Source organism: Ornithodoros turicata, chromosome 1 (genome assembly GCF_037126465.1).
Source record: "Ornithodoros turicata isolate Travis chromosome 1, ASM3712646v1, whole genome shotgun sequence".
In the NCBI taxonomy this organism is placed as follows: Eukaryota; Metazoa; Arthropoda; class Arachnida; order Ixodida; family Argasidae; genus Ornithodoros; species Ornithodoros turicata.
In genome coordinates this window covers 201,969,979-202,114,157 of record NC_088201.1, presented here as the reverse complement: position 1 = coordinate 202,114,157, position 144,179 = coordinate 201,969,979, and the positions used below count along the sequence as shown (strand labels likewise).

Here is a 144,179-nt window from a genome sequence, read left to right as displayed (position 1 = left end):
TGACATTAATATTTGCACCAGGTCACAACATTGTTGATTTATGGAAAATGTAAATAAATATATTTATTTGCTTGCCAAACAATGCACAAATGTCTTCTTTTCTAGTGAGATATTCCCTGTTCACCAGACATAAATGTGGAAAAGTTAAAGGGGCACAATGATGGTAGAGTCTAGCGTTGCTTTTTGCCACTTCACATATATGCACTGTTATTCGTGTGCACATGTAGGAATAGGAAGGTAGAGGATGCGCATAAAAAATTTAGTATGCAGCCACACATATGGTTCAGAAGATTAATTAGATGATGTCCAAGCATATATAATTGTGCTTCATGTGCAATGGGTATGCTAACGGATTGCTTCCATGAAGCCTTTTTATCTATTTTTTATAAATTCTTTTTATAAATGTTATTTTTTATTTTATATAAATTTCATATTACATATTGTATACTTATATTTTTATAAATTTTATAAACGTGTTGTAGTTAATGGTGCTAATTCGTGTCGATCCTTCGTGACCTCGGGTGTCCCTCAGGGGTCCGTTCTGGGGCCCTTGCTCTTTTTAATATATGTTAACGACATTACAACGAATATTCAGTCGAACATCCGATTATTCGCAGATGACTGCGTTGTGTATCGCAAGGTATCAGGACCGAATGACGTTCTCTTACTTCAGAGAGACCTTGACGCTATTGCTGCCTGGTGTGCTACATGGGGCATGACCCTAAATACTAGTAAATGTAAAGTTCTTCATTTTAACCGCACTAGTCGCACAAGAATACATTCGTATGTAATAGGATCTGTCCCTCTCGCGCTGACAAATGAATACAAATACTTGGGCGTTTTATTCCAGTCTAACTTACACTGGGAGGGTCACGTCAATCAGGTTGTGTCCAGGGCAAGTCGTACTTTGTTTTTTCTTAGACGCAACTTTAAGCGGGCGCCGCGTGATGTAAAGGAAACTGTTTTCAAATCATACGTTCTCCCCATATTAGAGTATGCTTCGGTGGTGTGGGATCCCCAGCAGGAATATTTACAGAAAAGGATTCAGGGAGTTCAGAATATGGCAGCGAGGTTCGTGTCGGGTAATTATTCTTTTCTTATCCGCTTTCATGAACTCATTGCCGACTTAGGGTGGGACAATTTAAAGAATAGAAGGCGACATAATCGATTGAAATTGCTGTACGATATTCATAGCGGAAACACTGGTCTAAATAAGGATGACTTTCTTCTACCAGCTGTGTATGTATCGTCCAGGATGGATCACTCTAAAAAAATTGAACCCTTGCGTTTTTCAACGAGTGTTTTAAAGCAATCTTTCTTTTGTTCCACCATCCCAGAGTGGAATTCTCTGCCCCAGGAAGCCGTTAATGCTGCCAATAATACATTATTTATGGCTAAGATTAGGTGTCTTATGCACTGATTCTTTGTTTTTGTTGTTACTCTTCTTTTTTTCTTTCGTTTCTACCATGCAATACTGTGTGTAGTCAGCGTACAATATTGGTGTGTTTTCCTGAGAATGATGCAAGTAGCATCACCATTGTACTTCCTCACTCCTCTGCTGTAATGCCTCACGGCGCTGCAGAGCTCTCTGAATAAAAATAAATAAACTAAAAACTCAAGTTACACGGCCCCTGTAAGAGTGCCCTTTGCAAATGGTTTGGTAACGTGTCTCGAACTGTAAAGGTAAGAGGCAATCGAGAATGCTGCAGACAAGGTTGCAACTTACATATTGCTTATCACGTCCTACATACAAAGTGATTTGTACAATAATTCCTGAGCACGGAATTAATCCCGAGGCTGGCCAGTGATGTCACCCAGGACGACAAGTCACATAATTGCCTTTAACACTTTTACACCCCATGGGCTGAGTTGTGAATTGAAAGAGCACTCTACAGAAGGATAAGGTGCACCTGTTTTCTAGGATCTATGCTATGTCCTAACTCTTCAGACACCACATTTCTAAGTGGCAATATGTGCTCTGGTACTTCTTTTGCGTCTGCATAGTGTGCAACCACATGGCTACTGGAGCTTTCGTGTGCATGTTTTTGTGCGACGGTATTCATTACAAACAATATCCAGATGTTAGACATAAAATGCAGTAGTTTGTAGCGTACCACACAACGCAGCGTGACATGGGAGTGTGTGATTCAAAGAAAGCTTCTGGAAAATGCACAGAATCCCACAAAAAGTTTAAAATGATTTTTGTATTTCGTTTTACGTCTTTCGTCGTTACATACCATCGTCGACGCTGTTGCACATTGATAAATCGTACGTAAAACTTGTCCCATAGCAGTATGCGGTCTCTCAAATACATAGCACAATTTTCCTGCAGTAATAAAACGCTGTCGGCATTTTCTTGCTGACACGGCTGTCGAAACGTCAGCCTCTACAATGGGCAAGTGCTGTAAAGGGGCTAACGCAGACGCAACTTGATAGAAATTGTACGTGCTCACCAAACACAAACGACGAATTCCAGTCACAACATCGCACAGAGGTTGGTTCGCGAATGAGTTCGCAGCTGCTGCACTGTTTACTTATCGCGGAACGGTGGAACCCGGCTGTCCGCCATCTTCAAGCACAGATACGTGAAGCCGCGAGAAGCCGTAGCTGAAATCCACTGACAAGTACGAAGGCGCGTACACGTCACAATGGCCGTTCGGGTGCATCTACGTCATAAAAATGGCTGCGCCCATGTGTGTTTCGGAATGACTTACCTGTTTTTTTGACATGGTACTGTACCGAACTGAGAGAATGAAGGTGTATTTTGGGGAGAGCTGGATGTGGGCTTTCAGAATATCACAACCGTTTCGACTATTTGGGATATCGGCATAGCTGACCTTTAAGGTACTACACGCACATGAATTCGGGACAGAACGCAAAGCAGGCTTCGCCTGTGTATTCCTCATAGAGCACACGTATTAGGAATCTAAAAGCGCGTAGAAAACATCCCTCTGACAGTGCTCCGCATTCGTTCACTATAGTGGCGCGTTGCCTGTCGTCGCCGTCCCTGGTCCGATATTAGATGACGGCAGCATGCACCAAAACAATTGTAACGGGAACGGTGTTGAACACATGGCTATGTAGGATATGAACGATGGGAAAGCTTAGTGAATTGTAATGCATCCTATTAACATATGGGACAAGAACAAATGGCACTACGAGGTAACATTAGAAGTATTGACAAATTGAAACATGACACAGAAGCAAATATCATAAATGAAAGAAAGAAAGGAAAACCTTGCGACAAAAACGTTACGATTTCGCAGCTCCCTCAACCACCTCCACTCAGCAATTATCCGCAGTTAGCGTGCAATTTTGCACGCAACAAGCAATTTTACGCTCTAGTATATCCATTGGTAATGCCAATGTAGACGCGACTGTGCTTGTAGCTTACACAGCAAATGTTTTTACACCTTGTAGGGTGCGGATAGGGTGTAATACGTCTATAACACTCTTTGTTCTCGGCAACGCCCTTCTCTACACCCTTCAAAATGCAAATGGATATTGCATGAGTGTGAAATGGGTGTAAAGTAGGATTACACACCCCAGTCACCCCCAAGACACCTTCTCACGTGGTGCTTTGCTTTGCAAGGCGGGTGTCTCATAGGGATAGCCAAACACTATAATATTCATTACTGAAAGTAACAGACACGAGAGCAAATTCGAAATCAACAACCGGGGTGAGAATAAGTCGGAATCGTTCACCTATCCTGTACTCTACCGCGGAAAGTCTGCTGAAATCCTTCACGCAGGCAGGTACAGGAACGACTTTCTCTATATTTATTCAAGGATATTGGCGATAACGGCATATATCAACGTAGAATTTCCCGAGGAAGTAACGTGGAAAACAGAGCGCCAAAAACACGACCGCGGATTCTTCGGAATAACAGAGTCAGGGTAACATCTGAGATGCACCTCAGAAATCCTTCCAAATGGTACATAACGAACGAAGGTTTGGTGCTTGAGGTACACTGCTGGGCAAAAGTCGCCTCAATTCATCTCAGCACCCCATTATCTCTACGATAGCAGAGAGACACCCTTCCCGCGATAGCAACTCGCGCTTAGTGCAGCGGAGCGAGAGAAAAAAAGAATAAAGCCATTTCAAAAGCAACGCTACCAATCTTATCACGGTGGGCCGCCACAAGCACCGCCTTCCATCCCTCCGAAGGAGTGAACTCGACCGCTTCAGCTTGGCGCTAGGGTGCCTCTGCTCACAGAAAGTACGCTGCTTGCGCGTTCCGTAAACTTTTGTCCAGCACTGTACATGAGAAGAACGCTACAGACAGAGCTTCCATAATCCTCCAGCTACGGTCCAGAAGCGTGGCAATATACAAGCGACACCAGCACGTGAAATACGAACATTCCCGGCAACCTAGAACACCAAACGGACGGACAACGCATGTCACGATATTTCCTGGTGAAACATACGATTCCAAGCGCCCGCGGACGCCTGTTGCCCTCGAGCGCATCACAATGGACGAACACTTGAGCTGACGAAGCGAGCCCGAGAACGCGTCAGAAGCAGACGAAGGAAGTGCGCCGGAGAACTCCTACCATGAAAGAAAGCAAGCAAGAACGTGAGAAGTGGTGGAGAGAACTCATTCATTCGGAGACCAAGCAGTTCAGACCAGTTCAGACTTCACCTTCCTTCCTCCTCCGCTGATGTACAGTGCGCTCGGCTTTAGATAGAATAAAGTAGATGGTGCCACTCTTGTCGCCGCTTTCCTTCCTCCCTTCCTCTGAGGAGAGGGGAAAATTTAACAACTGAAGAACGGCAATGAAACTTCCTAAAATTTATCTAAAGCTTTCGAATCGTGGACCATGCTCCATCAGGAAAAAAAAGAGCAAGCACTCACCACAAAAGAAATATCCTCTAATTTCTTCTCTGATGACACAGGAGGAACCTGGTTGTCGTCCTTGTAATGGAGAGCGCTGCCAAACATGTGCTTCACTGTGACATGCGCTGTTGCGCACAGCAACACCTCTAATTTCACACTGAAAATTCGCCCGTCCCTCCACTGCAACACAGCCAGTGTCTGGTATCTGGTCACCTGCAGTAAGTGCAGTCCGCAATCCATTGGTGGCCTTCACGCCAGGAAGCAAATTTGACGCAAACGCAGGCGAACGACGCAGAACGACGAACACTGAACGACTGAACTGCTGACTACTGAAGAACGCGTTAGAACTCCAGAAGCCCGGTCACCCAGTCGTACGCGCATTGCCAAGCTATTCATCATTCATTTCACCTCACCACTCCAAACCGTTCAAAGCCCCATACCCGCGCATGTTCAGTGCGCACGGGCACCACGCACAGGGAGACGCCAGAAAGGTATTCCAACACTTTCCTATGCGCAGGGGTGGCATCCAGTGTATTGCTCCGTAGACAAAAAGCGTGCTGGGCGAACGCAATGCATCCGGACAGGTCCTGGTCGCACGTCACAGAAAACGTCAAGGCACACGTGGCCTTAAAGATGCCGGCGCCCGTGATCGGTGGCCAAACCGTATGTAAACAATGCGGTTGTTGTTTCTGCGCAACGTTTTGGATGTCTTTTGATCACGGTAGTTATATTTATCCGATAATCTAGCACTAAGCCGCGTAGTTTTGCACATAAGCGCTCGTATTGTTGTTGACTTCCAAAGATGTGATGTCGACCGCGCGTTCTCACTGAGCCGATGCGATGCACCTAAACTAATTAGAAATTGGCTACCATGCTGCGGAAGAAGCACCGCATAGTTTACCCTGGCAAAATACGTTCATCTCTTGGCGTTATGACGACGGAAATAGGCCGGTAAGAGGCAAAACGACATGTAAACAGTGTCACCTCTGTGTTCCTATGCTATGCTATGCCGTTATGCTATGCTTTAGATATAAGAAAATTAATGGCGCCGCTGTCGTCGCGCTAACTTCCCGCCTCATTCCGGCGGCGACGCTTCGAATCGCTTCAACTCCGATTCGAAGGGAACTATGAACTAATGCTGTGGCCAGTGGTGAACGAGTTTATTCAATACAAGCAAGTTAGTCGTGAAGTCTGAACGGTTCATTGAAGAACGACACGTCCCTTCGCCAGATTCAGTTCTCTGTTTGCTTCATCGCTCGTATCTTGACTGTTGATGGGATGGTGAACACATTAGCCATGTAAAAAAGATGGTGGGCGGTGTGTGCGTACAGATATGGTTGGATGTCGGTGGGTTGTCGCTTTAATGCCTCTCCTCTTGTCGCGTTTACCTACCCCCTAACTGTGATTATGTGACAGCGTGTATTGGAGTAGTGTATGTTTTGCGATTGACCTTGTTGTGATTAGCAGAAAGTCTTCCCTTGTTGTTGTTGTTGTTGTTGTTATTCGTATCCGTGCATGCCCAAACATGTTCGCAACGGTGAAAATCTTGAGTGTGGTTGCTTTCGCTTTTGACTAATGACTAATACCGAGGTGGACTTGCCATTTCGAGATGAATAGATTTTATTGTACTAGGAGCCATGCTGACCGAATGAAAGGATATCCTCTGTAGTATAAGGGGGAGAAGAAACCGCTGCTGTCCAGTATTTCCTTTGCGAATCGAATAATTCATTGACTCTGCTTCTTTGCTTTCACTGTCACAGATGTGAAGCAAGAGAGACATTCTGAGTGCAAAAATCTAGTTTTCTCATGCAACTGCCTGGGGTATGTACACCTGCAAGAACTACATCTTCAAGCTATCCTGGTTGAATTAATTACTTGAATTACAAATACTTATACATAACGTAATGCAAGTCGATTTGTTTGTTTTGTGTGTTTGTCTGCTTTCTGGATCATTCTGGTAACAATGTACTTGCTGTGGTATGCCGTGTGCAACTACATGGTGTACACACTTTTTAAATTAGGGAACAAGAAGCGATTTAGCTGAATCTTCGGCACTATCTGAGGAAAGCGTCAGCAGTTCGAATTGACAGCGAGGGCCATGACAGCGGGGATGATGACAGCAACACACACACACAACGGATGCTGAAGATCCTCTTTTTCGTGATGATCAGCTAACATGTGAAGGAGGTGTAACCCGTGCTGAAGCTCTTGTCCACCTCATACTGTTCATGATCCGACATGGTCTGCCCTTGGCGGCAATGAAGGATCTGCTCCTGCTTGTCAACACAATGTTCGGGAAGCCTGTTGTTTCAGCTAGTCTGTATATCTTTAAAAAGGCACTAATGTTCTGTAGAAACTTTGACGTTACCTACTATTGTTCCAAGCGCTCATCAGCATTTATGACCTTCGTTTCTGCCAGTTCAAACATCCAAAAGTGTGCAATCTCTTGTTATGACGAACCGAGACGAAGTTGCCATGTTTTTATCATCACCACTTGAAGCACAGCTTGAGAACGTTCTTGAAACACTCCTGGGGGGGGGGGGGGTGATGTAGGGGGAACGTGCAGTCAGCCTGCTCTAAAGTGGCGGTTCGGTGCACCCAGAGGAGGAAGAAGTGGGGAGGGTGAAAGAGGGAGGGGAAAGATGATGGTGGCACAGGAGAGGGAGCGGTGTGCTATCCACCACAGAAAACATGTGAGCATCCATCAGTAGTCTTCATTGGGATGCTCCCTGTACCACGGTAACCGCCAGGATTATTGGCGAAGTTACCCCATCCAATAATCGCCAGTCTGAAACACTCCTAGACTATATATTCCTAACGGAAAGGTACAGCCAACAGACAGGTGTTGTGAGGGACATATGGGACCACCAACCGTATAGAGACCTTTGCAAGGATTACGAACTTTTTGGAAATTCAAATAACATCTCCTTGACCATGAATACGGATGGATGCTCGGTTTTCAGAAGGAGAAGCTTATCAGTTTGACCTGTGCAAGTCATCATCAATGAGCTTATTATTCAGTCCGCAGTCTGGTTCGAAAAAAGACAGTCGGCAACGGAAGTTTTCCTGCAGACATTTGTGGAGCAGTGCAGACTCTTGGCTGAAAAGAGGTTTATGTGGAAGCGAAATGGAGCTGATGTGATCAGCAAGGTTTTTGTCGTCTGTTGCAGCGTGGACACTGCTGCAATACAGGATAAAATTGAACGGATATCTTAGATGCGCACGGTGTTATCACCCTGGGGTGATCGTAAACGGTCAAGTAGGGTACCCCATGACGGAAAAGGTGACGGCAGCACGTACAACTGCTATAGCTGTCCGACACATGTATGCCGCTGCTGCGCGACGAGCTATCATCATGAGAATGTGTTCCTCCTGTTCTTCTGAACCTGCCGTCCTTAGATGTCGTTTCATCCTATGTACCAGTCTATTTGCACTCTGAAAACTCTTGTTTGAAACCTCGAGCAACGGCAATTAGTATTTTCGTTGGAGAGCCATCCACTGTATCTCTCATTGATGACAGGATGCGCCGCATAAAGCCACCTTCTTCCATTGGTCGCTTCCCTCGTCAAATCTCAGAGAGAAAGCTGTGGAAAGTGCAAGAGTTCCGGTCACGGCTCCTTTTACTACTGTCTTCCTGTTATGAATGGAATCCTGCCTCCTAAATATCATCGGCATGCATCCCTTCTTGTTCAAGCCATATATATTTTGCTACAGGAGACAATAATTGAGCAGACATCAACACAGCAGAAGCGTTACTGACAAGGATGTTATTAAACTCAACATAATTTATAGAGACATTAACATGGTATACAACATTCACTTGCTACTGCACCTACTTGAGGCAGTGCTTCAGTGAGGCAGGCTTCTTTATGGACACACTCGACATTCACATTTGAGTCTTGCAATGGCATGCTCATAAAATCCGTGAAAGGCTATCATGGTGTCGCAGATCAAATATTGCATAAAGCTATACTGAAACAGCCTTTGCACTGATACGTTCAGCTGAAATGTACACCGAGATTGCAAACATATTTCTCTGCACTGAAAAGCGAGACAAAAAGTGTGCCTTCTCCGAGACAATATTAGGTGCAACACTGTTAGGAAAATGGCGACTGTACAGACGGATTGCAGCAGAAAAGACGCGCATAATAGCATTTCTGGGTTTTGTTCCACACTGTCTCCTGCAGTTTGACAAAATGATTTTAGGCGTTTGAAATTTTATGCATTATCATATTCTCGGCCGAAAAAGACAAATGATGCAGTTTTCATTCTACAAAATGTTATGTTTTGTTCCATACGATGAATTTTCACGTTCTTGCATGAGACAAAGCAAGCTGGTTTGCCTGTTGACCGTTTCGGGACAACGAACACAAGCTTCTATGGCACGAAGCATATTGTAAGAGGTACAGTTGGTGGTGTGGAAATGTGCAGCATCACCGACGCGCGTGCAAAAGCAGTCAGGGTAGATGTGGGTAATTCTGTTTACTGCTGCGAAACTCTGAATCTTCATGATATCAACTAAAGATGAATGAGTTGAGATTTCCATAGATACCTTTCAAATGGGATTGTACCATACTTTTTTGTTCCATCAGCTAACGCGGTATTTCATGCTCTGAAGGACACAGTGTTTATTGAATATGTGTGTTGTCCTTTTATTTTTGTAAATAACTGCTGTGGCATTCTAGTTTTATACTTATCGCATGCCTTACATAGTTTGGGTGTTTTGTTATTTATGCGAGGGTGTTATGATAACTGTGCTTTTCTTGTTATTTCCTATGCGCCTTTACGCTCCTAGCAGTTTTAGCTCCTAGCAGTTAGCAGTGTGCTGTATCACCGTAGCCTCGTGAAGATGAATGGGACGATGTCTGAAAGGCTGGTATGTTGTTATTGAAAAAAGAATTGTATCATATTTTTTCTATGTGAGAATGTACGTTCAGTACAGTCCATATTACCTATTGTGTTCATTGAATCTTATCGAACATGTGTGCAGTCGATTTCATACGAAACTGCTTTCTTATGTGACATACTAGTGTTAGATTTATTGCATACTGCACATTATGTTGGTCTTGGGCACCTCTCTGCAACAGTATTTTGATGACTGTGCTTTTCTTGTTACTTTCTATGCATCTTTAAGCTTCCAACATTCATTATACTGTTGGGGACACGGTTAGCTAAAATCTCCGGTCAGTATTTCCGCGACCCATATTACCTCAGTTACACTTGAAAGTATTGTGCCACTATAGTATTTGAATGTGGACCATGTGCAACAGCTAATTATTACTCAAAAGAGATAGTCTTGCAGCGCCTGCACATTTCAGAGGGGATAAACCACAGAGTGCTGATTTTAGACAGTCATGTCCCCTGCACAACCTCCAATAGGATTTGTTGTATCAGCACACATCTGTGATAACTTTTGTAAGAATTTTAAAACCTTATTGCCTATTTCAGTATTTCTATGGTTGGTTGTATGAAGCATGCTTTCATATTCTGTGCCTGTTGTGTGTTTTTGTTATGACAGTATTCTGGTGTTAAATGTGTATTATGAAATATTTCATACATTTAAAATTGTGTATTATCCACAACTGTAATTTATTTATAAGTACTACTGCATAAATTAAGATTTTTGCAAACTTTATTTTGTTATATGTAATAGGGCCATATGTTGTAGTACTTGAATATGTACTTGCAGAACTGTAATATTACTCAAAATTCATTTTTCATTCACATGTTTAGTCACTCTCTCTTTGGCCTTGAAGACCAACCCGTTACCTGCATACAACAATTATAAATGCCTCGATCAACGGTAGAAATGCAAGGGTGCAGGCGAGCTGGTACATTGTAAAAACAACGATAAAATATGATGACAGAATGTCACAATTGTTTCAAGCATTTCCAAGAGACCAGTGTTTCCAAAAAGGTGCGTGACCCGTTTGGGCGACTCTTACCTGAATTCAAAGGGATTAAGTGACGAGGCAGTTGCGTTATTGTTCCCCCTGTTCCCCCTTTCCACCCATCAGGGTGTGTAGGTTGTCATTGGGAGTGTAGGTTGTCATTAAATGGACTGCTGAGCTTGAGAATGTGTCGTGTCGTCTTTTTCTGTTCCGTGTCAGGTTTTATTGTAAATTTTTTAAATGCCTATTTTCAGCGAATATTTCACAGTCAATCTGCCTCACAGTCATACATATGAGCAATGTGTAGGCCTCTGGGGATCACCTGTAGGAGGATGATGTGATAAACTGTTTCATACATTTGATATGGTACACCGTCCAAAAACTATCACTTCTTTATAAATGCTACAGCATGAATTCACCAATCATCAATTACAGCATCAATTCATTGTTGCAAAACTCTAGTTTGTAACAAAGTTAAGCTTATCACACACTGGCATGACACCACGTTTTTTTTCTTTCGTACTGTCAGTCGCCTTCGCATTTTCCTTGAAAGCTAAGTTGTTAACTTTATATGACAATTAGTGGTCAGCGAATATTTCACACAACCAATCTTCCACACAGTCTCATATACAAGGTGTCTCAGTTAAATCCCCGGGCTAAATAATTCGCAAACGGGTGCACCAATCGAATAACTTTCTTTTTTACAAGTATCTGCCCGATACCATCTACAAGCTGCACACCGCGTGAATCAGTGGTGTGAATATTCTTTAAATAAAAATTCAAATGAGTTTCTTGAAAAACAACTTCTAACCGACCAGTGAGTGACTCTCTAATCAGAATTGTAGACCAATGAGCATTTGGGAGTGCATGGACCAATAGCAGTTGGAGTCTATGAGGGATCTTAGGAATCTAGAGATGAGTGAAAGTGACCAATTGGTGGCTTACTGTTAGAAGCATGGACCACTAACAGTTGGAGCCTACCACCCTATGAGTAGTAAGTACTGGACTCTCACAGTGCACAACGCTCAACTGTCCTGAACACGATTTAATTAGCAATTAGAACTAATAGGGACCCCCCACATTAATCAGCACCCTCCAGGGAGCCACCACACTAATTGGGGAACGTCTAACTCGTGTTCAGGCCAGCTGAGCGTTGTGCACAGAAAAAAAAATAGATAGAGATAGAGTGGAGAGAAGAAGTTTAATTGAAGATCAACGACGCCATCTTCAAGAAAGCGGCCCGGAAAGGCCGCTGACCATCGCCGGGCGAGGGAGCACAGAGGCAGGTTGCAAAGCATCGCAGCTATGACCACCAGTTCTGGACATCCTGTGACATCATCATGGGATGTCTGGGCAAGTTAGGACAGCTCTGGACATGCAAGGAGAAAAACACTCGTAATACAGAGGCTGGGAAAGCAAGAGTATGCAAACCATCAATAGCTAACAAGAAAATAGGATTAGTTACACAACAAATGATCCCACCACAACAGGAGCGCAGAAGATGCGACTGCTCTATCCGACAGCCAGGCAGAGAACTGACTCGTAATGGTTTTTTTCTCCTGTATAAAGCCCCGCAGCTGCACCCCCTAGCGGTACTTTCTCAACTAATCTCACAACAAAATCATTAAGAATCACACCAGCGCTACTCCCGTTCCCAAGGCAGAACAAGATAGAAAATGGCGGGGATGCCCGGACAACAGCAACCAGCACCGGACGTGCACTGGCACGAAAATCGCAAACAAAGCGGGAACAAAGTTGACGAAAGCATTAGTTACACAACAAATCAGCTCACCACAGCAGGAGCGCAGACCGATGCGACTGCTCTCCGAGACAGCCAGCGGGAAACTGACTGGGACGCCGCTCCGCGGCCGCTACGCATACGCGCTGCTAGCGCCCTCTGGGGCGAGCACCTCCGAGAGGCTAAGAGTGAAGAGCATTCCTGCGCCCCCTGCTGGCCGTTCTCATTGGTCGTGACGTCATTCTATTGTCTCAGGGCTACCCTGTTTTTTTTCCACTAATGCTCCTCTAGACAAGGTCAATCTGCAATGAAGCCACGGTATGGCGTCATCATGCAGCTGCGTGGCTCAAGGACGCGTACGCTCTAGACAGGGGACCTATTATTTATTGAATCACTATCCCAAGATTATTTCCTTTATTCTTCTATAACGATTGAATAGGAAACTATTGCAGAAGAGCACTATGCATGAAAGCTGATTGTAGGAATTCCAAAGTCTTACTAAATGAGACTTGCAAAAGAACAAAATATCCTAACACTTAACTCCATCAGCGGCAAATAAGAGGACTAGGCACTCAACAAATCAACACAGAGTACGGGTAACCAGGAGCCCAGAACTCAGGGCAGCACTATCGTCAAGACAACAATGTTCCTTGTCAAAAGAGAAAAAATACAAAGCGTCAACAAAGGAAAGCATGCATATCGGGTCATGTCAGGACACGTCAGGAGAAATCGTACGACTGCTGGGCAACAGAGGAAAACAAACAAACACTTGAACAGAGTGAAAAAGGCACTCACCATCATTTTTCCCGTTCACAGCATTCCCTCATTGTAAATCCGCTCGTCACAAAATCCACCTGCATCGTCGAACACCATTCACCAGTGACGAACCACACATCCGCACCCCATCAGAGGCAGACAGAACGCCACCGAAGCTACGCTCTTCCACTGACGGCCAATGCAATTACCAGGAGCAGAATTTATTTGCGTGTCCAGACCCGTCAGTGTCCAAGAGAGAAGTGAATCCTTGCGCCCCTGCCGCCCGTTGTCATTGGTCGTGACGTCATCCTATTGTCTCAGGGCTACACTGTTTTTTTCCACTAATGCTCCTCTAGACAAGGTCAACCTGAAACAATGGTCTCGCGGTATGACGTCATCATGCAGGTGCGTGGCTCAAGGACGCGTACGCTCTAGACATTGGACCTGTTATTTATTGAATCACTATCCCAAGATTATTTCCTTTATTCTACTATAATGATTGCATAGGGAACTATTGCAGAAGAGCACCATAGACAAGAGGAGATTGTAGCATTTAATTCCCAAAGTCTTACTGTAGAGGGAAAAAATAATGGTTCAGCAAGACATGTCCATCCCAGCTGAGAGCCATGCAGCTAAGTGAATAATGACGCTTTGTTCCTCCTGAATAAAGTCACACACCTGTCCCCCTCGCGGTTACTCTCTGAACTAAATGAATCGCAAAATTATTAAGAATAGCTCTACTCCCATTGAAGCCAGCACTATCGTCAAGAATATTCCTTGTACAAAAAGAAAAAAGCTACATGTAGAAGGAAAGCATGTCAGAACAAGCCCAGGCATGTCAGCGCATGTTTGTCAGACAACAAGGGGGGAAAAAGCGAAAAGAAACAAAGAAGAAAACCAGTATCAAACTATTTCTAAGCACACGCACTCCTCTTATTCAAAAACAGTGCTCATCATAAATCCGTCCACGGCAATACACACCATCTTTCTATTGCTACACTTTTTTCCAGTAACGGTCAATGCATTGCTACAGACTGCGTGACGTCATCACATCCTGTCTGAAGAAGAAGACAGCAGCAAAGACTCCTATCATTCATTGAATTGCAAGATTATTTCCTTTGTCCTACTCTTAATGACATTGATTCTCTCATTAAAATTCAACAAAAAAGCACCCCGCATATTAACGATTTTCACCCCAAAGGCTCATCATGGTCATTAGAATTACAGTAAACTGCCACTACTCTTTTAAAATAATAAGTGAGACCACTCAACATCACCTCCAGGCTTGTGTAATACATGACCCTTTCTATGCTCACGCATTCGTTGTCTGAGGCTACACCTGCGAGCAAAAAGGCGCGAAAGCCGGGGGCAAAGTTCCATTCGCGCATTGCGAGCAAAAAGGCGCGAAAGCCGGGAGCAAAGTTCCATTCGCGCAGGCCAAAGCACAAGACAGAACGCCTTTACGGGAACACGATGGCGTTCCTATACTATATTAATGATTATTGCATTGCAGTTTAGAAAAACTACAACTAAACTATAATTTTAGGAGCCCATTAAAATTCTACTTTCTATGGAAACTATAATTGCCCTATTACTTGGATCGCTATTAATGAAGCGCTCCAATTTTTTCTCTCTTCCCGTTTCAGCCTTGTCATGCAGTGAAGCAGACTCACATCCAAAATAATTAATTTACACTGAGGGTGCCGTGCTTCAACAATTCCCATCCTGCGCTCAGATGCAAGCATTTCTTCACGGATACCTTTAACAGCTGACTTCCTCAACATACCGAGCTCCTAACAGCATCTAACAAACAATCAGAGAAACCCTCTTCTCAGCTGCACCATGCGACTTTCTTCTGCGTAAAATCGGTGATTTGAGGAAGAGAGCAGCGAAAAATTGCGCGCACTTGTGCTTGACTTAAAAAACCTGAAATATGCTAATAAACTAAGAAAAAGACACTCATGTCTGGTATCTGATAGTGCCACATGCACAGACGCATTGCCCTTCCGTAAAGAAAGCACAGGACAGGGATACACAATTTTCCTTAGGTGAGCAGGGAAAAGGCTTATGACCTCAGGTCACCACACATCCCCACGCGGCTAGCACAACATGTCACCAACAAGATACTAGCAGCGGGAAGAACTGCAACACTGCTAAACAAGTCCAGATATGCCATGATGACGTCACAAATCAGGAAAAAAGCACACGCATGCACGCACAGAGGACAACGCATTAAACACACGGAGCGCTCAGGAATAATCGTAGCGTTACCGCACATCGCTACGAAGCTCAACGTCTAACACAAGACGGCAGCAACAAGACATTAGCGAAGGGTAAAAATTGCAACACTACTGAACAAGTCCAGACATGCGACATCGCATACAAAACACTGCTCATCGGGGAAAAGGCCTAAGCCCGCGGCGGATCATCATAGAGCATACACAACTTCATTTTTCTACTTCGCGTAAACTAAACGCGGTCTGCTTGGAAAACGACGTACACATTTTCTTAAGGAGCAGAGAAATATATAAATTTCTACTCCGTGCTCAGATACCAGCATTTCTGCTCAAAAACCTGCAAAATTAAGCACTGCTTACTCCGTCAAGATATCGAACACCCAACAAAATCAAACAAACAACCCCACTTCCACTGGTAGAACACTATTTAGCTTTTACGCAGGAGGCTTTCTTCTACATAAAAGTAGAGAAAATAAGAAAAGAGCAGCGAAAAATTACACGCACTTTTGCTCGCATAGCTATAAGAGAAAAAATAAATAAAATAACGACGCACACGCTAATAAACTGTGACAAAGACACCCATTTCTGCTATCAGATAATTATTGCATAATGCTAAATGCTCATTTGCATTGGCCCTGCGTGAAGAAAGCACAGGACAGGGATACACAATTTATCTTAAGCGAGCAGGGAAAGTCACTTCTACTCGAACAGCTTAATACCATAAAGTCTGAATTTTTTGCAAAGAAAATAAAGCTTGAACAGCGCTACGAAGGTGACAGACACATACTAACAAACAAACAAACAAACACTTCTATTCATTTCTATTGATAAAGGCGTAAGTCATACTACAAGGACAAAGCACACTGCTTCAGGAAAGCGCATCAAATGCAACGCAACAGGACCGGCTCTCATAAAATAGCCTGCCCAAAACGAAGACTTCACCAGGTTCGCTTGGCAATTCCATTAAAAACGCTCTCGATCTATCCTACAGATAGCAATGCAAGCGCTGCTACCATTATTTTTTAAACCACTATTCCACGCAATAGTACATAAATGTATCACTCGTGTCACATGAAAAGGCACACACAAAGAACTTACTTGTCAAGTGGGATCCCTGGTTCAGGAAAGCCCGCGCGCACACACAGACACACACTCACATTTTCACACTCACAAACACAAAGTCTATTCTCACAACCACATAAATCCATATTATTCCTCAGGTCAATAATTATCCTACCATCGTCAAAAGATGGCTCACTCTTGTATGCGATCGCAAAGCGATAGGTCCTCGTTCCGGATGTAATAGGATATCGCCACTCGACCGACGCGAACCAAAAAAGAAAGAAAGGAATGCACGTTCGCTATACCTCCACAAAGAAAACGGTGCCGTGCTTCTACGCAGCGCTCATCATACAGGAGTGAATTGTCTTCTTCGTTTTCCTTTTATTTTCTTGCACCCATATATTTTGCAAGAATACTATAGAGACCCAACAGAGCAGTGCGCTCCCATCAACACACCTTGGGCTGACCTTACACACCCGAAGCCTTTTCTGAATACATTCTGCTGGCGCTGGAATAAAAAGATTTATCGCCAGGGTACAACAATGTCAGCTCAGCAGTGGTAGTTTACTGTAATTCTAATGACCATGATGAGCCTTTGGGGTGAAAATCGTTAATATGCAGGGTGCTTTTTTGTTGAATTTTAATGAGAGAATGAATGTCATTAAGAGTAGGACAATAAATAATAGGAGTCTTTGCCGCTGTCTTCTGCTTCGGCTTCTGCTTTTTGAACAAAGAGCCTTAGAGACTTTTCCAGTGACACCATTAGTATTCCTGCGATACATTGATTATGTTTTTGCCATCTGGACAGCTGACGAAACCTCTCTACTCTAATTTTTTGATCATTTTAACTCACGGCACAATTCCATCAAATTCACGTGCAACTACTCTCGAACTTCAATCAACTTTCTAGACGTCACTGTTTCTCTCGAGTCGGGTAAACTAGTCACAGATCTCTATAAGAAGCCGACTGACAAACGGCAGTACCTTGATTTCAACAGCCATCACCCTAATATGCAAAAGCGAACCATTCCATTTGGACAACTCACACGTTTAAAACGCATATGTTCCAATACACAAGATTTTTTGAAGCATGCAAAGGACATGTGCAATGACTTCAAGGAGCGCAGATATCCCGACGATCTCATCGACAATGCCCTAGCCAGAGCCACCTCCTTAGACAGCGAAAGGTTGCTTTCTCGTGAACCCAATAAGGCATCAAGTCATAATAAATGTACTTTCATTGCACCTTACAACCGCGCACTCCGTAATGTAGGATCTGTGTTCAAACGCCATTTAAACATACTCCACGCCGATGAATATCTCAGACATTTTCCCTAATGCTCCGGCTATTACATTTCGGAGATCACGTAAGATACGCGACTTACTCACTTCCTCTCGGAATAATCAACAGAGTCCGGGTTACGCTCCTTGCAACAGCAACCGCTGCCAAACTTGCTTATTTATTGCAACATGTACCTCCACCTGTAGCACTGTTAATGGTTTCGTTTTCTCTATTCGGCAGTCTCTTCACTGTAACTCATTCAATGTCTGCTATCTCATTTCATGCAAATTGTGCAATAAACAGTACATAGGCGAAACACGTAACACCATCCGTGAAAGATTTTATGGCCATAAATCAGATGTTGTTAATAAACGTCAGTCACCTGTATCGCTACATTTTAATCTTCCGGGACATGATCTGCATACGCATATACTTATCACCATTTTAGAATCCGGGTACGCTAATGACATCAAACGCAGAAATCGAGAATCCTTTTTCATTTCGAAATTTGCAACGTTACAGCCGCACGGCATCAACGTGTACGGCGGCCCATTACAGTCCTTTATACTATGAGTCTATTTATTGTATTATCACTTGTCTGCCATTTTTCACATCATACACGATGATACACAATCAGTAAGACACCAACTCCGGGTTACTTTCCCAGAGTCTGGAAGCTCTTAGCCATCAAGGTGCTGTGTGTCCTCGATCCTTCACCCTTGAGCCCTAATTCCCATTACGCATTCTAAAGCCTTTTGTGCCAACTGGCTGCGGTGCCTATTTATGTGGTGTTCATTGGCTTCCTCCACGTACAACTGCGACTCGTCTGTATGCCTGTCTGACCTTGTCCAGCCACCTCCTATTGATTGCGTTTTGTTTTTCATTTTTGTTGATATTTCTATTGCGTTTGTAGCTCTCTTCACCCTTACCCTTTTCTCTTGTACCATGTGACTTGGTTTTTTGATATATGCTTCACCACTTGTAACAGGTCCTCAAACCTGAAGAAGTGCAGCCTACTGCACAAAAGTCTTGTTTTTAATGTATATAGTAAACAGTTGATGCTCTTAACGGTCTTTGTTATTTTTGATTCTGCATCGCCGGAAACTTGTACATTGTTTTTCTTCGCGTTCTACGATACAAAAATACTCTAAATAAAAATATTTCGGTTGCCAAACCACAATTCTAAAACACTACGTAAGAAAAAGACTAACAAATTATTTAAAACGGCCACCAAACAACAAGTTCAAAAAGGAAACGAGGTTCGCGGCAGCGAAAAAACAATACCAGCTTCATTTAGAGATTGTAGCAAGGCAGCGAAATTGTAACTTATAGAAGACATCCGTAAGAAAGACGTATGGAACACCGAGGGCCACACTAACACAACCACCCGCATTGTTGCGGATAGCTATAACGCCTCCTTCACAATACACTTCCGTGTGCCACGTACCTACAACTGTTGCTTCTGCCCAAAAAGGTTGGCAATTTTTACAAACTCACAAGTCTCCTGATAAATTTGAACCTGTGTTTTTTCTACGCTTCCCTAACCTTTTATTTGAGCAGTGAAGTTTGACCGTTGTAGAAAAACTCACGAGCGAGGGGTATGCAATAAGCATTATTGCACAATTACAAGGAACACAATTTAATTATTTGCCATTGCCCCGCAACCTGGATCATGTTTTCAGAAAGTGGTGATGCGTTCACTAGTAAAAAAAAAAAGGAAAAACGAAAGAAATCATAGCCCGTATTTACAAAATCACTTAAACCATCGGTTTAGCGATGTCGCGTTCAAGTGGATCATGTGAGCTCTGAGGCTGTGAAGAACAGTTGTTATGGTAAGAAAAGAAACAAAATAAATAAACAAAGACAATCTCTGCGCTCTGTCCCCCAACGCCCCCTACTGCTCGCCTCACGCTGCTCGCTTCCTCGCCCTGTCTCTACATTGGAATGGGTTCCGGAAACGGCCTCCATTTTCGAACGTATATTTTCGTACGCGACAACGCGCTCTGCAGCCCTCTCGCGAAGTTGGATTTTCTTTTGAGTGCGTGTAACAAATCTTTTACAATAGGTTGTTCATGGGCTCTGTTGAAATAGAAATTTAATTTAATAACTTTGAACCGCAGGGTTGCAGGCACCCAGTATGTAGTCTCTGTGTTGTGACAGCAGCAAAAACAAACTACTTTGACATTTTTTTCCAGAGCACTCAGGCATCGCTATGTTATAGTTACTGCTTAAAAGTAGTAGACATTTGTGAAACTAGTCTAAGTGTGGTCAAAACGTGACACACTTTTAGACGTCTAATAGCTGACTTCTACTGCGAAATATCTCCGTCATGCCCCGTAGGCAGCACCTTCTAAGATGTCTAAATACGTTATATGGCTGTGCGCTGCTTCTAGGCGACTAAATTTACTTTCCTGAACTCTCAAGTGAGGCCATTTTTCACAGGTATACTAGTGCATCATGTGTTGCTATGGGTAATGGCATGATCTTGACAGCAGGATGTGGTAGAGCACTGGGTGGTGATCCAGGATTGCCGAACGGTGTCGTACGTGATCGATTTAAACTCGACATCACTAAACCAAGGGTCTAAGTTGGTGTATACAGGCTCATAAGTCCGAGAATTAGATTTGAGAGTATGATTTAAGGAGAAAGTTTGTGACAAAAGTTGGACAATATGATTATTGTAACACGATACAGTTTTTTGCTCGATCAACGAAAAGGCGTACCAATTCAATTAAATTATATGGTAACCTGCATTCTTGAGTCTTTGTACTTGCTACTGAAGAGTGGCGCCAATAGCAGAACTCGGTGCATTTGACGCATTCAAAATTTTACGAGGTCGAGAAACTGTCGGAATTTGGTTTTGGAAGTCGGCCGCGGAAAATCACGTATGGCTGAGAGTGTAGAGGGCAAAGGAGGATGACCTCACGGGTAATGGGGTGACCCAGATAGCCAAACTCACAGGCGCAAAACTCGCTTTTGGCAACGTTGATGACGGTGCCGCTGCCTTTCAGTCGTGCGCAAAGAGCACGGATGTACTGGACCTGTTCCTCGGCAGTGCGACAGGCTTTGAGGATATCGTCAGTGTACGCATACACGAAATGAAGTCATCTGATCATGGACTACCAGAACGTTAGAGCGGAGGGGGTGACAAATGTGCGAACGGGGCTTTAGTAGTGGGGTGACTCCACATAAGATCATGTATGCTGGTCCAGACGAGGTATCAGATCTTGTTTGAATAATTTTATGTTATCGGCCGATATCTCTAAGTCACGAAGCCGGTATTCACTCGTTGTTGACAACAAAAAAAAAATGACGCGTGAAGTCAGGTGGAATTGGCTTTTATCGTACCTTTTTTTAAAGGGAGGGAATTTGCCTCAGGACAGAAGCCGCAACTTCCCTCCCTACATTTCTACCGGTTCGCTGGATTTCTACCCATCTTTTTTTTAAACTTTAGCCGCTCTTGGCGGAGACGCGACGTCCTGAAGCAATCTGGTGTGATTTTTCTTCTTGTTGTTTATATAGAGGACAGTAGACAGAAGTGTTCAAAAATGCTCAAGGAAGTTCCGTCTTTATGTAAAAAAAAAAAGGAAAACGGCAGACTTGACTGGTCGTTCACTTTAGTGTGTATTCCGGTGTTTTCTGCGTAGCATGTGCTGAAAAGTTTCTCATGAGTAATATATCGTTTCGTTCGTCGTGAAATCATATTCCTATGTGCTTTCGGATGATGTAAGTTTGATATTAGTACGTGCAGCGTGTCACACACTGCATCCGTGCAGAAATAGGAAAAATCGGAAAGTGGGTCATCATATTCGAACCGATTTCTAAAAAGCCAGATCATTTATGGTCTTGATGTTTTTCTCGTGTCAGTCTAAAGACTTGCGGTTGCAGAACATGCAAAAACATGTTGCATTATTTGCGTCGCGTCGGCATTACAGGGCTCGAAAGTGAGCCTGTTGCTCACAAAGTACACAAACAGTCAGAATACCTGACCTTGAAGAGGATCGCTCTCTGTCCTTCGGTTGTTCTAGACGGTGCTGTGTGAGGATGAATCAGCTTTTCTGAAAGACAAATTACAATTTTTGGTGTTCGTGTGTCAACTGCTTTCGTTAGGTCCAGTGGTCCTGTTGGTGCCCCGTTGGTGCGTTGCGGAAGGTACATAACTCCTGTGAAACAAATGGACTCATACGACCGTTCGTCATATGGTTAGGCTGACCACGGAGAGATGATCAATTTCCAACTACGCAAGTGCGTACTCGGAACACATCGCATGTGCCTCAGCTAATGAGCTATATGTCGCTACATACAATAGAGCCCCGGCAGAAACCTTTGCGGTAGGGATCTTCTGAAGTATCGAATTTACGAAACGCCGTAGTTCTTTCCCCTGGTTAACCCAGGTAGCTTTGCAACACTTGGAATGAATCGTACAAGGCACACTTCGAGAATGAATGCTCTATTACTATGTATGAATGTTCGGTATATTTCTAGGTCACGATGTTTCTTCACAACACCAGAGTACTGCAAGATATCCAGAAAACCCTTGAGTCAGAGCTTGAGCAGGTATGCAAACCCGTCCTTCACTCGCGTTTAATACCACGGTCCCTTGATTGCTTCCAGGGGGCCAACAAGGGACCGTGGTAGCACTTATCTTTACAAGTTGTTCCTGACTGTGGAAGCTGAACCAAGTTTTCTTAATATGGTTTAAATCAACGTACACATAAGGTAACTGTCATAACCAACGTCGTGCAGAAAACGACATACGCACAGATAATGACAAAGTTGCGATGATGTAACTGCTTGGCGTAGTCGGCCACGCTCAAGTGTGCAACGTCAGGGCAATTGCGTGAGGGGTGGCATATAAATAAGCGCATTTTATAGCGCTTACATCAAGGCCGGATATATTCGCCACAGGATGTAACTGCCATGGCTTCTATACGCCTCCACGTTTACGCTGCGTGCTACACGCGCCACAGCTTATGGTGTTATGTGCTGCGCGCTTTATTCACCTAGTATACGCCACTTCAAATGTATGCTATATCTCCAGTCGTCACACTTCACACACCTGTGGAAACGCAAATGCGGTACTTTTTTGCGGTAATCTTTTTTTCATACGAGCACTACAGCACCACTTCTTTGGCACCTATGAGACCCGTGGTTTGGAACCTGTGAAAGGTTGTTTTCTGAAGCTACTCGACTTTCAGAACAGAACTATATTAGAGCAATGCGCGTGCGGTTCTTACACATGACCCTGGTGAAAACTAGTACAGTGGGGGACAATATTATTCCATTTTTTTTAATGCTTGAATGTAAATGTGTTACCAAGATGGCAACTTCTATGCAACAGCAATATATGCACCAAGACGAACAATTTCGTGCCTAATAACGTAGACGCATTGCTGATGCAGCAAAACAGCTTTAGAGCACGCAACAGTATTGTAGCAGGAGAACCAATTTCTGATGAACTTGAAGGACACTGTGGTGGATAGCATTTCAACTTACAAGGACTTGTTCAATCGAACTTGAGGGACCAGTGTCACCATGACAAAAAGAATCTGAGCATGATGCCTGCTGTCCATACTGACTCGGTTAGGCTGCAGTGAATAAATCTCTAGATACATTATAATCAAGAAAACTCAACTGCGACTGCTGTTATCAACGGTGCTATACGCTCAGGATGGCAAGCAATTAAGTATCACGTCCGTTAAGTCACGAAACTATCAAGTTCAGAAAAACAAACTTTGTGTCCTGCATTACAAAGCAAATTCGCAGGTGATTCTAAATTAATCTATAGGTCCCAATAAGAGGCATCTATGTTTTGCGTATGAGCCTCTCTGCACCCAAGTTGGTGAAAAAATCAGTGCAGACATTTAAACATTCCGACAATGAGTCGAATCGAAAAATGCTCACTCTCTTTGGCATTCAAGCGTCGTGATGTGACGTGTGATGCGTGTTCATATGCCTCGCTTTTTAGTTTGTTATTGAGAATGAAATACTGTGGCGTAGATACGAGCTGATGAGGTCTTATCTTCAAGCGGTCACAAACCAACACGTGCTGGTACGAATATGACTGCAATTGATGTTCTGAGGATGGAGCACATAGAAAGGACAAACACATACAACGCCTCAAGTGTCTCAGAAATTTACGACGGAAGAAGGAAGTCACCGAAAAGGGAAGGCACTTGATGCTTTGTACATATTTGTGCTTTCTATGTATTCCAGCCTCAGGACATCAATTGCTATAATGTTCAAAAGATGCCTCTTCCGCTGATTCTGTCGTATGACTGTGTGTATGATTGAGAAAACGTGTAAGAGTGAAAACAGGATGAGTGAGAGAGTGGTTGGCTTGTCCTTTCCGGTGACGTACCCCTGAAAGTCGCTGGGAGGGGTGTTAGCTTAGCTCATTGGTGAGAGCTCGGGACCGGTAAACGAGAAGGGTTGGGTGTGTGTGGTACAGCTGGTTGATCTTTTCAGAGACTTCCTTCTTTCGTCGGCAACGAATAATTCCGAATATCCTTGTTCGAAATATTTAGATCACCGTGTTCCCCTGTGCAGTCGGAGGACGGAATGTCACCAGTTAAGTTTGAAAGAAATACATGTTTCACACAGATTGAAACTGAACGGAAGTGCAACATGATGTACGTACGCAAACACGGAAATGTAGCGGAAGGCTGCCGCCATAGACACGCAGAGCTTTATTTTCTTTGTCTGAGGCAACTACGAGAGCCGGTCGTGTTGGAATCGTTGTCAATATATTCCATAACCGTGTCCAATGCGCTGCCCGTTGCTTACCGGCTTATGCATATCTAATCTGCGGATGCCGACTGTCTACTGGTGCCCCGGCGTCGAAAAGTTTGAGAATTGTACGGTGTCAAAGGTGTGTTAACAAATCCCACCGTTCTAGACACCGCATTTGCACAGCACCACCGATATCACCACCAGAACGCCGGCGGTTGCACGTTACGAGATGCAACACGCAGCAATGACACAGTTGCAGATTTGGGAGCATATGTAAGTGCAATTCTTCCATACGCTACACTGTTCCGCGACGCGCAATAACAGCTTTATTAGGAGATTTATTTAGTTATTTATTTCGTACCCACAGCGCCTTTCGGCATTACAATGGGGGGGGGGGGAAATCATGTGAAACAGCTGTGACGATGTACGACGGCAAACGATTCCAATCCATAATCGTTTCGGGGAAAAGACAATCTAAATGTGTACGTGGCACAATTCACACCACACATTCGCGCTGCATATTCGCACCGCGTACACCGCACATTCACGCACCTTGTATGGGTGATCCAAGCGTTCGGATGTGTAACATGGAGCTAGGACGTATTTGTCCCTGTCAATACCGGTTTTGGAGTGGAACATACTATGAAAAAACTTTAGACGCAATTTCCCCAGTCGTACTTCAAGAAGTCCCCAGTTCAAGTACTATTTAGCACGTGTCGCCCTGAAACGAATACCTTACTCACCAGTTGCAAGCCGCGCTGCAGCATTTTGCACCCGTTCTAACTATGTAGCATCCCTCTTTGTTGGTGGATCCCCAACCGGGCGCGCATATTCAATGAGTGATCTCATAATACATCTCTGGCGGAAGGTGGGAGATCTCTTGCATTACGACCGGGGAACCCCAGCGCACGGCTTGCTCTGCTCGTGACATAGTCAACTTCCCTCTGCCAATATAACTTAGCTGTAAAATAATATTTAGGAACTCCTTTTAACTCATTTATAGTGTACGCAACCTCGCGCGGATTCTTTTTCTTTGTATTATATCTTTTTAGTTGTGATGATGAGATGGGGAGTGTCATCGGCAGGGGCGATACCCTACCCCAATGCTGGTGGTGAATGAAATAATGATACCTTTCACAACATCGAAGTCCTATCTTATCCAGAAAGGCGATGAGAACTTTAAGGGCAGAGAGTTGGTTGGCTAGATGCGGCCAGGGACGAAGCAGTTTTGTGTAACAGAGGGGGCGAGAGTCCAGGTCAGTAAGTGATCCGGAGAGCATGGTTCGGGAAGGTAGATAATGTGGGCAATGGAGAAGAATGCGCTCTAGATCTTCTGCAGCAACGCAGTGAGTGCATTGGGGAGAGTTAACTTCCCTCAAGCGGTAACGCCGCTGCGCTGTGAAAGCCACACCGAAGTGCATACGATGAAGTAGTGCGGCATCTTGACGGGATGTATGTCGCAGCATGCGGAAAGCCAGAGGAGTGCCGAGGCTTCAACTGACGGAACGAAGATCCCCGTTCAGCACTGCAATAAGCATCCTTCTCCGAGACGAGAGAGCTGCTTCTCCGGCCCATAGTAGTGCATAGAGTAGGCATAGTCACAAAAAGTCAATGTATAGCCCTAAACAAGGAAATAGTCAAAGCAGATCATAAATATCTCCGGTAGTCCCATACCATCCCATAGTAGTGCATACAGTAGGCATAGTCACAAGAAGTCAACTTATAGCCGTAAGAGAACTGATGTCCCGAGAAACGATGAAAGAGTTTTGTCTTTCATCGTTGATTTCTTAGGCAATTTGAGGCTTTGTATGTATTTGTCGTTCCGATGTTGTTCCAGCCTCAGAACACCAGTCCTCTCATGTTGAACAGTTGCCGATTGCGTCGATCCCGTCGTATGATCGAAGAGAGATTGAAGAATGATTGAATTGATGATTGAAGAATGATTATATCCAGAAGATGTGGGTTCGAGTCCTACAACTGGCCGGCCTTTTTAGTGACTTCCATAATTCATCGTTATGGCCATAAACAACGAAGTAGTCATACCTGGTCATAAATCATGACTGTAGTCCCTTACTATCCCATAGTAGTGTAATGAGTAAGTAAAGTGACAAAAAAGTCGGTTCATGGCTGTAAACAAGGAAACGGTCACGACAGGTCATAAATCATGCAGGTAGTACCGTACCATCCCATAGCAGTGCATACAGTAGGCATAGTCACAAAAAAGTCATTTCACTGATGGAAAGAAGAAAATAGTCAAAGCTGGTCGTAAATCATACAACCAGTCCCACACTGTCGCATGGTAATGAGGAGAGTAATGAAAAGATAACCTGAGCATTTAGGATTATATTCCACGACATAAGGATTAGAATTGGTAAACCGAGGACTAAATTATGCAGAAGAAGGATTAAACCCCACGCTAACAAGATTAAAAACGGCGGGATAAGGATTAAATCCAGCGAATCAAGGTTTAAAAGTGGTGGCAAGAGGATTAAATTCCACGGTATGACGATTAAATTCCGCGGTATAAGAATTGAACACGACGGGAAAACCTGTAGTCTCCTTTGTTCATGAACTTCATGTTGCACTGGATCATGAATTCCGCACAGAAAGATTGGCACCTGGATCGTGGCACGCCCATTTTGGGCCATCTTTACGTCCACAATAAACTTTTCGCACAGCGCTTGCTTGAGAGCGCAGTCGCAGCAATGAGGTCATTACGGACATCTAACGCTGTTCTGGTCTCAGAGGACTGATCTGATCGATAGATTGTGCATACACGCAGGTTGCGGCATCCATGCCATGTTCGTATACAGCTATGACAGGGAACTTGTACTGATGGAGATGATATTTAAAATCAGAGAGCTTGCTATACGTAGGCTGCGAGGATTCCACTGCATCGTTATGGCCTTTCTACACGGCTCTCTGTTGGCGTTGGGAGGCGATTGTGTACCTGGTTAACGCAGTCTTATGTGCGTCGCAACTGCACTCAGGGCTGGTGATGACACCTCGCCGCTCTGCTCGTCTCGTTGCGATCTTCAGACGATGCAAACAATATGGCCGGAAACCCTCGGTTGCCTTTTTTTCTTTTTTGCGTGTCCTATGGATGATGTACAGAAATACAGTTTCGTTGGGGCACTTTAGTAAAAGCGACAGTTTGTACCCCAGATGTGAAGTAAATGTGCCTTATCGGGTGATTCCTTATATCTTTCCGAGCTACCATATAAAATATCTCGTTTATATTCGACTCCGAGAGTTTTTGATGCTATTTTAAACTTCCACCCCCCCTCCCCCCAGAGTGGAAGCGGCACTTCGTGTTGTCAGGAGCGTTCTCTTCCGCCCTTTGGGGCGTCTGCATGGCTGCTTCGGCTCTCTATGCGGACTGCATGTTGTACTTTGCACGCCGCCGTTCCTGGTTCAGCACTTCCAATATGTTCTTTCTTTTTATTAACAATGACTGGTTTGACGGTGTTGTTGAGGTATGAGACATACGTGTTGCTTAGTGCATTGTGAGAACAAGAAGAAAAACGCGACGTTCGTGTCGTTTTTCTTGTTTGAGGTGAACGAACCCCTCAAGTACTACGGCACCAATGCATTTTGAAGAAACACGTAAATGTCGACCTCATTCTCGTTACAGATTTGGCGTACGCTCCGTAAATACTTCTTAAGTGCATCTATCTGAGTTACACCACCAACACCTGCATAATGAATGTCGCACGCTAGATAGTGCGGGACAACAAAACCGAAGCAGCAACAATATTGTGACTCATATTGACTAGGCATTGGCGATAATGGTCCAATATGGGACCGTTTTGCCGGGATTTCTCCATATTGGATCAAATTTGGCGATATGGGCCCCTCCCCAAGCAGTACACAATATTGGGCCCATATTGGCTGGTCAGTGACGATACGAATCCAATATGGGGCCCGCTTCGCCAAAATTTCCCCCATATTTGCTGAAACTGGGCAATATGGGCACCATATTGCCCAGTTTGAGCCAATATTGAGAAAATCCTGGCAATATGGGCCCCATATTGACTGAAAATACAGAAAATCGTACGTACCCGTGCTGCACAAATGCCCAAGCAACACGCTAAGACTGGACGTTGAAGGGTATGAAATGCCCAATTCAGTACGTCGTTACATTAATCAACTTCCCGCAGATGCTACACATTGTTCGAAATGGTCAACATACGTGGCAATCCCATTGTAACATTCATTAGAACTCGACAACTCAACTTCCCACGTTCCGGAAGCAGCCGCCATCTTGCTTCGCGATGCCAATGCCTATTGGTCGACCCGACTGAGAGCGAGCGGGTGGTTTGAGCGAAATCACGCGTCCTACAGCTAATGCACATGCGCGACAGTCCTCATACGGGCTAAAATATCGCTGGTTCCTGTAATGATAACGGAATTGCGGCAGGTCAAGTAAAAAACACAACGTTTGATAGGAAGAGATGGCTCTTTTGTAAAGTTAGGTGCTTTCTGCAGTTAGGGTTAGGGTTTTCTAAAGTTAGGTAAAGTTGCTGTAAGCAGTGCGGGTTGCTCTGGCGTATGTCCGTCACCGTCACGAAAGTGTTTCGCTCCTTTGTACTCTCGGAGCGGGTTCGTAATTTTTGGTTCATAGAATATTGCGATCCCAACGAAGGTGTCTGAGGGATATTTGGCATTGGCAGTTCGGTGGGACTGCCTGCCTAGCACTAGTTGACCCTGTCCTTCGTTTTAAGGGTGAGGGCAGTACTATTTTAGAAGTGTGATGTGGGCAAGCTTCCGCTTGTCCCATGCTACAGTTTGCAATACGACTGCTTTTGTCCTTGAGCAAGACGGGCGTAGCAACCGTTCTTCGTTTTGCAGCGATGCAGTGCTTTTTTTTTCTTTTTCTTTGTATTGTATGCAACGTGGATCAATGAGATCTGCAGGAATGAAAAAGCAAAAAGAAGAGAGAAGTAATATCAGTGGTAGATATTAAACCAGTTAATGACTTTCTATTACACGGACTGCCTGTTGGCGTTATCACAGAAATTTTGGCAATATTGGTGCAAAATGGGGGGGGGGAATATGTTTATTAAGAAAAAGAAAGGAAAGGTCAGCCAGACGAGGGTCGGCTTGCTATTCCAAACAAAAAGGGAAGGGGAAGGAAAGAAAAATAAGAAAAGAAAAGGGGAAGAAAGAAGGAGAAAAGGGGAAGAAAAGAAAAATAAGAAAAGAAACGGGAAGAAAAGGAGAAGACCAAAGCAAAGGAAAAGGAAAGGAGAAGAAATGAAAAGAAAATGGGCTTGCCAATATGGGCAGCCCATATTGGTTCAATATGGAGCCTGCCTGCACTCCCCATATTGGTCCAGTATTGGCAGCCAATATGTGTCCAATATTGGATCAATATTGGCGTGCTGCTTCGGATACTGCATAGTTTGGACGACTATGAGGAAAACGTCGGCAATATGAGCCCCATTTTGCCCGTATACACCACATATTGACAGAAAATGCAGAAAAGGATATGTACCCGTGTTGGTATACTTGTACCAAATGCCAAAGCACCACGGCAAGATTAAACGTTGAAGCGTGTTCAATGCCCAACGCAGTGTGTCATTACATTCAACAACTTCCCGCAGATGGTTGTCGCTCATTGATCGATCCAGGCTCTGCCCCTTCACTCTGATCCCTCCGATGCATACTTGATAGGTAGGCTTCCGACATTTCGGATTTATCCGATAGACTCTGATAAACTCCCTCCGATTTTTTTTTTTTTTTTTGCAAAACACCGTATTTATCCGATAAACTCTGATTTTCCAACGCCCACGGGGAGGCCTTAAGGTTTTTCCCGTTTTCTTCTTCCTTTGTCGCCCTTCTTCCACGCCTAGTTTTTGACTTCAAACTGATTCACAACTGAAAAGAAAAGGTCGGAAGTGGTAGCCTCCTTCAGGGTAGCTGGACGCATGAATGGCCCAAAAGGAGGATACTACACACACTTGTCCCATCTATTCTATGGATCCTCGACCTTAGTGACTCTACTTGACCCCGGGTACTGGGCTAGTTGGGCACGGAACAGTTCTGTGATCGTCACAGCTGCTACTCGTGTTGAGTCTGGGCGCCATTCACAATTTGTGCAAATACGCTCTTTTGTACTTCAATATCTCTGGATAATAAAACATCCGTGCGTTATATCGTGTTGTCCCAGTCATTTTTGCACATCTTTCTTTGCATTGTCTCGGCGATGACTGCTCCGCAATACTCCGAAATTGGCGCCATTCATTTTTCACACTTTTTAATCCTCCGAGAAACTCCGAATTTCCGAAAAGTTGAAAACTCCGATAAACACCCTCCGTATTTTCCAAAGTGAAAACTTCGAAAACTCGGTAGCCTATTGATAGGCTACCCTTCATTGCACACTCCCGAAGGGATGCAAAGACTGCTGCCTGTTTACACGCCAGATCCAAGCATTTCTGCAAAAATACCTATAACTGCAAATACCTTACTTCTTCAGCATACTGATCACCTAACGACATCTAACGAACAAGCAAAAAAATTCACTTCTCATGATAGAACACTATTCAGCTTTACAAAGCGGCTTTCTTCTGCGTAAAAGTAGCGAAAGAAGTAAATTGCGCGCACCTGTGCTCGAATTCAAAAACCGAAGCATACGCTGATAAACTGTGAAAAACACACCCAAACTTCCTATCAGAAAATTATTGCATAATGCGATACCACAACTGCATTTGCCCTGCGTAACGGAATCACAGGACCAGGATACACAATTCGAACGGGGAAAATCATTTTTACTCGGGCATCATAATACGATATACGCTGAATTTTAACAGGTGAAAATTGCAATGTGAAAGACACTGCTTAGCAAGTGCAACATCCCTTATTTTTTAAACCAACATTTCACGGAATACTGCATAAATTTATCACACGAGTCACACGAAAAGGCACACACTTTACTGGTTAAGTGGGGGTCACAGCTGCATAACCACAACACTCACTAACATTTTTCACACACACAACACACAACGAGCAGCAGCGAAAAATAAGAAATTACACCACCTCTGCTCGAATAGAAAACTGTCAAGTATGACAAAACACATTTTCTACTACCAGAAAATTATTGAACAGAATAATACAACATTCACTGAAACTAAGGTTGCGTAGCAAACACAAACACCGAGGAGCACACCCATTCACTTCTGCTTTCTGAATTTGTGCTACAGGCGTGAGCGTTTCGATAAGAATGAATCACGCTGCTTGGAGAAAGCCTACATATCATAATATGTGCAGCTCACCCTACTGTATTGAAAACATGATAAATCTTATTTTTCAAAACAAGAATTTATCGCAGTCGGCATAATATACGGCAATATCGACAATATAACTAAAACTCAAACATAAAGAACTTACTTGTCAAGTAGGTCCAAGCTGCGCAAACGCGCGCACACACACAGGTTGCTTGTGCGCGCAACGAGCAAGAACCGAAAGTCTAGACAAAAGCACATAAATTCATATTATTCGTCACGTCAATAATTATCCAACCATCGCGGCCAGCATGGCTGCCACTTCGTGGTTATCCACTGCAATAGGAACTGAATTATTGCGAAGGGAAGGTGCAAGTAGCAAATAAAGTGGGAGATGATCAGTGTGATCTCGTAGTACAGTGTTGCAGTTGTGGAAGGTTAGTGGCCAGCCCTCGTTCCGTGCGGCGTTCCGTGTTACTTGGTGTGTGTGCGACGCTAGCGATTGCACAAGTACCATGAAATAATTCATTATTGCTTGGTTGCACCAAAGTGTAATTAAACTCGACGGCCGCTCAAGACGCACGATGTAGAAGCCTCAAATTCGTTTTGTTTTCTTAATTGCGCTTCTCTGTTGTGGCTAGAGTTATTACATCAGGTAGTGCAACCACTTTTTGGCTGTGTTCCGTACATTTGCCGAGAGAATTTAAATGTTCTGTTGTTGTTGCACCTTTAGCCGACGCTTGAAAGGATCTTGCCGTGTAATGAGCATTTGCGAAAACTTAGATTCATAAAAGATGCTACAGTGTCAGGCAGTGGTTTCTTTTTACTTTTAAGAAGACAAAAGCAGTATCAAATAAGAACACATGTACAAATGTGTGACACAAATGACTATTCAAGCATTTCCTCCTGCCATCATTCGACTAGTGCATGCTCTTATGTTACGTCTTGAAGTAGCGCCAATGTCACACTTCCCATATATACTATGACAAATGGCTGTTGCTGTCACATGCTCCTGTACTGTCATCCACGGGGTGATTTAGGGTGTTCAAGCCCCTGAAATCATACCCTTGGTAGCGCATTTGGGAGAGGAAATCAAGGGGGTGATCCTCATCCCCCGTGTAAAGTCGCCATAGAAACTGCCCTTCCAAAATGTTTTCTGGCTACCATCGTGTCTGCTAACTACTATCTAGTCACGAAGGAAGTGGTACCCCACGGTTAATACCTACTGTATTGTTGATGCCCAACTGTACTGCTAACTTTTTATTTTTTTCGCTTGTTTGTCTCTTATACGATCAGTTATGGGTCCGGCGCTCTCAGGGCCCACCATGGCTAGAAGACGAGTGCTGAATTGCATATGCAGGGCGACATATCGCGTACAGGGCACAACATTTCTTACTTTGATGCTCATCAGACGGATCATTCGAGCTCAAACCTCCCAGTCGCGTGGACCACTCGCGTCGACCATCACCGATCGGAGGGAAAAAAAGTATGTTACTCCTATTACGGACATAAGCAATACACGAAATATTTTTGCCCAACGCCAATTAGGGCGTTGTTGGGAATGCCTCAAAGATAAGCACGAGGCCAAAAACCATGGTGCGCTTTAGCGCCTCTGGAGCGAATGCGGATTCAAGTGAGAGAGAACCTAAAATTGGATGCTCTTGCGGAAGCCTAGCACTCTCCGTGGACGCGTCCACTCGTCCCACGAGTGAAGCATTAAAAGGTTATAGGTTTGTGAAATAGCTGCAAAATTCGCGGTATTTAACCCTTTTTCGGATCAACAACGCAATTACAACAACTACAAATATTTCTGGATGTTAGACTGTACCTATATATTATGTGAAAAAAATCATTATGGAGAGGGCTGATTTTTTTAAAAATCACGAAGTCGAGATTTTCAGCTAAACTGGCAAAGGCGCAATGTGGAGGAGTTACAGCATAGAAGTAGAGTGTCGTGTCGTCTATGAGCCCAGATAATATCTCCAGGGTGTCTGTTGTTTGACGGGCGTAGTGAATTTTTAAAATTTCATGCTGTACGACAAACATGAAGCGGCGGGAAGCACACACACTGCGCTGTGGGGGGTGCAAGTGACATCTTGCAATCATTTCTCTTACTTATGTTTTCTTCTTCTCTCAATTCAATTTTTGTTTTCACTTTTTACACTTCACTCTCTTACGTTCACTTTTTACGTTCACTCTCCACGGGTCAGGTGACCCGTGCCCAGGTATTGCAGCCGTTGCGCAATGGGCGGTGCGACAGAAATCTCTTTATAGCTCCAGGGATAATCCGTGTAATATTGTTTTGTCATGCGTCTTGCTGTATCAGGTGCTTTCCCGAAAATGTTCTGTTTCCAAATTGTTGTGTTTGGAACAAGCAGTGAGATCACAGAGCTCGCGAACTTTCGTTGACACGGTTACAAGACATCGGAAGAGCCACAGCCACTGACTGGAGTTACCACTGAACGATTTGAGCAAGTGCTTTCCCGCTCAGTGCTTTGTTTTGCCCTTGCGGTGCTTATGGCGGACCTATCTAGCGGCAAGGACCCACTGCCGACAGGTATAGTGGCTCCCTGCGCTTGCACATTTGAACCCGAAAGTTGTTCCGCGACTCCCGGCACGTTAGGTGACCTTTCCGCCCTTCAACATGAGGAGGCCCTCTCAAATCATCAAGGTCTCGCCCAGACCCAAACGGTATTACGGGAATTTGTGGATACCACAAGAATTTATACTTGTGCAAGTACCCTTTCAGCATGGCATCCAGGAACTATGCTCATCGTTTCTCCGTCCACGACAAGAAAGTCAAAGGCATGAAAATGATTTCTCTGACTCTATTTCGGAGGCTACCATCACTGGGGCTCGTACGAGGCGATCGTATTTGCCCAAACTGCTACAAACAGTGGTGGTAAAGAAGAGGCTACAGCTGCGAGATCCGGAACCGATGCCACCTCCACACCAGAAGCTAACCACGACGACGAGCCACTGTCTACACTAAATGTCTCACTTGAGGCTTTGGGAGAAATGCAGGCAAGAAAGAAAATGTCCATGGACCAGCGAGAATAGTACGCAAAGAGAAAGCTGATCAGGATGCAAACACGTTCACAGTCTTTAATAGCCAGGGGCCTAGGGCTTGAAGCGAATGTTTCAACAAAAGCAAAAGAGAAAACAGACATGGCTAATCATTATGAGAAGCTCCCCGAGGAACTGGAGAAAAAATACGAAGTTGAAGAATCTGTTGCGAAGAGGACGGCAGTGTTAACTTTGGCCCTTGCCCCATGATCAAAACAGTGTGTCATGGAGTTTTACTGCTCCTGAAAGAATGGTTAGGAAAGCAAAGGAGCTAAGGACATCAAAAGGCGTTTTCGAAGAGCCATTACCTCGAAGAGGAAAACCTCATGCAGCAGCAGTGAAGTTAGGCGTACAGACGTTTTATGAAGATGATGCATTCACCTACTCAGGCTACAGTTCACCCAATAGTTGTATGCTATCCTCCGCCGATGACGACGCGCTCCAGCACAAATCATTCGTTATAATATCGAACTGCGTGACTCACGACACTGCATCTGTGCACGTCTATATTCGAGTTTTCGTAGAAAACTTGATGACCGTCGTGGACGGAATACAAAAATTAACCATTTCCGTTATGTTGCGTCCTCCCAATACAAAAATAAAAGAAGTTCGTGAACCTTTGCCTGCACCAGGAGGACTCGTGCTCTTTGAGAACTTTTTTGCAACTTCTCACGGCAGATGACCATGTGACGGTCTTGGCGGCACAGTCAAGAGGCTCGCGGCAAGGGCGAGCCTACAAAGACACCTTCGCAACAAATACTGTCACCTCATGATCTATTAGTGCGGGCGAAGAGCGAGCTCAAAGAAACGAAACCTGTCCCGCACGACGTAGTTTCACATGAGGCGCGATTCCTAGCCTCCCGATTCTAGCACGCCGTTCCTGGTACTCGCAAATACCATCAATTCCGACAAGTTTCCCAGACCCATGTAAGTGTAAAGGTGACATCTACTTCAGCGAAGATCAGCGTGTTCCGCGTGTACAGGGACTAGAATCAAGCAGTCTTCCCATGTTCAGTCCATCTAACCATGAGCAAGCCTCATCAATAAAGGAACGTCCAAATAGAGAGTTGTAATATCAGTGTCTTTCATTGAACTGTCATTTTGTCATCTCTGAACCGACGCATCTCAGTTACCAGTAATGGTAGGACGCGACGGATGCGACACGGGAGTTAGTATTGTGAAACCCCGATACGGTGCCGCAAAATATTGGAATTAATACAAAGAAATACCCTCAACTCTACACCCAGCGGGTTAAAGCTTGTCTTAGCGGGTTCAACAGTGCAGACAGAAAGAAAAAACAGAAAAGTAGGACGCGAGAGGCTGCTTGCGGTGCACCGTTCGACCGTGCTACGTGCTACGTGCGCTCAGCGCAGCTTCATGTCTGCCGTACTGTGGCAACTTTAAAAATTCACTACGCGCTTTGAACAAAAACACCCTGAAGATATTTTTTTTGTAGTGATTACCGGGACACTGCACTGCATTTCTGTGCAAATTTAAGCGCTCTTTCTTGTCAAAGTTTCCAATTTTCCGTCAAATTTCTAAATTTCGCGCCCTTTTGTACCAGGTCCAGTCCGGCGATCAAACTTTTTCGGTGAGTCATATTGGTGGTCCCCAACAACGAAAAAAATATAACGTTGAGATTTCTATGTACGATGTTTTCAGCAAAAATTGCTCAACATGGCGGATTTTCCACGTTCTTTGTGATAGCTCTGCTCGCGAATTATCGGCTCTGAGACTGAGGCCATCGACTGAGATTGTGGTCAGAACTAGTGTGACCCTTCCTAAACAGCGTCCAGTTTCAATTTCGTGGATAGGTAGAACCGTCTTTGCTAAGCGCCCGCTTAGACGCACCAGGGCTTTAGGCCCGGCGCTGGAGTTCGAAGCCCCCTGGAGGCGGTTCTATGCGGACCCCGGGCAAAATACTGCGCGGGGATTATGTTCCGGTGGACGACAACAACATATGCCTCTTCATCGAAACCGGAGATGGTCGAGCGCCATCACCGGGTCGTTTGAGCTGGAATGACCCTATGAAATGCCGCAGGAGCAATGAAAACTGCGCACACAGCAGTATCTTTCTATGGTAACAGATACTGTAGACCTTCACTAACAAGAGAACATATAACTTGATAACGCAGGATACTTGCAGGATCAAACGATCACGCCAAATCAGCATCCCGTCGACTTGACAAGCATTGGCAAGCTGTCCGCCACGCTAGTATGCCTAGAACGTCGAACAATAATGTGAACTGCCATAACAGCTGCTTTTACAACGGCTCAACCTAAGCGCTTTCCACACGCACTATCTACGCACTCCGTTCGTAACCCCTTGTGGTCAGTTTAGTTTACTTCGGTTAAGCTTTCCACGTTACAGATTTGGGTCACAAACATTGCCGGGAAAATGTTGTTTTATACTCACGTAAAAGGGTTGAAAGCTTTTAACGTTTTACAAAATGTTAGGTCACGTAGGTCTACGGATTGAAACAGGTGAGCTGACAGGTGCAAGCAACACGATTCCTGAGTAGACATAATTGCGACGCGTACCTCTGGAAGCAATGCCAGTACCTAACGCGTCATTTGTGTTGAGGACAAAGCATCTTCAAATTCGACATATCATACTTATGTCCGTTGTGCCAACTTGCTATGCGACCCCCAACGATGGCTGGATGACTGCACTAAACGCACTTCCACCTCGTGGATTGTTAGCACGGTGAAGATATGTGAAAGGTGAGTTCTTTGCACTTTCAGACAGTTTTGCTTTTTCAATGTGTTCATTGCTTACCCATCTCCTGAAAGCAATACCATAGGGTAGAGGTTTAGGCATGATGCTGATTGAGGATTAGGGGTCTTGAGGTGCATTAATTAGACCATATTATTCTGGACACTGAGAGAAAAGTTAAGATTGTGTATAACTTACTCAACAAGGAATTCAGGTTCTGAGGAGGTATATCTCTTGATCTTTTTGCAAGACAGTGCACTCTTACGTCACATAACTAACTTACAACATGCTATTTGTTATTCAGTTTGTTCCACCTCTGTTGTCACAATCAGGTTACATTCTTGGGTGTGTCAGAAGCCAGACGTCTACATGAAACTAAGCTGGAAATGGAAAACAAGACAAAACAAGACAAACGTTTAGTACAAAGTAATTTTCCAAATTAAAACTTTTTCTAAATTAAAATTAAAAAATTTTCTAAATTAAACTTTCCTAATAAATAGAAAATTGTCATACTCACCACCTGAAGCAGACTGCTGCTACCATTACCATCAACCTGCTTCTCTCCACCTGTGACAGAAATTGAGCACTTTATGTTGGACAATATGATGCATAAAAGTGTAATGTCGAATGGGGCTATTCTGTTGGAAAGCTGCCTCCTTGGCTCTCTCTTGCTCACAAAAATGATGATGAGTACATGGGTTACATGAGCAAAAAAAGATGGGATAAACTTTTGCTGTGAGAATACAGCAGTGACTTTGAACATCGCAACCGGAAAAATTAGAGGGATGTCTCCAAAAAATACGTGCGCTGCTAGTGAGGCCTAAGGGAGTCTGGTACATGATTGCCGGCCGCGGTTTATACATATTCCGATGTACGTTCGCGGAAAAGAATGGCTGAAATCCGCGGACAGACCGTGAAGCGTACTGCAGTACGTGCTTTTTGTTATATTGTTCGCAGTTTATCCCCGAGCACCACAATCGCTACCTCATTAGATATCCTCCGCTTTATTGTACGTACTTACATCCCGAGTGTATGTTTACATTGAGTCATCTATATCTCGCGCGTCTCGGCGCACAGTCTGATCTTACTCGAGCCATACCCAGTCTATCTGAGCCACTTCGTGGCCTATTATATCAACACACCACACTTTTGTGGGGCTTCATTGGAGATGTAATGGAAACAAATTCTTACCTGTTCATCCGGTACGTCGATGGCGTCCATTTGCTCATGGAACAATGTGGGCACAGCATAAGACTATGGCCTCTTACATTTTGCTGAACCTCCCGTACGGGATTGCAATAGGCCCGCCTCCTCGTACGCTTCGTCAGCAAAATGCCAGGAAACGTGCAATTCTTCTGCCACGACAAGAAGCCCGCGTTGCGATTGCTCCTTCCAACTTTTGTTTGGCGTCCCTGTCCTTCGCTCGTGAAATGGCATTTTTGTGTTCGCCCCCAGACGATTTTTCGCCGTCAGGAACACCATGACGCTTCCCGAACTCAACGACAATGTTGCAATTTCACCACTTAGCGAAATTCACAGCACTTTCAAAGAAATTCAAGAAAGTCCACTCGAATGTGGACCCCCCGCTGTTCGGTATTGTTCGTGCACTGGCAGGGCGGTCCTGTTCCCAAAAACATGAGGCACTGTCGGCCCTTTCGTTTAATCCGGGGTATGGGGAAAGTACCAGGGAAAAATAGTCACCAGATAAGCCGCACCCGCGGATAAGCCGCAGAGCGTCCGCGACAAAAAAAAAAAAAAATCGCGCATAAGCCGCGGGTAATACGCGTGAAAATACGGTAATTTTAATGGTTAAGAAAATAGTTCCTACCCATGTCGCCGGATGCGATAGTGCCTTTAAAGATCCCACAACAAGCTTCATTACAGTGGACTAGACAGTCGATCACACTAGGGTCTTCATATTTAAATGTATTTAAAGGTTTTCACATTGAAAATACGCTCCGCATGGCGCCTTCCATTCTCCAGTCTCTTCCAGGTACTCCAGGTACTCCCTCACCCTGACCGACATCCGGCGTGTGTTGGCTAGAGCCCGACAAAGTCGGATTTCCCATGATCTGATCGGGGCACAGCCTGACTTGGCTTGCATCCGGGCATTTGGTACGTCGGGCAGATGCCCGCTAAAGCCGGGTAGAGTCGGATTTCCTGTGGTCTGGCCCTAACCCGGCCTGACTTGTCTGGTATCCGGACATTTCGTAGGTCGGGCACGTGTCGGTTAAAGACGAATATAGTGGGATTTGCCGTGAACGCATCCAGATCAGACCTGATCTGAACAGCATCCGGGCTCGGGACCGGCTCATCCCGAGTTTTGTACGTGAACGTTCTTTTTACACCTTTTGATGCAGTGTGGGATAGGGAAGGGTGTTATTATCAGAATACACATGTTTTGAGCGTATAATTGAGCGGTCTTGGGTGGGCAAGTGAGGTAGCTTGGGCCAGCGGTTCTTTGATCTTGCCAAACGCTGCCGAGGCTTCTGCTGTCCAGAGCAGAGATTTGGAAGGACTGCTCTTGGGAGACAGAAAGAGCTCGAGCGGGCGCAGGATCTCGGCACAATGAGGGATTAAACGCCGATAAAAGTTGGTTAATCCCAAGAAGGTGCTGAGATGGTGGATGTTCGAGGGCTTCGGGAAATCGGTGATGGCTCGGACTGTAGAAGGAAGGGGAGAAATGCCGGTGGAGGAGATACGATGGCCTAGAAAATCCAAGGAGGAAAAGCCGAAATCACTCTTGTTGACGTTGATTATTATGCCGAAGTCGGAAAGGCGGGAGAAAAGCTGGCGGAGATCGGCGGCATGCTGCTCGGGTGATGTACTAGCCACCAGTATGTACTAGCCACCAAGGTTCAGCTTGGAAAAGGTGGTAGCGCCGTGGAGGCTGGCAGTAAAATCGTGCACATGAGGGATGGGGTACTGGTCCGGGATTGTGACGCGGTTTAAGGCTCTATAATCTCCGCAAGGGCGCCAGTCGCCGGTCTTCTTCGGCACCATGTGCAGCGCGGATGCCCAACTACTGGAAGATGGGCGGATTATTCCCATTTCCAGCATGTGGGTGAACTCTTCACGCGTGATCTTGAGTTTCTCTGGAGGAAGACGGCGTCGGCGTGTGAAGACCAGGGGACCTTTGGTTTCAATGTGGTGGATCACATTATGCTTTACCTGCTGGGACCAGTCAGGCGGACGAGTGAGTTCAGGAAAGTCCTTCAATATGGCGAGGAAGGGGTTGCTGGCGTCCTGGTAGAAGGCGATTTGTAATGATGGGAAGGAAGATCGGATGCCCGAGATGGTGAGACTCGTGGATGAGTCGATGAGCTTTCGACGGCGCATATCCACTAGGAGGTGGAAATAGGTCAGGAAATCTGCGCCAATAATAGGCTGAGAGACGTCAGCTACCAGGAAGATCCACCGGAAGGCTCGTCGGAGGCCGAGATTGAGCGTCAGCGACCGCTGGGCATAAACCGGGATTTTCGATCCGTTGATGGCTGTGAGGGAGTAGAGAGGTTGTTGCCGCCTGTCGCAGCGGCTCGCGGGGATCACGCTCACCTCAGCCCTTGGTATCAATGAAATAACGGCGAGCTGACGCTTGTTCGCGGACGTAGAATAGGCGACCGGGAGAAGTGCTTGGACCATTGGTAGCCATCTATGATCCGCTGGCTGGTTTTCCTGGTGTCATGAGCAAGGAAGGAGGCAATGGTGTGCCTCGGCACCGAATCGACGATGGTACCAGCAAATGGAGGGGCTCTGGTCTCTGATGGCTCACCGGGAACGGGAACGTCTTGGACCGTGGTGAGCTCGACCTTGACGTCGCCGACTGGAATCGCGTCGTGATGTAGAAGGCGCATGGGAGGCGGCTATGAGCGACGCGAGGGTACGGAACTCGCGGGAGAGGTCATCGCTGGAGGCTTGTGGGTGCGAGCGCGATGGCAACAGCGCGGGTTCCGAAGCAGGCTGGTGGGAGGACACCGCGGACAATGTTGGGCTTGCAACTTCGACAACGGCGTCGGCAAGCGTTGCCAGCTGGTCGAGGGACATGTCTGCCGCAGTGGCTAGGACCATTTGCAAGTTTTGTGGAAGCCTCTGGAGAAAAAGTTCACAAAGAATGGTGTCATCCAGGGAAGCAGAAATGTCGCCCAGCAATTGCCGCATACGCCGTAGCAACTGAGAGGGGCGGCGATCTCCAAGCTCCTCTTGCGAGAGCAGTTGCTGCAGAGGGGGACGGCTGGAAGACGTTGTTCGCTGGAGAAGGGCCTGCTTGAGTTGATCGAAAGGTGTAGTGGGGAATGGATTGGCCAGGATGTCATAGACTTCGTATGCCGCAGATGGGGTAAGGGCTGACATCACATGATAAAATTTGGTACGTTGGGAAGTTATGCCGGCAAGGTGGGATTGAGCTTCGGCCTGTAAGAACCATACCGAAGGATTGCGGTCGAAGAACGGTGGTAGCTTCACGGCGACAGCGGCCAATGAAGGCTGCGGTGAAGGGGCCGGAGCAGATTGACGGTCGCCGAGTGACATGGCGAGGCACGGGCCGAAGTTCCAGAAAGGAACTGTCCGGGTCACCAAATGTTGGACTCAGGCAAGAGACAACCGGTTGGTTTGGTTGCAGGAGCCCAACTGATTTTATTCTACGCGGGTAATGCACGCACGTGAAACTGGATGATGATGGTGGCAGCGCTGGGGCTGCTACACGCTGTTTCCGCTGGAACAGATACGGGCATGCAGCTGACGCATGCCGGGGTTCTCCCTGTTGTGCGAGATGTGGTCAGGCAGGCCACGACACAAAAGAATGCAAGGGGGCCGACCGGTGCGTCAATTGCTCTGGTGAACACCACTCATACTCAAGATACTGTCCAAAGTGGAAGTATGAAAAGGAGATTCTACACGTCAAGATCACACAAAACATCAGTTATGCGGAAGCAAGAAAAAGGGTATCGTCATACTTCTTTGAGAAATCTTTCGCAGCAACAGTAAAAGGAAAACCACAAACGGCCACCAAACACACACAGACCGAAGCACACACAAGCACACCACCGGACACAGAGGAAAACAGAGCAGTGGAAGACCCACACTCAACTCCACTTACTTCTGCGGCGTCACCGTCATCGATGCCACTTTTGTCATCGCCACCCATAGAAATGACTTCAATGGAGTGCCATGGCGATGCAAGCTCGCAAAGCTCATTCATGAGCGCAAGCTCCCAGTCTGACAGCCGAAAAGTAGTCTGTCGGGGAGTGGCTCACTTCCTGATATATCGCCAAAGGAATTAGCGGTTGCTCGGAAAGAAACTCCTAGACAACCAATAATGGCCCTGAAAAAGAAATAATGCAAGCTTATTTGAACAGTACACTCTTCACCATAATGCAGACACGTGCCACACATCTCTTTTTCTTCCTCTGCTTTATGGCGATCCTACAGTTGAATTGTCGAGGGCTCTTCACGAATCTTGACAATGTCACAGATGTTGTAGATAGGTACGATGTGTTCTGTTTTGATACAGGAGGACTGTCTGAATCAGCAGCAGACACATACACTCAGGCGGTGGAACTTGTTTAGAAAAGATCGTGTTGATGGAACACGTACATCAGGGGGTTGTCGCTGTTCTTACATTGAAAACCCTCCCTTTGAAACATTTCACATTAAAAACAACACTCGAGGCAGTTGCTGTTCAAATATGCCTTCATGGGGTCCTAACTGTTTGTTCCTTATTCCTACCACCATCAGGTGTGGTACATCAGAATGCACTCGAAACTTTAATTGACGAACTCCCGCCGCCTTTCCTCTTACTGGGAGATTTTAATGCCCATAACTGTTTATGGGGCAGCTCGAGAGTCGACAGGCGAGGAAAGGTGTTGCAAAAGATATTACTTTCTATAGCTGTCTGTCTTCTTTTCAAAGGAAGCCCTACCTATGCATGCAGTGCTTATCAGTCTTTCTCTGTGCAGCCCATCAGTGTTTCAAAGCATTGACTGGGCAGTAGATCAGAATCCTCGGGGAAGCGATCATTTTACAGTAGTTCTAAAACTACATAATGCCCAATCCAACCTAGCTACACGTCCACCTCGGTGGAAACTGTCACAAGCTGATTGGTATCTCTTCAAAGAAGAAGCCAGTCTCCTAACACCATCTTTTCAAGGTTTAAGTAGAGAAGATGTCAATAATCGTATTACTGACATCATTATAAATGCTGCTCAACAGTCAATCCCACAAACATCCGGTCGCCTCCCTAAGCGCTCTAAGCCTTGGTGGACAAGCGACTGTGAGACTACACGAAAAGAACAAAATCGGGCGTGGGGTGTCTTTCGAAGGCACTCCACAACCTCAAACTTAGTTGCATTCAGGAAAGCACGTGTAAAAGCGCGCTGGACACGAAGACAGGCAAAGAAAGAATCTTGGAAAAGTTTTGTATCGTCTTTAAACTGTAACACCCCCTCAAAACTTATATGGGACAGGCTAAAGAAAATCAAAGGGGATTACAGAAGTTTCTCTGTCCCATATTGGAGGTAAACGGCGTAGTTTGTCAGAGTTTAGAAGAGCAGGCCAATGCTTTTGGGGAACATATGCAACATGTATCCAGCTCAGCTCACTACAGCAGTGACTTTTTGAAAATAAAATCATCTGCTGAGAAACAGACTATTCCAAGCGAAGGCGATGACAAGTATCCATACAGTTCATTCTTTACAATGACTGAGCTACAAAGTGCTCTGTCATCCAGCAAAGTTACAGCACCAGGTCCTGATCGCGTTACCTACTCACTCCATGATCCAGCATTTATCTTCCACATCTTTAGGATCCCTTCTTGATTTCTTTAATCTTGTCTGGCGAGAGGGTTGTCTTCCGTCTGGCTGGATGGTGGCAACCATCGATCCATTACTAAAACCTAGAAAAGACTCCTCAAACCCCTCCAGCTATCGACCCATAGCGTTCACAAGTTGTCTAGGGAAAACTTTTGAGCCCATTATGAATGATCGCCTGATGTATTTCCTTGAAGCAAATAAATGCCTAGATAAATTACAGAGTGGCTTCAGAGCTGCGTGCTCGACAACAGATCTCGTCCTGCGGCTAGAGACTGCCATCAAGGAAGCATTTCTCCGAAGGCAGCACCGTGTGTCCGTATTTTTCGACATCGAAACGGCTTACGACACTGCCTCGCGGTATGGTATTCTGCAGGATCTGCGCACTCTGTGAATAAGCGGCCGCGTGTTTCGCTGCATTGCCAATTTCCTTCAAGGACGATTATTTCGGGTCCAGGTTGGTTCAACACTTTCCCGCCCATTCATACAGGAGAACGGTGTACCGCAAGGATCCGTCCTAAGTGTGACTCTTTTCACTGTAAAGATGAACTCCATAGCAAGTGCCACTCCTGCTTCAGTCAGATATTCACTGTATGTTGATGACGTTCAAATTTCTTGTTCCTCTTCGAGCGTTGCTAGGTGCGAACGTCAACTCCAACTCACAATAAACAAGTTGGTCAAATGGTCGCACGAAAGTGGTTTTAATTTTTCTCCGGAAAGGACAGTCTGTGTCTCGTTCTGTAGGGTACGCGGGATGTTTCCCCAACCAACACTTAAAATGGGCAGCCACGATATTAACGTAAAGCCTGAGCATAAATTACTTGGGCCGGAAAAAAATTGACCGGAAATTTACTTTCCTTCCTCACCTCAAACAACTCAAGGTAAAGGCCATTAAATCTCTAAATCTTCTAAAGGTGCTTTCTCACCGGTCCTGGGGAGCAGATCGTGACGCACTCAAGAAGGTCTATGTCTCCACTGTTCTTTCCAAATTGGATTATGGATGTGCTGTGTACTGTTGAGCACGGCCATCTACACTCAAAATCCTCGATCCAGTACACCACCAAGGACTGCGTTTAGTTCTCGGAGCTTTCAGAACTTCTCCAATACAAAGTCTGTACATAGAATCAAATCAGTGGTCTTTACAGCAACGTAGGTTTTACCTTGCTGCTTCATATGCACTCAGAATCAGGGGTCACCCCGAGAACCCAGCGTATTAATGTGCGAAAGATACACAATTCAGACAGCACTTCTTGAACAGACCTTCAGCCGTGCCTTCTTTTAGCATTATAATGTCACTAGCAGTCTAACACTATGGCTTTCCAGAATACAACTCTATCATTCTTGAGACACTAAGAAAATCTCTCCATGGCAGCAGCCTCCAAATTGCAACATGTCCCTTTCCAGGTAAAACAAACGTGATACTGCTAACACGGTACTGCAGCAGGAATTTGAGGTGCTAAAGGATAGCAGCCTTTGGCAGCCATGTAGAGTTGTACACTGATGGCTGAAAGGCTGTTTCAAGGGTATCGTGCGCTATGGTCACTGGCACAGTTACAGGGTCGCATCGTTTGAAAGCCACTGTGTCTGTTTTCACAGCGGAAATGTATGCCATTATTTTAGCCCTCAACTATATTCTACAAAATCATATAAAATCATCAGTCATATACACAGATTCTTTGAGTTCCTTACAGACTATCTGTAGCATTCATTGCACAAAAGACCCCATTGTTCATCGTGCAAGGAGCCTAGCAAGCACTATAGCTAACAGGGCTTATCGGTTACTGTTCTGCTGGGTACCCAGCCATGATGGGATACCCGGAAACGAAAAGGCCGATCCAGCAGGTGTTGCTGCCCTGACAAATGACATAACGCTGTTCGACATTCCATCGAAAGATCTCAGGCTATGTTTAAAAAGCAGCATTAACAGACACTGGCAAACGTTTTGGGACCAACAGACAAGCAACAAATTACATATTATAAAAGCCAAGAGAGGCCCTCCTCCATCTGCATCCAATCGACTGTATGAGGTGCTATCTTGTCGGCTCCGCTTGGGACACACATGCTTAACACATGGCTATCTCTTACGGGAAGAAGACGCTCCTGAATGCAACGACTGTGGGGAACAACTCTCAATCCTCCATGTACTCATTCTATGCCCAGCATATCAGCATCTTCGTGAACGTCATTTTGTTTTATTCTGTAGAAACTTCTTACCACTCCACCTAGCGCTTTTGCTGGGCGATGAAAGTATCATACCCTTTGAAAAGATCTATGTTTGTTTAGAAATACCGGGTTTTTAGAGGATCTGTGATTTTAATTACTAACCCAGCACTTAACACTGTTTTAATAAATACACAAATTTTACCCGGATAACACTTACACTAATATTTAGCGCATTATGGCCTTAGTAGCTAATGCGCCAGAAAAATCCAAATCAAATCAAATCTTGCCACAGAGGGCGCTACAAATTCACAAGAAGACTGCTGATATGTGTGAATTGATCAAATTATCATTGTATTCGCAAATTTCAGAGCTGCTGCTACTGTCCCGAGAGAAACCCTTCTGTGAGGGCGCATGCTATACACTCGGTTTGAATGATTACTACCATTTTGAAGAGGGTATCGGAGGCATCAAATTTCCATCAATGTTCCGCTAGCCTCGTTGCGACTCAAGCTAAGTTCGGAAAGCATCGCCGCTAGTCATATAGCCGTTTCTAAGCAGACAGCTATCAGTTTCTCGATCGTCCCTTTACCCCATGACTGTAGCGCACAAATATAGATCTGGGTATTTCTAGAATGGTTTTGCGCAAAAAAGGAGACACCTGTAAGGAACAAATGCCGACGTGGAGTAAAAAAAAAAGAACGACGTGCAAGCAATACAGTGACATACAATAATTCCAGTGTTATCCCTGGAAGGTGAGTCGATTTCGGATACCATAATAAAACACTGGCTCTATTGTCAGCAATTCCTTTTACGGTTTACAATAAAGGCTTTTCGAATTGAGGAAATAAATGGCTGTCTTTTATTTCTGATTAATTTCCACAGTATATTAGGACAATATATTGACAATGTTTTATGATACAAGGACGTGCCTGCTTTCATGTGTGCGAACGCGGCTGCATATAGGTCGCGTTCGCAACCCCGCGAACGCACCGCTTAGCTTGGCTGTATACGGACGGGAGCCTCCCTCAGTATGATCTGTTCCTGGCTGAACGTTGTGCTCTTGCTCGATCGCTCAGCGGTGCCTAAGGAGCTAAAACTGCCAAATGTTTCTATTTAACTGCTGCAGATGATGGACACTTCCTACGGAGCCACTGACAGCGCACTTGGAGAAGCTGAAAAGGTGTGTCTGTGTAATTCTGCACGCATATATTGCATAGGGTTTCTGGTTGTCACTAACACTTTATTATTGCAGATAGCACGGGACAGTGACCAGTGTAAAGAACAGCTCAACGAAGTATAAGAATATTATTATTACTATTATTATTATTATTACTACTACTACAACAATGAGCCCATTTCACTTGGTCGAGGCGAAAACGACGACAGGATAAAGCAAGAATCGCAACATGGATAGAAGTCACTTCTCAACGCATTATTTCTCATACGTAGTCATTAGGTAGTCATAACGCGACTGAGCATTAAACAGACATCATTCTCCGGTGTTAAAGAATAGAGACGAGCAGTGCAAGATTTCCCCACCTTTAAAAGTGCACAGGAATCATCGCAATCGGAAATAACACCTGCGCTGATTAAAACCCCAGAGTCAACAAAGCGCGAATATTCCACCGCAGCTACGAGGTATATGTTGCGCCTGGAGAGTCGAACCGAGACGTTTATCGGTTCAGTTTGGGTTTAAGGTCGATAACAAGAGTTCAGTTCTGGTTCAGCCCCGGAAGGCAACTATTATGGTTCGAACCGGTTTTTTAAGCCTTTGGGTTCGTGAACCGGTCCAGGGGCTGCGGGTGAGAATGAAGCACAGCAGGTAGGTTAAAGCACACTTCCATTTTTGTGGTAGCTTCAAGTTGACAGGAAGGCGCCAACGGTCGTTCACGATTATGAAAGTTTGAAACATTAGACTAGTAGTGGTTACGATAACCCATAGTCATGACTTACCTATTTGGGTTGACAGCCCCAGCACGTAACTTACGTCGCGGTGGTTAACTAATCCACCGGGTTGTTCGCAGGTTCGGTTCTCAGCTCAGGAATATAACAGTCAACGAAGACTGCTGCATTAGTTTAAGTCATTTAAGTAAGTGACATTATTGATAACCAGTCAGCAGACGCCAATACACGTTTAGCAGCGAACGACGCATCACGGTAGTTGGAATGACTCATTTTAGCTCCCAGGCACTGGGGGTTTTAGCGTTTTTAATTAAGGTGGATTGGAACGGTGTGATTCTGAGCCGAGGACTTTATATAAAAGGCGCGTTATCGTGATAACACAAGTAAGCGGATTTTTAGGCATTAACATATAGCGTTTTTAACTGCGTAGCAAGTCGTGTCGCCAATCGTCGCCGTGTATGATATCACTTTGTCTCCCGATAAGCTGAGAAAGGGGTGCTAACCGTTTTACATATCAACATTCCGTCCACTAGGAAGATAAAACGATACGTTTCTGAAGGTTGATTGGCCTTGAACGGTTTATGCGACGGGGAGCGCAACCTGATAGTGCCTCAAAATCCGCTCCCTAGTCATGACAGACTACCGCAGTGCTACCGTAGAGAGTAGTACCCGTGGAAAAAAGGCGGAACATGGACAACAACAAGTGGAAACTGAGTTGGACCCACTGGCAATTCTTAAATACAGTGTCAGTACGGTTAGTTTAACCTCGTTTATTTCAAATGCACAGAGAAAACCAGGTTTGATACGTTCCTTTCGTTCTGACCGGCATGAGCGCCCCCAGACCTTTACTTTGTATGTGAGTTATTACACGCGCTATGTGTCAGCGATCGGTTCCGCAGTTAGAGTGGACACCCTGCCTGGTCGTCGATTATCGATTCCGGCCGTATCAATCATTCTTCGAACCGGTTATGTCATTTTTTTTAAATGTTCGGCTCCAACATGTTGTCCACTCTTTCGGTTCCGCCAAAAGTAACGGTTAATGATGGTTTACAGTTTGGTTTTGGTTCGATTCTCTAGTTGCACATCTTCAAATATGGCTACGACCTTGATATTTCATGGGAAACATCTCGACCTGACGGATTTGTTGACAGAAATAAAGTTAAGTGTTCGATACAGACAAAGTAACGCACAGCGCGTTTAACTAAACACGTTAGACTACTGCTTCGAATGACTTTTGTTCCGCTTTCCCACACGCAAATATGTCCGAGTTAATAGCGCACCGTTGCAAGGCAGACGCCAACACAAACGCACAAAAAAGTAATTGTTATTCACCTGTGTGCTCAAGCAAAAGCACTGCAGTTAGGCTCACCAAGCGGCCATACCGCTGACGACTGTACAATATGTGTGCACTCAACTGCAGTAATCGCCAGGGGATCATAGTCATCACGTAAAACGCATTTCTGTGTGGAAGAGTACTTCTGAGAAGTAGAAAAGACGTATTAGCGCACTTTTAAAGGGTTCAAAAGGTTCACAACCATAAATATATGGTTGTCAACAATGGACCAGCACCGGCAAAGCATTATTACGGTTGTTAAGCGCGACAATAAAAAGTGCAGTAAAAATTACGCGTTCACCTTAGCTCCAGTGATGCTGATCAACTCCCTTAATTATTCGAGGCCTTTGCCTTACCTTCGTCGCTCATGCGCCAGGAAAACCTGAATCATTATCATCATCATTCGAGGCCTTGAATTAGAGTGAACGCATCTCAGTGTCTACGAATACTACCATGTTCTTTTACCCTCCTAGGCAGAAGCCCTGTATAAACAGTTGGCCGTCATCGAAGGCAATAATAAGGAAGCCTGGCGTCGTGTAAGTACACCCCTTCTCGTATGCATATCCATTTTACTATACATTTGCGGACTTTAAATATGCCGGCAGCGTGTTTTTCCTCTTACATATATCTCTCGTATAAATATACTTCGAAATATTCCAAGAAAGCCCATTATTGTAGGAAACAGCGGGCGTGAAGCGACGCGTAAGACACTCTAACATCATGTCCGCTGTTTGAGCGTGTTACACGTCGCTTCATTTAGGGATAACCCTCATGTTGTGCGCACCATGAATCCTCGCCAGCTCTCCGCCATACTTTCGGCTCCAACGTATCAAGGCTTAAAGCCCGATTTTTCACTTGAAGGATATCGCATGAGCATTTACTCTTAACATGAGGCACCTCCCCTCCTCCCCCACGCATGTGACGTTAACAGAATGCCACTCCCCTCTTCAGTGTCTCTTTTCGCCATTACCTGCGGAATTTCCCCCTTCATTTTTGAGTTGAAGTGATCTGGGCTTTGTTCCCTTCTGTTTTATGTTATGCTATTACTATGTTTTATTGTTCTGTCTTCAAAGCTGTCTGTGGGCCGTCACATCTATTTGATATCGTCCCACCATAGTATCGCGTTGTTTATCGGTGCTTTTGGGTTTCTTCTTCTTTATTGTTTTACCATGAACTCACGCGCTCCATATGGCCGTTTTGTAGAGCGCTTGTACGCACGCGAGTTTCGCTTTCTCCTTTTGCCATCTCCAATAACTCAGGTACTTAAAACGTTATGCCGAGCAACAATAGCTATGTGATGTGCTTTACCACGGCGGTGCGGAGCTATATCTCAATGGGATATTACCAGTGGGATATTACATCAATAGCATTACTTAAAAAAAGAGGAAGAAAGAGGAAGAAACACAAGTAGACTTTTCTAGTTCTGTCTACTTGTGATTTCTGTTCCTATCCCTAGCCCAAGGAAATGATACAATCAACATGGTTCTATGCTCATATTTTGACATTCCACGTATGGACGAGCGAACAAGAAGCCTTCTTGTTCCTTGGATTACTTGAGAGGTTTCACTCTAAAACAAAGCATGTGACGACTAACCTGTCCCGTGCCACAAGACACTATTCTGGAAGAAGTCAGTGGCAGTCGTTTCAACTATATTACCTACACCCTTACCGACGCAGAGGGAAAATACGTAATTGAAACGACTTTCGTTGATGTCCCCCAGACTAATGCGAGACAACGGCACGTAACGCTTTCCCCTGTTGAGGTTCCTTTTATGGCAAGGTGTTGCCCGGTTGCGTATTTCCAACCCTGACCGATGCGGGACTAGTGCGGCGGCAGCGGCAGGAAGCCCTAAAAACCCGGTGCGTTGCTGTACGACTGTACGTACACGAAATGACGGCCGCTATTATTTGAAGTTCGGATTTTTTACGCTGATGGCTGACGCCAAGTGCAAAGTAACAGATAGATTTTTTCAGGTGTCTTGGATTACGATAATCAATGTGCAAGTTCTTCGAACAGTTTATACTTTGCTTTTGAGAACGTGAGACCACTGATGGTCAATGTTTTCAGGGAAGTGCGTATGTCAGTGACGTTCTGCTGCAGCTTCATGTCTCCGGTTTGCGATGGCATGAATACAGAGTGCGATCGTTCAAAACATTCGACAAGGAAGTGCGAACAGTGAACAACCGAATACAGGCTAAAGCTTTGTTGCGCGTAAGCACCTTCGATCAAGTGTAACAGTATGAGATGGCGCTTGTCAATCGCGTCGTAAGATTTTGTTCTTTGCTACGATTCTTCATAGCGACCACTCTCTCTGGAGCTGTTTACGGAGAAAGTTGGAATTCAAATGTTAAAGCAATACGCCATCGTCGATGTGTGATGTCGTCGTGGCATATCTGCAAAATCAGAAAATGTAGTGCGGGCACTGAAGTCTGTACGTAGTGTATACAAGAATAGCACTGTACTGTGTATGGACACCAATTTCTCAGACAGAGCGATAAATTTTAATGGCACGCCACGCTCATTTACAAAAAAAAAAAAAAACTCCCGAGAGGAGGATTGGGCTCCAAGGATGGCTTGCTAATGCAATTACCACGTGTAGCTATTTCCAATGACTCCATAAGCAACTTACGCATAAGTCCCTTTCTTCATATAATACATCAGTTCGAAAGAAAATTGGTCCAGAACCGTTACATTCACAAAAGTGTAGTACGAGTTCAACAACAAGTTCAACAGTAAATGAACTCTGATCGCGATTGCGTGAATGTAACGGTTGTGAACCCATTCCCTTTGAAGTTCATGCATTATTTGTTTATTTGAAATACTATACATTATGTAAAGAAAGGGACTTATGGCGTAGGTTGCTTATGGAGTCATTGGAGACCAAGCCATCCTTTGTGCCCATACGTTCTCTCCAGAAGTTTTTGTGTATATAAACGTGGTGTGCCAGTAAACTTTATTGCTGTGTCAGGAAAATTGTTGTCTGCTAATTTTATCCTGCCTCGGGTGTCCTTATTGTCATTATGAACGAGCTAGTCTGCGCCCTTTCAGTGTTATCGACTATACCCTAGTACGCAGGCTGCTGCCCTATATTTTTACGTATGCTCACAAAAAAATAAATTTGCATCAGAAAATTATGTGCGGTGTTCCAAGATTTGTGGAAGTGTAGGGGCGTGCTAGGAAAATACCTACCACAACGCTACAAGAATAGGCACCGAGAACGTCTAACCTCGGGCTCTCCTTCTCATATCTATCTAATTAATTATTGTGTAATAATTTTATTACGTTGTCATGCAAGATTCTGTTTTGTGAGAAATCTCTTGAGACTGTCTTATGAAATGTATTTTATATGTCATTTGGAAGAAGCACACTGTGAACCTGGTCAGTACATGTACATTATTCAGGTACACTACATACAGACACTTTCATTGAAAGAGAAAATTCCTGCAGTACTGTCAATTTCAAAAAGCACTTTGATGCATCATTTTGTCTCAGAAAACTACGAAAGGGAAAAAGCTGAGATAAGTTTGCTTAGATACAAGCACTTAACGTAGCTGAACTTCCGCTGGACCAAAAACCGTCATAGTGTACATCCGTTTCTTCCATATCAGCTCTCCATGCAATACCTCATACACGTGTCGAAATCTATTTTGGAATAGTCGAAGTCTCATTTGACGTGGTCACGTGATGCTCTCAACTTAGTTTTCACGTTTGGCTGGTTGGTGGAGTCACGATGGTTGAGTATTACTGGGAGCCTTCTGCTTTGTCAACTGACATGTTACGCTTGTCAGAGATGTGGAAGTTCCCCGACAAAAGGAACGCATTACAAGAAAAGGTGCTGTGCAAGAAAACAATTGAGTTAATAACAAAGTTAGAGGCAACGAAAAAGAACTTTAAGTTCCTGAATCACTTTGGAAAAGTAGCCAGGCACTTTCTAGTTACCAGCGGCATGGCCGAGCGGGTTGAGGCTTGCCGCTCGTTGGTGGTAGCCAAGATCGTGCTGAAGACTGGGAGGTGATGGGTTCGAATCCTACCACCGGCTGTGCTGTCTGAGGTTCTCCCTGGGTCCCCGGAAGACTTCCCCGACGAATGTCGGCACTGTTCCCCCCGAAGACAGCCCGAGACGCATACCAACCAACTCCCACTACTTGCTGCAGACATGTCCACATCCGTACGCTGCTCATATCCAGAGTTGCTTCGCAGCGCTAGCACTGAAGAAAAAAAAAAACTTTTGGGATTTCGATAAGCGTGGTTAACGAAAACAAACTTTCATTGGTGCCGGAAGATGTCGAAGAATTATTCAAAAACAATGGAGTGAAACACGTCACAAGCACACCCTATTATCCTGCTACGAACGGTCAGGCAGTTAGTGTGTTCTGCAAAATCAAGCAAGCGTTGCAGAGGATCAGGAAGAAACAATGTCGTGCACGCTTGCCCGTTTTTTTCCTTAAGCATCGTACTACTGTCTCTGCAGCGACAGGTCAGCAGCTCTCCTGTTTAGTGGTGATCTGTCCACTGCTATCACGCAGCTACAGCCCGTTTGATTATGACGGAGAAAAATCATCGCCGGGCATTTGAGCAGGGTTACCACTTTCCTTCCGCAACATCTCTGGGAACCCGTCCTCGGTCTTTAGAGGGGAGATTGGGCCGCATGTCATGGCTTGTCAATAGCGGGAACGGTACGGCACGTCGAGATAGGAACAACATTAAGCCTTGGAGAACGCTACGAGTCGGACGCAAGATTCAGCGTCAGGAGAAGATGGGAAAAGAAAATCCTCGCAGCGACAGTGCATTGTTCCAGCCCCATGCAACCTGCCATCGCCATTGGCTTGGGTTTCCACTTCTCAACCAGATGTGGACTTAATCCTGAGTGCAGCTACGGAAGGTCGGTGTAGCCGGAGCCCTCAGATACACCATGATATAGTGATTTCCAACGACAACTGCGCAGAAGTCGGTACAGCTACCGGAGGCGGTCGTAGCTACCGCTCCAACGCTAAGGTCGCAACGTCAACCGGTCCTACCTGACCATTATGAAGACCTGGTCCCCGGTTCATTGCGGAACGACAGTGTTGTGTTTGACTGTTGAGACTTCCCGTCTAAGTTCAACTGTTGGAGGCGCGTGCGAGTTCGTGCGTTGGTGTAATTATGAAGACCTGGTCCCCTGGTCCATTGAGGAACGACAGTGTTGTGTTTGACTGCTGAGACTTCCCGTCTAAGTTCAACTGTTGGAGGCGCGTGCGAGTTCGTGCGTTGGTGTAATTATGAAGACCTGGTCCCCTGGTCCATTGAGGAACGACAGTGTTGTGTTTGACTGCTGAGACTTCCCGTCTAAGTTCAACTGTTGGAGGCGCGTGCGAGTTCGTGCGTTGGTGTAATTATGAAGACCTGGTCCCCTGGTCCATTGAGGAACGACAGTGTTGTGTTTGACTGCTGAGACTTCCCGTCTAAGTTCAACTGTTGGAGGCACGTGCGAGTTCGTGCGTTGGTGTAAGGCTCTGATGTGTCCGAGCTGGGAGCATTTTTGTGTGGGTAAATTTTCTTGGAACTGAAGTTACTAAGTTGTATCGTCCGGCAATAAACTTAACACTTAGGTAACAGCCTTCTAGCCGCGCCCCTGATAAAGTTCAGTGGATAGCCGTTCGGTGGATAGGCGGTCAACCGAACGTTCGCATGCCTAAGAAAACCCAACCCCAAAGTGTGGACAACGTTTTTCAACAGCCGGCAAATTCACGTGAGCACCACCTCTAACTTTCGACAAGAAGGTGTCGAAGGTGCCGGCAGTCCAGAAGAAGATGTCGAACGTGTGCCTGACGGCTGCAGGTAGAATATAGAAGGGTGGCTCGCTGGTCCATTTTGAGCGAGGGCGTACGGATGACGTACAGGCGGAGCCGATAGAGGACAGATACCTCGAAAATAATGATGGACATGTCGGCTCCCGGATCGGGTGTGAGTACCAAGATTTTTTTTAGAGTAGTAACATTTCCTTGAGTCTGAGAAAAACGACATGGACGGGAAACACACAACTGGACAACGCGAAAGTAATGGATGACACGAGACACGCTTTCTAATCTATACCAGCTCGCTTGTGCCCTTTTGCTGCACTTCACACCTTGCAAAATGCACCTTGGTGTGAGAGCACGGCATTGTAAATGAATCAACACAAGAGTTGGAGCTTAATCGCGGATGTTATCTTGCAGACAAAAAAGAACATAAAAGAAGAGGAAGATGTCAAAAAAAAAAAAAAAAAACTCAAGATCCTGCAACAAAAAGCCTTGTCAGAGGTTAAGGCAACATACCTGGAAGAGGAGGATAGGCAACTTTTTGAGAACTTGCTACGTAGCGTAAGCCATGAACTGATGGATCATTGCTTCGATGCCCGCTACCTAAGACACGAAGGTCTGAGTACGGTGGAATTCCGTGCCCGGCTTCATTCCGCGCATTGATTGCATGTAGTACGTTCAGACATGTAAAGATACCTGAAAAAGTATATAAAACAAGGTAACAAAAACCGCGAAATTGTACTTAAGATTAAAGTAATTAGCGAATTAAAATTGACGTCAAAACTAAAGTAAATAATTAATTACTTTAAACTGCAAAATTAAAGCAACTAAGTTTGAATCGCAAATATTTCCAAAAGTATTTAGAATATATCTAAAGGTCAGCCTCGGGAGTACCTTGACTTATTAAAACTGTAACGATATTCTGGAAGCCCATATTGACCTGTGTGAAGTCACCCTACATATCCAGAAAATGGCCTCATACCTTAAATAATCGTAAATTAACCGTCCCAAAACACACACGGGGCCGCAGTTTTTATGACGTACTTGGTTTAGGCGGTCTATATCGCTGACGTAGCTGTGTTCTTCAAGACATCCCTCCCTCTCTACGGAGTATACGCGAATGTAAACAAGCGATGGTGGCATGGAATGTCTGCTCGACCGACGTAGGCTTCTTGATTGCAGTGTTGTTCCATATGTGGGATGGTTTGCAAATGCAAAAACACGTTCTTATCACCTGTCGGCTTAGGATTCGTGCAATTATGCTGTCGCGTTGCCGGACGGCGGCTAACTAGCTCAGAGCACCATGAACGTCACGTATTATCAACAGAGCTATGCTACGCCTACATACGATTTTTTTTTAAATTGTAGTTATCTTTGATACAATAATTCAATTGCTTGCTTAATTGCGAGACTTCACTATCGTATAAGCTAAGCTACGGAAGAACGCTGTGTAGCGCTGCGTCACTTGCTGCTTGCGAAGTCACACACTACGTACATATCAGTGGCGTAGTCAGACCTCCGAAGTAGGGGGCTCGATACGAAACCTCGCCCCCCTCCCCCCCTCCCCCGCTGATCCTGAGTGCGACAACACACCATACTCATGCACGCCGCAAAATGCGGTTAAAAAAATGAACGAAATTAATTGATTTGGACATGCACAATACGATTACATGTATAGGCTGTCATGTCCAATGAGGTGGTGTCACGAAATTGGAAGGATTTTGAAAAGCTCATACTTTGAAAACCATTCAAGAGTGCTGCTTAGACGCCATGAACTGTAAGAACTTTCGCGATCGTCACAGTGTCCCCCCCCCCCATATATTATTTTCTCCTTGGATTTGCACGATTTCCGTGGGTCGGTCCGTGGCAGGTAGGGGGGCTCGAGCCCCCCCTAGCCCCCCCGTGGCTACGCCACTGGTACATATATATCTCTTTCGAATGGCTGGTGTGTGACGTTCCAGGAACAATATGTAAGCTGCTTTAAGGGCATTATAAATAATCGTGTGAATTAGTTGTGCTTGGCAACGACATGGCATCGTATACACACTGTAACAACTCTAGCGGCAAATTCCTGGTTAACGTATTTGCCGAAATTATGCACTATTGAGAAAGCAAGCACCAGATACAAGAACAAACAAGATACATACAAGAGGACATATATGACTTTTGAGATTAGCTCTCAAAAGCCAGAGCAGGAAAAAATAAAGGCGTAATACCTTGCACAGTACAAGTACATAGTGAAAGCGTAATTATCAGAGACATCCTTTCTTTTTCTGTTTTCATATTTTTGTTTTTATTCCAACTCCAACTCCAAGAGACAGCCTTGCATTTCACTTTTGCTGGTTCAGCAGATCAATGCAGTCATGCCACAACAGATTAAATCAACCACTAAAAATAAATAAAGTGAGAGATGACGATTCTTGCATACATCACCTGGCCATGTCATTATTACATCTGGATCTGGGTATTGGTTTCAGCAGCCAGGTTAATTCTAGTAACATTTCCACACATTCCACAGATACTGTAGTTTCACGCATAGCACATAATTTTATCACCATACATAGATCATAGAACTGCCTGACTGACCTGCATAATGTTCACCATACGTGAACAAGGACACTGCAAGGTGGACAAATCTTCAATGCAGTTGAGGTGTTCTGTGGTCAGTCTTATAGCCAAAATAAGGTCATATCCGACTAACCACTGAGGGGGGTTGCAACACCATTATCCCACGTAAACGTAAAAGGAGCCTCTTTTGTGTTGTGGAAACCAAGGTTCCCATTCCCGGGGAGTCGGCCCGTCCGTCCAGCGACCAAGGGAAACGCAGCTCAGTCAAGTGAACAATGAATAGAAAGGTTTATTACCTTAATAACAAGCAACCCCGCCGATCTCTTGATCGCGTACAAGCCAGAAGTGACCCTGCTTTCCAGAATGATCGTCCTTTTTGAGGAGCTTGCCCCGACTGTAGCGCCATCAGACCAGTTACGTGTTTTGCACCTGTCAGGCCGGTTGCTCACTGAAGTTCACGTGGCTGATAAGCTCCCACACTCCCCCCACCCCAACACCTTGCACCACGACGTTTCTCATAATCCCTAATCCGAAATGTCCGCATGCCTAACACAGCGCAAGAATCTGAGAAAACCTTACTTGTAAAGTAGGTAGCGTTATCTGTGATGAGCTGAGCGGGAAACCCGAACCGGCAAAAGGTGTCGAGTAGTCTTTCCCACACTCTCTGGGAAGTCAGCGTCCTGAGAGGAAACAGCTCAACCCATTTCGTGAAATGATCAGTAACCACAAACAAATGCTGGTTACCTCTAGGACTACGGGGAAATGCTCCCATCACATCACAAGCAACTATCTGCCAGGGCCTATTACTCTGAATAGGCTGTAAGCGCCCAGGGGTAAACCACCACGAGGTTTTGCTCTCTGGCATATCGGACAAGTACGAACATACTTAGTTACATCCTGCCTCATTCCTGGCCATGTCGCAACACGACATAACTTTTCATAAGTTTTCCTGCCACTGCTGTGACCTGCCCAGGCCGAATCATGAAAGTAACGTATGAAAGACTTACGCAACTTCCGTGGCACCACGACTCTGAATGGGGATGAGCCGTCATCGTCATCCGCCTGGGGTATGTATCTGAACAGGATGCCATCCTCGCCCGGCAGATAGGAGTCGTGCCGTCCGTCAGTCGTTCCGGTGCCCGCCGAGTCCAGCTGAGCTAACCATTGAGACACCCGCTGACAAAGGCCGTCCGCTCTCTGAGCGTGTAGGAACTGCTCTCCGATCCTCTCTGATCTGAAGGCTGATCCTAGGCGACGCCAGCTGCACCTTGCGGGGGTTGATGGTGAGCCCCGCCTGTTTCATCCTTGCAACGACGATTGACAGGTGTTCCAAGTGTTCCTGAAAGTTTCTGGAAAACACTACGACATCATCCATGTACGCCATCGCGACTTCGCATCTCCCAATACGGTATCCATTAGCCGTTGGAAACTGGCGGGAGAGTTAGACAGACCGAAAGGCATCCGTACAAACTCAAACAAGCCCCTATGACAGGTAAAGGCTGTTTTCGGGATCCATGTTTTCGGGCTGTTTTAGGGATCGGGAGGCATCCTCCGGGGCAACTTGGATTTGCAAAAACCCTCTACTACATTCTAGCGTTGAAAACACTGTAGCGTTGCCCAGGGAATACATAATAGACTCGATGGACGGAAAGGGGTAAGAGTCCCTTACAGTTACTGCGTTAAGTCGACGGTAGTCGACGCATAACCTAGCCGTACCATCACGTTTCGGAGCCAGGACAACGGGAAATACCCAAGGGCTCTGGGACCTTTGAACTGCACCGGTTTGGAGCATTTCATCAAGAGCAGCGTCTCACAAAGCACGCTTATGCACACTCAATGGCCTCGGATTACAACGCCAGGGCCTAGCGTTACCCGTGTCTATGCTATGCTGTAACACAGACGACTTACCGGGTTTTTCAGTGAAGACACCGTCAAACTGCCGCAGTACTTGTTCAAGCTGACGGCGCTCCTCCTCGGGACCATGGAATGACCCCAAGACAGTCGGGAGCGGGGACGGTTTGACGGACGTTGCTGCAGCTTGCTTAGCTGAACTGCTGTCATGTGGCACGGCGAAAGGAAAAAATCCTGACGATCCGTGGTAGACGTATCCTCCATTGGGCAGGTCCAGCACAAATTTCTGCCGGATGATGAAGTCCCTGCCTAGGATAATAGGCACTGCGAGGCCGGGAAGGTGGACGAAGCGCTGCTTTCGTCGTCTGCCATCGGAGCACAACCAGAGTGCGACTGCAGTCTGTGCTGGAATGACGTCATCGGAAGCAAGGCGTAGGGAAACTTCCGTGGTATGCAGGTGCACGTGTCTAGATAGGCAGCTCTCATAAACACAGTCACCGATAAGCGAGAGCGTAGCTCCAGTGTCGATAAGGGCGATGTAATCTTTACCCAAAATTCGAACAGCAATGTTTGGTTCTATATCCTGAATGTTATCCCGGACAGAAAAAGCAAAAGGAGCTAAAGCGTCCCCGTTTTTTATCTTGCTGCTTGCAAAGCCAGCTTTAGAATGATTAAGGCCAGTGGCAACTGCGGACGTCGCTGAGCGGGTGTTCAGTGACGTCGGCTTCGGTCGTTTCCCGTTTGCAAATTACGGGAATTCCGTCTGCCACGCGGGCAGTGCCGACGAAAATGGTCGGGGCTGCCGCAACTCCAACAGCCAGCGGACGTTCTGCGCTCTTGTCGCGGAAGGTACCGCTGTTCTTGGGCTCCCGTGCGCTGCTCCCCAAAGCTTCGGGTCGCGCTATGTCTAGCTGGATGCAGTCCTGCTGGGGTCACCCTTCGTTCATAACTAAAGGGGTCAAGTTGCCGGTGGGATGACTCCGCAATGTAAGGGTTACGGTAGCTGTCATCCAGACTCACCGCAGGTGAGTGCTCAACCGGGGCCACACCCGCAGACCACGCGCAACGCGGTTCCAAGACCTCTTCGGGTGGCGGCGGGGGCCGATACTCGGCTTCTGCCAGGAGGTCGCCTTGTATAGTACGAGCGTCCTGGGCCAACGCTTCTAGACTATTGAAGCGCTGGGCTCGGAGATAGGGCCGGAAGCGCGGGTGGCATTGTCGGATTGCCCGTGTCACCCGTCGTTCCTCTGGAGCAGTGGGATCTGCTCTCTTGTACAGTTCTTGTAAGGCCCGAACGAATTCCAATAGGCTCTCATTAGGGTGTTGAGTTCCCCTATGAAATTCCTCTAGGATACGGTATTCGTAATCCGGTGGAAGGAATTCGTTCTTGAACCGCTGCTGGAAGTCCCGCAGGGACTTAAACTTCGACTGCAACCGAAGCCAGAGTGCGGCATCTCTGATTAGGGCAACCTGCAGGACGCGTTCTAGCAGAACTCCCTCCGAGATCCCCATGCCAGTTTGATAGGCTGTCAGGTCATCTAGGAAGTCTCCGACCGACTTTTTGTCTGAGTACCCGGAAAAGGTGGGGACGGGTACAGAGAGTCGTAATGGCGCTTGAGCCTGTGGCTGCGAAACAAACCCGGCTGCAAGGCGTTAAGTCGTCAACGTACAGAGCTCTGTTATGCGTGTCAGTAACTCTGTCGTTACTGCAGGGTTTGGCTGCGGCATTGCAGATACCTCAGCCAACGTACCTTGTGGCGGCACCCCCGCCAGTGCTTTCCCATCACCGACCGGTCCTGTCGGCTCGACTTGTTCTGGGAGTCCGTAGCGAGCACCGCTACGTACAAGGTGTCCGCGCGGCGGGGAACGCTCCATTTCCAAGAGGTGACAGCAACTGAAAAACACTCACAAGACGACACAAAACCTAAGGCGCTGACGCGCAATTCTCCCCAAAAAATAGTGACAAAAATAAAATGGACACTCCCATGCTAATGAAACTAGGCACCAGGAACGCCTGGGCTTCGTGTCCCCCGCCACCGAACGGACGACCCGGTTCCGAAATCGTTAAGCGCCAGTTGTGGAAACCAAGGTTCCCACTCCCGGGGCGTCGGCCCGTCCGTCCAGCGACCAAGGGAAACGCAGGTCAGTCAAGTGAACAATGAATAGAAAGGTTTATTACCTTCAATAACAAGCAACCCCTCCAATCTCTTGATCGCGTACAAGCCAGAAGTGACCCTGCTTTCCAGAATGATCGTCCTTTTTGAGGAGCTTGCCCCGACAGTAGCGCCATCAGACCAGTTACGTGTTTTGCACGTGTCAGGCCGGTTGCTCACTGAAGTTCACGTGGCTGATAAGCTCCCACAGTGTCAATTTGCGTTTTACAACCAATATGGGAATAGAAGTGTATGAAATGGGCGCCGTGAATACCGAAAATCAATGAATCCCCTTGCCCCCCAATTTACCCCTTCTAATAGGAAATATGTTGTCGAACAACATACACAAGCTGGATTACACATGTATGTTACGACAGTGTGTACGACACAGGAAGTATGGCTTATTACCTCTTGCAACATACAGCACAAAGCGATGAGCACAGCTTGTGCACAGCGCAAGTGGTGATTCACAGATGAATGAGCCTAACTGTGCCTATCGGTGATGAGCATGCTGACTGCGAAACCACGAGGAAGTCAACAAGCCAAGAAGTGCCAGAGCGAAGGCTGGCCGTGACGTCACTCGTTTTGAGCGGACGATCGGACGGCAAACGAAAAAACTGATTGCTCCGTAACACAGGGTATTTGTTCAAACTATTTTGGAGGTACACTCAGTAGGCACCAACCTTTGTTTCTTCTCGCTTTTGTTGTGATATCTGACAATGAGTCTTCCCCAGAGCTGACCTTTAAGACATTTCGGTAGGCGTCGTAGAAAATCATATGGATGTAGGATGACGCACGTTTCAGTTTCAAGCACACGAGTTGATGTCTTCCCTGATGAAAGCACAAAGGAAACTTAGAAGTTCTGAAAGTTAGGGGCGATGACGGAAGCCCCGCATTCGTCAGAACAAAATAGCTCTTTAGCAATTTTGGAACACTTCCTCCTCTCTCCGCAAATTCCGTGCGCGCTTATTTGCGACAATCAAGCAGGCGGGGCTAGTGTCGACTTTTTACTATTTTTTAGACTATTTGTGTTGCGATACTGTGCATAGTTTTTGTTGGGTCTGTATTTATCCATGGGGAGCACTTCATAGCTCTGTAAAAAAAGTGAGACTCGCATGGCGCGCATAAATTTCCCTCAACTAAAAATTGTCCAAAGCCTCCCTACATGGCGGCAGAATCCCAGAAGGTAATTGCCGAAAGTCCCACAATCCACCGGCGGGTACGTCGCCAGTTAGAATTTTTTATCACTTTACGTGAAACACCCTGTATATTGAGAAAGGTTCACAAAAACGAAACTCCTTAGATTTGCGGTGTATTCCTACATCTTTTACCCCACCTCACACAGTTTTCGTGTTACAGAGGATCGACCATTTCAACGTGTCCGAGTTCGAGGATGTTCGGAAGAGCACACTGGATGCCAAGGTACAATTGTAGACGTGTGCATATCAGGGCAGCAGGAGGAGTGTCACTCACTACCAAATCTCTTTTCACATTTCAGATGCAACAACTTCAAGAACAAAATTATCAGTTAAAACAGCATCGGAAAAAGGTACGAATAAAGGCGACATAATATGAGCTATTCAAGAGAATGACCATGCCATAGAGAGTCAGGGAATTTAGTCGAGCAGCAAAGCGTTATCTACCTCGCAGTAGTAAGTACTGGACTCTCGTAGTTCACAACACTCAACTGGTCTGAACAAGATTTAACTAGCAATTAGAGCTAATTGAGACCCCTCACATTAATTAGCACACTTCAGTGAGTCGTTACACTAATTAGGGAGCATCTAACTCGTGTCCAGGCCAGCTGAGCGCTGTGGACTACGAGAGTCCATAAAAAAGAAAAAAAAAATATATAAAGAGGGATGACGAGAGAAGGAGTTTAGTTGAAGATCCATGACGCCAACTTGAAGAAAGCGGTCCGGAACGGCCGCTGACCATCACTGGGCGATGGAGCACAGAGGCACGTTGGAAAGCATCACAGCTGTGACCCACCAGTTCTGGACATCCTGTCACGTCGGCTGTGACGTCATCATGACATGTCTCGGCAGGTTAGGACAGCTCTAGAGATGCAAGGAGAGAAACACTCATAATACAGAGGCTAGAAATGCAAGAGTAAATATGCTAACCATCAATAGCTGAAAACAACAAGAATTAGTTACACAACAAATGAGCCCACCGCAACAGCAGTCACAGTGAGCACAGAAGGATGCGTCCGCTCCATCCAACAGCAAGGCACGGAACTGAATTGTAATACTTTTTTCTCCTCTATACAGTCACGCATTGGCACACCCCTAGCGGTTACTTTCTCAACTAATCTCATGACAAAATTATTAAGAATCACGCCAGCGCTACTCTTGTTCCCAAGGCAGAAGAAGATACAAAATGGCGGGGATGCCTGGACAACATAACCAGTGCTAAACATGCACGGGCATGAAAATCATAAAAATGGGGGACAAAATTGGTGAAAGAATTAGTTACACCACAACAGCAGTCACAGGAGCGCAGAACGATACGTCCTTTCCATCCGAGAGCCAGGCGCAGAACTGAATTGTAATGCTTTTTTCTCCTCCATAATGTCATGCATCTGTGCCCCTTGCAGTTACTTTCCGAACTAATTTAATCGCAAAATTATTAGGAATCGTTTTGCATTATTCCCATTTAAATCAAGGGTGCAGCAGCACTAGCGTCATCGTCAAGACAAGAACGATCAACATGAACCTTTCGTGTCCATAAAAAAATAATTAAACGAGGAAAAATCGCATGAGCGCTGGGCAACAGAGGAAAGCAAACACAGAAAAACACTTGAACAGAGTGAAAAAAACATTCACCAACATTTTTCACGTACACCGCATTCCCTCATTGTAAATCCGTTCATCACAAAATCCACCACAATCGTCACACAGCATTCACCAGTGACGAACCACACAGCCGCACCCTATCAGAGGCAAACGGACTCCCACCGCAGCTACGCTCTTCCACTAATGGCCAACGCATTGCTAGGAACAGAATTAACGCATCCACACCCGTCAGTGTCCAAGAGAGAAGGGAATCCTTGCACCCCCTGCAGGCCTCCCTCATTGGTCGTGACGTCAGCCTATTGTCTCAGCGCTACACTGTTTTTTCCATTAATGCTCAACTGGACAAGGTCCAGCTCAAACAATAGAGCCGCGGTATGACGTCATCATGCACCTGCACGGTTCAAGGGCGCGTACGCTGTAGACAGGGGACCTGTCAGGAGACAACACAGAGGACAAGACAGCACTATCGTCAAGACAAGAATGTTCCTTGTCAAAAAGAAAAAAAACTACATGTAGAAGGAAAGCATGACAGAACAGGTCTGGGCATGTCAGGGCATGTTTGTCAGACAAGGAGGAAAAAAGTGAAGAGAAACACTTCAACAAAGGAGAAAATCAACATCCAACTATTTCTAAACACAAAACACTCCTCTTATTTGGAAAACAGTGCTCATCACAAATCCGTCCAGGACAATGCACACCATTTCACTATTGCTACACTTTTTTCCAGTAATGGTCAATGCATTGTTACAGACTGCCTGACGTTATCACATCCTGTCTCAACAGGGCAGCGGCAAAGACGAGGACTCCTATTATTTATTGAATCACGAGATTATTTGCTTCGTTCGACTCTTAATGATATTCGTTCTTACATTAAAATCCAACAAAAAAGCACCGTGCATATTAACGATTTTCACTGTAAAGGCTTATCACGATCATTAGAATCACAACACCAGTAAACTACCACTGCTCTTTGAAATAATAATTGTGACCACTCAACATCATCACCAGGCTTATGAATACATTACCCTTTCTATGCTCATATACTCGTTGTCTGAGGCTACACCTGCGAGCAAAAAGGCGTGCAAGGCTGGGGGCAAAGTTCCATTCGCCCTCGACGGAGGACTAGACAGAACGCCGTTACGGGAACATGATTGCACTCCTACTATATTAATGATAATTGCATTGCAGTTTAGAAAGACTATCACGAAAAGTCCGTACTATGCTCAACTATAATGTAGGAGCCTTAAAATTCTACTTTCTATGAAAACTATAATTGCCCTGGTACGTAGATCAATATTAATCAAGTGCTCCATTTTTCTCTCTTCCCATTTCAGCCTTGTCATGCAGGGAAGCAGTCTCAGAACCAAAATAATTAATTTACACTGAGGGTGGCGTGCTATGAATTTCTGTCCTGTGCCCAGGTGCAAGCATTGCTGCAGAAATAGCTATAACAGCTGACTTCCTCAACACACTGTACTCCTAATTACATCTAACAAACAAAGAAACATACAAACCCTCTTCTACCACGCGACTTTCTTCTGCGTAAAATCGGTGAAAATGGGAATGGGCAACAAAAGTTATGTACACTTGTACTTGAATCGCAATGACTTCAAAAACCGAAGAATACGCTAATAAACCAAGAAAAAGACACCCATTTCTGCTCTCAGATAATTCTTGCATAATGCTACATACACAGCCGCATTGCCCTTGCGTAAAGAAAGCACAGGACAAGGGCACAAAAATTCCTTTAAGCGATCAGGGAAAAGGCTTAAGACCTCAGGAATAATAGCAGAGTCACCACACATCGCTACACGGCTAACACAAGAGGACAACAACAGCAAGATACTAGCGGCGGTTAAAATTGCAACACTAATAAACAAGCCCCAACATGCCATGATGACGTCACAAATCAAGAAAAAAGGACGCACACACAGCAGCTCAGGAATGCACAAACAGAGATGCTCTATAGGAATTTCTCCACCCTACTCAGATACCAGCATTTCTGCACAAATACTTATAACTGCAAACAGCTTGCTCCATCAACATATCAAGCAAAGTGAATACTGACACTCAACAACATCTAACAATAAACAAAGAAATTCAATTCTTTCTAATTCCGAATGCCAAAACAGTGTGTAACAGTAATAAAACAGTGCGCCCGAACTGCTTCCCACTCGTGCCGCACGCGGGCCCGTTCTCGCGGTTTGGACACGCGAGGCGCGCGATTCGTTACCATTTCCCCAAGCGAGCGCACTGTTTTATCACTTAAACAGAATCACAGCTGACGTTGTAGTACCCTCGCGATAAATCTTTTACTCCAGCGCCAGCAGAATGTACTCAGAAAAGGCTTCGGGTGTGTAAGGTCAGACCAAGGCGTGTTGATGGGAGAGCCTGCTCTGTTGGGTCCCAAGCTTGCAGTCAGCGATGCTGGAGTTTAATTATTTATTTTATTTATTTATTTATTTATTTATTTATTTATTTATTTCAAATACTGCAGCCTCTACGAGGCTATAGAAGGAGCAGGCATGCTTGGTTACAGAAGTCTTTCGCAGGTAATTCCCTTATAGCACCAGGTAACCTATTCCATTGATCAACTGTATGAGGAAAAAAACTATATTTAAAAACATCTATACGTGAACGCATAGGAACAATGTTCAATGGGTGTGAGTTCCGAAGACTAGACAGCCGTGCAAACGTAAAGTAAAGTTCATGGCGTATGTTAATCTGTTTATGAGCTATTAAATGCAAAAAAATTTAACCTTTCAAGGGCACGCCTCTGCCGCAGTGGAACCACACCCAATGAACTCAGTGCGGAAGATGGAGAAAACTGACAGTCGTAACGTTTCATTAGAAATCTAACTGCCTTACTTTGAATTGATTCCAGAACATTAATGTCACTATTGAAACGAGGGTCCCAAACGACAGAAGCATACTCCAGAATTGGACGTACTATGGTTTTGTATGCAAGGAGCTTGGTATCCGTGGAGGCCAATTTTAACGTTCGTTTCAGGTAGCCCAGCTTCTGCAGAGCGTCAGACGAAACAATTTTGACATGGGTTTTCCAGTTTAGGTTGGAAGAAAAATGCAGACCCAGATATTTATACGCATCAGCCTTATGTATTGCATGACCGTCAAGTATGTAAGAAAATGAAAGAGGGATCTTCCTGTTGGTAAAAGACAGCACAGCGCATTTAGAAAAGTTATCTAGTTGCCACCTTTTACACCAGTTGTGAAACATCAAAAGTGACTGGTTAAGATTGACTTGATCATCCACTGATTTCACTCCAGAATACAAGACGCAGTCGTCTGCATACAATCTTATCTCTGAGGAGACCTCACTGACAACATCATTTATGAATAACAGAAAGAGCCATGGCCCTAGCACAGATCCCTGGGGGACACCCGACAAGACGCTAGATTTGGTCGAGTCAGTCCATCAAACGAAACAAACTCGGTTCGAAATGAAAGATAGTTTTCGATCCAGTACACAATCATATCATTCCTAATTAATGCTTTTAGTTTTAGAATCAGCTTAGCATGGCATACCTTATCAAAGGCTTTACTCACATCAATGAAGATAGCGTCAACTTGGGTTTTATCATTAATCGCACATGCAAGAAAGTGAGTGAATTCCAACAGTTGTGTCACGGTTGAAAATCCCCTGCGAAAACCGTGCTGACGAGAAGATAAAATTGAATGTGTTTCTAAATAATCAGTAATGTGCTTACATAGAATATGTTCAAAGACTTTGCACGATGTTGAAGTTAATGAGATAGGTCTGTAGTTAGCCATCAGTTGTTTGCTACCAGTCTTGTGTATCGGAATTACTTTTGCTACTTTCCATGGTGTGGGAACGACTCCTGTATTTAAAGATTTCTCAAAGATGATTTGCAGGTATTTAGATGCCCATTCAGCGAACCGATATAAAAATATATTGGTCACACAATCTGGACCACTGCTCTTCCTCGTATCCAGTTTCAACAGTTGATTGAGTATTCCTCATTAATCAATTTCTGTATCCTCAAGCACAGGCAATTCAGAAGTGACATGAAATTCTGGAGAAATTCCATCGTCGTGCGAGAACGTAGTAACAAACTGGTTGTTAAAGTCAGTAGCAATAACAAGAGGATCATATTCCAGGTAGTCATTGATCAGAAATGACCTAGTCCGATCATTTTTGGGCAGAATGGACCGCCAGAATAGCTTAGGGTTCGTTTTTATGAGCTGCGGCACAGAAACCTCATACGTTAATTTAGCTTCTCTCAATTTACGCTTAACCTGAGATTTTAAATTATGGAATTCACATGTTAGGATGTGATCGGTACTAACAACCAGACGCACTCTCATCCTCGCAATTCGCCTCTTAAGGTGCAAAAGTTCCCGTGTGTACCACGACTGTGATGGTGTCCTTCTTTTGAATTTCAACGGGACAAATAAAGTTATACACTTCTTAATTATGTTTTGGAATGTAGTATACAAAGAGTCAGCGTCACAAGTATGTGCAAGACCACAAAAGGAGCCGAAGGAAAAGCTTAGTTCACCTATAATGGCAGTTGAGTCTGCATTATCGAAGTCAAGCATGGGTATGCGGACGGTTGGCGCTGGAGGAACATTGATGTTAATGCTAGCGAGCACAGCATTATGGTCAGAGAGCCCATGTATTATCTCGTACAAGCACCCTCTCGTAAATAGATTATTACTCACAAACACTAAATCCAAAATTGTTCCCTGACGTTCGGGAGCAGTTGTAGTGGGCTCCCTAACAATCTGCACTAAATCAAGAGCAATACTTAGGTCGATTAAAGATTCACCCTCTATTTGTCACGATCCCCAGTTAACAAAGTACTCCAGTTGACATGTGGGAGTAAAAGTCACCGAGCATAACGAGTTTACAATTTGCTAGATGATGACATATGATATAATCCTTGATTGCAGGAAAGTAATTTACAGAAGCTCCAGGAGGTCTATATAAAGTACAGATAACAAGAGAGACATTATTAATATACACTTTACAGAATAAACATTCCAGATTATCTAATTCCGGTAACACAAGATGTATGTCTTTTTTAAAAACAAAGTAATACCACCACCTCTAGTTTTTCTGTCCTTTCGAATAATGTTATACTCCGGCGGGGACACCTCACAATCTAATATTGCTTCATGTAGCCACGTTTCGGTAACTGTCACAATAACAACAACAACTTTATTTGCGACCTTGGAGAATGGGGAGTTTCATCGCCACACGCGATACTCTACCCCATTGCTGGATGGAATGGGGGGAATAAAATAACGAGCCCCTTCACAATAACGATCGAAGTCCGATGGTGTCCAGAAATGTCAGAAGAGCTTTGAGCGCAGAGCGTTGCTGGGCTGGATTGGGCCAGGGACCAAGTAATTTCGATAGGGAGAAAAGAAAGGGCGAGAGTCCAGCTGACGAAGAGACTCGGAGAGTGTGGTTCGGGAAGGTTCGTAGTGAGGGCAATGAAGAAGAATATGCTCCAGATCCTCAAGAGCACCACAGTGGCAGCAGGTGGGAGAGTCAACTTGTCTCAAGCGGTAACGCCACTGAGCTGTAAAGGCCACATCGAGGCGCATTCGGTGGTTAATGCAGCATCTTGACGAGAGGTGTTTCGTGGCATGCGGAAAGCGAGCGTGGGATCAACTCTGTTCAACATAGAGGGGGGTAGAATGTCAGTTGTCCGTTGGCGGGAAGCCAGGGGTGTCACTAGGCGTCGCAGAATTGAACGGCGGTCTCCTCTCAGCAGAACAATACGGGTCCGTTTCCGATACGAGAGTGCTGCTTCTGCGGCGTGGTCGGCCTGCTCGTTCCCCACGACACCACAATGGGCTGGAACCCACTGGAGAAGTAGCATGTGGCCTGCGGCGTAGATAGTGTGGTAAGCCATTAACACGTCTGTGACTAGGGGTGCGGATGGGCCTCGTATGCGGAACTCTATGCCATCCTTTTCTTTCTACAACAGATCGCTGATTTTACACCCCGGGAATGGGCAGTCTTTACAGACTCCAAATCTGCACTTCAAGCAATTGAACTGCCACAATATGAGGATTATATGAGTACAGAAAGCTGTGAAACTCTTCAATTTTGTTAAGAATACTCCTAACATTTATGTTGAGAAGCGATAAACTGCCATTTTATTTAATAAACGAAGCGATAAACATAGGCGATAAACGATAAAGCGATTTTATTTCGAGTCATTATCGGCTCACCTATTTAGTGAAGGCCTATGCACACATGTTAAGTGGTTCGATTTAAAAATGATGAGAGCTACAGTGTGTATGTTCACATTTACCCGTTCCACTCTATAGTATTCTTGCAAAATATATGGGTGTAAGGAAATCAAAACGAAAAGAAGTGAATACCATTCTGTATCATAACTGCAGCGCAAAAGCGCGGTACCATTTTCTCTTGGATGTATAGGGAACATGCATCCCTTTCTTTTTTGCTTCGCGCCCTTTCGAGTGATGATATCCTATTACATCCGGAACCAAGACCTATTGTTTTGCGTTGGCATACATGTCTGTACCGTGTTTGGACGATGGTAAGATAATTATTGACCTGAGGAATAATATGTATTTATATGGTTGTGAAAATAGACTTTGTGTTTGTGAGTGTGAAAATATGAGTGTGTGTCTGCGTGTGTGCGCGCGCGCTTTTCTGAACCAGGGACCCCACATGACAAGTAAGTGCTATGTGTTTGCCTTTTCGTGTGACACGATTGATACATTTATGTGCTATTGCGTGAAATAGTGGTTTAAAAAATAAGGGTAGTCGCGTTTGCATTGCTATCTGTAGGATAGGCCGAGCGTTTTTAATGGAATTGCCTCGTGAACCTGGTGAAGTCTTTGTTTTGGGCAGGTTAGTTTATGAGTGCCCGACGCCGGTCCTGTTGCGGTGCGTTTGATATGCTTTCCAGAAGCGGTGTGCGCTTTCTTGTAATGTTGTTCACGCCTGTACCTCCAATTCTATCAGTAGAAATGAAAATGAGTGTTTGTTTGTTAGTATGTGTCTGTCACGTTCGTAGCGCTGTTGAAGCTTTGTTGTCTTTGCAAAAATTCAGACTTTATGGTATTAAGCTGTCCGAGTAGAAGTGACTTTCCCTGCTCGCTTAAGAAAAATTGTGTTACATTTTTCTGTGCTTTCTTCACGCAGGGACAATGCAATTGAGTATTTAGCATTATGCAATAAGTATCTCATAGCAGAAATGGGTGTCTTTGTCACAGTTTATTAGCGCGTGCCTCGTTATTTTATTTGTTCTCTTATAGCTATGCGAGCGAAAGGCGTATAATTTTACGCTGCTCCTTTCTTATTTTCTCTACTTTTACGCAGAAGAAAGCCTCCTGGTAAAAGCTGAATAGTGTTCTATCAGTGAAAGTGAGGTTGTTTGTTTGATTGTGTTGGGTGCTCGGTATGTTGATGAAGTAAGCAGTGCTTAATCTTGCAGTTATTTATTTGGGTTTGGGTGGGTTTTTGAACAGAAATGCTGGTATCTGAGCACAGAGTAGAAATTCCTATATTTCGCTGCTTCCTAAGAAAATTTGTACGTCGTTTTCCGAGCAAAGCGCGTTTAGTTTACTCGAAATAGAAAATGAACTTGTGTATGCTCTATTCTGGCCCAGGCTTAGGCCTTTTCCTTGATGAGCAGTATTTTTTTATGCGATGTCGCATGTCTGGACTTGTTCAGTTGTGTCTTTCTTGCTGAAATTTTTACCCTTCGCTAATATCTTCTTGTTGTCGTTTTGTGTTAACCGATGAGGTTCGTAGCGATGTGCGGTAACGGCCAGTAGAAGCGATTTTCCCTGTTCGTTTTGTGTAGACGCTTGGCCTGCGCTTTCTTTACGGAGGGACAACGCAGCTGTGTGTATCCGCATTATGCAATAATTTTCTGGTGGTAGAAATGGGTGTCTTTTTCTCAGTTGACTAACGTGCGCTACTGTTTCTTGCAGTTACAGCCATTGGAGCGCAAGTGCATGTAATTTTTCACGGCTCTTTCTTCTTTCACTTCTTTTACTCATAATGTAGCTGAGGGGAAACAGTCAGCATCCACGTAGAGCAGAAGGAAGTCGCTTGGCATTCGGAATTAGTGAGAATTGAATTTATTTGTTTGTTGTTAGATGTTGTTGAGTGTCAGTAGTCACTTTGCTTGATATGTTGATAGAGTAAGCTGTTTGCAGTTATAAGTAGTTGTGCAGAAATGCTGGTATCTGAGCGTGGAGGAGAAATTCCTATAGAGCACATCTCCTTGTGCATTCCTGAGCTCTTGTGTGTGCGTGCTTTTCTTCTTGATTTGTAACGTCAGCATGGCATGTTGGGGCTTCTTTATTAGCGTTGCAATTTTACTCGCCGCGAGTATCTTGTTGTTGTATGCCTGTTGTCGTATGTGTGGTGACTCTGCTATTATTCCTGAGGTCTTAAGCCTTTTCCCTGCTCGCTTAAAGGAATTTGTGTGTCCTGCTGCTGTGCTTTCTTTACGCAAGGCCAATGCGGCTGTGTATGTAGCATTATGCAAGAATTATCTGACAGCAGAAATGGGTGTCTTTTTCTTAGTCTGTTAGCGTATTCTTCGGTTTTTGAAGTCATAGCAATTCAAGCACAAGTGCGCATAACTTTTGTTGCCCTTTCCCTTTTTCACCGATTTTACGCAGAAGGAAGTCGCATGGTACAGCTGAATTTGTGAGAAGAGGGTTTGTATGTTTTTTGTTTGTTAGATGTAATTAGGAGCAGGGTGTGTTGAGCAAGTAAGCTGCTGTAGGTATTTGTGCAGAAATGCTTGCATCTGAGCATAGGACAGAAATTCCTAGCACGCCACCCTCAGTGTCAATTAATTATTTTGGTTCTGAGACTGCTTCACTGCATGACAAGGCTGAAATGGGAAGAGAGAAAAATTGGAGCGCTTGTTTAATAGTTATCCAGGTAAGAGAGCAATTATAGTTTCCATAGAAAGTAGAATTTTAAGGCTCCTAAATTATAGTTGAGCATAGTATGGACTTTTCGTGATAGTCTTCCTAAACTGCAATGCAATAATCATTAATATAGTAGGAGTGCAATAATGTTCCCGTAACGGTGTTCTGTCTAGTCCTCCGTCGAGGGCGAATGGAACTTTGCCCCCAGGCGTGTGTGCCTTTTTCCTCGTAGGTGTGGCCTCAGACAGCGAGTATATGAGCATAGAAAGTGCCATGTATTACATCAGCCTGGTGATGATGTTGAGTGGTCACAATTATTATTTCAAAGAGCAGTGGTAGTTTACTGATGTTGTGATTCTAATGACCATGATAAGCCTTTAGAGTGAAAATCGTTAATCTGCACGTTGCTTTTTGTTGAATTTTAATGTAAGAATGAATATCATTAAGAGTCGGACAAAGGAAATAATCTTGCGATTCAACAAATAATAGGAATCTTTGTCTTTGCCGCTGCCTTTTTCAGACAGGATGCGATAACGTCAGGCAGTCCGTAGCGATGGATTGACCGTCACTGGAAAAAAGTGCAGCAATAGCAAAATGGTGTGCTTCGTCCTGGACGGATTTGTGATGAGCACTGTTTTCCAAATAAGAGGAGTGTTTTGTGTTTAGAAATAGTTGGATGTTGATTTTCTACTTTGTTGAAGTGTTTCTCTTCACTTTTTTCCTCCTTGTCTGACAAACATGCCCTGACATGCCCAGACCTGTTCTGTCATGCTTTCCTTCTACGTGTAGTTTTTTTTTCTTTTTGACAAGGAACATTCTTGTCTTGACGACAGTGCTGTCTTGTCCCCTGTGTTGTCCCCTGACAGGTCCCCTGTCTACAGGGTACGCGCTCTTGAACCGTGCAGGTGCATGATGACGTCATACCGCGGCTCTATTGTTTGAGCTGGACCTTGTCCAGTTGAGCGTTAATGGAAAAAACAGTGTAGCCCTGAAACAATAGGCTGTCGTCACGACCAATGAGGAAGGCCTGCAGGGGGTGCAAGGATTCCCTTCTCTCTTGGACACTGACTGGTGTGGATGCGTTAATTCTGTTCCTAGCAATGCGTTGGCCGTTAGTGGAAGAGCGTAGCTGCGGTGGGATTCCGTTTGCCTCTGATGGGGTGCTGATGTGTGGTTTGTTACTGGTGAATGGTGTGTGACGATTGTGGTGGATTTTGTGACGAACGCGGTGATGTGATGTGATGACGCGGTGTACGTGAAAAGTGATGGTGAGTGTCTTTTTCACTCTGTTCAACTGTTTTTCTGTGTTTGCTTTCCTCTGTTGCCCAGCGCTCGTACGATTTTTCCTCGTCCTGACATGTCCTGACATGCTCCTCTGTCATGTCCTGACCTGCATGCTTTCCTTTGTTGACGCTCTGTATTTTTTTTTCGTTTCATGGACATGAAAGGTTCATGTTGATCGTTCTTGTCTTGATGATGACGCTAGTGCTGCTGCACCCTTGATTTAAATGGGAATAATGCAGAATGATTCCTAATAAGTTTGCGATTAAATTAGTTCGGAAAGTAACTGCAAGTGGCACAGATGCATGACTTTATCGAGGAGAAAAAAGCATTACAATTCAGTTCTGAGCCTGGCTCTCGGATGGAAAGGACGTATCGTTCTGCGCTCCTGTGACTGCTGTTGTGGTGTAACTAATTCTTTCGCCAACCTTGTCCCCCATTTTTTATGATTTTCATGCCCATGCATGTCTGGTACTGGTTGCTGTTGTCCAGACATCCCAGCCATTTTCTATCTTCTTCTGCCTTGGGAACGAGAGCAGCGCTAATGTGATTCTTAATAATTTTGTCATGAGATTAGTTGAGAAAGTAGCCGCCAGGGGGTGGAGATGCGTGACTTTATAGAGGAGAAAAAAACATTATGATTCAGTTCGGTGTCTGGCTGTCGGATGGAGCAGTCGCATCCTGCTGCGCTCCCCATGACTGCTGTTCTTAACTAATTCTTTTTGTTGTTAGCTATTGATGGTTAGAATATTTACTCTTGCTTTGCCAGCCTCTGTATTATGAGTGCGCTAACCTGCCCAGATATGTCACGATGACGTCACAACTGACGTCACAGGATGTCCAGGACTGGTGGGTCACAGTGATGGTGGGTTGTAATGCTTTCCAACCTGCCTCTGTGCTCCGTCGCCCAGCGATGGTGAGCGGCCGTTCCGGATCGCTTTCTTCATGATGGCCGTCGTCGGTCTTCAACTAAGCTGCTTCTCTCCACTCTATCTCCATATATTTATTTATCATTTTTTATGGACTTTCGTAGTCCACAACGCTCTGCTGGCCTGGACACGAGTCAGATGCTCCCCAATTAGAGTAGTGACTCACTGAAGTGTGCTGATTAATGTGAGGGGCCCCAATTACCTCTAATTGCTAATTAAATCGTGTTCAGGCCAGCTGAGTGTTGTGAACTACGAAAGTCCATAAAAAATGAAAAATAAATAGATGGAGATAGAGTGGAGAGAAGCAGCTTACTACTCGTCGCATGTTCCCCATTGTCTGGAAAGAGTCATTAGAGAACAGCAGTCTCACTAGATCAGAAGAAATATGTAACAGTTTGGCTTCGTACTGTACACAGCACGTATAACTGATTAGGCTGCTGTTACTCTGGTGCTACGGTATACCCCGAGAAAGCCTCAGTGACAGTGAAATGGTTCAACGTGTTGTATTTATTCCCATGAAATTGTTAATGGCCAGTCATGGAATATAAACATAGTCGTCTAACTAGAGCAGACGGCTGGTATACAGGCGAAAGCACGTCGTATTGGATGCACGTGTGGCGAAACAGATATATCGTTGCTGGAGTTCTGGGTTTGCGGAGAGCAGACAGTTGAACGAATCCGTAGTTATCGTGATCCATGTGTGCTCAGGCTGTCGAGAGAAACCGTCCGGCATTAGTTTTGCAGAACAGATCAGCGATGTATCAAGGTTGTCCCTTATTCCATAGAATTGTGGACTAAGGGACTTATTCCACCATATATATATATATATATATATATATATATATACAATCCCAAAATTCGCGGTCACCCCCCCGCCGGCGCACTCCGTCACTATACTCAGCCGCTATGCGGGAAGCGGCCTTACAGGATGTGAATTCAATGGGAGACAGCGTTTATGCCAATTAACAGCAAAACAGAATAAAATTTTTAAGATGTCATCGTCTAATAGAGAAGAACACCATGTAAAGAACCCCTGGAGACATGAAAGGCGCCAGCAGAATATAAGCCTAGTGCACCCTGGCCAAATGAATTTTAATGCATTGCGCCTATGGGGATTCCGTCGATTTTTGCATATCGCCCATGTTTAGACTACAATTTTTCGACAAAGGCAGTCAAATTCTGGAAATGTCATCGCCTATTTTCGTTCAGCACGTCCTCCAGGCCACATACCAACCACGGCACGATGTGTGAGTGTTAATCCTGATGCACCCAGGGCCTTCAAAGTTGCGACTCAGACAGGGTTCCCCCCCTAGGCGCTCGACGGACTAAGTCCCAGTATTATCGTAATACGGATGCGCTGAGACTGTACGGCCGGTCTCAAGGAGTTCGAAACGAGAACGGTCATTTTTTCCAGAACTCGAAGGGACTGACAGAACAGACAACTTTATTTTGAGTGAGTAATATACAAATGATACTGTTTTGTATTTTATATCGCTTTTATATTAAACTATACAACTTGATAAAACTGTCCATTTCGAGTGCCGTTTTGGAAGCGATTTTGTCAAACGCGACCTCTCAGGGTGCAACAGGGGAACAAGGTACGGGGTTCAAACCCCGTGATGTTACTTTCACATATACATATTACAAAATTAGCTTAGGACATCTTTAATATGATTTTTATATCAAATGATATTAAGCCCCAAAGTTGACGAAATTGGCCACTTGGCCATTTCGAGTGCCGTTTTGGAAGCGATTTTGTCAAACGCAACCTCTCAGGCTGCAACAGGGGAACAAGGTACGGGGTTCAAACCCCGTGATCTTACTTTCCCATATACATATTACAAAATTAGCTTAGGACATCTTTAATATTATTTTTATATCAAATGATATTAAGCCCCAAAGTTGACGAAATTGGCCACTTGGCCATTTCGAGTGCCGTTTTGGAAGCGATTTTGTCAAACGCAACCTCTCAGGGTGCAACAGGGGAACAGGGTACGGGGTTCAAACCCCGTGATCTTACTTTCACATATACATACTACAAAATTAGATTAGGACATCTTTAATATTATTTTTATATCAAATGATATTAAGCCTCGAAGTTGACGAAATTGGCAATTTGGCCATTTCGAGTGCCGGTTTGGAAGCCATTTTGTCAAACGCGACCTCTCAGGGTGCAACAGGGGAACAAGATACGGGGAACAAACCCCGTGATCTTACTTTCACATATACATACTACAAAATCAGCTTAGGACATCTTTAATATTATTTTTATATCAAATGATATTAAGCCTCGAAGTTGACGAAATTCGCCACTTGGCCATTTCGAGTGCCGTTTTGGAAGCGATTTTGTCAAACGCGACCTCTCAGGGTGCAACAGTGAAACAAGGTACGGGGTTCAAACCCCGTGATCTTACTTTCACATATACATATTACAAAATTAGCTTAGGACATCTTTAATATTATTTTTATATCAAATGACATTAAGCCCCAAAGTTGACGAAATTGGCCACTTGGCCATTTCGAGTGCCGTTTTGGAAGCGATTTTGTCAAACGCGACCTCTCAGGGTGCAACAGGGGAACAAGGTACGGGGTTAAAACCCCGTGATCTTACTTTCACATATACATATTACAAAATTAGCTTAGGATATCTTTAATATTATTTTTATATCAAATGATATTAAGCCTCGAAGTTGACGAAATTGGCCACTTGGCAATTTCGAGTGCCGCTTTGGAAACGATTTTGTCAAATGCGACCTCTCAGGGTGCAACAGGGGAACAACGTACGGGGTTTAAACACTGTGATCTTACTTTCACATATACATATTACAAAATTAGCTTAGGACATCTTTAATATTATTTTTATATCAAATGATATTAAGCCCCGAAGTTGACGAAATTGGCAATTTGGCCATTTCGAGTGCCGGTTTGGAAGCCATTTTGTCAAACGCGCCCTCTAAGGGTGCAACAGGGGAACAAGATACGGGAAACAAACCCCGTGATCTTACTTTCACATATACATACTACAAAATCAGCTTAGGACATCTTTAATATTATTTTTATATCAAATGATATTAAGCCCCAAAGTTGACGAAATTGGCCACTTGGCCATTTCGAGTGCCGTTTTGGAAGCGATTTTGTCAAACGCAACCTCTCAGGCTGCAACAGGGGAACAAGGTACGGGGTTCAAACCCCGTGATCTTACTTTCACATATACATATTACAAAATTAGCTTAGGACATCTTTAATATTATTTTTATATCAAATGATATTAAGCCCCAAAGTTGACGAAATTGGCCACTTGGCCATTTCGAGTGCCGTTTTGGAAGCGATTTTGTCAAACGCAACCTCTCAGGGTGCAACAGGGGAACAGGGTACGGGGTTCAAACCCCGTGATCTTACTTTCACATATACATACTACAAAATTAGATTAGGACATCTTTAATATTATTTTTATATCAAATGATATTAAGCCTCGAAGTTGACGAAATTGGCAATTTGGCCATTTCGAGTGCCGGTTTGGAAGCCATTTTGTCAAACGCGACCTCTCAGGGTGCAACAGGGGAACAAGATACGGGGAACAAACCCCGTGATCTTACTTTCACATATACATACTACAAAATCAGCTTAGGACATCTTTAATATTATTTTTATATCAAATGATATTAAGCCTCGAAGTTGACGAAATTCGCCACTTGGCCATTTCGAGTGCCGTTTCGGAAGCGATTTTGTCAAACGCGACCTCTCAGGGTGCAACAGTGAAACAAGGTACGGGGTTCAAACCCCGTGATCTTACTTTCACATATACATATTACAAAATTAGCTTAGGACATCTTTAATATTATTTTTATATCAAATGACATTAAGCCCCAAAGTTGACGAAATTGGCCACTTGGCCATTTCGAGTGCCGTTTTGGAAGCGATTTTGTCAAACGCGACCTCTCAGGGTGCAACAGGGGAACAAGGTACGGGGTTCAAACCCCGTGATCTTACTTTCACATATACATATTACAAAATTAGCTTAGTACATCTTTAATATTATTTTTATATCAAATGATATTAAGCCCCAAAGTTGACGAAATTGGCCACTTGGCCATTTCGAGTGCCGTTTTGGAAGCGATTTTGTCAAACGCAACCTCTCAGGCTGCAACAGGGGAACAAGGTACGGGGTTCAAACCCCGTGATCTTACTTTCCCATATACATATTACAAAATTAGCTTAGGACATCTTTAATATTATTTTTATATCAAATGATATTAAGCCCCAAAGTTGACGAAATTGGCCACTTGGCCATTTCGAGTGCCGTTTTGGAAGCGATTTTGTCAAACGCAACCTCTCAGGGTGCAACAGGGGAACAGGGTACGGGGTTCAAACCCCGTGATCTTACTTTCACATATACATACTACAAAATTAGATTAGGACATCTTTAATATTATTTTTATATCAAATGATATTAAGCCTCGAAGTTGACGAAATTGGCAATTTGGCCATTTCGAGTGCCGGTTTGGAAGCCATTTTGTCAAACGCGACCTCTCAGGGTGCAACAGGGGAACAAGATACGGGGAACAAACCCCGTGATCTTACTTTCACATATACATACTACAAAATCAGCTTAGGACATCTTTAATATTATTTTTATATCAAATGATATTAAGCCTCGAAGTTGACGAAATTCGCCACTTGGCCATTTCGAGTGCCGTTTTGGAAGCGATTTTGTCAAACGCGACCTCTCAGGGTGCAACAGTGAAACAAGGTACGGGGTTCAAACCCCGTGATCTTACTTTCACATATACATATTACAAAATTAGCTTAGGACATCTTTAATATTATTTTTATATCAAATGACATTAAGCCCCAAAGTTGACGAAATTGGCCACTTGGCCATTTCGAGTGCCGTTTTGGAAGCGATTTTGTCAAACGCGACCTCTCAGGGTGCAACAGGGGAACAAGGTACGGGGTTCAAACCCCGTGATCTTACTTTCACATATACATATTACAAAATTAGCTTAGGACATCTTTAATATTATTTTTATATCAAATGATATTAAGCCCCAAAGTTGACGAAATTGGCCACTTGGCCATTTCGAGTGCCGTTTTGGAAGCGATTTTGTCAAACGCAACCTCTCAGGGTGCAACAGAGGAACAAGATACGGGGAACAAACCCCGTGATCTTACTTTCACATATACATACTACAAAATCAGCTTAGGACATCTTTAATATTATTTTTATATCAAATGATATTAAGCCCCAAAGTTGACGAAATTGGCCACTTGGCCATTTCGAGTGCCGGTTTGGAAGCCATTTTGTCAAACGCGACCTCTAAGGGTGCAACAGGGGAACAAGATACGGGGTTCAAACCCCGTGATCTTACTTTCACATATACATACTACAAAATCAGCTTAGGACATCTTTAATATTACTGTTATATCAAATGATATTAAGCCCCAAAGTTGACGAAATTGGCCACTTGGCCATTTCGAGTGCCGTTTTGGAAGCGATTTTGTCAAACGCGACCTCTCAGGGTGCAACAGGGGAACAAGGTACGGGGTTCAAACCCCGTGATCTTACTTTCACATATACATATTACGAAATTAGCTTAGGACATCTTTAATATTAGTTTTATATCAAATGATATTAAGCCCCGAAGTTGACGAAATTGGCAATTTGGCCATTTCGAGTGCCGTTTTGGAAGCGATTTTGTCAAACGCGACCTCTCAGGGTGCAACAGGGGAACAAGATACGGGGAACAAACCCCGTGATCTTACTTTCACATATACATACTACAAAATCAGCTTAGGACATCTTTAATATTATTTTTATATCAAATGATATTAAGCCTCGAAGTTGACGAAATTCGCCACTTGGCCATTTCGAGTGCCGTTTTGGAAGCGATTTTGTCAAACGCGACCTCTCAGGGTGCAACAGTGAAACAAGGTACGGGGTTCAAACCCCGTGATCTTACTTTCACATATACATATTACAAAATTAGCTTAGGACATCTTTAATATTATTTTTATATCAAATGACATTAAGCCCCAAAGTTGACGAAATTGGCCACTTGGCCATTTCGAGTGCCGTTTTGGAAGCGATTTTGTCAAACGCGACCTCTCAGGGTGCAACAGGGGAACAAGGTACGGGGTTCAAACCCCGTGATCTTACTTTCACATATACATATTACAAAATTAGCTTAGGACATCTTTAATATTATTTTTATATCAAATGATATTAAGCCCCAAAGTTGACGAAATTGGCCACTTGGCCATTTCGAGTGCCGTTTTGGAAGCGATTTTGTCAAACGCAACCTCTCAGGGTGCAACAGGGGAACAAGATACGGGGAACAAACCCCGTGATCTTACTTTCACATATACATACTACAAAATCAGCTTAGGACATCTTTAATATTATTTTTATATCAAATGATATTAAGCCCCAAAGTTGACGAAATTGGCCACTTGGCCATTTCGAGTGCCGGTTTGGAAGCCATTTTGTCAAACGCGACCTCTAAGGGTGCAACAGGGGAACAAGATACGGGGTTCAAACCCCGTGATCTTACTTTCACATATACATACTACAAAATCAGCTTAGGACATCTTTAATATTACTGTTATATCAAATGACATTAAGCCCCAAAGTTGACGAAATTGGCCACTTGGCCATTTCGAGTGCCGTTTTGGAAGCGATTTTGTCAAACGCGACCTCTCAGGGTGCAACAGGGGAACAAGGTACGGGGTTCAAACCCCGTGATCTTACTTTCACATATACATATTACGAAATTAGCTTAGGACATCTTTAATATTAGTTTTATATCAAATGATATTAAGCCCCGAAGTTGACGAAATTGGCAATTTGGCCATTTCGAGTGCCGTTTTGGAAGCGATTTTGTCAAACGCGACCCCTCAGGGTGCAACAGGGGAACAAGGTACGGGGTTCAAACCCCGTGATCCTACTTTCACATATACATATTACAAAATTACCTTAGGACATCTTTAATATTATTTTTATATCAAATGATATTATGCCCTGAAGTTGACGAAATTGGCAATTTGGCCATTTCGAGTGCCGGTTTGGAAGCCATTTTGTCAAACGCGACCTCTGAGGGTGCAACAGGGGAACAAGATACGGGGTTCAAACCCCGTGATCTTACTTTCACATATACATACTACAAAATCAGCTTAGGACGCTTTAGGACGCTTTCACATATACATACTACAAAATCAGCTAGGACGCTGCTTAGCGAGTGTCGTTTTGGAAGCAGTTTCTTCAAACGCGACCTCTCCATGTACGCCCTGGCACCAGGATTAAAGGGGCTTCGCACGTTTTAAAGGGCTCGATCTGCTGCCGAACGTTGCGGTAGCCTCTGTTACAATCCCAGTACAAGCCGTTCATAGTATCTTTTTGGCACCATGATACATATCATTTGAGTCATTGTAAAGGGCCCTGCTCCCGCCTTTTCCAAATTTTGCGGTGGTTTCCGATGCAATCACAGGAGAGGGGCATAACATAAGCCGTCGCGTCTTTATATGTGTGTAAAATGTCTGCCACCGTGATTAAAGGGGTTTTTGTCCGTTTTAAAGGGCTCTGCTGTAGCCTTTTATGGAGTTTGCGGCCGCATCCGTTATAATTCCAGTAGAATGGCAATAGCATAAGCCGTTGCGTATACTTATATGACTTTGGAACTATGATACAAGGGGTATCGACCGTTTTAAAGGGATCTGCTGCCGCATTTTCCGTATTTTGCGGTTGTCTCTGTTACAATCCCAGTAGAAGGGCTTAGCACAAGCCATTGATGACATGTCATCGGCAGCATGATACAAGGGGTCTCGCCCGTTCTGAAGGGCTATGCTGCATCCTTTTCCGATATTTGCGGTCGCCTGTGTTATGATCTCGGTAGAATGACATAGTATAAGTTGCTGATAATATGTCTTTGGCAGCATGACACAAGGGGTTTTGCTCGTTTAAGAGAGCTCTGCTTCCACGTTTTCCGAATTTGGCGATCGCCTGTGTTATAACTCCAGCAGAATAGCATTGCACCCAAGCCACTGATAACTTTCTTTCTTTCGCTCCATGATACAGGGAGTATCGCCCGTTTTAAAAGGCCTTGCTGCCGCCGTATCCAAATTTTGCGGTCCCCTCTTGCGCAATTCCGGTAGAAAGGCATAGCATAAGCCGTCATGAATATGCCTTTTGGTACCATGATACAAGGGGTTTCGTACAATTTAAAGGACTCTGCTGCTGCCTTTTCCGAATTTTGTGGTGGCTTCTGTTGCGATCCCTGTAGAAGAGCATCATAAGCCGTTCATAATATCTCTTTGGAACCATGATTAAAGAGGTTTCGCCCGTTCTAAAGGGGCTCTGCTGCGGTCTTTTACGGATTTTGCGGTCGCCTCCGTTACAATCCCAGTGGGAAGGGCAATAGCATAAGCCGTCTCGAATATGCGTTTGGCACCATGATACAAAGGGTTTTGCCCGTTTTAGAGGGCTCTGCCGGCGCCTTTTCCAAATTTTGCGGTCACCACTGTTAAAATCCCAGTACAAGGGCCTAGTATAAGTCGTTGATAATGGCTTCGCATGCAGAATACACCAGTGACTCTTTGTGGTGTATTTCTTGGTTGCCCCTGCAATCATCGGGGTTGCAGAAAGGTTACTTTTTACTTTTCTCAAAGATGTTGGCAAGTGATGCAATGTTTCAGAAGGAGACTGTGGGTCATTTCTTGCAGGTAGACGTGTAAGCGAATCATGGACTTCTTTATGCGTGCTGCACTTCGAGAAAAATTGGTTGATTACCATGAACAGTGAAATTCAAACGGCTTCGTAACGGATATGTATTTTCATCTATGATGTCTTTTCCTCAGACTTTAGCACCAGTGCTCGTAGGTGTCTGTTGCCGTGTAAATGTTCGGACTGCCGGCGATTTGCCGTGCAAGTTCACTTTAGTGCCCCGTATCTTGGCAAGTTTTTTTCCTTGCCATATCGTCGCGGCTCTCTCATGCTGAATTCAAACGGAAGGTATCAGCTTTTAGTCCGTTGCGCAACTCGTATCAGCAGCGAAGAGGAACGACAATTTCTTCTTTGTCATTGTTGTTGCGGCTGGCACTATCATCAATGCGCATAGGAGCCAAGATGCGGTACCCGGCGTGATAAGATGTCTGCGTGATTTCGAGTGGAGCGAACCATAGGGTGGTATATCTATATCGATACATACATACAGGGTGTCCCAGAAAACGTGTCATTGAATTATAATAAAAAAACTACACCACCTAGAGTCATGCGGTCAACGGTATTTGTTCTTACTGGGTTTTTGCCACCTCCTAATGTGAATGTCGTGTAACGTAAGTTTAATTATGTAAATTTTTGTGAGCTTAAGTCGGAAATTTGCCTAGTAAAGGTCACTTTTTTACCCCACCAATGTGAAGAGTGTGTCTAATTTACTCAAATTAATGATAATTGACAGGGATATTCAGGAGCTATCCCATCGGAAAAAATAGCCGAACATCATGCTCTGCGGAGGTCGCACAGAATAGCGCACGATGAATTTTTCAGCGCAATCTGTGTCAGTCCGACGAAAGGAGGTTGGAAACCCAGCCCACCCCGGCATCGCAGAAAGAGATAACGCAGGCATGGATTATCACGTCCGACTTTCGCTGGGATAATGCTTTCCCTCTCCCAGTTTTAGGAACTGTTACTTTTTCAACTATCACTCTGTGGGCTGGCTTCGGAACCTCCTTTCGTCGGACTGCGAGCGATTGCGCTCAGAAAGACATCGCGCGTTATGGTTCGGTGCTCCGAAAAGCATGATATTCGGCTATTTGTTCCGATGAGATAGCTCGTGAATATCACTGTCAACTATCATGAATTTGAGTGAATTCGGCACGCTCTTCATATTGTTGGGGTAAAAAAGTTACCTTCCTTTGGCAAATTTCTGAGTTCAGTTCGCAAATATTTGCATAATTAAACTTGGGGTACCTGACATTAACTTTACAAGGTGGCAAAAACCCAATAAGAACAAATGCCGTTGACCGCATGATTCTAGGTGACGTAGTTTTTTTATTATAATTCAATGACACGTTTTCTGGGACACCCTGTATATGGGTATATGCATTGGTGGCCAGGCTGTATCGGGAAATCTCATGAATTACAGGGGAGTGGTTGGAAAAATTCAGGGGGAGTGTACACCTCCCTGGGGGGTGGGGGTAATGACCCTGGAAAGGACCGCAATTATAGCAAAGTACCTTAGCGTAAACAGCTGAGCGGTATAGTTATTAGGCATTCGCATATACAATTCGTCAATGAAAAACTTCACTTGACACACCAACAGAAACAAATGAGCTTCTTTTCCCAATGAGACATTGAAAATTTGAAAGGCGTTGCAAGTTCTTCGTACATAGTTCTTCACGAACGATTATCCCAACGTTCAGGAGCACTGAAATTGTCGGTTTACACACTGTATTGTTGATTTTGCTTGCATTTTCAACGTGAAAAAGAAAACAAAATCAGGGAAAGAGAAATAATTAAAAATTTTCACACAATGACCCTCGTACATAACTACTCCATCTATTTTTTTTTCTTTTTTTTCTCTGCGCCTCTCTGTGCTCCGTATATAGTTTTTCGCGCATGATATCCGGAGAGGCTGCTGCTATGCTGTAAGCCCATAAACTTAGTGTAATAATTAAGATGATGTCATTCTCTGCACTTGTCTCCACTATTACTTCTCAATTATCATATTACTTACAGTGTAGTTTATCAAAATGCACGTTCAGACCAGATCGCTATAACTACTTGTTGAGGTTCATGAGTCACAAGAACTGCTCGAATGTGAATGTACTTCCTAACGTCGACAGGAGCAGCACTACATCGAGCAAGGGTAAAAACAATGCCTGAAAACCTGGTTTCATTCCGAATTCTTCATTATTGGTGTGTGCGTGTGTGTGTGGGGGGGGGGGGGGCAGCTTTATTCTATTTAGTGGTCAAGAGCCCTCGGGACACAGAATAGCTGACTGCAAGCCATGCACATGCGGCCCGCGTGTGTGAGAGCCCTGATTGCCCTGATCTAAGCATTGCTTCATCTTAAGCGAGAAATAAATAATGTACTTGAGGGCGCGTAGCACTTGTTTAGCGTTATCTCCAAATCTGGTGTTTAGTTCTGCTCCAAAATCTCTGGTCCAAAGAAGTCGCGTTTGATCAAATCATTGCCACTCGCAGACGCCACCACTCGCCCATCGCCAAATTGTCCATATCTTCCATTTCATTTAGTAATAACTCTGGATATAAACGTGATATCGAAGATGTCATCACTTAATTACGTAGTCTGTATATCCATGCTTAATAGCTATGAGTCCGCGGCCCATACCTGTTTCCCTTGCTAGAGCCTGCGAAGTAGCGTTTGGTCAAATCATTCATTTTCAAGCTACCAAAGAACAAACAGGAGACAAGATCACACACAAGTCGCTCTGTTGTTGTTTCGTGTTTGTTCTTTGGTCGCTTGTGGATTTACACCAACCAGCCCAATCTATATACTTCAAACATTTTGCCAAATCGTCGCCCAAGTGTGAACTCACTGGCGCCAATTTGTCAGTTTCCTCTATTTTAGCTCGTAATAACTCTTGATACCAATTTGATACTGACGGTATCATCATGAAATTACGTAGTCTGTGTATCGTCTGCGGACCGTAGCTGCTGTCCTTGCTGCACTCTTAGAACTCGCATTTAGTCAATTTGTCGTCCAGAAGGCTATCACAGGCGCCAACCTACCAATTTCATCCGGCAATCTCCCGATATCTGGAAAGTCTCATACGCGTTCCCACAGTTATACATCGCGTCTTATTCTTTATCTCACGCGAATGCTCCCGGGCGTGTTATCGGTGTTGTTATCAGGTCGGGGCGCGAAAAGGGAATTGTTCGCCTCAGATATGTCCTCCTCTCCCTGCCCAGATCTGTTCCTCCTCACGTACTCACGCACCACCCTGTAAACTTAGCTTCCTTGCGTAGTCCTCTGCTATCAGGTTAAGCCGGGTTTCAGAGGGGGTGTCCCTGAATGCTGCTCTTGTATATGTCCTTTCTGCATATAAGTACTTACTTCTGTATCTAAGTTGACTTATATGGTCAGGCGGACATCCTCCAAGAAAGTGTGCAGCTACCAGATGACTGATTACCTAGCATTCATTAATCAACTATTTATTTAGGGGATTTCGTGCAAAAGCGAGATATCAGCATGATGCACTATCCCACTTGAAACCCATTCCACGTTGAAGAAATTACGAGCCACGCACGTGCGCTAAGATATTTATCTTCGCTGTTTTATATGCAAATGAGCCGAAACAAAAAAAAAAAAAAAGAAACGCGCCTTAAGAGCGCAACACTATCAGCGACGGAGGCTTATCTGGCTAACAGATCGATATCTGCTCCAGTCATTTCCATCGCTCCAAATCACGTAGCCCCCTAACGTGAAACCAGCGCTCTACCTGCTTTCCCTGTCACCGCGGTTTCGGTTTTGTCTCGTTTGAATATGGAATTCGGCGATGGAAACTTTTACGCACGTGAATGTTTGAGGATTTTTTTAAACGTGGAATATGGAATATTGCTTTCAACTACAATACATTAGCGTTCTGCCATCTCACATTCGACAGAAATCCTGTAATTGAAGCACAAATAATTCGAATTCAATATTTATTCTCCTTTCGTTTGGAAAGGGAAGAAAAAAGCCGAGGAGGCTTGAATAAGGCACCCCTCCCAATCTAATGTAATTATTAATCTTGTCGTTGCATACTTTCCGTCTGGCCGTAAAACTCCGGCCTCAAAAGGTATCCGAAACAAATAAAAGGAAAGCAGCTAGTACGACTGTCGACCACCAACTGAGGTGGAAGTCGAACGCAACTTCCTTACTCAGCACAGTCTCCCCCTCTCCCCGAAGACACTAACAGACAAAAAAAGAAATGAGAAAAGGAACATGATGCTTCGTTTGGTTTGGCATGTTTGCCATGGTCGGATTTGGAAAGTTGAATAGGACGTGCGAGAATATTTAGCAGCTTACCTGGGCCACTCAATGTTAAGACCAAAGTATATAATTTCTTCGGAGTTGTACCGCCTTTTTGCCGTTTAAATATACATGTCTCGCATTGTGCGTGTTCTTTTTTTTAAGTACCGAATTGACCGTCTACATGTTCACGTCACGGTGTCGAGGATTCTTCTACGTTGTTGACGTAGTCATTCACACGAAATTTTATATCCGATAGCCGACATTATTATTTATTCGTATTGTATTGTTTTATCTTCCAATTGGCAGGAATGTTGATGCATAAAACGGTGCGCCCCCAGCTTATCGGGAGACAGAGCGATATCATCCGCGATGATGATTCGCATACTGCGTGCTATGCAGTCAAGAGTTCCCCCTGTTATGCCTAAAAATCGGGGCCCTAGAATCTATCACTTGTTCCGCGGTTATCATGTCCTTTTCTCAGTGTACCTCAAAAATGAGTCACTAAAGTTTTATTTAGGTTCTGTTCCAGCAGGCTACCCAAGCAGCACAATGTACTGAGAGTCGAGTGCAATAGGGGTGGACGGTATGTGTCTTATCCGTGTTCTTTGTTTCACGAGTCTGTTCAAGGCCTTCCACCTACCCGTCCACCCCATTTGCACTCGTCTTTCAGTACATTGTGGTGCTTGGGTAGTGTTATCCGCCTTGAGCGAAGGACATTAGCCGATACAGTGACGGTAGTTATTTTTGTTCTTCTCTCCAGAACGCCAGCAAGATAAAGCAGAACGAGAAAAAAATTAAACGAAACAATGAAGCCCGGAGTAAAGACATCGAAGAGGTTCGTTCTTTGCGCACTGCAGTTTTGTTTCATACATTTTTTAGAGTATATTTTCATGTAACGAGTGTTCTATGCTGAAACTGGTCCGATTCATTTGATTAGAACTGAAACTGTTTCACGGTTGTTTAACATTGCCGTTGAATAGTGGTCGGCAAAGCGAATTGGTGGTGACAATGTGGTACATAACTGCAGAAAGAAAAAAAACGAGAAAAGAGGCACAGGCAAATTCTCGTTACACAGCAACAAGTTTAATGGACAGCAAACCTTAGCCTCAAAAACTTCCGGAGAGGTGGCATAGGCATCAATGAGGGATTACTGACACAATTCCCTCATGTGGCTATCTGCGTTGACATCCTAAATAGCCTTCGCTTCTTCCAGCCCTCATTCTCTGGAAAGAGGAAGGAACTCTCTGGAGGTTTTTGAGTATAAAGTTTGTTGTCTGTTTGTAAAGCGACCCAGTAAACCAGAAATATCCCAGGGACGTACCAGAAAAGTCTCACACGTCACCTATGTCCAGGAAGTCTACCAGACGTTATTTGGACGTCCACAATGTGACAATGAAAATCGTCCGACATTGTATCTCCCAGGGACATCTGCAGGATGTAAAAAGAATTGCCCCACCGCGTTGCATTTTGCGCACATATCTGGGACACGTGACGCTTACTGGAGTGACGTAAGCAAAGCAAGAAACATTTTGGGTTTAGACCATTATTTGCAGAGCAATCACATCATGGAAGATAGTTTGAATTAAAAACACAATGTTTGTGAGAAAGGGACGCCTACAAGTCTCATTTCAGTATATGCTCCATCCAGTACGCCAAAAGAGGCCACCACAGGCCTCCGTAGGTAGTGCTCACTCGATATCACATATGTGTGTATGTGCGAGTGCAAGCGGTCTCCCATAACAACAATGGGATACGCAAGGTCACGTGGCGTTGCCGATAGGTGCTGTATCCATAGCTATATACAGCGATTGCATACCGCTCTCAAATAAAAGATGTCGATTATTTATCCAAAACAATTTCTAAAACGTGGACAGATAACAAAAACTGAATAATAATGCATAGTGCTCAGCATACAAGCTAATTTGATATGAAACGGTAAACGTCCCATTCACATCCAGATATCCAACGGAGACGTTCATAGGATGTCCCCCGGACTGCAAAATGAGGAAGAAAGTCTGTTCCCAGGGACGTCGCACAGACGTAAACGGGACGTTCACGAACATCCCTGGGATATCCAAATGTCAAATTCAGTTCTTCCCCAGGATATCCTTGGGACATATTTGGTTTACTGGGGAATTTGTGTATATTTCTTTTATGGGGCTTAGTTGGCAGCGGTTTAATACTGGTCGATAACAACATGCCACAAGCATATACTTGCATGAATATTGCTGTTGCGTTTTAATCTTTCAGCGCTGACATTTTTCTCGCGCGTCGAAAAGCGAAAATAGCGAAGTAGAAAGAAGGCGTCGGCGCAAATGTATATGTAGATAGGTAGAGGGACTCCCCTATACCCGTGCGTACCCAAAAATACGCCTTTATAGACCGTTGGTCTGCATTGGTCTGCGGCATTGTCTCTTGCGCCGACCACCGAGATTGTAAACAAACGACGTCAGATAGAACGTTAGAGATTTGAATGTATAAACAGTGCATAATAGCCCCGGTGCGTTGGCATGCACGCGCCATGTTACAATTTTTTTGTATTTACTGTGCTGTTCCCGAGACGATCCACATGGGCACTGTCTTTTGTGTTGTGCCTGTGCCTCGCACAGTTGGTTCTAGGAAGTCTGGAATGGTAGCCACGGGCTGGGATGACTACAAGGGCGCTGTTTTCTTGACGTACTGCGGCCCTGAAACGTATGCCTTGCTGCGTCGACTACTGTCTCCTGCTAAGCCTAGTGGGACGACGTTGACCGCCATTTTCGATGCTCTCTCGAAGCACTTCTCGCCAAATCCATCTGAAGTGGTTGCAAGCTACAAATTCTTCTCGCGGAATCGCACCTTGGACGACTTTGTGACTTCTCTGAACAGGCTTGCGGAAGATTGCAAATTTGGCTCGTTCCGAGAACGCATGCGTCGAGACCGAATTGTTGCAGGCATAAACGATGACGCAATACGCACGACGCTGCTCGAAATTCAAGACTTGACTGTCGAGACAACAAAGAAAACTGTCATCGCCATTGAAGCGGCCAGTAAGGATTCTCAAGCTTTGGTGGCACTTCCCTGCGCAACTACAAATGCCGTCAGAGACACCAGTTCTGTGGTGTGCTACAGATGTGGAGCACCTCATTGCACTTCGGGATGTCGCCAAAAGAAGACTGTTTGCCACAAGTGCGGCAACAAAGGTCACCTCGCCAGGGGCTTCAAGGACAAGACGAAGGCTACAAAAGCACCAAACGGAAGGCCGACAGGTCAATAAAGTGCTCAACACTTCTGTGGCTCAAGACGATTCGCAGACGGTATATGACATGTGTGGCAAGTACGATCACCTCGCAACGCTAATGAGCCGTTTCGGATTGGTCTCACCGTGGACGATGTGCCTCTGCTGATGGATGTGGGCACCGGTGCCAGCGTAACGATCGTATCCGAAGATACATTCCGTAAAGCGTTCCCGCCAAGCCTTTTGCTTTAAGAGTTACAACGGTGAATACCCCCCTGTACTGGACAAGATAACTGCCAGTGTCAGATTTGGCTAACGTAATTCGATCCAGCCTTTGTACGTCGTTTCAGGTGACTGCCCTCTCTGTTGGGCAGAGACTGGATAATAGCACTGGGTACCGTCTTGTCCAAGATTCGAGATATCAACGCCGTGTCATCTGTTCATGCGATAGCGAAACGGTACAGCGACGTCTTCTCTCCAGGCCTGGGGACATTCAAGGGCGTTCAAGCGAAGGTTTTCAAGGCCCGGGCGCAGCCGAAGTTCTTCACGCCACGGCCCGTCCAAGATCGGGTCAGCGAGGAACTGTGTATGCAAAGAGGAGGTATCATTTCTCCTGTCAAGACAGCCGACTGGGCAGCACCGATAGTGCTGGTGCTCAAGAGTGAATGAACGCGTCAGAATCCGTGGAGATTTCAAAGTCACGATCAACCGGAGATGGAAAGATACCCTATTCCTCGAGTGGAAGAGCTGTTTGCAAACCTCTCTGCTGCAGTCAAATTCAGCAAGCTGGACTTGAAGGATGCGCACTTACAAGTAGAACTGGATTTCGAATTTCGTCGGCGCCAGCGGTCTTCCAAAGAGCAATGGAAAACCTGGAAGATCTGCACCATGTCGTCGTATACTTCGATGACATAGTGGTCGCCGGACACAACGACACGGATCACCTGAGAAACCCCAACCTCGTCTTGTCGCACCTTCAAGAAGCGGTAGAATATTTGGACCATATCATCAACGCAGATGGCCTGAGACCAGACCCAAAGACCAGCCGTGCAAGCAGCACCCACACATACGGATGTGAAATCACTTCAGACCTATTTGGGGCTGGTAAATTTTTATCGACGGTTTCTGCTTAATGTGTCAACAGTCCTTCATCCGCTGAGTCAGTTGCTAGAGCAAAGGACGCCTTGGCATTGGGGCCCTAGCCAGGAGGCTGTGTTCCGTCGCAGTAAGGACTTGCTGTTTTTGAGCCCCTACGACCCCAATAAGATCGTCGTGCTTGTCTGTGACGCATCCCCTGTAGACCTCCGTGCCGTTCTTGCTCATCGAGAAGTTTCAGGTGAAGAACGGCCGATTGCTTTTGCGGAACGAAACTGCAGCCAGCTGGATAAAGAAGCATTGGCCTTGGTATTCGGCGTGTCAAAGTTTCGCCAGTATCTGTGGGGACGAGAATTCGTTGCTGTCACGGATCATAAGCTTTTACTGGGTTTGCTGCCTGCGGACAAAGGAATACCCGAGAGCTGTTCGCCGCGTGTTCTCACATGGGCGCTAAAGCTTTCCGCATACAAGTACAAGTTGACCTACCGCCCAGGGAGCAGTATTGCTCACGCTGATGCGTTGAGCCGGTTGCCACTGCCTGCAGAAGCACTCCTCGTGCCGAGACCACCTGAGTTATACATGCTGGAGGGTGTGTATCCACGTGTTCTCTCAGCTAGAGACGTTGCTGAAGAGACTTCAAAGGTCCCTCTTCTCGCACGAGTGCGTGAAGTACTCTGGTATGATACCAAATTGCCTGGGGTACAATGGAAGGCATTTTCTGCAAGGTCGGACAAACTAAGCATCCAGGAAAACTGTGCCTTGTGGGGATCGCGGTTTGTCATTTCGGTGTCCTTGCTGTCGGAAGTCCTTCCCCTACTGCATGAGGGTCACCCGGGAATTGCGAAGATGAAAGCTATAGGAACGAGTCACGTCTAGTGGGACTCCATTGACGAAGGCATCATTTCTACGCGTCGGAGTTGCCGCGTCTGCCAGGAGCAACAAAGAGCTTCCCGAAGCGCTCCTCTGACACCATGGCCGGTGCCAGAACGTCCGTGGTCACGCCTGCACGTTGACTACGCAGGTCCCTTCAAGAATTGTTATTAGCTCGTCGTTATCGACGCGCACTCAAAGTGGATCGAGGTCTGTCCAGTGGCATCGCCGTCGATGACGCAACCATAAGTTTTCTACGAAAGTTTTTCGCCACCCACGCATTACCTGACGTAACAGTCTCCGACAGCGGCCCAGCGTTCGTGAGCCAGAGTTACAGGGTCTTCCTTAAGCGAAATGGAATTCGGCACTTCTGTGTCCCACCCTGTCATCCTGCTTCGAATGGAGCCGCTGAACGTGCGCTGAAGCTCATCAAGAACAAGCTTAAGAAGGCATCAGACGGCTTTGACCACCAGACCGCCAAGTTTGACACCACCAAGACCGCCTAATGAGATCAGTGCTAAGTAATTCCACATCAGAGTCGTTAGTAATCTGACGGCAGAGGACACAACCATCTGCTTAGATACATACGGTAGATGTAAGATCATTTGGAAAGCCGATTACGTATATGAGAAAGTGAAGCCGGCCCAGCACAGTACGTCGGGAAACCCCAGAAAGGACAGGCGTTAAGGCTGGTTCACACTGTCACGTTTACGCTTGCGGCTACGGGTTACGGGAGCTTACGGTGCGGGTTGCCATGACGACGAAGAGACGGCGCCCGCAAGATCGTTTCCGCAAGGAGTTGAGGCAACTTCAACTTTTCTCCCGCAAGCTCCGTAACCGTAAGCGCACTGGCCAATAGGATGGCCGAAAAGTTCGGATGCCGCGCATGCATTTTGTCTCGCGCGTCTCCTTGCAAAGATGGCGGAAACATTGGATGTCATATAAGCTCTTATTCTCCAAGTTGAGAAGTTTCCCTGGCTATACAATAGCAAAAGAAGCGACTACAGGGATGCCACGAAAAAAGAAACCTCATGGATGACAATTAGCATAGCAGTGGGTCTGTCAGGTGATATCTTCACTCAATGAATCTGTCCAAAGTAGCGAGTTGTACGTTGCACTGTCGACGATGCCGTTAAATAAGAACATTAACAGTTAAGAACATCGTCAAGGAATGTCTGATTGTCTTCCAAAGCAGCCGGCACCGGGGTGCTGGACGCCATGCTACTCTGTGGCTCCATTTCACTTTTCTTCGGAAGGAAGGCGCTCTAGGAGGCCGCTGCTCATTGGAGGAACGGAGCGCCGAAACGTAGTAATGTGAACGATGGAGGAACGTAGCCGGCAACGAGATGGGTACTACGTAAGCGCAACCCGTAGCCCGTAAGCGCGAACGTGGCAGTGTGAACCAGCCTTTAGACTGGATTCGTTATCGTTTACGGAGACAAACTGTGAGCGATTAGATAAGATGGAGTGTATCCAATCTCGAATTTTATCGTCGATGCCATGACTGCGCAATTTATGAAGCAACAGGGAGTGTGATACCTTATGGAATGCCTTCGAGAAGTGAAGAAAAATGCAGTCCGTGCCGAATCCATGATCCAGTGCAACATGAACAATGGAGACTACAGGTTTCCCCGTCGTATTTAATCCTTATACCGCGGAATTTAATCCGTATACCGTGGAATTTAATCCTCATGCCGCCACTTTTAATCCTTGTTTCGCTAGATTTAATCCTTTTGCCGCCACTTTTAATCCTTATACCGTGGGCTTTAATCATTCTTCTGTTAAATTTAATACTCCTGCTACTAATTTTAATCTTTATGCCGTGGAATTTAATCCTAAATTATCTGGTTATCTTTGCATTACCCTTCTGACTACAATGCGTCAGTTTGGGACTTGGGGTTTGTATGATTTATGACCTGTTTTGACTATTTCCTCGTTTACAGCCATACACTGACTTTTTCGTGAGTATCACTTCTCAATGCATTACTATGTGATAGTCTGGGACTACCTGCATAATGTATGACCTGTTATGAGTATTTCCTTGTTTACGGTTTTAAATTGACTTTTTGTGGCTATTCCTACTTTATGCACTACTATGGGATGGTATAGGGCTACCGGGATGATTCATGACCTGTTTTGACTATTTCCTCGTTTACAGCCTTCGATTGACTCTTTGTGACTATGCCTACTCTATGCACTACTATGGGATAGTATGGGACCACCTGCATGGTTTATGACCTGTTTTGACTGTTTCCTTCCTTAGGCCTATAATTCGACTTTTTATGACTAGAACTTTCAGAGTATATTTTGTACCGCAATTAACTAATTAATTAGTGGAAATTCATTTTCTAACTTTCTAATTACGAGGATTACAACGAAGATGTCAATTGTGAGGTTGTAGGCGCTGCCATGAGAAAACGAATGCAGTTTGTTTTCGTCTCTCTAGCTCTAACGACTTGTTTCTTCCGGGTCTCCAGAAATGCGGCCGGATGCGGCCGGATGCCAGAAATGCGGCCGAAACTTGGACGGAGCATGTTTCCGACGCGCAAAAAGAGCGCCCGATCGCAACGCCCTCTCACGTCCACTTGACAAACAAGGAGATATGCGATCCATGCCACCTACACTCTTATCTATCACCCTTGCATGGTGCCGTATCATCTCGACGATCACAGGGCACAGTGACCATGACAACGTGGCGCTTTGTGTTTTTATTATTTGTTTGATTTCCTCCTCTTTTTTTTTTCTTATTTCGTTGCGAAGCAACTGAACCCAAGCAGCACAATGTACTGAAAGTCGAGTGCAATAGGGGTGGACGGGTAGGTGAAAAGCCTTGAACAGACTCGTGAATCTACAGAACATTGATAAGACACATACCGTCCACCCCTATTGCACTTGACTTTCAGTACATTGTGCTGCTTGGGAAAGTACGCGACAGGGAAGGGGGGGGGGCGCTATCTTTCAGCCGAAGCACCTTGATCATTTGTTCACTTTCGCCTCTGTATGCACACTATTTGTTGAATGCTCTGTGGTATTCCAATGAAGAAGGAGCTGACATGGTGCTTGCTCTAGGTGCTACACAGCGCAATAAGAAAAAGGCAGTGAAGATTTTTCAGATGTGGCATCCCGGCAGGAGACCAAGACCTGTGATGATTGTTCGTAAACACGAGACGCTAAAAGAATTTGGCAAGTTTTCCCAAAAGCGTTGTAGGTCATCGACACCTTCAAACGACGTTCGAACGACGTTGGCGTTCTTTGAGGCACACCCTCTAGCCGGCCTCCGCGAGGCCAGCAGTCAGATTGGCGTTCCGTTGGCGACGGTGTGGAGGGTAGCAAAAGAGCCCTGCCTCCATCCTTACCACGTTCAACTGCATCAACAGTTGCAGCAAAGAGACTTCGAAACCCGGTTCCCTATGCAACCCTCATTGGGGCCGTCTTCCTTGATGGGGCACTGACTGCGGAGAGATACCTAAACGAGGTTCTTCAGGGCCCCGTGGAAGAGTTCTGATACCTAAACGAGGTTCTTCGGGGCCCCGTGGAAGAGTTCTGCGCCAACCTCCCACTAGCGCGATATGATCAGATGTGGTTTCAGCACGATGGCGCTCCCGCACACAGCTCCAGCCCAGCTCGCGCCTATCTCGACCACGCATTTCCTAACCAGTGGGTGCGAAGGTTCGGACCAGTGCCATGGCCTCCCAGGTCCTCGGACCTTACGCCTTTGGATTTCTTTTCGTTGGGATATGTGAAGGACCGCGTATACGTAAAGGACACGACAACGCCTGATGCCCTTAAGGCGATGATCACTCAAGTTTGCTCTGAAATTCCAGAGGACATGTTGCGGAGGGCGATCGAGAACACAGTCAGGAGATGCCGATTTTGTGTGACGACGCAAGGCGACTTCTTCGAGCACCTGCTCTGAATACACATAATATTGTTTCTGTTACGTTGGAATACATGTGCGAAATGCAGTCTCACGTTGCTCTGTCATAAAGTAAGTTGTAATCAAAATATGTTACATCAAAAAGAGGCGATTACTTTTATCCGCTCTTTTCTGTTTTCACTGTGCAGCACTTAGGGGAAGCATCATGCCCGCTGGCTCTTCGCTGGAATAACGCGTTGCTTGTGCCACAAACCATTCTACAAAGAGTGGCCGTAAATGAGTAAATACGTAAACCTTAAAAGATAGTCGGAACAAATGCCACCCGCGACAGCTCCTCCTTGTGTTCTCTGGTTTGCTTGCTTTTTATTTTTATTTTGTAAACGCATGCTCGAGGTTCAAGGTGCTTCCGTTGAAAGATAACCCTTTCCTGTCGCGTGCTTTCAGTTGCTTCACGGCGAAATAAAAAAAAGAGGAGGAAATCAAACAAACAATAAAAACACAAAGCGCCACGTTGTCATGGTCACTGTGCCCTGTGATCGTCGAGATGATACGGCACCATGCAAGGGTGGTAGATAAGAGTGTAGGTTGCATGGATCGCATATCTTCTTGTTCGTCAAGTGGACGTGAGAGGGCGTTCCGATTGGGCGCTCTTTTTGCGCGTCAGAAACATGCTCCGTCCGAGTTTCGGAATCCACCGCATTTCTGGAGACCCGGAAGAAACAAGTCGTTAGAGCTAGGGAGATGAAAACCAACTGGATTCGTTTTCTTACACCAGCGCCTACAACTTCACAGTTGACATCTTCGTTGTAATTCTCGTAGTTAGAAAGTTAGAAAATTAATTCCCACTAATTAATTAGTTAATTGCGGTACAAAAATACTCTGAAACACTTTGGGCTACTAGGGGTAATACTATGCAGTTGGTTTCGTTGTGATGCAGTGAGCCGTTATTTTTTTAAGGTGGGGTTCGAGTTAAATGAAACACCCTGTATATGACATGCTATTACTATACACCTATAAGTGGACTTTTTAAGACTATGTCTACTACATGCATTACTATGGGATGGTATGGGACTGCCTGTATAATACGTCACCTGTTTCGACTCTTCCCTTCTTTATGGCTATAAATTGGCTTTTTATGACTATGCCTCCTCCATGCATTACTATGGTATCGTATGAGACTGCAGCATGATTTATGACCTGTTTTTTACTACTTCCTCGTTTACAGCCCAAAATTGACTTTTTGCGACTATGCCTACGCTATGCATTACTATGGTGGTATGGAACTACCTGCGTGATTTATGAGCTGTTTTGACTATTTCATTGTTTATAAATATAAATTGACTTTTTATGACTATGGATACTCTAAGCAATACTATTCGATGGTATGGGACTACTTGCATGATTTATGACCTGTTTTGACTATTTCATCGTTTACACCCATAAATTGGCTTTTTTATGACTGTGCCTACTCTATGCACTGCCATGGGATGGTATGGGACTACCTGCATGATGTACCACCTGTTATGACTATTTCCTTCCTTACGGCTATGATTTGACTTTTTATGGCTAGTTCTGCTTTATACACTCCAATGGGTTGGTTGGAACTACCAGCATCATATATAAGATATTATGACTATTTCCTTGTTTGCACCTATAAATGGACTTTTTAAGACTATGACTACTACCCGCACTACTATGGGATGGTATGAGACTGCCTGCATAATATGTCACCTGTTTTGACTATTTCCTTGTTTATGGCTGTAAGTTGACTTTTTATGCCTCCTCCATGCACTACTATGGTTTGGTATGGGACTCCCAGCATGATTTATGGCCTGTTTTGACTATTTCCTCGTTGACAGCCATAAATTGACTTTTTTATGACTATGCCTACTCTATGCACTACTCTGGGAAGTTATACCACTGCCTGCATGTTTTGTGACCTGTTTTGACGATTTCCTCGTTTGCAGTCATAAACTGACTTTTCGTGACTCTGACTACTCTATGCACTACTATGGGATAGCATGAGACTACCTGCATCATGTATGCCTGTTATGAGTATTTCGTTGTTTATAACTACAAATTGACTTTTTGTGACTGCTCTATGCACTACAGTGGTATGGGATGGGACTACATGCATGATTTATGGCCTGTATTGCCTATTTCCTTCTTTATGGCTACAGTTTGACTCTGTATGACTCGGACTACTCAGTGCGCTACAATGACGCAGTATGGGACTACATATATGTCATGTTATCGGTATTTCCTTGTTTACACATACAGGGTGTTCAAGATTAAACTTTCACTAGAACTTTATAAATAGGCGAAGAAAAGAAAACTGGTGCTATTTTCTGCTCCGTGAGTAAGAAAGAGGTGCTACATAATTAGCAGCACCTGTTTCCTACACAAGTAGCGTAAAGTTATCATTCGTTTCCTGTCATCGGTGTGTTTGCGTAGCGCTCGTGAAAGTTTAATTTTGAACACCCTCTATTAATGAACATTTATGACTATGACTACTACGTGCACTACCAGGAACTAACGCGAACTACCTGGAAAGTAGTTGCTCTGAAGCGGGAACATACAATCAGACAAACACAACACAACCTCCAAGTTGCCTAGGAACGAGAACAATTGAAATATGAAATTCATCGAAAAAGCCCCCTTTTCTTCTTTTTCGCGCCTCTTTCCAAATGTAAGTTGGTTAGCAATAACATGCACATCACAGTATAACATCCTGGTCATCAGTTCTTTATAATGGTCTCCATGTCTTCTTACAATTTATCTCTTCATTGATCTCTTTGCGCGTCACATTACATCTTACTTACACGGTAACATACTTCTATGTTAAAATGATGTGAGCCCAGTGCTTTAATTCTGACGTAGCAAGCGTTATCGTGAAGGTAGCCTTGATACAATCCCATCGTGGTGTAAGGAGTAGTCGTAATTATAAGAAATTCATTTGTACCTGTAAACCAGGAAAGTCCATATATTGCCATAAGTCAGGCAGTCTTATATTATCCCATCGGAGTGCAAGAAGTATATTAGTCTTGTTCATAAAAAGGGGGTTTATTTGAAGCTTCGAACATGAAACAGTCATAACATGTGATAAATCATGCAGGTAGTCTCACACTATTCCTGGTCGAATCCAGACAACCAACGCTCTGCGTTCAAAGCTCTTTTGACCTTTCTGGACACAATCTGACTTCTATCCTTATTGTCAAGGGGCTTATTATTTCATTCCCCACATCATCACCAGCAATGGGGTAGAGTATCGCTTCTGGCCATGAAACTCCCCATTCATCACCTTAAAATGAAGTTGTTGTTGTAAAAAGTCAATTTATGAAGCTAAACATGGAACTAGTCATAACTGGCTATAAATCATGCCTGTACCTCATACCATACCATAGTGGTGCATAGAGTAGGCGTAGTCATATAAAAATCAATTTATACCCGTAAACAAGGCAATGATCATATCACGGCATAAATCGTGCAGGTTGTCCCATACTATTACATTGCAGTGTATTGAGCAGTGATAGTCACAAAAAATCAATCTATAGCCAAAAAGAAGGAAATAATCATATCATGTCTTAAATCGTGCAGCCAGTCCCAAGCTGTACATAGTAGTGCATTGAGCAGTGATAGTCACTTCATAGCCGTAAACAAGGAAATAGTCTATAAGGTCATAAATCACGCAGGTAGTCCCATACCATCCCACAGTAGCGCATAGAGTAGGTAGTCACAAAAGTGAATATATGACTGTAAACGAGGAAGTAGCCAAAACAGGTCACAAATCATGCAGGTAGTCCCATACTATCACATAGTAGTGCATAGAGTAGGCATAGTCACAAAAAAGTCAATTTATAGCCGAAAAGCAGGAAATAGCCATAACAGGTCATAAATTATGCAGGTACCCCATGCTATCACATAGTAGTACATTGAGCAGTGATAGTCACAAAAAAGTCAGTGTGTGGCTGTACACGAGGAAATAGTCAAAACAGATCGTAAATCATATAGTTAGTCCCACACTGTCGGATTGTAGTGAAGAGAGTAATGAAAAGATAACCCGAGAATTTAGGATTAAATTCCACGGCATAAGGATTAAAATTGGTAGCACATGGAACAAATTTAACAGAAGGATTAAATCCCATGGTATAAGGATTAAAAGTGCCGGCATAATGATTGAATTCAGCGAAACAAGGATTAAAAGTGGCGGCATGGGGATTATATTCCACCGTATAAGGAATAAATTCGGCGGTATAAGGATTAAATACGACGGGAAAACCTGTAGTTGTTTACGAGAGTGCCTCTGGTGACATTCCAGTGTGCACAAATGTTTTGAGGTCCCCATAAAGCAGACTGAAGTTTGTGAAAGATATCAGTCCAGTAGTTGGCGAGATGGGCTGTCTATCGCGCAAAATGAACATAGGATAAATAGTCACTACCTGTGGTGTCCAAACCAAAGGTGCAATACAATCGAGCGACGCTGGAGATCGCATATAGGTTGGCGCTGGACTGTTCAGTAGGCACAAGTGACGATTTCCCATTGCATCCGAGGCTTGCCACAGTTACGCTTTTCCGCGCCAAACCATACCGGTAGGACAGGGCACAGGTACCAGAGGAGAACCGAGGAAAAATAATCGTATCATCAGAGTTCTACTTAAACCGCATATAGCAATTCAAAATATAATATATATATATAATATAAATTACAAATATATGAACATCGTACAGGAACATATATAGAGTTGACGGGGGAGTTTTGGCATGGGAGGGTAACAGGGTGATAGAAAGGATAAAAATACAGGTAAAAATGAAAAGAACATGAATAGAAACGCAGGAGTATTGGGAGCGCAACATAAGGCGAGTCCAAGGGATTACGAAGGAAACGAGAACTAACGTGATCCGCCGCTCACGTAACATTCGTAACTTACTAGTTTCATACCGTCTATCCCGACCAAATCCTGGGTGTTCCCCTTGTGGTAACAAACGCTGCTAAACATGTAATTTCATTAGCCCATGCACATTTATCTCGAGCACCTCAAATTACTTTACTTACTTTCACAATCCGACAGGGATTGCACTGCAACTCTTTTAACATGAAATAACTGATGCTCTGAGGCTGGAACAACATAGAAGGGACAAATACATCAAAGCCTCAATCGGCCTAAGAAATTAACGATGAAGGATGAAAGTCACTGATAAGGTTAGCCTTTCATCCTTCATCCTTAATTTCTTAGGCAAATTGAGGCTTTGTATGTATTTGTCCCTTCTATGTTGTTCCAGCCTCAGAACATCAGTTATTTCATGCTCAACAGTTGCCGCCTGCGTCGATCCCGTCGTATGAATGTGTGTATGAGTGAGCAAAAATGTAAGAGGGAAAGGAGGGTGAGTGAGAGTGAGTAGCTGGTTTGTCCCTTCAGATGACGCACCCTGGAAGTGGCTGAGAAGGCGTGTTAGCTTAGCTCAATTGGTAGAGCCCTGGACCGGCAATCCAGAAGATGTGGGTTCGAGGCCTACAGCTGGCTAACCTTTTCAGTGACTTTCATCCTTCATCTTTTAACATATGTTACCTTATTATGTGCACTAAATGCTGTATTCAGTATATCGAAGAAACCTCGAACACCATGAGTGAAAGCTATTACGGCCATAAATTCGATATTGTTAATAACCATTCTACATCCGTTTCTACACATTTTTACCTTCCTGGACACGCTTTGGGTACAGACCTCAAAATTGTTATCCTTGAATCGGGTTATAACAGTGACATAAAGCGCAAAAACCGCGAATCCTTTTAATCGCAAAATTCCAGTCTCTGAGGCCCACTACAATTATTTAACCCGTAAATACCATTTCTCGCATAAAATAAAATAAAATAATGATAAACACACACACAAACTCCAAACAACTCTCCATTTCTCTTTCCATATTCTCTTCGTTTGACTCTCTCCTGAGACCACCCCTGTCTTCACGTTGTCACGGTCCTTTCTACTCCGCTCTTGTGTCCTCATTCCGTCGCCATAACCCCCTTTTTATCCTTAATTCCTGGAAAGTCACCTACATGCGTTCTCGTTTCCTGTGTAATCCCTTGGACTCGCGTTATGTTGCGCTTCCGATACCCAAGCGTTCGTATTTATGTTCTTTTCATTTTTACCTGTAATTTCATCCTTTCCATCACCCTGTTACCGTTTCATGCCAAAACTCCCCAGTCAACTGTATTCCTTCCGTATGTTCCTGTACCATGTTCATATTTTTGTAACCTGAAGAAGTGCAGTCTCGTGCACGAAAGTTTTGTTACCATGTTTAAATAAGTTGCTCCTACCGTTTAATATCACTCTTTGACGAGAGTACTCTGTTTTGAACAGTTTTGTACATAGCGCCGGTACCGTATTCGGTACTTTTCTGTAGCAGAGTAGCGATCGCGCTACATTTGAAATTGGTAACGGAAAAAGTATTTCCGCTACAAATACGGGTAGCGGCGGACTCTCTCTCCGCTACAGCTACTTTTTATAATACAGAAGGGGTGGAACACAGAGAAGTAAGATAAGGACGAAGAAGAATTTCTTCTAGTCATTCCTTTTAGTTAGTTGTTAATCAGGCAAGCCGATGAGTGGCCACATTGGTGTGCTGCGAAAATTGTGCGACATTGTTGGTGCGCAGGTGATTCTCGCTGGCACTTACGCTGACATCATGGCCGGTCGTCGCACGTCTTTTCGCCAAGCCTTCGACAGGGGATGTATTCCATTCATCTGTTCATACGCATTAATTCCAGCCTACCGCTCCCAGATATGAACCTCTTTGCGTTACTGCTCGCCCCAAACGTGTTACTACCTGGGTATTAATGGTGCATGGACGCACGGATACAGGGAAGCAAAGCAGAAACAATTATATTGTGCCAGATGCACAGAGGATCAAGATACGGAACGGGACACTGCTCGTCCGGTTCATGATGCTGTCGAGCACGCACGGTGAAATGCACGAGCACGTAGGGGTTGCGAAATGGGTTTTTCTATTTTGAAATTGTAAACAAAGTATTAGTAAACATACATAATGCACATGCTGCAATTTTATCTTGCCTTTTTTTTTCGATAATACTTCTGCTACCAACACCCTCGATCGCTCACGCATCATTAAGTTAGCCTCGTCCTTAGGTGTGCTTTGGTGTTGTCGTTGGCTTTCGCTACGAGTTTACATTGTTGCCTCCTAGCTCAATACCTAATAGATGGTATACGATAGGGTGGCACTGTATACACGATAGATGACATTTATTGAGGAACCCAAAGAATGCCTGAAGAGATACAATTTACGGACACAGAACACGCCGTTCTGTGGACATCTTCTTGGTTCTGATGGTCATGACACACGATCATTCGAACCGACCTTGGTGGAGGTGCGCGTCCCACTAGTGATGTCAAAATCGCGAGATCGACACCAGAGGGGTTATACAATTTGCTCGGACACGTCGTTTTGAACTCGGAACGTTAAATAGCGTGTACCGTGCGCTGAGCTTTCGGCGTGCTTTCAGGAACCCTAAGGTCGGCAAAGTTAATCCAGAGACCGACAACTGTCGCGTCACTCATGGACAATGATGTCTTGCGACGTGGAGCCACCAATTATCATATAACAATCATCAACAACTGTCGTCTATATATGGTTGAGCTGATGCAGTGCTGAGGCTCGCACTTACCTAAATTTTGCATCACGTTTCCAGATGAAGAAAAAGCGTGAGGATGCCAAAGAGCATACTGAAAAGCAGGAAGAGGAGATAAAGAAACGGATCGAAAAGGTTTGTCCCTTTTTCATTTCATTTTATTTCATTTTAATACTTTAGGCATCCCAGGCAGTGTATTACATAAGGGGGGTACATACCAAAAACAAATGAAGCTCGTTCACAACAAACATCTGTATATGAAAACAAGAAACAAAAGGGCAAGAAGCGAAAAACTCCCATAGTTATGTGCAATCCGATGCTGTAACAATATGAATTTCGTATTCTCTCCTAAAACACACCACATCAGCTTGACATCTTATCGTTTCGGGAAGGGCATTCCAGTCCGAGATAGCTGATACTAATGGGGAAAACCGGAAGCGATTAGTTAGGGCCATGGGCACGCTGAGTTGCGTGGAGAGTCTTGTGTGATAGAATGGTATATTTGTGCTCACAAGGGAGTGGGACCCTGAATTGTGATTTTCCAGTTTAAGTAGTTTATAGAAGAAAACAAAGCCGGTCAACCTTCCTTCGTAAATGTGCTAATTCAAGTCTGCTTTTGAGGTCGCTCACACTTGCCGCCCTAGAGTAATCACGAACTACAAATCTTATGGCTCTGTTTTGAATAATTTCAATTTTGTCGATGAGGTACTTTTGATGAGAGTTCCAGATGACGGAGGCTTATTCTAAACAAGGGCGGACAAGTGATGTAGGTGCTAAACGTTTAATCTCTGGTGATGCTAAGTAAAGATGTCGTCTAACAAAACCTAACTTGCACTTGGACTTGGCTGTAATAGAATTAATGTGAAAGTTCCACGAGAGATCACTCGTAAATGTAGCTCCCAAGTATTTAAAGGAAGCAGTTTTCTCGATAAGGTCGCCATCTATGGTATAACTATTTGTCACTGGGTTTTCCTTTATTTTAAATGAGATGTGTTCGGTTTTTGATCTATCGATTTCCATTTTCCAATCCGCATACCATCTGCATATACTGTAGAAGTGGTTTTTTCCGCGTGGAAAATATTTTCGCGTTTTCGAGCAGAGCTGCTTTGAGTATTGATTCGCGAGAACTTAAATTCGCGACACAGGTTTCCGGGAGTGCTTTGCTCTTGCATATCGTGCCGCCGTCAATACTCGGGCATATTTCGGCACGTACTAAGACATCCGTTGTTCACGTGGATTGCGGCATTCTAGGTCTGTTCCTTTCTTCTCCTCACAGAGATAGGAGGAAAGGTCCTGTCAAATGGCTTTTAGGGACCCTGTAGGAGGCCATAGTACTGGCCGTGTGCAAGTTAGCCAGTTTATTTTAGCAGTTCTTATTAATTATCACTCGGGGCACTGACCAGTTCGGTTGAGACGTGGTCCTATCATTCAAGCTGGTCTTGAGAATGCGGGGAAAGGCACGTTCTGGCTTCGTGGTATAGTGGTGTATTGCATGTATAGTGCAAAGCGTTTATAGGAGTAACAACAGCATGATGAATTTTCATTTCTTTTCATCTTGCCTGATGGGATAAAACAATCTTCTGCGCTTGCTTAAACTGCCTATGCTACATGGAGTAGAAAGGGTCAGGTAGTCGCGGTATAGCGTCGAACGCCGAACGATTTTCGCCCTCATATGGCCAGAGTTATTCGCGGGAATTTAAATTCGCGATTTTGGAGGTGTGCGCGAAAAACGCGAAAAATAATTCCGCGCGAAAAAGAAAACACTTATACAGTATTATTCAGATCTCCTTGCAACAATAAACTGTCCTCGGCGCGACTTGTATTTCTATATAGAACACAATCGTAGAACTGAACTTTGAACGTCGACAGAAAGAAGTTTTGTTATCGAAAATAATGCTATGAGCACGAGCAGTTATGAATGCTTCTACCCAGTTAATAATTTGAATGTTAACTTTAAAAGTTTTCAGCTTATATAGTACACCTTGATGAGATACCTTGTCAAAGGCCTTGCGAAAGTCAATGAAGACAGCATCGGTTTGCAAGTATCATGCAAGCTATTACGGAGGTCTAGAGAATATTGAAATAGCTGAGAAATACATGAATAGTTGTTGCATGAATTGTTGTTGCATACATGAATCCGTGCTGGTAACTACACAGGATATTATTGTGCTTCAAGTAATTCATAACATTAGAACAGATTATGCATACGACAGAGGTCAGTGAGATGGGCCTGTAGTTTTCAACTTTGTTTCGAGATCCGCTTTTATGGATGGACAAACATTGGTAGCCAGTCACCTGGTAGGTAAGGCTAAACAGATCAGCAAGTGTATCAGCTATAAATGGTAGGGTTAACTTCAACAATTTGACGTTGATACCTGGAGAAACATGATTTGGAATGCGTTCTATACATTCCGATACGCCACGAGCATCAATCACTCTGTCGCTCATCGCGGAGGTTGGGGAAGTACAATGAGGAAAAAGGCCAGTGTCTCTTTCGCTACACTCTGGAAAAGTATTTATTAAAATGATCCGGTACCTGAGTGCTCGAGAGTGGTTTGTTCCTATCGTCTAGTATTGTAACAGGGTTGTCTTTGTAGTTTTGTTTCATGATACGCCAGGCTGTACCTTGAGAGCGTTTTAGGATATATGCAATATCATGAGCAAAAAAATTTTTCTTCGCCTCTTTCACTTCCTTCTTATAGTCTCTGTTGCACTGACGGTACTTCTCCCAGGCTTCATTCGTGTCTTCATTTCGCTCCATACGGTAGAGTCGTTTCCTTTTATTCGCAAACGATTTCAAGAAGCGGTTAAACCACGGCTCTTTACATCTTTTAGGGATACTTCGTCTAAGAAAGAAAACCTCTCTCTAGTCTAAGTCTAGAACGAGTTTCTTAAGTCTCTGCCACTTGGATTCAACCGAAGCATTGTAAGATGTTCCATGAAGCAAATCGAGATAAGAGCACATAAAATCAGATATACCGCCCACATCTGCCCCCGCATACTCATATATTACCTTAGGTGTGGCTTGTGGCTTTCTAGCGGCTGCTACTAGTTCTGCACGTAAGATACTGTGGTCACCACTAAATTCAATTTGTGAAATGTTAGGCACTCGAATACGACAAGATACCATTATTAAATCTAAAGTAGAATTAAGCCTGGTAGGCCTCGTAACAACTTGAGTTCGCTGCAGGTACTGCACAATGTTTAGAAATTCGACTGCGAGTCTCCAAGTAGGTGTACCGGCTTGAACAGAAGAAGTGTCCCACTCTATTGAAGGAAGGTTGAAGTCGCCCGCGATAACAAAGCAGGAATGGGGAAATTTCTGCATGACTGCCGTAACGGAAAATTCAAAATTCTTTATGAAGTTACTATCGGCGGATGGCGGTCTATAGCACACTCCTACTATGAGGTTGCAATGATCACACGGGATACGTACCCACAAGAGCTCGAGGTCACCTTCATCACAGATTAGTTAAGAATCAACTGTGTTGCGGACCGCAAAAAGGACGCCCCCTCCGCGAGAGTGCATTCGGTCCTTTGGATACACTGCATAATCATTACTTATCAATAGCTCAGAAGAAGCTATGTCATGTGTTAACCATGTTTCTGTACCTAAAAGTATATCGGCACTGCAATCGCGCGCGATAGACATAACATCATCCTGTTTACAAAACAAACTTCTAAAATTAGCAAGCATTAGTTTAGTGTTTGAATGGGACTGAGATGGTAAAGTAGATACGTGGGAGGTTTTATTTCGGAGTCGTTTCTCTAACCGTATAACCTTGTTTTGGTCATCACTCCATCTATACATCACACTGTTCACATAAAGTTTGTGATACACGAATGATGCTCTATTGTTCGGATTCACCTTAAAGGTTTTAGCGAAACTCCATAACCTACTTCTGACGTCTCTCACTTTCCGAGAGAAATCCTGAGAAATGGCTAATGGGCTACCCCTTTTTGCATTTTTTAGGATCGACTGTTTTCCTTGTTCGTTGTTAAACATCAATAATGGGCCCGTTAGTGCCCTGACGATAGGGTCCTAATCTGTGGGCTCTCTCAACTGATGTCATAGTCAAACCGAGCTGGACATTACACAGGTCTGACACTATGCATTGTGACGTCTCCCAGCGCTCCCTCGGGTCTGAGTCAGTAATCCTATAGAAGATAATGTTACGCCGTCGTCCGCGACTTTAGAGATCGTCCAGCTGGCGTTGCATTTCATGTAGGACATCAGCATTTTGAGTGCATTGGGTACAGGTTCCAGGAAGGGCGGATTGTCTCTCTAGGTGATTGACCCTGCGTGTTAGGTCATCTAAATCCTCGTTATACTTCTGCTGGAGCTTTTCAAAACTGTCGAACCTTTCCAGCACGGTTGCGGAATGGGGTCTCCCATTCCGTTCCAATTCAATTCCGAGGAATGGAGATTTGCGATAATTCCATTCCTTAGTTCCTCGGAATGAAAAAGTATGGTCAGTTCAACCTTCTTGAATGCCTTATAAACCCAATTCCAATCCATTAATTCCCTCAATAAAAGAAAAGGACCGGTAACCATACTGGCAAGTCCAGCAGTGCTAGAGGAGATTGACATTACCAACCATGGAAAAAGCACAAAGACACGGTTATTTCACTCTCGACCGTGCGCAGGTACGGTACAAAGGGCGCGAGGGCAGAAACCAGCACGTTGAAACCAAAACTGCCACCGAAGCACCCAGACCACTCCATTCCCATTCCTAGGACAGTTTCCGTCATTCCATTCCGGGCTCTGCTGAATCTGGAATGATTCCGGATTCATTCAAATTCCGGAGTGGCAACTCCGCAACCCTGCTTTCCAGTATTCGATCTTGGCCTTCTTTCAGAGCTAGTAATGTAGCTTGTATAGGGTCATGGGAAGAGGAAATTGTTCTGGTGCCTGGGTTGCTCTCGATGTCTCCCGCAAGAAGGAGTAGCAAAATAAGAAAAGCTACTCTTCGAAACTTTCGCCTTGATAAAGAGCATGAGCATTTTCTACAACGCGATGACACATACAGGATAATGATAGGTTCCCAATCAACGTTTCATGAAGCCAGAGCCGGCCAACATTGGAAATTTGTGGTAAAACATGTACAAAAGCTTATCACCAACCAAGGATAAACAAACAAGGAGTCAGGTACATGCCGTTCCGTGCGCCTGCCCTGAGTCCCGAACAATCGAGTGTGACTGATGCTTTTCTAGTTTGTGGTTGCGGTAGCGGCGCGAAGATGGAACATTCCTGAATTTGTGACGATATTGATTGCCTCTGCACAGGTAGTTCGTCCAGCGTAACCGAGCAATGTTGTTGAATTTTGCACGTGAGGCTAGTAGGTAAGCTAATAGCAGATTATAATATAGCAGATAATAATAGCAGCAGATAACCGGCGACCTGGACAAACAAACAAACATGGACAAAAAAACAAAAATTGTCCTTCTGTTATTGAGGCCTTGTCTTGCAGACACTGTGCGTGTGTGTGTGTGTGCATTTCTCCAGCCAGCTATAGGAATGTTTTCTGAGCCAAAACTTCAGACGAATAGCCATAACTTGGAAGTTCGGTCGGAATGTAGATGTTACGATGTTACCCACATCGAAAACTTCAAACCTAAATGCATCAAGTCATTAATACCCCTGTGAGACGCTATTCTAAATGAGCTTAACATAAACGGTCTTCCTGGTTTGAAATGGCACTGTCAGACGAACCGTAAAGGAGCCTGTTGTTGCCGGCTCCTTGCGCCATCTAGTTCGTACTATTTCATTCTGTACCACCCGTAGTAAAGTTATCCTTTTACGAAAACCCTACCAACGTGGTTATAATTAGGATGGAGACTCATTTTGTGATATTTAGATGTTCTAATCTTCACTTGAGCATTGTTAGAAGCGGTGTGGTCAGATGGTGTTGACGAGAGTACTCCGTTTTGTCTAGCGGAGTAGCGATTGCGCTACATTTTAAATTGGTAACGGGAAAAGTATTTCCGCTACGAATACGAGTAGCGGCCAAGTATCTCTCCGCCGCCGCTTTCTTTTCTTAATACGGAAGAGGTGGAACACACAGCGAGAAAGTGAGGTAACGACGAAGCAGAATTGCTTTTTGTCATTCCTTTTAGTTACTTGTTAATGAGGCAGGCTGATGTGGTGATCCTCCTCAGTTTCACTAACTTTTATAAGCTAATCGCAATTCAATAGTTAGGAATATAATTGGTGTTATTCTGCGCATTTTCGAGCTATTTAGCTCACGTTTGTGATACAAACACAGATATGTATAACATTCTGCGTAATGTTGACTACGAAGCTACAGTGTCCATCGTACTAACAGTTGCGAAACTGTAGTGTGACCGTGTTAATAGCATACACATTTACAACTGTGTTTTGCAGCTTTATTGTTTGGAGCAGATCAACAAAGCGTCGTGTCTTTTGTAACAGGAATACGAAAATATATCAGAAACACAATGAGATATCGCTAGAGTCATTCATTGCGCTCTAAAGGTACCGCCCACTTTGCTTGAAGGTGTTGTGCCTCAGGTGAAGCATTTCTGACGAGACAGAATTACCAGAATATGTTGCTGAACTCCGGTCTAGTTCCATTCTTACATTACGTACGCTAAACTGTGGGCATTTGAGCTGCACAAAATGACAAAAAAAGAACACCATCCAGGAGTCAGTGTACGCTAACATGCCTATTAATACTCTTTGCACATTTGCTTGGCCCTTGTGAAAACTCCTATGGTCATATTATAGCATTTCTGTAGAGAAAAGTCTAAAGAGGCTATAGACAACAAATAGACGGCATATAGACCCTGTTTGGACACACCACTTTCCTTCCTTTTTCCTCCGTTTAGCTATTTGGTACGGACATTCTATAGCATTTGTGCTATTGGAAAGCAAAAGATAATCTTTCGTTAGACATGCTATAGACTTTATAAAGGTCACCTTCTGGGGCTTCCACCCACTACAGTTGAAATGCTCCTTCTCTTTGAATTCTTACGGTGGTCTGCATGCACTTGTTTTCGCACGTTCTCCCCCCCCCCCCCACACACACAAAAAAAAAAAGCGCGTCCTGTCGTAGATAACACACTGACCAAGTCAGATATGTGAAACGCCAGAAAATTTATTGTTCCTCATACATAATTTTTCCTTCCTACACTTCGGGAGCCTTCTGGACAGTGCTTCGTTCTCGTCTTCTAGCTCAGCTACTCGTTTCACGTTCTTGTCACATGTAGTGGCAGTGGGCTCTTGTGTTGCTGTGACCTGCGTTCAAAACATGTTACGAGAAGAACCTGTTTAAGAATATCTGGATACTCAATATCCCAGGTTGTCCCTCTCTGACAGCGATACTATCCCGCACATTTATCGCATAGCCATGCACCATGTCACAATCACTTTCCAGTGTAAACAAATGCAAGTACAAAAAGGGGCAAAGCTAGAGCTGTCAGAGCTCCGGCATTGCCGCTCTATTAAGCCTATCTATCGTTAAATGTAAGCATGGCGAACGGTGAGCCCTTCACTCTTCCGTACGGCAGTTCGAAGGAGTTCTTTTCCGGTTACGATTGATTAATGAACGAATGCATTCAACAAACTCTCCGATTCCAGTGACGTATTGCATTCTTAAATTTGGTACTGGGATGGATCCCCACGAACGCTCGATTGTTGGAGCATTGCGTCGGCAAATCCCGTTTTCACGCAAGCCACGCGTGTAGCCATTTTGATCATCCAAACTGCGGATGGCAAACAATGAGAGAATAAATTAATCACGATCATGGAGTACTTACGCAGTTTCCACATAGGTCGGCAACCATTTCGAGCGCCTTGAGAATTCCTAACCTATTTTTTTTCAAGGCTGCAGCATCCCCTGTACCAATAGAAGAGATTATGAATCGCATGCATGCAGCAGAGAACACCTTCCTAAAAATCCTACTCGTAAAATGTACGGGCACAGACGGCACCAAGAGCTTCAGATAAGCAAGTAACTTACCAGCTGCAACGATAAAACCTTTGGACGGTTCAGCGACCAGATCCCATTTCACGGGGAGCTTCGTTCCACCACACGCGCATCGTGCAAACCAATGTCCACAAACACAAGCAACCACAACATCAAACCAAGGTCCACATCAAATATTCGGTCCACCGGGTAGACATACAAAGCGTTCATATGGGGCCACTTCACTAAAACGTGCATTTTCTGCAAGGCAAATCTGTGAAGGGACACGGCAAGACAGACCTCTTCACGCTGGCACACCTACGACAAATGGCGAAATAGGTCACTTTGTCCCTTTGTCAATGGTGCCTTTCCCCTGAATGGGAGGCTAACCAGTCCCGTCGACTCATTGGATGACCCCGTTGACCCACATTGGGGATAACCACGACTGATACACGTGGCCCTCGCCTGAGGTGCCAAGCAGTGTTGTATGAATACCTGCAGTTTTCCAGTGGGTTGTACCTACAGAACTTTTCTGAAATCTAGATTTTTTAATCTCTTGGCCAATTCTGCGTGTCAACCGCTTTCGCATGTAATTGTGTATGTAATGACCTCAGTGTTCGTTTGACCATTTATTTCCTTTTTTTTTTTTGCGCAGTGACACAAATGCATTAAATTGTTTTGTAATGGATTGTAATAGTTTTCATCATTGCGAGAACACAACACATTTTTCGTGATGTGATCTGCACACTGCACTCATCCCTTTATACATGTGGGAGTCACACATCCATGTACATATAAACACCAATTAAAAATTATGATCAAGCTTCTGAAAATGTGCTGTATATGCAGAAACAGAAGAGACTGAAATAGCATGACAGCACGATGCTGTCTATTGCTTTCACTAAGTTTTCGGATTGTCTTTTGTATTTCTATTTCCTATTGTCTATTAAATGTGGAGAAAAAGAATTTTCAAAGAACGTCTATAGACTTCCTTTGGCAGAGTGGTTTGGACAGGTGGGAAAAAAGGTGTCCAAAGCACGTCTTTAGACGTTATTTGTACAATTGTCTATAAAAAGGCAAGGTAAAAAGAAAAGCCAAAGGGGCCAAAAAATGTCCAAACAGTGTCAATAGACAGGCCAAATTTATTTTCACAAGGGGGTGGTGGTACACAGGCGATTAACCTTAAAGCAATTGATTGTTGACAGGGTTGGACATGTTAACGGTAAAGCTACATGTTATTTCTCTCTCTCTCTCTAAATGTTTCATTACGTAGGTGACCTCGCACGGGTAGACTCTTACTGGGGAACTCATAGTCCCGGAAAAAAGCGTATTAAACGTACATTTTCGTATCGTCACACATATTGTTTCTCCCTATCAAAACTGCCTGGTCCCTTGACGAATCCAGCCAACCAACGCTCTGCGCTCAAAGCTCTTTTGACCTTTCTGGACACAATCGGACTTAGATCCTTATTCTGAAGGGGCTCATTATTTCATCCCCACATCATCACCAGCAATGGGAAGTATCGCCTCTTGCGATGAACTCACCATTCACCATCATAAAATAAAGTTGTTGTTGCTGTTGGTATAGTCAAACGCTTTGAAAGGGAAGCCGTCGTGCGTCTGGAAGAACGGAATCGGGGGTAAACAACAACATTAACTCGTAATTCCTGTGGGACCTAAGCTTTGCTGCACTATGCCAACAGCACTGCGTTGGCCCTGGCGATAACAAATATTATGCTATTAGATTGATGTTTTCACCTCGTGGTAGTCACGTATTCATGACTAGTGTGGTCGCTTATCATAGCAGTTGCGCCACTTGATTACACGGATCAATCCGTTGACAGGAAGCAGACGGAATAGTTTGACGATGCGATCCGCGGATATCTCGTATAAAATACTATCACTCCAGGAAAATCGTGTTGTTCCTCAGACATTCTGACGAGGAAAGTATTAGATGCGCAGATGCGCTATGTGCGTTAAATTATGTCTTAGGTGCTCATCATCGCGAGGTCAAGATCAATGTGAAATAAGATATTTTGGCTGCATGTAGCGGTATTCTTTGTACGGCATGCCAGCTATGTGAGGGAACTTAAATAGTGCGCCGTCTTTAGAACACTGGACGACGAGATGCCTAGCGTAAGATGTTGCATAGAGAAGGGTACGGTAGCGGATAAGTAGCGGCATAGTAGTTACGCTACGATTATTTGGTAGCGGTAGTGGTATCTCGTTACTTTTTCAAATTTGTAGCGACGCTGGTATTGCGTTACTTTTCTGTAACGAGTAGCGGGTAGGAGTAATTCGTTACTTAGTTTTGGCAGCTCGTACAACACTGGTTTTGAATCATAAAGGCCGTTGGGAAGCTGCGTTGGTCGCAAAGGACAATTTTTGCATGGAACTTTTAGGCTTACCTCTGAGACAGCTGTCAAATGTAATTTTTTATGAAAGAAAACTAGGCTTACAAGTTGGACGGACGGTCATGTGTGCGTTTATTGAGTTACTGGGGCGCACATTTTTCGCGTCCTGCGTAATGAAGTTCAGAATTTACAATTTTGGCAAAGTTTCATTTCAAATTTCAAAATCCTCGACGTGCAAGCATCCACGGTGTACCTCTCTATTAGCGAGAGTGATGGCGCTTCTCCCTGACTGATTAAGCCGAGCTGTGCTTGACAGACCAGGTGCAAACATTATACTGACATAGATATGGGCTCCGTGTACCACATAAAAACTGAACGCACGCCTACCGTAGCATGTTCCTGTGCCAGTTCAACAATAACCCTATGGGACACAAATCTGCTGCACAAGAGTTCCATATATACAAAAATAACAATGAAATGTAGAAGAGCCAAGCTTTGGATTTCGCATCCAATCAAACAGCTATCAAGGCAGACTCGACAGTCTTTTAAAACGGCGATAAAAATCCACTATGTAGAACATTGATGGAATAAATGGCCTACGTAAGGTGTTCAACAAGGAGATACGGCTGTCCTAAAAAGGGTATCTTTTCAATTTGGCCAGTCAAGCAAAAGCAGGCCTTCGGCGATTTCGGCAGTTTCTCAATTCGCCTGGGAAGATCAGTATCGCAACTCAATTTCGCATTGGCAACGGATACTCGGATAACGTCTATATATAATGGTTAATACTTTCAAGCAGGATTTCTTTAGTGCTGTGTCTTCTCCCGATAATCCTAGTCATTCTCTGACGAACATTCATTGGGCAATGGAACCAACATCTTCCCAGCACCCTGGAGTTCCTGTTTCTGTTTCTCCCCCGTGTACGTCGAGGAGGTTGAGTTGGCCATCACCTACCTCAGGTTCATTACCTCATCTGGTGCAGAAAGTACCCATTCATTCATACTGAAGGCCTGCAAGGCATCAACAACAACAACAACAACTTTATTTTAGATAATGAATAGGGAGTTTCACCGCCAGGGGCGATGCTCTACCCCATGTCTGGTGGTCATGTGGGGAATGAAATAATGAGCCCCTTCACAATTAGGGCCGAAGTCCTATGGTATCCAAAAAGGACAAAAGAGCTTTAGGGCAAAGGCCAGGTGGGCTGGATTTGTCCAGCGATTAAGGAATTTTGAGAGAGAGAGAGAAAAGGGGTAAGAGTCCATCTGATTAAGGAATCGGAGTGCGCGGTTCGGGACGGTTGGTAGCGTTGGCAATGAATAAGAATGTGCCTCAGATCTCTCAGAGCGCCGCAGCGGCAGCATCTGGGAAAGTCAACTTTTCTTAAGCGGTAACACCACTGAGCTCTAAAAGCCGCATGGAGTCGCATTCGATGAATTAATGCTGATGAGTTAATGAACGATGAATTGATAGACTTCTCATAACAAATCGTCTTCAACGTGCTTACTACCGCGGTGACCTTAGCTCTTGGAGTGCCTTGACTTCTGGTGTACCCCTGGGCTCAGTGATATTGGTATTAACGAGATGTCATCCTTTTAGGCACTGTTACCCTTGCTCACCGTTGCTGCTCCTGTCTATGTTAGGAAGCACATACACGTTTCAGCACTTCTTGTGGCTTATGTACCTCAACAAGTAATGGTCACAGCAACCTGGTCTGCACCACGTGCATTTTCGTAAACTACACTGTAAGTAATATGATAACTAAGAAGTAATGGCGAAGAGAATGGCTTCATCTTAGTTATTGCACTAAGTTTTTAGGGTCTTGCAGTATAGCAGCTGCCTCTCGGGATATCATCCGCGAAAAACTGTACGGAGCAGAGAGGCGCAGAGAAAAAAGTAAAAGTAAAATGAAGATGGAAGAGTTATGTACAAGGGTCATTGTACTCGTATTCGATTTTTAATTACTGACCTTTCTCGTAGTTTTCTTTTTTTTACGTAGAAAATGTAAGTAAAAGCAACAATATAGTGTGCAAATTGACAATTTCACACCTCCGGGATGTTGGGATAATCGTTCGTGAATGACTATGTACGAAAAACTTGAAACACCTTTCAAATTTTCTGTGCCCGATTTGGAGAGGAGCAAGTGAGCAATTAAAAAGGAATAAATGGTATCATATCAGCAGAGTTGCTTTTGCACAGCTTTGTACTAAACAGCTTCGTTCGTACTTAAGTTTGTGGGGTTCTGTGGCAGGGATTTGCGGGCAAATAGATTATGAACCGGAAGCTTATTTTCGGAAGAGAAGAGCAAGAATGAGAAATCTAAAGCTTTAAGGTAGAATTGGGCGGCGATGCCCCACGACAGAGGAAACAAGCAGGAGACCTTCCTCTTTCGCCCAGCCAGAACCAATGGTTGACGTTTCGGGCATAGTCGGAACCGCTGGAGCACTTACCGCGGATCGGATTCTCGAACCCGTAGAGAGCTCGATCATGGCGGCCTTAAATCTCATCGATGCCCTCCCCAAGAACCATGGGGACGCTGTAGCTCTCCAATGCTCAATTTGCCCAGCACATCAAAGTCGCTGTCAAAATGGCAGTGAAAAGTAGGAACCCTGGCGTCAGGACACATGGCCTCGAGGCCCGTAGCAGTCACATTGGGGGCGCTTGCTGGTGGTTGTTGGGCAAGCGATCGTCCTTATAACGCCTTCCGCCACGACTGAACAAGAGGAGGAGGTGCCCGAGCTGCACGTGCCAGGAAGCCTGTTAGCCGTCACCAGTCTCGACCGAGGCCCGGAACACTACGGAATAAAATGTCACACCCATGTTATTCCTGTGCTGACCTTTGTGTAACGCGCAGCTTTGCAAACAGCGGCAGCGACATGCGATACCGAACAGACACGCGGTCTGGACAAGCTCGCAGCTGAAGCGAAACATTGGAAATTTGTATTGTTTTTTTTTCCTTTTTTGGGGGGGGATGAAGTAGTCATCATTAATCCGACTATCACAATATGGGGTAAGTTTTTACTCCGTCACCGCATTGGCCGTTGCAAAAATATTGAAAGGTGCAACAACAACAAAATTTTTGCGGAGACGCCATTTATGTGGGCAGTTCGAAAGGAAGGGAATAGGCTATGAGGTGAGCTTACTACTAAAAAAAATAAAATTTTAGAAGGATGTAGAGGACGACGTTTTCGAACCCTTTGTGGTTTTGCAATATCGCAATTAGTGTATGCCTAGCTTCCTTCTGAAACCAGAAATGGTTAGGATGGCGGACTTTGGACTAGTTGGTGAATATCGGTATATGTAGTCATGTTCTCTTGTTACGGTGTAACCGCCGCTGAATATTTATTGACTACTGTCGTGTTCAACGTACGAACGCCATCTCCGGCGCTGAGGTTGAATTTGTGATATGTTCTTGTTAAATTTAATGTGAAAGTAACCTGTGTCAAACGTAAGCATGACCCGTAAAAATGATACTTTCAACTATGTTGGTTTCCGGTGGTTAAATGTAGTCAGAGAAAGAGGCAACCGGGATACGACTCAAATATTTCCGCGTTTCTTTCAGGGAATTAGTCATTGCCAATAATGCCTGTGTCTTCATTGAGTGTTCCTCATTCCAGATGAGGGCACAGTTTGAGGAGATGAAAGAGGACCAAAAGAAGAAAGAGAGCCAGCCTCCAAAGGTTTGTTGACTTTTAACGTTGTCTTTCTCCTCTTCTTAACACATGTGCGCTTCAGTGATCGTCCCAGTTCATCAAGCGAAAACTATGCCGCCATGCGCGACGCAATCCGTGGTATTCTACAGAACGTTCAAGCACACACACATCAACGTATTTTCAAAACTGCGTTCGCTCGTGTGCTATGTAATGAAACTCATCGGCACACTGAGAACAATAGCTAATATTTATCCTATCCATCAAAAGAGGAAGCTCGTCATTCTCCAAAGCAATGGGCTTCCAATGTAAGCAGACGCGTTGGGTATTGTGTGCGGTACTATATTACGACTACAAAGGCTTTTTAGTGTTTAGCAGCAAAGGTTAGCAGCGCGTGAGCATAGCACGCGCTGCTCCTAAGCAACCGCGAAGGTATGCAAAATATGAATGAATGCCTGGATGGGGCATACTATTATAAACGCGAAATGTTCTTACAGAAACGTTCTATATTTGGTGAATTTTGAGAGACATTAGGGGAGAGGTTGTTACATTCCTCTATGGTCCTTACAAAACATGAGTTTTTAAAAGTATTTGTGTGGGTTGCGTAACGTACAAAAGGAGAAGCGTTGACCAACAATAACTACAACCGAAAGAAACCCATGAAAAGATACGAGTGAAGGCAGCAATGAAAAATTTTGTCATGCGCCCTGGCATTAACCATCTACTGCGCAGTACAATGTTATTGAAAATGTCGACTGGCTCACATATTCCTAAAATTGGCCCTTCTATTATTCTAATTAATCAATTGATCATGCTGTGATAAACGTCCATGTACCAATGCCGCCTCTAAAGCTCGATATGGGAAGCGGCGTCCAGCAGCCTATATCCCATAATAATAATAATTGGTGGCTTTTCATCGTCAGACAACTCTGGTCAGGATCGACACCACAGTGGGGTTCATACAAAGATCACACAAAAACATCTTCGGAGTGGTGAGGCAGCTATAGTTGAATCGATTACTCGCTGAACGACTCAGACAGACCTCTACAGACAGTAGAGGAGACTTCAGCTGACTGGGTCAGAAAGGAGAATACAAAAATCTTTGGCAGCACGTAATGCACGAGCTTATAAGTTAAACGTAGCCAAGCCACCTCTGAGGTCTAAACAGTCGAAAGACCGAAACAGTTGTCCAGTGCTGCTATTGCGACGTTCGAGTTATAAAATCAGCTGAAGAGAGAGCCTCAGGTTTGCCTAGAGTTCTATTGTCGTTAGATGCATATGTACCATAGCAGAACTGTACAAGACGCATACAGCTATCGAAGCATTGATAGAGGGAATCGAGGGAATAGAGGGAAATAGAGGGAATCGAGGGAGCAAGACAGCTGAAACCCGAACCCAATTTTGCTCTCGTCCACCTCCTACTCAGTGGCCACGTAACCGGAACAATCGAATGGTTTGAGTTTCGTTGTGTTACTGTTAATGGTTTTATTATACGTGTTGGGGATATCTACTTCTTGATTTGGGTCGTGTCATATTGCGAGGCAGGGGCATTCCAGCACGGTAGTGAAACTTCTTCTCATTTCAGTGAAGAATCGTCGTAATTCTGTGTCCCGCTCTGTCCTGCTTGTTCTGTTGCGTGCTGCATGGAACGGACAGGCAGCAAATAAGCTGGTTATATCACGTTTTGCGAGTAGGTGCTGAGAAGCCTAGCTTACCGACGCCTTTTTTACTTGGATTCTTGGTCAAATGTTTGACAAGTCCGCCTAGAGTTCATGTTATACACCTCATCCATGCAGTCGTACAAAAATATCGCCTCCAGCTTATTTCTGATACGACTACCACTATGTTTCTGCGATCCTGCGTTACGAAGCTATTCTACTCTGAAACCGTAATTACTGAACGTAAATTCTTCTTGCATGAAAAGCGAAACCTGCTTGACGCCGAAATGCTTGCGGAATAGAGACGTGCACTCTGCTCTCGTTTGATACCTCTATGTGTTGAAGGGCGGCAAGTGATGGAAGGGCATCAGGAAACATTCATAAAGCGACAGAAACATCGTGCTTGTGTAAAGGAAATGGACGAAAAAGATCCAGAAGCACTGAACTGAAAGTCTCGTTGTCCTCCTCATGTGCAAAAATTTATCCTCTGTCCGCTGTCCTCCTCAGACTATTCTTCCAATCACGGAGGGAGGTGGTTCGCACGACGGCAAATGCGCTCCCTGAGAAGTGAAGGAGGAGATAAAGCGTACATTGTTGTTTCTTTCCCTCGTAAATCACGAAGGGCGTTACGGGTGAATCGCGTTTCTTTTTCGCTGGTGTCAATTTAACATACTTCATTCCGTATGAATTTTTCTTTTTTCATCTCAGTGCCGTTTTACTAATCTTCTTCTTCTCCTATGAGCATCCTTTATAGCCGATGACTGACTTTTTTCTGGTTTGTTCACACGTTCTTCATGGTCTTTCTGTGTCTACGTGATACATAGTTTCTTCTGAAATATGTACTGACGGTTTACTGACGCGTCTACTGTTCCTTTTTCATTTCATGGCGTCTTCACACAGCGGTATTCCCTGTTTTCTACATCCTTGTGGAACTTTTGTTGTATTTACAACCAGTTCACACCTGTGCGCTGCCTAATGGTGCCCACAAAAGTTTTAGGCGTTTGACCTGGCATCATGTTTGTGGTTGCCTTCCCTTTTAATATTTATTTAGTGACTGCTTGACTCGCGAAATAAGACGTGAGTTTATTATTTATTGCCGCCACAAAACTTGTGTTCTCTAGCATCCTTTGTTTTTGCCAAAGGCTGCTACTCAGCAGTATATAGTGCTAAGGGAGGTTTGGTCTGCGTTAATTGCTCCTGCATATTGCTGAAGGAATTTTCTCGCTAACGTAGGAATGTAGTAACGTAGAAGAAGTGTTTTGTATCTTTACGTCCAGCTTTTTGCATCCTAAGTTAGCACGAAATTTACTTCGAAAATATTGCGCTACATTGAAGCTGTTTCACGGGTTTTCTTTTTTCTCATTGTGCAGGTCGACAAGCAGAAACTAGCAGACGACCTCATTTCTGACGGTCCGTTCTTCTCGAAGACTCTTGGAACTTTTATGGCCTTATATAAGAAGACCGAACCTGATGCTTCCAGAAACCCGTGAAGCTGGTGAACGAATCGCTTATCTTAAGGGTGGTAAAGCTTAAGGGTGGTACTATGGCACACTTAGGGTCTGACTTTTTCGGGTTTAATGCGTTTCACGGCTTCTAGGGGGAGATCGGGCGCTATTGATACAACCGGGTGTTATCCGGCTTCTTTCTTTTCTTCTTTTTCTTTTTGTTCAGCACGCGGTCCGCCGTTAAAGGTGCCAACATGCCTTCCTGGAGTCATTCACTAACAGCTGTTGTTGCAACGTTAAATACCATATTATTGCACTCAAATAGTAATTCATCAGACGCGAGTATAGGCCGAAACTTAACAGCGTGCATGATACCTAATACAATGTAGTACGTGATTGTGATTAGGGAAGAAATCAGATTTAGCCCGAACAGATCCGAAACTGATTTTTGAGATAATCGGAAAGAATCGGGTTCAACACGAAAAATTCAGGCCTTAATTATCTTCCACACTGAAAAAAAAGAAGAAAGAGCGCCCATCTGCCGTATCGGGTGCTCATGCAGTGACTGATTGCAAATAAAGTCGGCACAGAGTTCACTGGATGTCTAACACGCTAACACACACATGTAACACGCTTTGGATACTTCGACTAACGGAAAGCAGATTGTTGCTAACTGCATCCGACGAGATCATCTGTGCAACAAGGTAACCTCCAATGGTTGTTGGAAAGCAACGCATACGGGGGTCAACAGGTGAGTTCAGCTTCCGCCATAAAGACATGTGTGGCGGCATTGCCAGCGCCATCACATCAAGGCGCGAATAATAAATAGCCTTGCCTCGCTCAGCCCGAGCTCTCGCTCTGACCTGGCAATCCCACCGCCATGTTGTTGCCTGGTCTCGTTAGTGTTCAGTAGCACTACAGTGGTGACCCGAACAATCCCTTGGACAATACCTGACGGACCTGGACATGGCAGTCGTCAATTCATCCGGCTTCTCGGAACTGCCCGCTCCGCCTGTTTCCCAGGTCAGCTTCGAAAGCTCAGCCCACGCCTTGTCTCAGCAGGTTCGTCATCTTACCCAGCTGGTCGCAAACCTTTTATGCCGACCAAGATCACCAACTTCCTGCCGCGCTGACCATCGCGCAGATTCCCCATCGGTTCCTGCGCGTTCCTGCTCCCGAACCTCCAGCAGACTTTGTCGCTACCACCACCGTTTCGGCGCCGATGCACAACGCTGCCTCCTACCTCGCTCGTGGTCGCGACAGCCGAAAACCCTTTCCACGACAAGCGCGCCCGAGTCCACCAGCAGCCGCCTTTTCCACATCATTGACCGTACCACCGGGATGCGCTTCCTCGTAGATACGGGCGCGGAAGTAAGCGTCATACCCGCCGACAAATTTTCACGCCGACCCCGACAGCAATGCTTCAGCCTAAGAGCCGCCAACGCCTCTACCATACCCGTTTACGGCCAACGGTCTCTAACCCTCAACATCGGGCTCCGAAGAGATTTTAAGTGGCTTTTTCTTGTCGCCGACGTCACCCAAGCAATCCTCGGAGCAGACTTTCTCAACAGTTTCAAGCTGCTCCTCGACGTCAACGGCAGGCGCCTCATTGATCGCTCAACGTCCCTGTCAGTCTGCGGCCTTAACCTCCCTGCACCACCATCCCGAGTACTATCTTGCACTGCGCCGGACGTTCCCTTCGCCTCTATCCTGAAGGATTTCCCTGCATTGACTCAACCACCCGACTGGACGAAACCCGTACAACACGACGTTGTTCACCACGTTTCCACCCGTGTCCCACCAGTTCACTTCCGCCCGCGGCGCCTCGCACCCTAAAAGTTCCGCGTGGCAAAGGCAGAATTTGACCACATGCTTGAACTTGGTATCATCAGGCCATCATCCAGTACGTGGGCTTCGCCGCTGCACATGGTGCCAAAGAAGACCGGAGACTGGCGCCCGTGCGGCGACTATCGCGCATTGAACAAAGCAACCATCCCCGACCGCTCTCCCATCCCGCACATCTTGGACTTCTCAGCTCATCTCGAAGGCGCCACCACGTTCTCGAAAATAGATCTCGTCCGCGCTTACCATCAGATTCCTATGGCAGAGGAGGATATACCAAAAACCGCCATCACGACCCCATTTGGCCTGTTTGAGTTCCTTCGAATGCCCTTTGGCTTGCGGAACGCTGCCCAGACTTTTCAGAGGTTCATCGACAACATCATTCGCGGATTACCATTTGTCTACGCGTACATGGATGACCTCCTCGTCGCAAGCCGCTCCCCAACAGAGCACGAACATCATCTTCGGGCGCTCTTTACCCGCTTGCAACAGAGCGGCATCATTATCAACACCGCTAAGAGCGAATTCGGAGTCGGAGAACTCGATTTCCTTGGCCACCATGTCAACAGCCAGGGCATCATGCCTTTACCATCCCGAGTCGCTGCCATTCAAGACTTTCCGCAGCCCGCTTCCGTGACCAAACTACGACAATTCTTGAGGCTGGTGAATTTTTACAGACGCTTTGTGCCATCATGCGCAGCCAAACTGAGTCCCCTCGAAGCTCTGCTCGCCACCAAGCGCTCGAAACACTCTGTGCTGGTTTGGACCCCTGAAGCGGCAGCTGCTTTCCAGGCAATCAAGCAGGCAATCGCTTCATCGTCCCTTCTATTCCATCCTGAACACGACGCCCCAACGTCCATCATGGTCGATGCATCCAGCACAGCTGTCGGCGCCGTCCGCCAACAACGTATCTCTGGCGCTTGGCGCCCTCTAGCATTCTTTTCACGCAAGATGAAGCCCCAGGAGACTCGCTACAGTACCTTCGGTCGCGAGCTCCTGGCCATATATCTCACCGTCAAGCACTTTCGCCATTTCTTGGAGGGCCAACAATTCACTGTATTCACCGATCATAAGCCCCTCGTCTACACATTTTCTTCATGCAGCACAAGCTACACCCCTCGTGAGACCCGCCACCTCGCATTTATCTCGGAGTTCACCACAGACGTTCAGCACATCAGTGGTGCAGATAATGTGGCGGCGGACGCTCTCAGTCGCGTCAACTGCATTGGGACAACCTGTCAGTCTTTGCTCCTCGACGCACTGGCTCAGGCCCAATCATCCGATCAAGAACTCGCATCTTTCAGAAGTGACCCTTCGTCTTCCTTAACCATAGAGGATGTCGACCTGCCAGGCACTACACATCCTGTCGCGTGCGATACGTCACAAGGTCGACCCCGCCCATTTGTTCCGGCGGTACTTCGACGAGAAGTCTTCTCGACCTATCATTCATTGTCCCATCCTGGCATACGCGCAACTCAAGAACTCATTTCTCGGCGCTATGTCTGGCCCTTCATGAACAAGGACATCAAGCGCTGGGTTCAAGCCTGCATTCCGTGTCAGCGGACTAAGGTTCACAGGCACACCCGCCTCCATCCTTCTCAGTTTCCTGCGCCAGACAGCCGCTTCGCTCACATCCACATCGACTTGGTGGGACCACTCCCAATATCATCCGGCTATCGTTACATCTTCACCATCATTGACCGCTTCACCCGTTGGCCCGAGGCTGTACCGGTACCCGACGCCACTGCATCCACAGTTGCAGCCGCCCTCTTGAACACCTGGGTGCCGCGCTTCGGTGTACCCTCTATCATCACGTCAGACCGAGGTCCCCAGTTCGAGTCCACCCTCTTCTCTAGACTCGTCAACACACTGGGCTGCAAGCGGATTCGAACGACTGCCTACCACCCGGCGTCAAACGGCCTCGTGGAGCGCTTCCACCGACAGCTCAAGGTTGCCCTCCGGGCTGCTCCCGAAACACCCTGGCCAGAAGTCATACCGCTCGCGCTCCTGGTGATCCGTTCCACCTTCAAACCTGACATAGGCTGCGCCGTCGCCGAGATGGTATACGGCACGTCCCGACGCCTCCCCGGAGATCTCATTTGCCCGTTGCCAGGCAGCACTGCTCTCTCACCAGCTGACTACGTTTCGCGGCTCCGCCGTACTATGGCCGCCCTTCGTCCAGCAACATCTCGGCCCTCGCGTGTGTCCTTGGCCTTCCAGCATCCCGACCTCGCCTCCTGCACACACGTCTTTGTGCGCTGTGACGCTGTACGGAAGCCCCTGCAACCGCCCTACACAGGCCCTCACCTCGTGCTGCGCCGTTCACCCAACTTTTACACCATTCAGCTGAACGGGCGCGAGGACACTGTTGCCTTAGAACGGCTTAAGCCGGCATACGTCGACGCTGTACCACCATTGCCACCCTCCTTCCCCGTGGAGCTACTGTACGACTCACCCTCCACGGCAGGCTGTCCGCTCACTACTCCAACTACTCTTCCCCCACCGTCGCCTCCTCGGCTGTCTCCCCGACTCAGGCCGCCCCGACAAGTCACTTGGGCTCCCAAGCTCGTTTCTATTCGCCAGCTTCCAGCGCTTGGCTAGGGGGGAGGCCCTGTGGCGGCATTGCCAGCGCCATCACATCAAGGCGCGAATAATAAATAGCCTTGCCTCGCTCAGCCCGAGCTCTCGCTCTGACCTGGCAATTCCACCACCATGTTGTTGCCTGGTCTGGTTAGTGTTCAGTAGCACTACACATGTACGAGCTGTGATATCTAAAATTAGACATAATTGATACTGTGAAAGCGGTTAATTTCGCGTTCTTAGTAATCCGCGAATTCCTGTGGGAGCCGACGGAAGTGGAAATCACGGGATCGGGAGTTCATGACACTGCCGACAGTAAACAACAAGAATTAGCCGGCCTCTACATGCCGGCTGGCTTATAGAGGCTTACCGTGAACTCCAATCCCGTAATTATGACATACGTGCTGGTTTTGTGAAAGCAGGTATCTACAATGCCAAGTGATGCACTATGCGAATCAACTGCTGATGTTGAAGTGACGTTTCAATTATAGAAATGCCTGACAAAGTCGATTTTTCTTTGTGGAGCTCATAGCGTCGCAAGTTCCAGTGCCCATACTTTTTCATACCATGACATTAATAATGTCATAATGTCATAACATGACATTACCTATACTTCGAGGAATCTTAATTTCGCAAAAAAATTTCGAACTCTCAAGTTCGCGAAAATTAAGTCCTCGCGAGAATTTCTACTTTTACGTCCCTAAATCTTGGCACCAGTGGTGAATGCATTGATGAATGCAGTATATGTCTGTCACATGCACATGCAGGTATATGGCTGGCTCATGCACAATATGTCTATACAAGTCAAAAAGGCAGCATGGATGATCGTACAAGATTTATTTTTATTAACGTGCTTGGTAAACGGCATAGCTTGACATTTCGGCCCTCGAAAGTCACGATCACAATAATCTGATAAGGCGTGAGTTCAATCACGGCTACGAACTAACGTGAAGGACCACATGGCGCATATCAGTGCATTCACCGGGTTATAGCACACCGATAAACAGAGCAGGTGTAATGTTATCTGGCGAGTGAGCTAATATGCGGCATGGTCGGGCTCACCGATACGCCATGTCGTCCTTCACGTGAGTTCGTAGCCGCGGCTGAACTAACGCCTTATCAGATGATTGTGGTCGTGACTTTCGAAGTCCGATATGCCGAGCTATGGTAAACACTGACTAGAGCTGCAAACCGTATAATCAAGTTCATCGTTAAGTCAAACATCTTCAGCATTTCCCCTCTTTGCAATATGACATGCTAACAAATTAATATTCTAAAGCGCATAGTGACATATATGTACACGTATCACAGAACGTGTATCACTGTCAGCTACAAGAAATGCCTCCGTCTTGACAGCTCCAAAGGTAACAAGTACTTTCGAGTGGGGTGGTCGATGGCAGCTGGTTGGAGGCAGGGACCTTCTCAGATTCACTGAATATAGAAAAGACAAAATATCCGATATCACTGTATGTAAAAATGTTGGTTTTCAGTCTGTTTACTACAGAACTGAAATTTATCAGAGAGAACTGATGTTCTGAGGCTGGAACAACATAGAAAGGACAAACACATACAAAGCCTCACGTTGTAGCCATAGCGCACTATTCTCACAACAATCCTTAGGTTTTTCGTAACAACTGTTTGGAAAATCCAGACCTTAAAATCCCTCGCTGGCCGCAGTTATCTGGCGGAAATGGAGAACTACTTGGTCTGCCCAAGGTCCTTCTTCATGTGAAAAATACAAATAAAAAGAGAATATGCGGCAAACATTTTGCGTGCATCTACATTTGTGTTGTTGTCTACAGGGGTCGGAACCGGTATTTTTTTCGTTCCGGTTCGGGTTCGGGTTCAGGCATATTGGTTCGGTTCGGGTTTAACTCCGCTGAACTGAAATTATCAGCTTGAACCGGTTCACGTATATCGGTTGGGTTCAAGTTCGGCTCCGCGAGAAACCAAAAAAAGACGCGGTCAGCGGTCGGGACATTTACAGGGATTGGAACATTTACTTTTTTTCGCTACTGGTTTAACCGGTTCATCAGCACTCAGCAGTAATTTTGCTACATGAAAGAGAGCTTGCCCTCACAGCTCACGGTTGTAAGAGAAAGGTGTGAGATAACCGTTTCAGGAAGTGTCAACTGCTGCCTCGCCACGACCACTTGGTCCACAAGACGAAGTGTTCTTACGGAAACGCACGAAGTTTTCCATAATTTCGGTTTCACTCTCTGCCTGTTCGTTCACAAGATGGTCAGTTCAGGGCATCCGAAGGGAGTAGCAGGGCTCTGATATTTTATTTTATTGCACTCCCGCGGTCGTCTGCTGAGAACAAAAAGCGAAGAGCTGGAAGCCTTTTGGCAGAAGCCGGTCAACGCCCTCATTTGTTCCGGCAAAAAACTGGCGATACAGTCAAACTTTTACATTTATCTGGCATCGTACAAAAATAAATAATGAAAAAAGGTCGCTCGATAGTACAATTAGGTATTTCACCTCTGAACCGATTCCCGAACCGGTAACCGTATCAATTTTTTTCGGTTCAGTTCCGGTTCGGTTCAGGACAAGCAAAAAAATTTCGGGTTCGGTAGGTTCCGATTCAATGGAAAAGAAATTTTTTTTTTTCGGTTTTCGGTTCGGGTTCAATTCCGCTTTCGATCTCTGGAACTTGTCTAAGGCTCACTGACAATGACATTTTGGCCGGGATAAGGCCGGGAAAACATGGGAAAAAGTACTCCGTCCTATGTCAGTTTCCTGTGTCGCTCTATCCGCATCCTCTCGATTGAAGTGGCGCTACAAATCTCAAGCACAAATTACAGCCAGTGCAGTTCGCTTGGTAATGGATTTTTGGATGGAAACCAGTTTCGTGAAAGCCCTGAGCGCCTTCAAAAAATACCGTGTTTAGCTACAAGCTTTCGAATTCACAGATATACTACCGTTGTTTGCCTATTTTCAAGTTGAATTGATCAAATTAGGTTAATTAATGTGTGACACGAATACAAGCTGCAGTAACGTATGGGAAAATAACTTTTTTAGTGAAGAGTTTATAAAGAGGTAGCGTTGGTAGTGGTGCGCACGCGCAAACCACAATGAGAGCTTCGCACAGTGCGCAGAACTGCCACGCTACCCCACACGCACGGAAAGGCGACAGCGTACGATGTACAAAAACTTCCTAGTGTATCGTACGCTATCACCTTTGGGTACGTAAGGGATAGCGTTGGTAGTTCTGCGCACGCGCAAACTATAAAAAGAGCTTTGCGCTGTCCGCACATCTCTCACGCCATCCCCTACGCACGGAAAGGCGACAGCGTACGATGTACAAAAACTTCCTAGTGTATCGTACGCTATCGCCTTTGGGTACGTAAGGGATAGCGTTGGTAATTCTGCACACACGCAAACCATAAAAAGAGCCTCGCGTTCTGCGCAGAACTCCCACACTATCCCTTACGCACGGAAAGGCGACAGCGTACCATGTACAAAAACTCTCTAGTGTATCGTACGCTATCGCCTTTGCGTACGTAAGGGATGGCGTTGGTAGTTCTGCGCACGCGCAAACCATAAAAAGTGGCTCGCGCTGTGCGCAGAACTCCCACGCTATCCCTTACGCACGAAAAGGCGGCAGCGTACAATGTACAAAAACTCTCTAGTGTATCGTACGCATCGCCTTTGCTACGTAAGGGATAGCGTTGGTGGTTATGCTCACGCGCAAACCATCAAGAGAGCTTCGCGTTATGCGCAGAGCTCCCGCAGTATCCCTTACGCCCGGAAAGGCGACAGCATACGAAGTACAAAAACTCACTAGTGTATCGTACGCTATCGCCTTTGGGTACGTAAGGGATAGCGTTGGCGGTTATGCGCACGCGCAGATCATAAAGAGAGCTTCGCACTATGTGCAGAACTCCCACGCTATCCCTTACGCACGGAAAGGCGACAGCGTACGATGTACAAAAACTCACTAGTGTATCGTACGCTATCGCCTTTGGGTACGTAAGGGATAGCTTTGGTAGTTATGCGCACGCGCAAACCATAAAAAGAGCTTCGCCCGTGCGCAGAGCTCCCACGCCGCTATCCCTTACGCACGAAAAGGCGACAGCGTACGATGTACAAAGATTCTCTAGTGCATGGTATGCTATCGCCTTTCGGTAAGTATGGGATAGCGTTGGTAGTTATGCGCACGCGCAAACCATAAAAAGAGCCTCGCGCTGTGCCCAAAACACCCGCACTATCCCTTACGCACGGAAAGGCGACGGCGTACGATATACACAAACTTTCTAGTGTATCGTACGCTATCGCCTTTGGGTACGTAAGGGATAGCGTTGGTAGTTCTGCGCACGCGCAAACCATCAAAAGAGCCTCGCGCTGTGCGCAGAACTTCCACGCCATCCCTTACGCACGAAAAGGCGACAGCATACGATGTACAAAAACTCTCTAGTGTATCATACACTATCACCTTTGGGTACGTAAGACATGACGTTGGTGGTTCTGCGTGTCCTCTGCGCCACGCGATGGAAATCACTTTCACGACCACGCAAACGTAGGACCGGGAGTTCTCCAGCTTCAGCTAGGACTTGCCGTGTTTCAGCCAAGGCAGCGACGAAGGCTTCGGGCGAACAGGGACCGAAGGTTATTGAACGATGTTGTAGAAACCCTATGCAAGACAGGAAGGCTGTAAAGCACAGTCGCCCTCACAAAAGCCGCGTGAACGGCTAAGAGGGAGCGTTGATCACAGCCCCAGCCGAGGCCAGAAATATATCGAATGGCAGGAAGCCATAGCTGCACTTTGGTTTCAAGGTGCTTCATGTGGCGAGCCCAGGGCATGTGGGAGTCCAGGACCACACCAAGGAAGGGATGGGAACGCAGAGGCGCGAGCTTCTGTGCACCAACCCAAAGAGTGAACTCACTCATAGCCTTGTGGGTGAAATGGAGCTCGACGCACTTTTCGGGCGAAAGGTCCATTCCAAGTCGTATAGGGTAGAGATGAACGTTGTTTAAGGCTTGTTGTAAAGGCCGCTGAATGGCTGGTCGTGACTTGCCTACAGTCGAAAGGGCAACGTCACCGGCATACACGGAGAATGCGACCTTGCTTGGAACTACCGATTTTAGTCCTGCCATGACCACATTATAAAGTGTAGGACTGAGAATGCTTCCTTGGGTTACGCCTTGGTGAAAAGGTTGTTCGGGGCTTTGGCCGTGGGATGTGCGGACAGCGACAGTTCGGTCCGTAAGGAAATCGTGTAGCCAGCTGAAAAGTCGACCTGAAACTCCAAAAGACTGCAACCCGTGGAGGACACAGATGTGCGAGACGGTATCATAGGCGCGCTTAATGTCCAGGAAGAACGATACAACGATCCGCCGATGAGCACGGGCATGTTGAACTGTAGAGACCAGATCTAGAACGGGATCCATAGAACTTCGGTGGCGTCGAAACCAGCCATTTCCTGAGGGAACGCACCTTGTTTTTCGAGCCCCCAGTCGAGGCGATGCAAAGCCATTCTCTCCATCTGTTTTCCCATACAGCTTGTCAGGTTCACGGGGCGAAAGGAGGATAGGGCATTTGAGGGTTTGCCTGGTTTTAGGATTGGAACAACTAAAGCCTCCTTCCAAGTAGATAGTGCGCATTCGTCTCGCCAAGACGTATTATAAACATAAAGGAGAGCTTGGAGTGACGGCTCGTCAAGGTTTCGCAGTGAGGCGTAAGTGATTTTATCTGGTCCTGGGGACGATCGCACATTCACAAGTTTCAACGCAGTCTTCAGCTCAATTAGAGTAAAGTCGCGGTCCATAACCTTCGGGGGACGGGGCCAGTCTCGGTGGATTTCTGTCTGTAGACTCTGGACGAAACTGTTGTGTACTGTGCACATTGAGGCAGCCGCTGGTGCCGTTACGACGACGGAGAAATCTGTCGCTATCGTGGTTTCGTCTACACCCTTAACGATAGTCAATGCGGCGGGAGGATTCTTTTGTGGGGCGCATCCTTCAGAGGTCGAATTGTCGTGCAGATCTTTGTGGCGGGGTCAACTAGTGAAAGGTGGTGACAAAACGTACGCCAACGCTTCCGATCCGCTTTCTCAAGTTCTGGTGTTACTTTAGCTTTCATCCGGCGGAACGCCACAATGTCAGGAAGTTGCACAGTTGGGCCAGCCGTTCTCTCGGCTCGGCGACGTAATGCTCTGAGGTGGATAATTGCGGGAGAATGACCGACGTGACCTGTGACTCGTTCAGACATGACTACCGCGTCCTGCATGGCGGAACGAATGCCTTGCGAGAGGGCCTCTGAGGACATGCCGGTGTGCACAGATGTTCGGAGGCCAGCACGAAAGAGTGCCTAGTTCGTGAAAGGGATCAGTCCAGTAGTGGGTGACAGAGGCAGTCTTTCGTGCGAAATATAGATGCGAAAGTGGTCACTACCTCGGGTGCCGACATCGGTAGCGCACGACATGTAGCGAATTATGTCTGCTGAGCAACAGGAAAGATCCATGACATCGAGTGACGTTGGTGATCGCATATAAGCTGGCTGACGGTTGCTGTCATTGACGTTGCTGTCTTTGCATTGTCTGAGGGATTCGCAGCAGCTACAACCATATCACATATTTCGAATCATCACCAAAAGGAGTTGGACGATACCGTTCAGAAGAAAAGAGATTACTTATATGTAACGAAAGATAAGAAATTAACACGCGATGATGTTCTCCCGCCGAATGATACCGCAACGATGCGCCTCCCACCGCAAAATCTCGTAGATACAGAGCCACACACCCCAACCAGCAGCAATTGTTCCCGCTGCAAGTCATGTGAAAAAGAATGTCGTCGTAAATTTTTCATCCGCCACCATCACGGACCACGAACACTCGCTTCTTAATCGGGGACTATCCTGCTCTCCAAACAGTGATCTCTAGAACCAATACCAGCTTCGTTTGGATTGGGATAAATTCGCAAGACAGTTGCGTGCCAGAGATTATTTTCATGATAAGGCCAGCTTATCGCGAAGCGAATTCGGGGTGATCGCATATAAGTTGGCTGTCGGTTGTTTAGGAGGCACATGTGAGCAATCTTCATTATTTCTAACAGTCTCCTTCCCCGTCCGTCCGTTCTACGGCTTCTCCAGGCCGTATGATGAGCATTGAAGTCACCCAGTACAACAGCTGGGGATTCCAGTGAACTGAATACGCGGTGGAGGTCAGTCCACGGAAGCTGTACCGCGCGACGTAGATAGAAACTGACGACGGTTAAGAGCATGTCCCCAAGACGGATCTTACAGGAGACATAATCATAAGGTCGATGACAAACTGACCCTATGGGAGCAGCAACGAGGCCATTACGAATGTATAACGCTCTTCGGCTCTCAGAGGATTGATGAGATCGATAGATTGTATAACCATTAACGCAATGTGCAGCATCCATGCCATGTTCGCATACAGCTCTGAAAGGAAAGTTGTACTGGTAAAGATCAGATTTAAAGTCTGGGAGCTTGTTACGTAGGCTGCGGGAATTCCACTGCATCGCGATATCCTTTCTATACAGTTCCATCATGCGGAGATAACGATAATGCCAAAAGCGCTTGAACGTCAGGCAGTTGCGACGCACGAGGAAATGCAGAGACAATTGCCTTGACTGTCGTGAGTACAGCAGAGAAGAGTGTTCGAGACAGGGGACAGCTTCGGTGGTTGGTGGTGCTAACTGTCGTCTCATGACTGATGGGTCTGTTAGACCGGCGTAAGTGCGTGTAATCTGCCTTGCGGGACCCGGGTGTGTCGGGTGGCTGGTTCAGAAGGGCTTCGTCGCGGTGGCGTTCTGCAACCTCCGTTCGCCTTGTGAAGACCAGGGTGGGAGCGTAGGAAAGTCGTGGTCATCCGTACGAGGCGTGACGGTGGCATTGCCGTCCCTGGGAGCGTCAGAAGGAAGGCGTAATACTTGGTCTTGATGTCTTTTTGTGGCGGCGGTCTTCACGGGACATAAAGAGAATGATGCAGGATGGCCGGATTTACAGTTGGCACAATTTGGCTCTCTCTTTTTGTTGCAGTCAGATCGGCGGCGAGGCCCAGCGCATATGCCACACCTAAGTGCACCTTGGCAATTTCGAGCAAGATGGCCAAAGCGTTGACAGTTATAGCACTGGATGGGGCCTTCGATGTACTCTTGAACGATGAAGGTCTGAAACCCGAGGGCAATTCGATGTGGAAGAGGGATTGTGGGAAGAAGTTGACAGGACATGGTGCTTTTCTAGAGTTGCCAGTAGCACCTTGTCCTGTAAACTTGCTCTGTCTTAGTCCACCTTCCTTGTTGCGCTCCACCTACTATGAGTTGACACCAACTAGCCTAGTTTCTCGGGGTGTACCCCGTTTGAAATCCTTAAAAATAATCTTTAAAAAATAAACGCATAAGTTGCCACTGTTAAGAATAAATCTCCCAGAATATACGCTTACAAATCAAGGCCCAAAAAAAATAATCGCTGAAATATCCCCATGTAAGTAAAAACAATTTGGAATCCCGAGTTAATGTATAGCCCTGACAGGCCAACTTTAGATCTCTCTTTAGATAGATATCCGTTTCCAATATTTTTTATATTACACTACCCCTTAGGTGTATATGTGAGTGTGGTGCAATATATTAATATTACGTTGCTAGCTACATAACATTACTGCACTGTGTATTGTACCGAGGGTGTCACCCCACATATTTTATCCTGAAAAATGCCTTTACATCATTTTCACTACTCTTTCTTTGCATTCTGCTATGTATATCTGTTGTTGGATATTCTGTGATATGTTTAAATACAGGGTTGCTCAATGGTAGATGCACATATTACGTGTGCAGAAGAGCAAGTATGCAATGTAGTCTTTCCTAGTATCCTCTGGCCAGTATAACGTGAGGGCCGTTCCATACCAAAATACCTATACTGCAAATTTTTTAGCGTCCCCTGAGTAGCATTAAAACACCCTTGTAACTTGAGATCTTTGCAACATACTGGTTCGGGTTCTTTTATTTAACATCATTTCTGTTTACAAGATTTGATGCGGAACCGCTAGGCTACTACTGCGATACTGATACCTTTACAACATGCTACTGTGATGTTGATACGTTTACAACATAATACTGTGATACTGAGATCTTCGGAACATACTGCTGTGACATTTTACAAAATGTGACACACTGTTGAGCGGTCACTACTACAAAATCAGATTGATTATGCAATTGAACAAAGTTAAAAACTTGGCAGGTTGGTAATTCATTTTAAAACCGATAAAACCCCAGTGCTGGGTAAAAATGGGTGAACCTGTGCTGTCCTTTGTAGCTTTTTTATGTCAGGGTTTCATCAATTTTAGAATTATGATTTTTTTTTTGCTTTCTTCAGTGCCTGAAATAGATTTGGCGGGTGTTGGCAGTGACTGTTCCCACTGTTCCCCCAGTGACTGTTAGTAGGGAGAGGATGTTGCTTTGTCTTTTTAGTCATTGAAAAGTACAGTGAGTATAATAATATTCAACATGAATTTTGCATTCCATCAACCAGCTGTGTTTACTGGTTCCTGATACTGGTTCCTTGAGGAATTTTTGTGTTTTCACATGAAGTGTTTCTGATGCTCATGCTTTAACGATATTTCATGTTTTTAAAGCGAGGTTTTCTACTTTTTGTAATCTGCTTGCTAGTAATATTATACGTATGTAGTGGATATCACAACTTTGTTCAATGTTCCGTTATATTCTACTTTACATTATTCAAGTGTGTTCAAGCATGTTTTTTCTGTGTCACTGAAGTATGTTCAAGTAGTGTTTACTCAACATTAGTGAATTTAAGTAGTATTCAGTCTGGCCGAGGCTACATGGGGTCCAGTTAGAAACATGGTCCCCTGGGCCCTGCCCTGAGCCCTGCGCGTATTTTTCCCTGCGCGGAGCGTGTGCGGAGGGTTGTCCACGTGATTATCGGTGGGGGAGGGCTGCGTGCACGCTTACCCTCTCATATTTTTCAGCCTGGGCAGACTTCTTTGGCCATACTTCACATATTTTTCCGATACTGCAGGTGAGCGGTTTACGTGCAGAGACATGCAAAGAAGGGTCATACACAAAAAGTACAAATCAAAATATATTTATTAATGCCAATCAAGCTGAGATATATTTATTAAAGCCAATAGTGCTGAGAATTGTGATGCCAATCAGGTGAAGGAGAAAAACCCAGCCGAAAAACCTTCACCACCTGTAACAGGGCGGTGCTCGGGTGGAGGGTTGCTGTGGTGGGCGGAGCGTGACCGGAGGGCTGCGTGCGTGCTTACCATTCACCCTGGGCCGCCGACTTTCGTCATTTTTTAGCCTGAGTCGACTTGAATAGTAATTTTTCCAGCTACAACAGGTGTGCAGAGACATGCAAAGGATAGCCATACACAAAAGTACAAGTGAAAATATATTTATTAAAGTCATTAAGAATTATGTTATGACTCTGCGTGAATGGGAAAAACTTGAAAAAATCTGAAATAGAAGGAACACAATACACGTAACAAAGAATATTAGAGGTATGATGCATTAGCATTGAATAGGTATCACAAATCAAACATAATATTTTTATTAGTGGAAGTTTACAATGAATCAGAATTGATAGCGCATTTAAAATATTCTTAATCAATACGATTACAATCAAAATTACAAATTGTATTATAAAACGTCTAATATTCCTATACGTGAGAACCATCAGTGCAATAGCGGGAAGTTCTGATAGTTGTATGCAATTAAATGTGAACAGCAGAGACTCTGGAGGACTATGGGACACGAACACAAGAGGAAATAAAATCTATACCACTACATTGGTTAACCAAACAACATAGTAATCTATCATTCAGAAAATGAAAAAATCAAACTCGTCAGGAAATAGACATGTTAAAAATGAACTTCACCACATAGCACGCTCCTAGCTAACAATCAGAACAAAGAACGACACGAACACAAGAGGAAATAAAATCTATACCAATACAAAGAGGATATTCCACTTCACCACATAGCACACTCCTAGCCAACAAACAGAACAAAGAACGACACGAACACAAGAGGAAACAAAATCTATACCAATAGAAAGAAGATATTCCACTTCACCACATAGCACACTCGTAGCCAACAAACAGAATAAAGAACGACACGAACACAAGAGGAAATAAAATCTATACCAATACAAAGAAGATATTCCACTTCACCACATAGCACACTCCTAGCCAACAAACAGAACAAAGAACGACACGAACACAAGAGGAAATAAAATCTATACCAGTACAAAGAAGATATTTCACTTCACCACATAGCACGCTCGTAGCCAACAAACAGAGCAAAGAACGACACGAACACAAGAGGAAATAAAATCTATACCACTACAAAGAAGATAATCCACTTCACCACATAGCACACTCCTAGCCAACAAACAGAACAAAGAACTACACGAACACAAGAGGAAATAAAATCTATACCAATACAAAGAAGATATTCCACTTCACCACATAGCACACTCCTAGCCAACAAACAGAATAAAGAACGACACGAACACAAGAGGAAATAAAATCTATACCAATACAAAGAAGATATTCCTAATCAAAACAACATAGTAATCTATCATTCAGTAAATCAGAAGAAAAAATCATACTCATCAGAAAATAGACATGTTAAAAATGAGCTTCACCATATAGCACGCTCCTAGCCAACAACCAGATCTAGTGATATCTGACCTGATTTGTTGAAGACGGATGCCGATAGATGTATGGAAGACCAAGGAACGCGAGCGACAAGAGGAAATGAAATCTATACCACTACAAAGAAGATATTCTTAATCAATACGATTACAATCAAATTACAAATTGTATTATAAAAGTCTGAGACGTGAGAACCATCTTTGCAATAGCGTGAATATTTGTCATAACATTTCGAGCGCAATAGGGAATCTCAGTTTCATATTCCAACATTACTCAACTTTTAATTTCCTATTAAGTGAACAGCATAGACGTAAGGAAATAACGAGAAACAACACAATCATCAGCTACAATTAATAGAGAGCCAAACCTGCGCACCATCCAACACATAAGGAAATAATAGCTAATCAATCTATCAATGGCGAAATAGCACAGACTTAACGCTGAAGAACAGAGGAACACGCGGCGACACGTAAACATCAACAGAGGAAAATAATCAATCACTGAACCATCATAAAATCGACCAATATACAATTTTCATTCTAACAAACACTACGAACCTTGATGGAAATATCCAAGACAAAGAAAATATGCACTGTTTTCACTCTTTTCCTCAAAGCCGGGAGACTTTATGTCTCTATCTATGTGACCATAGCACCGCGCATGCTTTATCACTCAAAGGGTTAGGGGTTATATTACTTCGTCCAGCAAATGGGACGCTCTAGAGGTCAGATAAGAGAGTTCAAAGGCGATATATTTTATTGTGCAGCGCAAATAGACGTCGATATCATTCGCTGGGGTCACTATCTTTTCGCATCGTTTCCCTGAAACGGAAATCTTTCGTCAAGGTGGTTGACAAGTCGGCTAAGTTTGTAGAGATGCGATATTGTTATTGAAGATGCAGAGAAAGTCCAAATTATTAATTGGTAGCAACGATTTAATTACATCGATTTTTTGTAATATCTTGCAATAGAAATTTCTAATGAACCACACAGAAATATCAAATGTGAAATGCAACTCAGAGTTATGAGGCATTCCAACCTTAGAGATACTTATTTATGTCAATCGAGTGAACAATTGAAGCAAATGCAAGAGAATAATTATTTCAGGCAGTAAGTTCACAACTCATAGAGTACCAGACTAGTGAATACTTGAAACAAAATCAAACAATAATTCTCACGACAGGTGGAGATTATGGCATTCTAAACCAGATAATAAAATTTTAATCAATAAAATAAACATAGATATGCTTTTAATTAAGTGTAGACGTGCACTTGAAAACAGAAGAGACAATTGCTCTACTTTGAAAAGATGGACAGATTTTGTACTCGATACCATAAGTCATAGGAAGATGTGATAAAAAACTGCTTCGAAAACGAGAAGCCGCGAAACGATTTCATTATCGCTGCATTTCAATACGTCCTAGACATGGTCGTATTCGGAGATATAGTACAAACTACAGAACTGAAGGTGCAAGAATTTATATGCCGAATCTACAATACTTATAAAAATATCTGCACATCAACGTCGGAACGGCCTTTGCGATTGAGGGCGGAGTTTTTGAGGTTTGCCAACGAAGAATTGAAATACACTAGACCAGATGTAATTGTAATCATTGCAATGGGCATTGCGTACATCAACAAAGCAGTCGGATCAAATTATCATATACAAGCGGTCTATATCGCACGATTCATTACGGATTTGTTGAAATTACACATATCTGAGATGGAAAGTACATAAAATCTTATCACGTGATATATTCCACTACCACGGCAACGCAATTATTTTCTTCTACCCGTCTCTGCAACGATGCCGAATCAACAGAAGTTCAATATTGTTGTGCAAGGTCTGATGTATTATCACCTGTTGAAACTCAACAAACATATCAATTGCGGTGGACCACCGGACGATTTTCATCTAATACTCTCTTGTACGCCATTCAAGAATCTTCATACAAAGAAAGGAAACATCAATAAGAGAGTGTACAAGTTCATCGCGACAAAGTGCAAGTTGTTGAAGCAATACAAACACGGCGACAACATAATGCCTGCGTTAATCAACGCTGGATTCAAGCGCCCAATAATTAGAATACACTATTTAATGTCTCCGGAATTCATCAATGAAGACAACAAACGAAAACTTCAGAGTTTGAAATAGAACTGTAATTTATCGAAATAAACAAGTGTATAACTGAAACAATAAATGTAATCTTTGTCATCATTATAATGATAAACACCTTACATTTAGCATGGCTATACTGAGAACAGTGATCGCCAAGGAAACGAATATTCCACAATTTGTGTAAGAATTCTCATATGGAATGAGACCTGACCACCAAATATGTTTTACTCGACTACACTCTGTACAAGTTCAACAACCGAACGATAGAATTGCCGGAGAAGGATCGGTCATTGAAATTTAGAGACATGATAAATCAGTCTATGATTACAAAAAGGATCACTAATCTCATGTGAAAACTCATCATATTTCATGAATTAAATTCCACAGTGCATGTATATTTCTCAATCAGATGCACTATCCCAGACTTAGTAAAAGAAGAAAAGGCCTCTTTGACAAGCAACCCAATTGGAGTGCGGAACAAATAAATATTTTCGTCCACACAGTCCCAAGCAGCAAAATGTACTGAAAGTCGAGTGCGATAGGGGTGGACGGGTAGGTGGAAGGCCTTGAACAGACGCCTGAAACTAAAGAACATTGATAAGACACATACCGTCCACCCCTATTGCACTCGACTTTCAGTACATTGTGCTGCTTGGGGTTGTCCATTGTTTGAGTAGGAAAAAGGAGCCGTCCAAGGCTTGCAGTGGGGGCCAAGATAGGGCAAAAACGGGAAATAAGGCAAGATAACTGATTGCGGCGGGTCGTTCGCGACAACTTTTACAATCGCATTGGGGTTCACTGCGTGGGAGATAATACGAAGCCTTCGCGAAAAGCGAATCTATTATCAGATGCCACAATGCAAACGAAAGATTTTACGAGCACGACGTACAGGCCAAGTCTACGTTTCTAATCACGTAGTCTTCGTAACACACGGCACACAAACGTATATGAAATAATTTCCAAGTGGCAATCAGATTTTGGGAGAAGCGGATCACACAACAGCCATCAGAAGTGCTTAACCAATGTACAACGAAGATGAGTGTTATGCATAAACACAATGGAAGATATGTTATATTAATTATAATAACCAGATCAGCGCAGGTCACACATAAACGTAGATCCAATTCACAAAATACACCCGACTTTTCCCGTAACCATACAGAAAAACTATTACACTATTTTATTGTCATAGCATCTGGGCACTACAAATGGAAAGGCCATACTTTAATTTTATAAGTATTTAGGTCATAACGTTGTAACACGCAAATTCCACACTAAAGATCATTTTCTTCTTTAAATTTTCAAAGTCGAAACTGCACGCTATTTCTTGCATTTTTCTAAAGATATAGATTAAAAAGTTGTGCATATACTCACACATACTATAGAAGATATTTGATTGCGGTTTAATTGCTAAATCTTATCGGTTCACATTCAGGAGAAGTGGTGGCTACCACACATCAGTAAGACTTTAATTACAATTTGAACAGGTATTGCGATTTATGATCAGTGTTGTAGAATGTGTAATTTCACAATACGCAAGCTTTAGGTCGCTCACTTTGACGAGCACTCTTTCACGATGTCAGGGAATTTAATCGAATGGATTGATATTTTCTGTATACACTATAACATAATGAGAATTCTTTATGTCGTGGATATTAAAAGTTACGAATATTTTTCGAACGAAAATTTACTTAAGACTCGACGAACTCGTTTCCAGAAAAAGCAACACGCTCGCGTGCGGTACTGCGTTAACGCGTTGGGTGCAGAATCGCGTTCGGTTTCGGGTACGGCATTCGAGAAACGCGGCCCGGCGTGTTGCCGAAACGTCTTCGTCGACGCGGGTGACCCTTTCTTCCAGTCTTAAGTAAATTTTCGTTCGAAAAATATTCGTAACTTTTAATATCCACGACAGACAGACGGACGGACGGGCGGGTGTACTGACCACGTTTATCCGGAAACGCACATCTTCGTCTGGACGCCATTAATTAGCAATTAGAGCTAATTGGGACCCCCCACATTAATCAGCACCCTCCAGGGAGCCATCACACTAATTGGGGAATGTCTATCTCGCGTCCAGACCAGTTGTGCGTTTCCGGATAATCGTGGTCATAAAAAATAAAAAATAGGCAGAAAATAAAAAGATAGAAATAGAGTGGAGAGAAACAATTTATTCGAAAATCAACGATGCCGCGGCGAAGAAGCCGCTCCGCAACACACGAGTGACCAGCGCCCGCCATGTTGGTAGTTTGCACCCAGCAGTTGCAGAGATCGACGACAGGTGGCCACTTAGTTGCAAGGCATCACACCAGATGGCGCCACCATCATAGCTCTAGACGAGAAAGACAGAGAACAAGATACTAGCGGCAGGTAAAAATGACAGCACTGCTAAACAAGTCTAGGCATGCGAGAGAAAAGGTCTAACCGCTACTGCTAAAACAGCACGGAGAAAACAGTACACATCGGGGAAAAAGGCTTACGGGGACGATCGCTTAGGCCTAACCTCAACGTCACAACACTATGCAGCTAACACAAGGCGGGAACCACTGGGCACACATCGCTAAACATGCGTCAACAGGCTTGCTCACCGCAAAACAAGTCTACACATACGAGAGAAGGCTTAACAGGAGCGCGGTCAAATCACTCGTTGGTCACCGCTAAACACGGCAAACATACGAGGAAAGAGGCTTACGGGGGCGATCGCTTAGGCCTAACCCCAACACTACGCAGCTAACACAAGGCGGGAACCACTGGGCACACATTGCTAAACATGCGTCAACAGGCTTGGACACCGCAAAACAAGTCTAAACATTCGAGAAAAGGCTTAACACGAGCGCGGTCACCGCTAAACACAGCAAACATACGAGAAAAGGAGCGCGTCAAATCACTCACCTTTTCCCCCGCGGCAACTTCCAGGCAGAAACTGAGCGAGCGCGGAGAACACACTTCTGCTCTCTACGAGAGCCAGTCAGAAACTGAGCGAGCGCGCGGAGCGCACGTCCGTCTTCCGCGACAGCCCGAGAGAAACTCAGTGAGGCGACGCGCAGCGGGCGGCAACTATGGATGCGCGCGCGGCCTCTGCTCCACCCGTCCGCGCGCGCGCTCCTAGCGCCCTCTGCGCCGCCCGCGGGTGTTTTCGGTTTCGGCTCTCTGCTGCGCGCGCGCTCCTAGCGGCGACGGGTGGCTTTTGAGTTTCGGTTTCACTCTTGCGCGCGCGCGCGTTTATCTCTATAAAGGCAGCGCGCACCGCGCTCGCGTCATCACTACG

At 44.9% G+C, this 144,179-nt stretch overlaps 2 protein-coding genes and 3 long non-coding RNA genes across 5 annotated transcripts; 3 read left to right on the top strand and 2 right to left on the bottom strand.

The window, feature by feature from the left end:
- Window positions 1-41,309: 41,309 nt before the first annotated feature.
- Window positions 41,310-42,068, bottom strand: LOC135393534 (uncharacterized). Its single transcript, XM_064623945.1, has one exon. The coding sequence runs from the start codon at window positions 42,066-42,068 to the stop codon at window positions 41,310-41,312; it is 759 nt and encodes a 252-aa protein (XP_064480015.1).
- Window positions 42,069-47,757: 5,689 nt separating this feature from the next.
- Window positions 47,758-55,949, top strand: LOC135378951 (uncharacterized). The gene is made up of 3 exons (XR_010418650.1): window positions 47,758-47,801; window positions 50,216-50,278; window positions 55,938-55,949. It is a non-coding gene; the product is annotated as an uncharacterized LOC135378951 (long non-coding RNA).
- Window positions 55,950-55,992: 43 nt separating this feature from the next.
- LOC135378948 (uncharacterized) lies at window positions 55,993-123,325 on the top strand. Its single transcript, XM_064612135.1, has 6 exons — window positions 55,993-56,081; window positions 63,452-63,514; window positions 63,591-63,641; window positions 105,758-105,832; window positions 119,594-119,656; window positions 122,655-123,325. The coding sequence occupies exons 3-6, from the start codon at window positions 63,591-63,593 to the stop codon at window positions 122,772-122,774; spliced, it is 309 nt and encodes a 102-aa protein (XP_064468205.1). The 5' UTR covers window positions 55,993-56,081; window positions 63,452-63,514; the 3' UTR covers window positions 122,775-123,325.
- LOC135378950 (uncharacterized) lies at window positions 71,468-74,345 on the top strand. The gene is made up of 4 exons (XR_010418649.1): window positions 71,468-71,591; window positions 72,932-72,992; window positions 73,555-73,593; window positions 74,333-74,345. It is a non-coding gene; the product is annotated as an uncharacterized LOC135378950 (long non-coding RNA).
- A 19,742-nt stretch (window positions 123,326-143,067) lies between the features above and the next one.
- LOC135375458 (uncharacterized) lies at window positions 143,068-143,919 on the bottom strand. Its single transcript, XR_010417248.1, has 2 exons — window positions 143,804-143,919; window positions 143,068-143,243 (listed from the first exon to the last, which is right to left on the bottom strand). It is a non-coding gene; the product is annotated as an uncharacterized LOC135375458 (long non-coding RNA).
- Between the last annotated feature and the right edge of the window lie 260 nt (window positions 143,920-144,179).

Excerpts from the sequence above, each read along its gene's own strand:
- LOC135393534 (XM_064623945.1), bottom strand. The coding sequence starts at position 42,068 with ATGTCACTCGGCGACCGTCAATCTGCTCCGGCCCCTTCACCGCAGCCT.
- LOC135378948 (XM_064612135.1), top strand. The coding sequence starts at position 63,591 with ATGCAACAACTTCAAGAACAAAATTATCAGTTAAAACAGCATCGGAAA. Across the intron at positions 105,833-119,593 it reads TAAAGAAACGGATCGAAAAG|ATGAGGGCACAGTTTGAGGA; the intron begins GTTTGTCCCTTT and ends TCCTCATTCCAG. Across the intron at positions 119,657-122,654 it reads AAGAGAGCCAGCCTCCAAAG|GTCGACAAGCAGAAACTAGC; the intron begins GTTTGTTGACTT and ends CTCATTGTGCAG.